General features: G+C 37.7%; 4 protein-coding genes across 4 annotated transcripts; 1 reads left to right on the top strand and 3 right to left on the bottom strand.

Moving 5' to 3' along the window:
• Positions 1-43,463: 43,463 nt before the first annotated feature.
• C1D (C1D nuclear receptor corepressor) lies at positions 43,464-59,146 on the bottom strand. Its single transcript, XM_070956506.1, has 5 exons — positions 58,954-59,146; positions 53,465-53,625; positions 51,251-51,317; positions 50,682-50,737; positions 43,464-43,698 (listed from the first exon to the last, which is right to left on the bottom strand). Exons 1-5 carry the CDS (start codon positions 59,129-59,131, stop codon positions 43,522-43,524), a joined length of 639 nt encoding a protein of 212 aa, XP_070812607.1. The 5' UTR covers positions 59,132-59,146; the 3' UTR covers positions 43,464-43,521.
• A 3,968-nt stretch (positions 59,147-63,114) lies between these two features.
• Positions 63,115-81,970, bottom strand: DNAAF10 (dynein axonemal assembly factor 10). The gene is made up of 8 exons (XM_070933070.1): positions 81,711-81,970; positions 78,352-78,452; positions 76,585-76,715; positions 72,796-72,897; positions 71,923-72,038; positions 71,027-71,161; positions 64,384-64,481; positions 63,115-63,854 (listed from the first exon to the last, which is right to left on the bottom strand). The coding sequence occupies exons 1-8, from the start codon at positions 81,900-81,902 to the stop codon at positions 63,647-63,649; spliced, it is 1,083 nt and encodes a 360-aa protein (XP_070789171.1). The 5' UTR covers positions 81,903-81,970; the 3' UTR covers positions 63,115-63,646.
• Positions 81,971-82,059: 89 nt separating this feature from the next.
• Positions 82,060-90,828, top strand: PNO1 (partner of NOB1 homolog). Its single transcript, XM_070933071.1, has 7 exons — positions 82,060-82,527; positions 84,289-84,438; positions 85,854-85,937; positions 86,686-86,746; positions 87,908-88,025; positions 89,372-89,442; positions 90,114-90,828. Exons 1-7 carry the CDS (start codon positions 82,351-82,353, stop codon positions 90,179-90,181), a joined length of 729 nt encoding a protein of 242 aa, XP_070789172.1. The 5' UTR covers positions 82,060-82,350; the 3' UTR covers positions 90,182-90,828.
• Positions 90,829-99,362: 8,534 nt separating this feature from the next.
• PPP3R1 (protein phosphatase 3 regulatory subunit B, alpha) lies at positions 99,363-135,982 on the bottom strand. Its single transcript, XM_070933072.1, has 6 exons — positions 135,571-135,982; positions 110,279-110,318; positions 106,169-106,345; positions 103,497-103,556; positions 101,838-102,022; positions 99,363-101,420 (listed from the first exon to the last, which is right to left on the bottom strand). The coding sequence occupies exons 1-6, from the start codon at positions 135,571-135,573 to the stop codon at positions 101,373-101,375; spliced, it is 513 nt and encodes a 170-aa protein (XP_070789173.1). The 5' UTR covers positions 135,574-135,982; the 3' UTR covers positions 99,363-101,372.
• Positions 135,983-144,179: the final 8,197 nt, after the last annotated feature.

The raw sequence follows: 144,179 nt of genomic DNA, 5'->3' as shown, positions 1-144,179 counted from the left end.
CAGTGCTCATCTCTGTTTCAAAGCCAAAGAGCCAGAGCTGTCCAAAGACGTCTCCGTGTTCATGTGGGCGGCATGACTAAATGCCAAAGGCGCACGGAATGCTATTACCTTCCCACCAAAGGTGGTCCCTATTTTTCTATTTGCATTTTTATGTGCTTTTGAACTGCTAGGTTGGCAGGAGCTGGGACAAGTAACGGGAGCTCACCCCGATATGCAGCACTAGGGATTCAAACTGCTGAACTGCTGACCTTTCGATTGACAAGCTCAGCATCTTAGCCACTGAGCCACCACGTCCCTCAGGTTGAGAAATACTGATCTATAACATGGCTGTTTGAAGAGAGAGGGAGGGAGGGCTGGGTGGGAAGGAGGGAGATAGACAGAAAGAGAGGGGGGGACATATGGAGACATAGCAGTGATGAATAGTCTGCCTGATTTCAGACAGTTGGATTACTTTGTCAGTCCTGGATTGCTTTTGATAAAGCTTAGTTGTGCATTGTCTGTGGTCCTATCTGAAGCAGAAGTTAAAGCCTCAGTTAGCATCTTTGCTCTGAGCTACTTACTGAAATGTTAGTCTGCCTTGGGAAAAAACTTCAGTGGGTAGGAAATTCAGCCTCCTGGATGTTAATGGGGACCAGTGTCAGAGCCTATTTATTTTTATTTATTTATTTATTTATTTTATTTATATGCCGCCCTTCTCCGGAGACTCAGGGCGGTTTACAATGCGTTAAACAATAGCCTTCATACTTTTTGTATATTTTATACAAAGTCAGCTTATTGCCTCCACAAACCGGGTCCTCACAAACAGGACCTCTCATTTTTCCCACAGCACAGTGTACGCTTGCTACCTCTGCTTGTCTGCTTGCAAGCGATGATCTTCTCTGCTTCTCTCAGGATACTGGTGCGGGCACCATGGATGCATAGCTTGTTGGAGCTGAGCAGGGAAGCCGCTGCTTGAGTGGGGTGAGGGTGGGGGCAAGGAGAACAGCGAGACTCAGGGAGTAGGTCAGATGGATCTGGCTGACTCAGGGCTGCTTAGAAGCTGCCCCCGCCGGTGCCAAAGTTTGTGTGCCTCGGCTTCAGATTGTTCCCTCCCACACACACACACACACACACACACACACACACACACAGAGAGAGAGAGAGAGAGAGAGAGAGAGAGAGAGAGAGAGAGAGAGAGAGAGAGAAACAGAGGTTGGAGAGCTGTCTTACTCGCTCTCTCTCCAAGTGCCCCATGCATGGCCTGTTTGAGGAAAGGGCACAGAATGCTGGGTGCATTTGGCTGCAGAAGGAGGCCCAGGTGGAAGGCGGCTTTTTCAGCAGCATCCCCCTCCCCTCTTTGGATCGCCCTGCAAGGGGGAGGGTCTGCCTTTGCAAAAACGGGGTGGGCGGTTTGTACGGAGAATTGGCGGGGGGGATGTGCGGCCCTCCGGGATGAAGAGCAGAGCAAGAGAAGGCTCCGAGGTTCGCCTGGGCAGTCAAGCCAGAGGGAAACTCAAACCGATGGGGGCTTCATAAAGGCAGAATGTTCTTTTGTGCAGCTCCTGGCTTCTGTAAAAGACAGAATGTGCTTCTGTGTCAGAATGTGGAGCTCCTGGCTCTAACAGTAAGTGACGTGAGTGATGTCAAACTGGCCACCCACCCAGTCACATGATGTCACACCCACCCAGTCACATGACCACCAAGCCACGCCCACCAAGCCACACCCACAGAACCGATAGCAAAAGAATTTAGATTTCACCCCCGCTATGAAGTCATACAGGATAACCAGTATGAAAACAGGTTCTACTCTGTGTGAGCCTACAGTTGTCACACTGAGAACGTTCTTTCAAAGACAACATTCAAACAGACACATGAAAACTGTTTAAAACACACACTGGGTTTTTTTTTTTATTGATGGTGTAATATAAAGCAACTCTTCTCTCATCTTTCTTTTAATCTATCTACCTCATGCTTGAATATGTTAATATCCATTCCTTATTTATTTTATGTCTATTGCTTAGTAAATATTTGATTGCATAAAGCAACTAAGAAGCATTTTAATTAACTAATTAATTAATTTAATTAATTGTAAAAAGTACAAGCAAATACATTCACCCAATTAACATCATGATTATTTTGATGCTCCATTAGTGGGTCTCTCCAGATCATCTTAATGACTTGCCGTAGGAGAACCTGAAGTTGGATCTCTAGAGGGATCAATTCAGCAAGGAAAAAGGATCTGTTCCTTTTCAAGACTGCAAAAAGGAACTTTAAACTTGGACTAACATCATAGTATTTTAATAATAAAAATGAGTTACTTGACCAAGCTTCTTGTGCTGCAGAAAATGTAATGCCAAAACTTCTCACATCTCTATTCTAGATGTCACTTCAAGTACAGCCAGTCTTATTTTCTTTGTGAAAATAATAACTAATAACATGTGATCTTGCCAGCGAACCTCTTGTATCACAGTTCAGATGTCCCTTCTGAAGTGCCGCTTAGCAATCAGACAGAGAAAACATATGCTATTAATTTAGCAATTTTGCAAATTTAGAAATACAAATTATATTGTTTTCAACCCAAATAATGAGCTACCAATTATTCTGCCAAAGAGATTGACTTGCACTTTTTGATAATTTTTCTTCCCATTGGCCATTGTTTTTTTAGTTATTAACAGGGTTACAGTTGGTCTTTCTTGACCAAAGACTTTTTTTGCTAGAGTTGCTGCTTTCAAAAAATCTCTTTAAACTGAATACCTTCTGAAATCCCTTTGAAATTAAATCTTACCCCTCTTATAAGTAGAACATTTTTCTGCAATTATGTGAACGTCACATTTTGCAAACACCAGGAGTTTTTTTTATAAAACACAGCTTGTAGCCAAAAGATTTTCCCTATTTCTAATACACAAGTTTAATAAAAGATCCTTCTGAGTCATTAACCTTTGTAAATGAATTTATGTTGGGGAATATTCTACACAGAATTCAAATGGTAAAGTTCAGCGGTCTTTCTCATGGTACTTCAAAGGAAAAAAAAGTAGATATGAAAATCAAATGAAATGTTTGTCTCAGCTTTTCCCAACTGAATAGAAGGCATGTTCCAATCATAATCAGATAAGAGATGTTGGGGTAGGGATGAGAGGAGAGCTATTTCTTAATTTTTTTATTTATTTTATTTTATTTTTTTATTTTAATTTGATTTATATGCCGCCCTTCTCCGGAGACTCAGGGCAGCTTACAATGTGCTCAGCAATAGCCTTCATCCTTTTGTATATTTATACAAAGTCAGCTTATTGCCCCCACAACTGGGTCTTCAATTTACCTACCTTAGAAAGGATGGAAGGCTGAGTCAACCTTGAGCCTTGGCGAGATTCGAACCTGCAGTAATTGCAGGTAGCTGGTCTTAATAACCAGCTTAATAACAGGGTGCCTTAGACCACTGTACTACCAAGGCTCTTAATCATTTTCAGCTATGCCTCTCCGAATTGGAGTTTTTTTACAACCTTATTCCCAGGGATGAAATCCAGCAAGTTCTGTCAGGTTCTGGAGAACCAGTAGCAGAAATTTTGAGCAGTTTGGAGAACCAGTAGCGGAAATTTTGAGTACATTGGAGAACCGGCAAATACCACCTCTGGCTGGCCCCAGAGTGGGGTGGGAATGGAGATTTTGCAGTATCCTTCCCCTGCCATGCCCACCAAGTCACGCCCACCAAGCCACACCACGGCCACCAAGCCACCCCCACAGAACCGGTAGTAAAAAAATTTGGATTTCACCACTGCTTATATCCCCCTTCCCATCTTCACTTCAGTATGTTTTGCTTTTATGAAATGTTATCATTCAGGTTGTTCTTTTCAGATTTTGGCTTAGAATGTCATCCTTTCTGGGTCTTCCCTCCTTATGAAGTAACAAAATATAAATAGCAAAATATGGCACTCACTCCCAGAATACTGTTCTGATAATCTTCAGATTGCATAAAACCCATGAACTTGTTTCTCCAAACTTGGTCCAGAGATGAATCCTAAGTGAGAAAGGAGAATAGAAAGCTAGCTGTCAGTCACTTGATAGCTATCCAATGGGCTCATCTATATATCTTTCTTGCCCTGGGACTGAGATGGCCTCTTACCATTTGTTGAGAATATATCTTCACAATGAAACTTAGTCTCCTTGCCAGCAAGCCAACATATTCACTTCTTCATCCCTTTGAAAGCTCCCAGCTGCCCATAATTCTATTCAGAAGCAGCCAATAGGAAGAGATTTTTTTCTGATTGAATAACAATATGAGAAACCAGGGAGGCTGCAGATCATTATACTGCTTATTGTACATTTGATGGGTCAAAAACCAAAAATCATGAAAATATTTATCCACATGTATCAGATACTTCATAAAAATGTTACATTTAAAAAAATAAAGACATTTTGGAAGCAAATTATTTTTCATAATAATTATAGTGGGGAAAAGAAGCAGAGAATTCTTAGATAAAGCACTAGACCAGGGGTGTCAAACTCGATTTCATTGAGGGCTGGGTTAGAGTTAAGTCTGACCTCAGAGGGCCAGGGGTGGGTGGCTGGGGGTGAGCATGGTCATAGTGGGTGTGGTGGGATGGTCATGGTCATGGTGGGTGTTTGACCCAAGCTTAAGATGTGCTTTTTCCCTTTTCTTCTTTCTTTCCGCAGTACTCCCCGGCCTCCAGAAGCACACTGCTGGCCAAAAACAGGCAGCGCAGAGGCCCCGGGAGACCCCCTTGCAGTCCATTTTTGGCCTCCCCAGCCTCCAGAAGCACTCTTCCAGCCAAAAATGGGCTATACAGAGGTCCCCCCATGACCCGTGTTTGGTCTCCCCAACCTCCAGCAGCACTATGCCAGCCAAAAACTAGCTGTGGAGAGGCCTGGGAGGACCTTATGGCCCACTTTCAGCTTCCCCAGCACTCTGCTGGCCAAAAACGGGCCCCGCGGAGGCCCCGCAGGCCAGTCCTTTGATATTTCCAGGCTGGCCCCGCAGGCCAGATTTAAGCACCCCAACCTTGAGTTTGACACCCAAGCACTAGACCAAATAAACAGGTCGATTCAGCACCCTGCAAATCTGTAATGTGATTTGTTTGACTTACAATGTTTTGTGAACCCAGCTCTTGTTGTCTCTACAACTTTGAACTCAGCTCTTGTCATCTGTACAACTTTGAGACCCAGAGCAATACTGTCATGGCGCTCCCAAAAGCCTTGGGCATAGCCTTTCTTTTGTCATTTATACACCTAGAATACTGGTGGTGAACCTATGGCACACCCGCCAGAGGTGGCACGCAGAAACGTCTCTATGGCCATGCGAGCCATCTCCCCAGTTTGGCTCTGCCACGCATGCACATCTGCCTCCCACCAGCCAGCTGGTCTTCAGGTCTCTGCAGTGCATGCACAAGGGGAGGGGCACATGCATGGGGTGTACATGCACAGGATGGGGTGCATAAAACCCGGGGACTCACTGCATCTCGCCCCATTTCTGCTCAGGAACTCAAACCATGTGATCCTGCCCACCATCAAACCATCTTTCCAAGCAGTCTCCATGTTTCCAGTGCCTTTTTCCCCACTTGGAGCCAAACCCAGAAGGATATTTCTTCCAACATAGGGAAGAAGTGAGGAAGACTCTCTTATGCATTATCTCTGTCTATATTTTATCATTGAATTCTGAACTTTCACCTACTGGGTAATTATTTTGATCCGTTTGTAGAAAATATCCATAGTACTTACTGGAATAAGCACATTAGAAACTAGAAAGAAGATGAACATGTATCTGGGAAGGCAGCCTACCAATTTTTAAAGGGGAAACAATGTCTTGTCATGAGAAATGAATCAGTAAAGTTCAGAATGGAGAATCTGTGGTCCTCTCTAGAGATCGTTCAGCTGCAGATCATTTTTGTTTGTTTGTTTGTTTGCATGTGTGTGCGTGTGTTTGATTTTAATAGAAATTTTAAAACACAGGTAAAAACTAATAAAGCTAATATAGAGAAAGGAAGAAAAAAGAGCCTTGGTAGTACAGTGGTCTAAGGCACCCTGTTATTAAGCTGGTTATTAAGACCAGCTGCCTGCAATTACTGCAGGTTCGAATCTCGCCAAGGCTCAAGGTTGACTCAGCCTTCCATCCTTTCTAAGGTAGGTAAATTGAAGACCCAGTTGTGGGGGCAATAAGCTGACTTTGTATAAATATACAAAAGAATGAAGACTATTGCTTAGCGCATTGTAAGCCGCCCTGAGTCTCCGGAGAAGGGCGGCATATAAATCAAATTAAAAAAAAAAAAAGAAAGAAAGAAAAAGAAATCAAAGAGAGAGTTAAAAATAAAGGAAAAATAGAAAAGAAAGAAAAAAGATACAAAGAAGAGTCTTCCGATCATCTGCGCAACAGTTTATAAATGCAATGATAAATTTACTTCTCTCTCTAAAAGTAAAAACAAAAAACAAGAAAGTCCAGTTGCCTCCTGAAAAAGCATCTTTGGGACGATCTGGATGACTGAGAATCTCTACAGACTTTCTCTTTAAAGTTACATCATGATTCTCTCCCTTTCTATGATCTGTCCTGTCTAATCATCAAAATCATAAATCATGTTCATTTTTTACCATCTTATAAGATGGTATTAATTGAGATATGTGATTTAAGATTACAAAATAAGTGTTATGGCAAAATAGATTACATAAAATTTTGTTAAAGATGATAAAAAAAAAAGTATAAATTGATGACTGGATCAGGGCTCTGTTCCAAAAAGATGTTATTTGTATGTTGGAAAAAATTAACTTTTTGCAAAAAATAAATAAATAAATCATGTTCATTTTTTTTCCGTTTTATGCAAAAAGTCCGTAAAGGGTTTGCAGTCAGCAATAAATGTAGATATGGTATTTTCTCCAACTAAACAAGTCAATCTGACCACCTCAGCAAGTTCTATCATGTTCATCAACCCTTCCTTCATTGTACAGTGGGTATTGTGAAGTCTTTCCATCTTTGTTCATACAATAATCTCGCTGTGATTATCCTTATGCAGCTATAGAACTCATAATGAGATGTTAAGTCCCAATTGGAAGAGAGCAGATTCCTTCAGAAAAGTTTGTGAGTGTGCTCAGTGCATATCCATTTACTATATGATCATTGGAAATATCTCCTACCTTTCTTATGAAAGATCCCTCCTTACAGCAACAAATCCTGTAAAGCAGATTAGGCTGAGAGAAGGACCTCCAACGAGATACATTACTGCATGGAGCCAGGAATGTGGTATTCCCAGACCAATTCTTGACTGGCTCACTGGTGTGAGTGGAACTCATAAACTTTAGAAAGTTAGCCAAGAGTCTTCCCTGCTTTCCAGATTTGCCCATGTGAGCATGCAAGGCTGTATAATGACATGGTCAGTGGCAAAATTGTTTGGGAAAAGCTTCTGTTTCGTAGACCTCTACAGTGCTGCAAATAGACTGAGGTAGTAGAAAAGCAGACCAAAATACAGAGGCCATTGTATCAAGTTTATAATATAATTTCTGCCCTCAAAATTGATAGTTCTTTTCTATATCTTTAACAAAAATCAGAACAAAGATTTGCCAGAACAGACCTCTTATCACCGAAAGTGGACAGAGATAGAAATCTTTGATTCCTTAAGACCTAAATGTTACAAAGGCTTTGTTTATACAAATAAAAACAGGAATTATTTTTTTTTACCATTACCACTGATGCTTTTTCCACTAATATTTTTTTTTCCTGCTACGGGAACAAAAGCAGCTTGTGGATAAGTATTTCGTCTGCAAATACTTTTGTCTGAGTAAAGAATGTTACATATCCCATTCTGCCATAGAGTGCTTCAATACAAAGTCTTCCAGTCAGTTCCATGAAATAAAGACAAATGAAAATTGTACCGGGAGACAGCCCATCATTTGCTTCCCTTTCCCACATGTCATTCTGCTGCCAAATGATATCCTTGTGTTTGTCACAAGCCACAGCTCTATCTTTCTCTGCTATTAATTTTAATTAATGTTCAAAGTGATCCATTTCTGGGGCAAGCAGACATGCTTCCTTTTAAAACTATCACAGATGGAGTCAAATTTTCTTGAGGTAGTGAGTACATTAGACAGGGAAGAGCATGTAAGACTGATGCAAGAAAACTGGCCTCTACCCAAAATGTACAATTGAATGCTAAGAAAATATTCCTAACATCAAGAGCAGCTGAGCAGTGAAATCTACCAAAATAGGGGGTTCCCTTTTGATAGATGCATTGAAGGGAAGGCTAGAGAGTACTTTATCAGGGATAGTTAAATTTGGATTCCTGGAGGTTGGACTGATTGGTATAGATGGATCCTTACAGCTCTGTGATTCTATGAAAATGACTGAAATGGCGTAGCTTGGTTGTAAACAAAATGGCTGACTTTTTAAATAAAATGGTTCGGAAATAATCCTAGCTCCAAAACAGGTTGATTGTAAGCTCTCCCACAATAGGATTTACTACAAATAAATAAAATATATGTTTCAGATTCTTTTGTTGCTTCAAGTTAATCATTGTATTTTGCATTATACTCAATTATTATAAGAAATACCTGATATGATCAAGCAAGAAATTTTAAAATGTACTATATGTAACAAGAAAGGAATATGTTTTATTTTCTCCATGGCAATAGATGCAAGATTCCTTCCCCCTGCCCCCACAAGAATATTCTAAGCATTCCCTTTCTTTACTGCTAATAAAGATAAAACAACCATAAAAAATAATTACATCTGCGACAAAGTACAATAAAGGCCAGATCCTCAGCTGCCATAAATCAGCATAAAGCCATTAGCTTTAAGGGAATTATGTTGTTGATTTACATCTGATGAGGATCAGATACTACAGCTTTAAGGACTTATCTGCCTAATCATTAAAGACAGCTAGAAAATTATATTTAGCCGCAACCAGCAAGCTCACCTTGTATCATTGGGCTGTATTTGTAAATTTCCTGAACTCATCCATCATTGAGATTTAATTAACTTCCAATCAAAATTATATAACTTGAACTATGGGTGGCATGCTTCTGACATAGACTGAAAGTTCCCCACCTTATTTTAGTGGGCCTGAAAATGTCTACAGGCACATACCTCATGCCTGAGGCTAGTAGCCATTAATTCACCTAGGGAACTCACTGCCTTGAGAAACACCAAGAAAGAGTCCTGTTCAAATAAGTCATAACAAATTCAAGGGGGAAAAAATACTCAGAGATACACTACTGCAAAGCTTTGGTTTGTTGTAATAAGAGTACTGTCATTTTTAATTCATAGTCCATCTTGACTAGAAGGCTGATAAAATTGCTAAAAAATACTTTAGCTAACTCAACAGTAAAAAAAAAAATGCAGTTCTTTCCAGTTGAAGAAAAACCCACCAGTGAATACAAGGCCAAGGACACATCACTGTGAACTTTCAGACACAAACAAGTTGTGCATATAAATGAGAACTCAATGTGAAGATGACTGTGGAGAGTTTAGCGTTTGAAATTTCATTTAATTGAGAGCAATTTCTTCCTATGTTAAATAAATGGCAAATGAGAGATTTACTCTAATTTTAGAGTCTGAGAATGTGAAAAACCTTGCAGAATAAGTCACTAAAAGAAACCTGTTTTCTTTCACTTTCCAGACCTTTCCTAATTTTTCAATAATAAAAACTAGTTTTTATTTAATTGAAGCTGCAATGTTCAGATTTGATATACAATCCTGAAAGGTGCATTAAAATCTTGGGCATGCTCATTGCAATTTATGTGTTCTTTCCCTTGGAATCCCCTAAGGATTCGTAAAATGCTGTTATGGAAGAACCAAAGAATTAACTCCCTTGGTCCTTCAGTTATCTGCTGATGGGCACTATCAGCAAGTAAGATCAGTCCCAGGCCGGATAGAATCTAAAGTTCATTTTCATGCCAATAGATTGCTCTGCACATAAAGTAATAATCAAAGGATCAAGAACATGATTACAATCTCAAAATTATTGCCTTCAGGTGTAGTGACAACCACCATTTTAGTAGCTTTTAAAATAGATCTAGACATCTTTCTGGACAATAAGCTATTATGAGTAGTGTTCTCGTGAGTTGTTCCCTAGCTCCAAATTCAGAAACAGAATGCTTTAGATGTCATCTTCTACAGAACTAATGGAAGAAATCTGTCATCTTCATTTCCTGCTCATGAATTTCCTGGATGAATGCATCTGGCTGGTCTGTAGATGATCCAGATTGTGCATTTGTCTTGATTCAGCAAAATTCTTGATCTGTGTCTGAGCAATTTTGTTCTTCTTTCAGGTGCCACAAAAAGATGCAAGAAAACCCAACCCATGAATCATATCACTAAAGGTTAGGACTTTAATGTTTCCAAGGGTGTGCTTTTGGCTTCAACACAAAGCCCTGGAGACATATTTCCTGTGTTTCTAGTAGTTTGTTCCAGTCATCATAACTTGCAGATAACTTTGCTATGCCTCACTTTGCAAAGTTCATAACAGTCTGAACTGAACCCCACTCTGCTATAACTTTCATTTAACCTATATTCTGATTTTCATGTATTATTTCTCATGATGGGAACAATCTAACAGGCTCTGAAGAGTCAGTAAAAGATTTCTGCTCATTTCAATAGGCTACAAATCTCACCTGGAGCTTTCCTGACACTCCATTAGCAAAACTAAAATCCAGCATAATGTTTCAGGATTGATAAGTGCAACATGAGATTTATATCTCTCATCCATTCATAGACCTACATTCTACTTGGCACCAACTCTCCAGATTTTTCATCAAAATGCTATTTGCTCCGACTCACGTTCCCTTTTATGTGAGGTTCCTCATAGTTCAACACTGTTCCTGTTTCTATTTAACATCTATGAAAGACCAATGGGTGAAGTCACCCAACAGTATGATATGAGATACTATCAGTATATTGATGATACTCAGTTGTACATCTCTGCCCAGGATCAAGCAAGCTAGATTCACAGCTGCTATTCAAGGAGCAGTTAGCAGCCATGACCAGAAGGGCTTTTGCACAGTTTCATGTAATAGGCCAGTTGTGCCCCTTTCTGGACTAGGAGGTACTAAGCATGGTCACTCATGATTTGATCATCTCTCATCTGGACAATATTGCACTCTATATTGCAGTGCCCTTGAAAAACATCTATAGCAACTGATCCAAAAGGAATGGTGAAAGCAATTAGGATATATATCCAGGTATACTTTTGCTTTATGAAGTGCATCCTGGGCAGTGGTTAAATTCAAATTTTTTTACTACTGGTTCTGTGGGCGTGGCTTGGTGGGCACGGCTTGGTGGAGGTGGCAGGGGAAGGATACTGCAAAATCTCCATTCCCACCCCACTCCAGGGGAAGGATACTGCAAAATCTCCATTCCCACCCCACTCTGGGGTTGGCCAGAGGTAGTATTTGCTGGTTCTCCAAACTGCTCAAATTTCCGCTACTGGTCTCCAGAACCTGTCAGAACCTGCTGGATTTCACCCCGATCCTGGGTGAAATTTAAGGTGCTAGTTATCACCAATAAAGCCCCTCATGAGATGGGACCATATTATTTTAGGGACTGCATTTCTCCAATTGTTTCAATTATGTCAGGAGGTTCATGTTGTAGCTCCTGTCTATTAGAAAATGTATCTTGCAGAATCTAGGAAGCATGTGCTTTCTGTTGCATGGAACAACACCATATTGCACAAAATTAGATTAGCCTCAACACATATTGGCTTTTCAGAAAGCAATTAATATCTCACACATGGAGGTTGGGAAGATAGTTGAACCTGGGTAAATTGGTTGCTGGTTTCCTCAGTTGGGATAGTTCCCTATGGTTATTGATTTTATTTTGTTGGTTGTATTGTTTTAAAATTTTGTTAGCTACCCAGAGTTGTATTTACATGACAGGTGGCTATATAAACCAATGAAATAAAAATACCGACAACTGACCTACACATGTTTTTGCATTTTTGTTGATGGTTATAGATAAAGGTTTCTCTTTCTCATTTCTCAAAGTTACATAGCAAGTATCTCTAGTGTAGCTGCAGTGTACATCTGTCAAGAATGAAGCAAAGCTGAATTTAAGAGAGATTTAGACGTAGCATTGCCAAAAGCCTTCTGTGATACATTGGAGTAAAAATGAAATCTGGCATTCAAATCTTTAATGTAAGATTTCCACTTTTTATATATCCTCTAGTCTTCTTTTTATTCAGATTGAAGCATCCAGTGAGGAGGGATATAGCTGGTGATGCTCTGTTTTCAAGACTGTTGATTCACTCTAGCCAACATATATTTTGATAGGGCATGATGTAAATTCCTCATGCAAAACAGAAGCCTACAACCAACAATGTGCTTGCTTTCTAGAAAAAGATATAATGGGATTCAGCATTCTCTATTTTGTGATTCTGCTACTCTTTCCCATTTACAAAGGGAATGCATTCTGTATTATAAAGAGCTTTTAAAAACTATTCTCACGTTGTATGTTCCAGAACTGAGTTCCAACACTGAAATATATCTGAAATTGAACTTAGTGTAGAATACATCACCAATTAAAATGGACATTGCTATTCGACATAAACAGTCCATTGTTTTAACCAATTTTAGTCTCCGGGAATATTTTGGATGGTTTCAGAATTCATTGGCTGGAAGGAACAGCAGGAGCATATATCATAAACTTAATCTTTCTTCATTCGGAAAAAGTGTTGGAGTTCCCAAGTTTAAAACTATGGGAAGATTTACATATCTTCCCATATTCTAATGTATTTGTGTTTCGTATTTTAGACTCATGCTTTAATCCAGTTTTTTCATTGTCTCTAAACTTTAGAAATGTTCCCAGGCTAATCCTGTAGTCAGGGTAGCAGTACATAAAGAATTCCATGGCAGTGCATGGATGGAACCCAATTTTCACAAATATAAAGGAAACACACAACAGGAGACTTATTCTTTTGACATCAGGCATTTCTTCCACATGACTTTGGTAAGAAAAGGGAGCTATAGTCAATAAGTCTTGTTTATTTGTTTGTTTGTTTAAGAAAAATGAAATGGTAATTATTGTGCTATGTTGGTTGAGCTCCATTTCCTTCTTTTTGTTGGTGGGTTAGTTTCTGAATTGGAGTGGGGGTAATTTTTGGCAGGAGTATTATAAGACAATTGACCAACTTTGGAAGCTAAACTTTTGTGTTCTAATTCCGACGTTCACAGCATAAACAGAAAGCATTCTTCTTGGAACAAATCCTTTGTAACCTTATCTGAATGAACTGTGTTGAAATGGAGATCTTAAAAGAGACATAGTCTTCTGATAATCAGCTGAGATAAAGTTCACTGATGTTCAGTGAATTGTTTAGTTTTATTTTTGAACTGTGTCTCTGAAAAACAAAGGGCAGAGCCCTATATGATTTTGTACACAAAACCCTCGTTTGAGCTGCATTAAGAAATCCACAACAACCGTAAAATTCAGCCGAAGACTCTATTCTCCTTATTTATTTCTATTTGTTTCCACCTTTTATAGTGGAGATACTACTGATTTACATCTCTTGGGTGAAAAACACAATAGGAACTTTACTTCTTTTGATTTTTTTTTCAGAAAACCCATGAAACCAATGACTGTCATATTCAGACATTCAGTTTCAAGTAGGGGGTCCCAAAACTCTTCTGTTCATTGACCCTTTCTTGACATTTCAGATTGTTCATCAACCCCAAACATTTATTATATGAAAACAACTTAATAAATATTTAATTAATAGTACTATGGATAATAATAGCAAGAACGCTCCCACGTAACACCTCTCCTGCGCGAGCTGCATTGGCTCCCGGTGGTCTTCCGGGTGCGCTTTAAGGTGTTGGTTCTCATCTTTAAAGCGCTCCATGGCTTAGGGCCAGGGTATTTGCGAGACCGCCTGCTGCTACCGATAACCTCCCACCGGCCAATACGCTCTCACAGAGAGGGCCTCCTCGGGGTGCCGTCAGTCAGGCAATGTCGGCTGGCGGCCCCCAGGGGGCGAGCCTTCTCTGTGGGGGCACCCACCCTGTGGAATGAGCTGCCTCCTGGAATACGATTAATCCCGGACCTCCGGACCTTCCGTAAAGCCCTGAAGACGTTTTTATTTCATCAAGCCGGCCTAGCCTAAATGGTTTTTTAATTGGGATTTTAAATTTTATGGATTTGGGGTTTTAAATTTGGGTAGCCAATGATTTAATTCTTTTAATTATCTTAACTTTTGCATTTGTATGTTTTTTAATTTTGGCTGTTCACCGCCCTGAGTCCCTTCTGGGAGAAGGGCGGTATACAAATTAAATTAATAAATTAATAAATAAACAACAACAGTGGAGCTTGAGGGTCAATATTGACCACTTTGGGGATTCATCGTTTACTGTAAATAATGCCCTTCTACTACTTAGTTCTCTCAGTGATTGATTCAAAAAACATCTCATAACTTGTATTTCAAGCTAAACAATACAAGTAGCCCTCGACTTACAACCACAATACAGCCCAAAATTTCTGTTGCTAAGTGAAACATTTGTTAAGTGAGTTTGCCCCATTTTATGACTTTTCTTGCCACAGTTGCTAAGCGAATCACTGTAATTGTTAAATTAGTCAAACTGAATAGAAAATAGGACAGGATAGGACAGGATAGGACAGGATAGAATAGAATAGAATAGAATAGAATAGAATAGAATAGAATAGAATAGAATAGAATAGAATAGAATAGAATAGAATAGAATAGAATTCTATTCTTAATTCAAATTTAAGGCCCGCGAGTCGGATCTGGCCCACAGGGTGCTTAAATCTGGCCCGTGGAGCTGCCCTGGAAATAACAAAGGACCAGCCTGTGGTGCCTCTGGCAGACAAAATGGTGTGCAGGGGGGGTGCGTGTGGCCCCTCTGCACACCATTTTCGGCCTGGACGGCCTACTCCAGCACTCTGCCAGCACACAGAGAACTACAGTGCTGATCCAGCCCTTGAAGAAATCCAGTTTGACACCCCTGTTCTAGTCCAACCCCCTGTTCCGGCTCCTATACCCCTTTCAGGCAAATGGTTGTCCAATCTCTTCTTTAAAACATCCAGTGTTGGAGCATTTACAACTTCTGGAGGCAAGTTGTTCCACTGGTTAATTGTTCTGTCAGGAAATTTCTCCTTAGTTCTAGGTTGCTTCTCTCCTTGATTAGTTTCCATCCATTTCTTCTTGTCCTGCCCTCAGGTGCTTTGGAGAATAACTTGACTCCCTCTTCTTTGTGGCAGCCCTGAGATATTGGAACACTGCTATCATGTCTCCCCTAGTCCTTCTCTTCATTAAACTAGACATACCCAATTCCAGCAACCGTTCTTCATATGTTTTAGCCTCCAGTCCCCTAATCATCTTTGTTGCTCTTCTCTGCACTCTAACTGTTGTTAAGTGAATCTGGCTTTGATATTTCCTTTGCTTGTCAAAAGGCAATCGTGTGACCTCAGAACACTGCAACCATCATAAATATGAGTTAATTGCTGTGTCTATGTTTTGATCAAATGACCACAGGGATGCTACCTTGGTCATAAGTGTGAAAACTGGTCCTAAGTCACTTTTTTCAGTGCCATTGTAACTTTGAATGGTCACTAAATGAACTGTTGTAAGTTGAGGACTACCTGTACTGAACTTTACTAACACCAGAGCTTATACTGAACAATTAGTTGTTGCACATGAAAATTAAATTGATACTCTGCTCTATTTCACATCCAGAAGCAGTCCAGATGGGCAGTTGAATCTTTCTTCAAAGGTGGAATTGTGTCGTCAACTATGTTCAAAGGGCAGGATGTTACTTGAAGAACCCAGAAAAAGATATACGGTATGGCACATACACGCAGCTGTGGCTATGAACACCTCACTGCTGCTCCTAGCATCTGCCATCTGAATGGATCTACTCATGCTCTTCAGTGGCAGAGATAGTTTATTCTTAATGATAATAAGAACATCCTGGTTGCCGCTGATTTTGAAGAACTCCACGTAAGAGGGGTTTTTTTACTGTTCTAATTTCAGTCTTACAATCACAGAGGTTGCTGAGGAGAGGTCTCATAAAAATTGGGAGAAGAGATTTTATATCTGCAGTTGAGGAGACATCTCATTATTATATTGCAATATACTTCTTAAGCAGAGAGGTTCTTTCTGTACTGCCAAACTATAGTAACTGCCAGGAACGAGGCTACTGTTGCAATAGTAACAAGTAATTTTCAGGAAGCAATATAGTAAACACTTTTTAGGCTATAAACACCATGCAGACAACTCATTTTAGGCTATATTGTAAGATATATTTGATCGTGAGTTTTGCTGCATGTCTAAAATTTGTTTATTTTGTTTGGTGCTGAACAATTAAAATGCTGACTGACTCACAAACTCTCTGGATAGAGATAAGTAAATAAATATACTCACACAAGATGTAACTATACTATGAAGTTTTGTTGCTTTTATAAAACAGTAACAGGCATGGCCTTCCCTAAACAATTCTGAAAATTCTGAAAATGTTAACTTGGAGGTGGAGAGAATGTTGCCAGATTGTAATAAGGCTATATTTTAGTTTCTGAAAACTGTGAAATATTGTCAACTCTTTCTTTTTTACAAAGACAGGATAATATAAGAATAATAATAAAAAACAACAACCAGCCCAGGGCTATGTGTTAACGGTATCAGAAGAAATACGGGCACATAGTATACCTGTGAGTAAATAAGAAAATATACTACCCCACTGGTTGGAAGAGATTACACTCCGAAAGATAGATTTTAAACCAGAGATGTTCCTCCTAGGAATGATTGATAGAAAAATGGAAAAAAGTCTCTATTATATTATATTGCATATTCTAACGGCGGCCAGAATTACTCTAGCGCAAATGTGAAAGTCGACCAATACACCATCGGAAGAAACAATAATAAAGAAAATCTTCAAATGCGCTGAAATGGATAAATTAACAATGGAGATCAAAGAAAGAGAAGACTTGGATTATTATAAAGTGTGGAATAGGTTTTATACATGGTTGGAAAACAGAAATCAAATTAAGAAATAAGAATATAAAGTGAAATTTGATATTAACATACTGGAAATAAATGTAAATAATGATCTGCTAACAAAACAGTTAATTATGAATATTTAAAAATAAAGAGAAGGAGCGGGAGGATAAAAGCTAAGAGTAAAGACAAAAGTCGATGCAGAAAGTTGTAAAATTGTATATATCTGTTGTTAGTATTGTATTTTAATGTCTGATGTGCGTGTGTTTTTGTTTTTTGTTTTTGTCTCTTGACTTCTTTTGCTATTGTGTGTTTGGTTTCAAAATGTAAAATACTCAATAAAAATTATTTTTTTTAAAAAAAAAAGAAAATATACTACCCCACAAGCATTTAAATTTAGCAATCCATTTCCTTCACTAGTCTTCTTTCCAATGGAGATAATGTGTTGAAATATTCTGTAAAAGCTTTTTTTCTTGCCTCTCCTGGATATAATGTCTCTCTCTTCACAATCAAACTTTACCATGTAAATTTCTAGGGGCATCCCTAGGTTGCTGGACTCTAGACCATTTGTAACTAACTAGTTCTTGTTGCTATTGTTGCTCTTATTACAATTACTGTTAGGTTTTTATCCATCTTTTTAATGTATAACTCAAATGCGTGAACATGCCTAATATTCCTGTCTCCTATTTTCCCCACAACAACCCTATGCATGAGTTGGGCTGAGTGAAACTGACTGGCCCACATGTAGAATTGCATGAGGGAAGATTTCTGTAAAAGATGGCATACATTGATGAACAGTTTGATATTTCTGAAAACATACAAATCCATTCATTTTCAAATGACAAACCAGATAATAATACTGCTCAATTTCATTGTAAATCCCTAGAAAGCTTCAGCTAGTGGGCCATTTAGAAATTGTAATCAATGTATTGTTGTTGTTGATGATGATGGTGATGATTGCATAGTCAGCCAGTTGTTTATACTAAATTTGGCATTTTTATTCACCTAAGGACCTGGGATAGATATTGTTGTTTGATAGTGTTTAGAGGTATGGTCGCAGAATGTAAGCTGTTCTGAGTAAAGCTGCCTTTTGCAATTGACTGATGGTGATTTTGTCAATGCCAATGATATTCAAGTGGTGCTCCAGATATTTTGGGATTGCACCCAAGGCGTCTATAACTATTGGTATTACCATTATTATTATTACCATTATTATTTATTTATTTATTATTTATTTATTTATTTATTAATGGAACTTGTATGCCACCCTATCTCCAATGGACTCAGGGCGGCTCACAACAATTAAAACAAAGCAAACAAACCATTAAAAAAAAATCCAGGTTAAAATTAACAGAAATTCAATAAAACTCAGTTAAAATTCTTTTTTAAAACCCCCATCAGTCCAGGGCGGCCAGGTGAAATAGCCACATTGTCAGGCCACGGCGGAAAGAGCAAAGGTCAGGGGCCACCCGGAGCTCCAGAGGGAGTTGATTCCAGAGGGTGGGTGCGCCCACAGAGAAAGCTCTCTCCCTGGGGGTAGACAGCCGACACTGTCTGGCCGACGGCACCCTGAGTAGGCCCTCCCTGGGGGAATGCACAGGGCGATGGGAAGGTGTTGCTGGCTGCAGATGGTCCGCCAAATATCCTGGGCCTAAGCCATGTAGGGCTTTATAGGTAATCACCAACATCTTGAATCTCACCCGGAGGGCAACCAGCAACCAATGCAAGTCACGCAGGAGAGGTGTAACATGGGAGTGTCGAGACACTCCCATCACTACCCGCGCAGCCGCATTCTGCACCAGCTGAAGCCTCCGAGTGGTCTTCAAGGGCAGCCCCATGTAGAGAGCATTGCAGTAGTCAATATTATTACTATTATATTTGAAATCTCAATTCTGATAAAAGTCAGAGTTTAAAAATACCTGTTTAAAAATATTGAATAAAAGAGTTCAGAAACTTTAATTTCAACTATGATCTCATAAAAATATTATGGGGGTAGGGGAGGGGTTGCTGGATTTGAAACTGTAATGACCTCATAGGAATGGAAAATGCCTGCAGGTATCTCACATGTTCTAATTATGTACAAATTTCCTTTTTTAGTAAGTATTCGGTCCCTCTTCTCTTTCCCTGCCTCAATAACATAGGAGAATCTTTCAGCAATTTGTGAAGTTGCAGCCCTGGCCTGAGCATTCAGTGTTCCTTTGCTGCCACTCAGTGGAAAATGGATGTATGAAAAATCCCCAACTAAGTTACAACACATTTTCATAGTTTTTGATCTTCATATTAGAATTTCTCATCTGAAAAGGCATTTTTAAAATGAGTTGCCTGCTTTTTTTAAAACAATCCACCTATGTTTCAAAATAATTTACCATTCCTATCTGAATTATCAACAGTTATGAGAGAAAGCAAAAAATATTGGCTGTAAAAGCTCCAGATTTCTGAAGTGTACACAGAAATAAACACAGGCATAACATTTGCATTTGCTAGAAATGGTGGGCAAGTTTCCAAGCAGAGGGCCTCTTGTGATACCAGATGGAGTTGTTACAACTTTTCCTCCATGGATTCTGCCAAAGCAGGGAAAAATGAAAAAATGAAAGGAAAAGGAAAGAGTGTTAAAAAAGAGAGCTCATGTAAGCCACTGTCCACTCCCCACAACATTTGCAAATGAGGAGTAAAAATTGAAAGTCTTGTTTGGAAGACTTCTCTCTTTAAAAAGGAAAGGACAAAAGTTCTCCATTAGAAACCAAAAATGTGCTTCTTTGGTCCCATTAAAGGGATCACACATGAATTGTACACTAACTCACTAAAGCAAGATTGGGCCAACCAACGTCTTTCAGATAGTTGATTCAGGCACCATTGGCATGGCAAGGAATTGTGAGAGCATTACCAGTGAGGGCTCCATTGAAAGGAATCTCCAAGTGGGATGAATGAAAGTGAACTACCAGTGAAAGTCATGGTGGTCCAGAACATCTCGTTCTAGTTTATATTCCAGAGGGAGAAGAAACTAAGCAGAAAGACATTTGGGAGGTGGTGGTGGAAGGACAAGCCTGAGGGAGTTGTAGCCTAGGAAAACCTCCATCTATTATGGAGACTCATTTAAGAATGTTTAGTATTTAGCGCTAGGGGAGGCAAGCACTGACAAACTATAGATACCCTCTAATATTATCTAAAGATATTGAAAGCCTATTTTAAGTTAGTAAAAGTGAATTTACTTCTTCATTTAAATGTTAACAAAGAGATTGTGCGGTCCTATATCTTTCACATTCTACTTAACCATATCCTTCAAAGACACAGGAAATAGAGGGAATAACGAAAGAATTTCTACGCCAAAAAATGGTTTAGTGGTAGCAGCAAGAAAAATAGATCTCTTTAGTGGGCTTCCTGAGTTAATGGGGTTTTGCTTTCATTTTGAAAAACAAGAAAATAAGAAAAAAAAACTACCCATTAGAGAACCTGTGGTTTTTCTGGAGCTGACAAATCTAGGTTACAAAAATTCAGACACTTCATTCATTCATTCATTCATTCATTCATTCATTCATTCATTTCACTTTTTAATGACTCTTGGTGGTTACACATAGAAAAGAAGAAAATGATGTACAGGAAAAGATAATAGCTGACCAGAAGACCAGATCAACAAACTGTAGAAGCCAAACTTAACTAATGGAAATTCCAAAACTACCCTGCCTGGGAAAACAAGGGTTTGAATTATTTCCTAAATATCATTAGTGGAAGCTGTACAAATCTCTTGTGATATCATTCCAGAAGGCAGGTGCCACAACAAAGGCAGTGCACCTTCTGAGTCATAAAAGATAACACTGTTCCATTGATGGGGCACAGTTCCCACTCTGCTTGACCTCATCAGTTGGACAGAAATATTTGGAAATAAGCAGTTCTTCAGATAGCCAGGCCTTATTCCATGAAGGGCTTTGATTGTACCCAGAAACTGACTGGTAACCAATGTAGCTCATAAAGCAATGGGGTCATATGAGCATAACGTGACATACCCATCACTGCATGTACCACCACATTCTGGATCAGATATAGGCTCTGCATGGTGTTTAAAGACAATCCCATGTAGAGTTCATTACAATAATCCAAGTGTGAACTAACCAGTGACTGGTTAGTCACTGGGAAGGGCCTCCCAGTGCAGGACATGTTGTGGATGGCATACTAACAAAGGTCCTCTTGACCACAACTGCCATCTGCTCTTTGAGCAGGAGCTATGAGTCTAAACACCAGATTGCACACAAATTTCATATAGAGAAGTGGATCCCCATTGAAGGCTAGCAGTAAAATATTCTCAAAGCTGGCAGGCCTGAATAATATAGCTATTAGGTATTGTCAGGCTGGAGCCTGAGTCTCCTCATCCAACCTCCAGATACTAAGCCAGGATTTCAATAGCTTTGTTTAATCAGTCTGGTCTTGATATGTACAATTGGGTATCATCAGCATATTGATGGTACCTGACCCCAAAGTGATGGATAACCTCTAATAGACATTAAAGAGGAAAGGAGAGGACATTCCACAAATGAGGGATTTCATTGCAGGCAAAATCTCTCCCCACCTTCCAACACAACTTGCCACAAGAAAAAGAGGATCTATTATCAAATTGTGGATGAGGACAGACCTATTACACACCAACCTACTTTAACAGCCACAGCCAAGGTCCATCAAGGCTTGAGAGCCAGTTTGGTCTAGAGCAGTGATGGCTAACCTTTTTGCCATCGCGTGCCAGGAGAGGAGGGGCGGGGGAGGGTTGCACGTGCATGTGCCCACGTGCATGCGTGCGCAACCCCCTCCCCTCTCCCCCCCCCCCGCTCCTGGCACATGATGGCCTGGTAGGCCCTTTTTTCTTTCTTACCTGGTTCCAGATCCTCTCTGTGTATCTGGGAAGGGCGAAAACAGCCTTTCCCACTCCCTTGGAGGCCCTACAGAGGCTGAAAGGGCCCATTTTCCAACTCCCGGTGGGACAGGAAGTGACATTTTTTGCTGTCCCCAGCCTCCAGAACCTCTTTAGGAGTCTCTAGGAGCCTCTCTAGGAGTCTCTAGGAGCCTCTCTAGGAGTCTCTAGGAGCCTCTCTAGGAGTCTCTGGAGGCTGGGGACAGGAAAAAAACGTCACTTCCTGTCCCACCGGGAGTCGGGAAATTGGCCCTTTCAGCCTCCGTAGGGCCTCCAAGGGAGTGGGAAAGGCTGTTTTCGCCCTTCCCAGATACACAGAGAGGATCTGGAGCCAGGTAAGAAAGAAAAATGGGCCTTCCCCACCCCGCCCCCAGGCCCTCCAGAGGCAAGAAACAGCCTGTTTCCCTACTTCTGGTGGGCCCAGAAGACCCGAAAATCAGCTGGCTGGCACGCGCATGCGCCCCAGAGCTGAGCTGGTGTGCCCACTAATATGGCTCCGTGTGCCACCTGTGGCACGCGTGCCATAGGTTCGCCATCACAGGTCTAGAGGTTAAGGAACCAAGCTGGAAAACGGAAGTCCATGAATTCTGGTCCTGCCTTAGCCATGAAAGTCAGTTGGATGAGCTAATGTCTCTCAGCCCAACTCACCTCACAGGATTGTTGTGGGGATAATAGGGGAGGAAGGTGTGTTGGATAACTGTGTTGAATTATTTGTAAAAATAATAAAGACCAGATACAAATAAAAAAAATAAACTTGACCTTGAGAGGAGATCCTGAGGATTGGATGTTGAGATCATTTTTAAACAATGAGCCTGACATTCCCTAGAACAGCATCCTTCCTAATCTCCCACTGCCTAGACTTGATGTTCAGCCTGCTTCTAGCCTTCTCCCAGTTCTCTCCTACCCATCATCCCCTACCCCAGCCAAGGCATCCATTCACTACACTCAGTTATCATGCACACTAGGTCACCAAACACACCTCAGTCATGCAATTAAACACACTACAATCACCCCAGACTTTCACAGCAACACTCCAATTAGTTACCAAGCTGCATCTGCCCTTGGACACTTGGCATTTCACAGGTGAGGATTCTTATGGCAGATGGCAGTGCTAGATGGCAGTGAAGCCCTTGAAGAAAGTATATTTTTATTTATAATTTCCATTTCTAAGGCTGATTATTCACCAATGAATTCCAGAGAAGGTGAAAGGAAAATAGTGGGATTCATATGTGTGTGTGTTTTCAGGATCAGCAGCATTAGAGGGTGGGGGGCATTCTTATGAAGTCAGGAAAGGAGAAATGACTTTATTGGAAGAAATAAAACATTCTTTGTGTTCTCAAAACAAAAATAGAGATGAGGCACAGAAACTGCAGTTGGTGAGCTTGAACAAGTATGTTCAATCTGTTTTGGACCGAGTCCATATATTGTCTTGGGATTCCATTTCAAAAAAAAAAAAAGAAAGAGAAAGAATAAGAGGGCCAGGAAGCAGCTTAATTTAATTTAGTTTAACTATAAGAAAATTAAATTAAGTTAATTAAATTCAGTTAATATGATTACTTATGAAGTATTTAAGAACTTTCCCCTTCTGTCACATTAAAATTAGAGTTTAGGAAAATGTTTTGGATGGTCTCTGGAGGTTTGAGCTACACTCAGAAGGCTCTGAGCCTCGAATCAAGAGTCAGGAATAATAGAAAAAGAGAGACAAGACCATAAGACCAGGAACATATGGAAGAGAGGCAAGGAGCTCTCTACTCTTAGGCATAAGCAAGTGAGCGGTCCAGGACACAGCTGATCCTGGATTCTGTTAACTACATCAGAATTTTGATGTCTCCATAAAGACAAAAAGAAAAAGGTCTTCTTGTAATAAGACCAAGTTTTACTCACCAAATGGGAGAAAATCCTAAAATGTTTCCCTTCTTTCTTTCCTCCTTCTCTCCATAAATCTCATGGTACTCCCACTACCAAGTATACAAATGTCTCCCTTAACAATTCCATTTTGGCTCTAACCCCATTGGCACTTGACCAATAGTATTCATCAGTATCCAAATTATTGCCAGAATAAAATATTTTAGACCTTTCAGACTGCAACCTAGGTATATTCATTTGGAAAGAGCAAATTAGATTTATGCTAAGTAAACGTGTGTTCAATTGTATTCTTAACAGTCAACATTAAGTTAGATTGCCATGTGATTTTCTTTTTCATAAAATGTTTGAGAAATCATACAATTGTTCTAGCCATCTATTTTCCCTACTTTTATTCTCCAATAGTGTTAATCATTATTAGATTCACTTGGCTGCATAATGCATATGTAATCTTTCAAATACTGTGAGAAGAAAAAACTGTTCTTTCCCAGATAAGTGACTACCCTTTATTTGATCTGCTATCTTCCACATTAAATTATCAGTTGATTCTTTGGTACTGAGATAGGCACCATACTGATAAATCAAATATGTAGGGCTAGTTGTCACTAGTATATCTATTGTACATTTTGTCTATTTCTATAATGAAGGTTAAGTTATTTATTTGTTTACTAGCTTTATACCTCACCATTCTAGCCATACAAAACTAAAAGCATATTGCAATAATTAAGAATAAAAATAATTAATTGCAAAAATAAAAGAACAATGCAGTTAAAATGAGAGACAAAACTACAATCAATGTCCTTAAAATTCAGTTTAATTAACAACTGAAAGCTTGGTTTTGCCGTTTTCCTGAATTCTGGGGGATAATTGATGAAATGCATCTCTTTCCATGTGCCAGGTAGATAAGCTTCTGGTCCTAGGGAGAATTTCAGAAAGGGCTCTCTTGCTGATCTAGGATATGGAGTAGAATCATAATAGGAATGGCAATCCCTCAGGGAAACCATTTGGGATTTTAAAGACCAAGAACATGTTAAATTCTCCCTAACAAGCAATTGACAGCCACTGAAGTTCTTTCCATTCAGAATTCATAAGATCTCAGTACCTTGTATCACTTAGCAGCCATCTGACTAATAATAGAAAAAGAAAGTGTTGAGAAAAATAGGCAAGAACCCTTATTATGTGAAGATATTCCCCATGCTATTTATTGTCCAAACTGGATATTAAGCACTAACCAGTAGAACTCAGAAACATCAGTACGTTTCTATTCTGTGTCTTCAAAGATCAATTTTTATCTCAAAGTATCACGGTCACAGGGAAAACCACTGCCTGCACAGTTTTGATCTTTATAGATATACCTCCTTGCATCTATATATTTTTTCCAAGGCATTCTAGAACTACTGGCTCCTTTACTGTTGGCAGTTGATCCTAAAAGGCAGAAGCTATCCATCTCTTCAGTGTCTTCAGTGTCAGTTCTAAGGCTGATGAATATACATGTTGTCATTGTTTGATCCTCTTTGTATTTAATTGGAGCCCCATTGTTTCACAGAGTAACTTAATTTTCATTCCAAGAGCTTGCAGATCATTTGTGTTTTCAGCAATCAAAGAAGTTTAGCTATTGCAAGAACAAGTGCAACTTTATTGATTAACCATAAAGCCATATCAAAATACGAAAGATTAAATAAAAACATATACTGTTATAAAATCTATAACAGTATAGCTTTAAACAAAATTTAAGCTCATATATCCTTATTACCTTTACAATTAGCATAATTAGATCTATGGATAGTTCTCAGTCAATGATAGCAATTGGGAATAGGAACTCTGTTGCTAAGCAATATGTGTGACTGCACCAATTTATGATGGCACTTTCATTTCAGTTGTAATTGTTAAACAAATCCTGTGTGGTCGTTAAGTGTGAAGTCACATGATTGCCATATGCAAACACTTGCTAGCTTCCAAATTAACTTTGCTCATCGGAAACCAGCAGTGAAAGTTTGCAAATGTCGATCACATGACTGCAGGATGCTTCAACTATTATAATTGTAAGCCAGTTGCCAAGCACCCAAATTGTGGTCATATGACTATGGGAACACTGCAACGGTCACATCTTCAAGGACCAATTATAAGTCTTCTTGTTCAGAATCATCCTAACTTCAAACAATCACTGAACAAATAATTATTAACTGAGGACTACCTCAGTTAATAATTGTACATATGCAACTCTAGTTACATTGTTTTATTCAAAAAGGTGGCTTGAGATATTTGCGTTCTGGCCATACAAAATGTTATTCTGAGACATGGGTCCCAGAGAGTTGTTCATCTTAAATATGGTTCAAAATAATGATCTCTTTCTGTGATACACAACTGGCACTCAAATAATATATATCCTATATCCACGGTATCTGGTGCACCACAGCTATATGCATGTTCCTGGCAAGGACTTTGATTAAACGTCCCATGTTTTACAGTTATGTCTAACTGCTCAAATCTCACATGGGTAAACACCTTCCAAAGATACTTGAAAATTTTAATAAGTGAATACCTTTCAGTTTAAATATTACATTTATAGTGACTCATTCATTTCAACACACCAGTCTTAATGAAAGTAGCTATATCTTTTTGAGCTCTATGTCAAGGATTCTTTGTGCAATAATTTTCTTAACTTTTTGTCCAGGTACTGCTAAGCAAGAGGCAAGAAGCCCACACTCCTAATGTAATTTGTAAGTCATGCTGTCATTGGTATTGCATGAAGACTGACCTCTTCCAATCTGTAAGCTACTGTGCACGGTTTACCAAAAAGCTATCCTCTGCTTGAGGAAAGTTAGGTTTTGTAAGCATTTTATAGCAGTGGTGAAATCCAAATTTTTTTACCACTGGTTCTGTGGGCATGGCTTGATGGGCATGGTGTGGCTTGATGGGTGTGGCTTGATGGGCGTGGCAGGGGAAGGATACTGCAAAATCTCCATTCCCACTCCACTCTGGAGCCAGCCAGAGGTGGCATTTGCTGGTTCTCTGAACTATTCAAAATTTTTGCTACCTGTTCTCCAGAACCTGTCAGAACGTGCTGGATTTCACCCCTGTTTTATAGGCTCCTGAGTAGCCTTATTTATCCAATTTCTGCCATGTTGGAGCTAACTCTCTGAAACCATTATGTACCTTCCTGGATTCTTTTTCTTTCTTGGCTCTGGCTTAGTTTCCTTCCCTTCTCTTCCCTCTTCTCAGCACTTTCCAGGCAAGTCAGTTCTGACATTTAGTTTGCTTTCTCTTTCTTTCTTCTTTCTTCATTCTTAACAACTTACTTAAGTTGATTTCACAGGTCCCTATCTGCATCTCTGTCAGTAGGGTTCAGAGTGATTCCTGATGTTGAAAGTAGGCATTTACAGATTTATTGGTCAGAGAAATTGGTCAGTTTTGTTCTTTTACTTTAGCTTCACAGACAATTTGTACATGGACTAGTCTCTGTTCTCTATTCTACAGTCAGCCCCTGTTCGCCTCTTTGCAATTATAACTGAGATCTTCTACCTCCTTGTGCCAATCATATTGTCAATTGATTACTGGGTACGCTCTTTGGTGATACACAAGTATGTAAGAATAATTTTCATTACAAACATGTTAGGAATGAAGAAATAATTGTATTGGCAGAAACTGATAAATTATTCTCTCACTTCATTCCAGTTTCCTAGGCCATTCAATCCAGTGATGAAATCCAAAAATTTTTACTACCGGTTCTGTGGGCATGGCTTGGTGGGCATGGTATGGCTTGGTGGGTGTGGCAGGGGAAGGATACTGCAAAATCTCCATTCCCACCCCACTGCAAAGGAAGGATACTGCAAAATCCCCATTCCCTCCCCACTCCTGGGGGAAGGATATTGCAAAATCTCCATTCCCACCCCACTTTGGGGCCAGCTAAAGGTGGTATTTGCCAGTTCTCTGAACTGCTCAAAATGTCTGCTACCGGTTCTCCAGAACCTGTCAGAACCTGCTGGATTTCACCTCTGATTCAATCCATCTACATTTTCCTCCTTACTGTTTTCAATTTTGACATTCCAGCCACAGGCGGCATGTCTTGCTTGCATGTTCTGCTGATTTCAGATTGAACTTGACCATAAAATTCATCAACTTCCTTTTCTTCTGCATCCATATATGAGTTAGGATAACCATCATACTTAAGGGCTGTTCATGAACCGAACTGGTATTATCCAGGGAATATCTTTGCCATATCTTTTTCAACTATGAAAGCAATGCCATTCCTTGTTTTTGGGCCCTGAATAAAAACAATATGACTTTCTGACATAAGTGTCCATTTATACACCATTTCAATTCAATTCAATGCCTAAAATGCCAATGTGTGGTATCCTTCACGGTGTTAAACTTACACATGATCATGCTTCTTACCTTCCGTGTACTAACTGCAATTCTGCTTTTACAGCTTCAGATTTTCTTTGCTGCATGGCCACATCAGCAATTGGATGCCTAGAAGGCTTTAATCAACTGCATCATAAACACCATTAGCACATCAGCTCTTCCTCAGTAGAGGTTTGAGTGGCATCCAACATGAGTCCATCATCTGGCACTAAATCATCTATTTTGTTTATCCATGTGGCTTTCTTAGTAAAACAAGTAAGTGATTTACCATTGCCTTTTCCCACACAGTACAAATTAATGCCTTTACCATTGTCACTGAAGTGATCATTTGCCTCTATCATCTGTCATCCCAGCTGCCCAGCTAAAGGAAGCAGACACCTATATTGGGCAACTAGGATAACCTTTGCACTTTGTACATCCACAGTGTTCTTCATTCATTCTTCCACGAACATCCCTTCCAATTGATAAAGCAGCATTCCTCCTTGGGAAAGAAAAATGAAAAGGAGATAGGGGAAAAAAAAAAATCACGAAATCATTTAAAAGATCAGATTTTCCTGCAACTTCCAAAAGTGTGCTGGAGGACATGAGAAATATTTTCCTGACTTTTCAGAAAAATATAAGCAGGTCTCTTAAGGGGAAGCAAAATAAAGGTGTAACAAAGGTGTAAAATTAGGCTTGGTGACCTTACACACTAAATTTAGTCTACTTTTGTCTGATGCTAATCCTATGATGGTAAAGGAAGGCATCCTAATAAAACGGATTAAAAATAAATCATGCCTTGTGTATAGACGCATAGAAAAACTGCTCAACCCAGGTCATAAATAGGAACTCAGAATGAGGGAGTTCACTGTGAGAGTCGAACAGGCTGGGATGTTAACAGGCTTGATGAAAATGTCTCTCCATGGAAACACCACATGTTCACTCCTTCTTTCGTCCTGAAGGAGATTTCATCAGCCTAAGGCAGCAAATTAAAAAGACTGTTTATGTCCTCCCCGACAAGGTTCACCAGCAAGATGCCTGGATTTTTCATCTTATAAATAAGACAACTATAGGAATTTGAACAGTGACTAATTCTTCCTCACTGGAGATGAAATGTAAGAGAGGATAACAAAAAACATGTATTCAAGGACATCATCACATGTAGGAAAAAAGTAAGGCTAAAATAGTTTCCCCCAAAGTTTTCCTCCTTCTGGTCTATATTTTTCATTCATGAACCAACTTTTATAAACAGCATTACATGGGATGATAGAAGCAGAATTATCAGCATAATCTAAATTCACATTTTTAGACCACATTAATAAAGCAGCAGGGTAGACAGGAGTCAAACAAAAATTATTAGAAAATGTTTCTTTTCTGCTACTCCCAATCATATTGTTGCTGGGTTCATGACTTTTCTTTCTACAGTTACAGCCTTATTTCAAAAGTCATAACTCGTAATTATAAAAACAGGACAGGTATTTACATCCCATAATTAAGCCTAAAAAAATCGATGTGATTGGAATACATGGTGGCTAATCTAGTCTGTTTTTATTGTTTAAAAGAATTTGCTGTGAGTCTGGAAAAAGCCTGATTCAAATCCATGAGATTTATACTCCATAAATATATCTCATAAATTAATGCATCATTTGAGATTTATAGTTTTATTTATATGTTCAAGCCAAAATGAAAGGAGCTTTTCTAAAATGATGAATTATTCTCTATAAACTGACATCAATATTTTCCTTTCATCACTGATCTATCTATCTTAATGGAAAATATGCTTTTGGATTGCTCAAATATACAACTATTCTAAGAAAGAGCTATTGCTCTTCCTGTCATACAGATTAGAAATAGAAACTGAGGAAAGGTGAGATATTATGGCTCTGTGGCCGAGTATTATATACACTTAGCTGTCAAAGATTCCAAGTTGAATCCCAGGTACGGCTGGAAACATTCATCTGTCAGACAACGTTGGGCAAGGTCGACCTTTCATCTGATGTAAGGAGTAAGTTCTCACATGTTAAACTGTCTTCTTTCGATAGTGGTTTGTGACTTTGTCCCAGAACCACAGTTTCTGGGACAAAGCCAAAATCATATACTGTACATAGCATTATGGATTTCACTGCGTGAACCTAAGGCTGAACCTGATTCATGAAACCATGGTTAAAGAAAGTTTATTGTGTTCTTAGACAGGGAGTCATTTGTACAAATGGCATTAAACTTTTTGACTTCTCCCGTGTAATTGTGTTATCATATGGAAGGAAAATAAAACTTCAAGCTATGAAAATAATATGTACCGTACGGTATATGTTTTCAGAGGGAAGAATAATACAAATGTTGTACCCATGTTGGAGAAATTGACCCTTGTGTTTATCTAAAGGTTTATGATTTTCATCTTGTCTTTCATCTTTGGGCAGACTGAATGCCTATGCTTATTCTGATTATGATCCCATTCAGATGTGAACTATTCAAATCAGCTTACATTCTCATTATGCAAAATCAGTTGTGCATCTCCACTACAAATCTATCTATGTGGCTGCTAGGAGTCGAAAATGACTTGATGGCACATAATCAATCAATCAATCTTCAGCTACAAATTCTATCTATATGCAAAATGTTACGTGCAATTATGTTTGAGAAATTTGCCTTTTAAAATATTTTTAATGTAAAAACATTCCATGAATACTGTACAGTTTTTTAATGATTTCCAACATGCAGCTTTTTTAATCAACAGCTGGATATGACCCCTGATTTCCACCAGGACTTGCCATAGTTAAAAGTGACTCGTTTACGATATTCATATGCTATTTGCTCAACTTCAGAATTAGAAGCCAGTCATTCTTCATCCTGAGTGCAACAAATAAAAGACAAATCAAACAAGCCTTGCTTCATTTATTATTAACATTCCACCGCAGAAAACATTCATGGATGGAATCTGGATTCTATGAAAATCTCATTTTAATATTTTAATGGCTGGATTATTACAATCAAACGTATGTTCAGAGAAGCAAAAACTAGAAAATTGAATTCAAGAGGGTAGCAGATCTTTAATTTGTCTAAAGTCCAGAGATAACAGTAAACGAAGCCCTAGCTATCACTCAATATCAGTTTAAGACTATAATATCTATCTATCTATCTACCTTACTCTTTCTTGTCTACTTTCCGTTGTGGGACAGAAAAACAATAACATCCACTACAAATACCACCATAATTTCAGGGACCTTGAATTGTAGTATACTATTATTATGGGACAGCAAATGCCTAGATGAATAGATACATTTTCAATACATGTCTGGATTTATATTAATCTTGTTGTGATCTTTACTTTTAAGAGAAGAATATTAGGAAAAATGGTGGCCATAGCCAAAAAAAGAAAAAGGTCTTCCTGATTTATGCCAGATGAATTGAGATTCAACCAAAAAGGCCTCTAATTCACCATGAGGATCATAAAGATCTCAAATTCCTTGATTCCAAGTGGTTTGGATATTTATAGTTAATTATAAGTGAACACATGGTCCATAGCAAATAAGCAGCCAATCTCCTTTCTTCTGTAGTGATGTTATATGGCAGTGACTGGCAAGAAATCTAAGGAACAATCTTTCTTTTGGTATTTTTTTTCCACCGAAGGCATTTTCCAAGCCCACCCATACATTGTATTAAAACAGTTGGAAACTCTACAGAATTAAAGAAGTGATTACAGTTGTTGCCCAACAATCTAAGACTGCATAACTACTTCTGATGCCAACTGGGTCTTTTTCATTCAGCCCAAAAACTCAACACATGGTCACATTCCAAGAAATTTAAATAATATGGCTGCACATTGCTACTGAGTGCATGGATTTGATTATGTGAATCTCATCTCTCTAATTTAGTTCTCTTTTGATTTTCAAATAAGGCTACTTGAACACCAAGACTTTCTGGAGCAGTGATGGCTACATGCCACAACATTTTGGGTAACACACCAGCATTTACCAACCCTAGACAACAATTATTCTCTCTATTTGTGTTTCAAAAGAAACTGAACACAAATATAAGAAATATACAAACCTGTATCATCCAAATGGCTTCTCAACATCCGTATCAGCAAGTGATCTGTCATCTTCAGAACTGTGTTTGGTAGTGACATGAAAGGGAGAGCAACTTGCAAAATGCAATAGGAGCATGGCAGATGCACAATTAAGTGGACTTCCAACCACCAGAGTGGTTGCTTGTGCAATGAAGTTCATTTTCAAGATGCAAGTGTAGAGGATATCTGTGACCACAGTTTCCAAAATGAACGGACCATCAGGGATGGTGTGAAATCAACTTTTGCATTCGTGTGAACAAGAAATATCTTTATTTATTTATTTATTTATTTATTTATTTATTTATTTATTTTACCAATTTGTATACCGCCCTTCTCCTAGTGGACTCAGGGCGGTGCACAGCCAGAACTAAAACACATACCAATACAAAATTTAAAATTATTAAAAGAATTACATACTTTGGCCCAAATTTAAAACAATTCAAATTAAAACCCATTGACAGATTAAAAGCTAAAAAGCTAAAAAACTAAAAAAAGGGGGGGGTTCACGCCAGCCCTGCTTGATGGAAAAGAAAAGTTTTCAGGGCACGGCGAAAGACCCGGAGTTCCAATATCCTTCTTATCTTCGGGGGCAAATCATTCCAGAGGGCAGGAGCTGCCACAGAGAAGGCCCTCCCCCTGGGGGTCGCCAGCCAACATTGACTGGCTGACGGCACCCTGAGGAGTTCCTCTCTGTGGGAGCGTACTGGTCAGTGGGAGGCTATCGGCGGCAGAAGGCGGTCCCGCAAATTAATTATAAATTAATATGTAAAGAATTGTTTCTCTTTGTTCAGAGCAAGGGGGTGACAAACTTGCAGAATCAATTTAGTCATTTTCCAAACTTTTGACACACCACAAACATAAAATGTTCGCCATCACTGTTCTAGAGAGTCCTGTTGTTAGAAACAAAGAAAGCATATACAAGAAGGGGAAAATAAGGTTGGGGATTTACTTTATCTCATTAACTCTGGATTTTTAAACCTAATTTTTGTCATTCAGTGACAGTAGTCACAAAGCCTTCCAGAAGAACTCCAGTGTTCAAACTAGACTGGATTAAGCTGATTAAAATTTGTTAGCCACTGCTTTTTCTAGGCACTCACTCTTACTCTTTTCTGTCTCAGGAGGTGGCAGTTCCTAGCTGAACATGAGTAGGTACTTCTTGGATTCTTTTGGAAGTTAGGAATGAAGGCTAGAAACAAAAAGCTTGATTCAGTGGTTACAATCCAATAACATGCGCAGCAAAAATGAGAAAGTTTGAGTCTGTTAAACCATAGAAGAGAAGTGATATAAAATTAGAACTTCAAAACTGAAATTAGTGTAGATATTAATAGTATAGATGGATTGTAGCTATTAACTACACGGAGGGGGGGAGAGATAGAGTGAATGAGAGAGATGGCTTGCTTTTTACACTCTGAAGATGTTAGATTTCTTCTCTGATGACTTTTTAGCTCTTGCAATCAGCATTGTTTATCCGACAGTTGTGTCCTCTAATCGTTGCCTGTGAGATTCCTAATTCCTGTAGCAATCAAGGCAGTGGTGAAATCCAAATTTTTTTACTACTGGTTCTGTGGCCGTGGCTTGGTGGGCATGGTGTGGCTTGGTGGGCATGGCAGGGGAAGGATACTGCAAAATCCCCATTCCCTCCCCATTCCTGGGAGAAGAATATTGCAAAATCTCCATTCCCACCCCACTGGGGCCAGCCAGAGGTGGTATTTGCCGGTTCTCCGAATTGCTCAAAATTTCCTCTACCGGTTCTCCAGAACCGGTCAAAACCTGCTGGATTTCACCCCTGAATCAAGGTCATCTACATGCTAGACTGGGAAGTAAAATAATCAGCACCTCAACTTCCCAAAAGAAAGTAAGGGCAAACCAGAGATCTCCTCAGGATCCTACACTTTCCTCAAAATGACAAAAGCTGTCAGCAAAGCTTGGCCGCTTTCATACACACATATAGCAATAGCAATAGCACTCAGACTTATATACTGCTTTACAGTGCTTTACAACCCTCTCTAAGCGGTTTACAGAGTCAGCATATTGCCCCCAACCATTTGGGTCCTCATGTTACCCACCTCGGAAGGATGGAAGGCTGAGTCAACCTTGAGCCTGGTGAGATTTGAACTGCCAAATTGCAGGCTTCCAGCAGGCAGCAAAAGTAGCCTACAGTACTGCACTCTAACCACTGCACCACCATGGCTCTATATACTGTATTATCATGCACTTACAAAAGGGACAGAGCTTGAATTGCATCAGCATGATCTTGTTTACATAATTTGCCTTCCTTGACACCCATACATGGATGCTTCTGCATTTCCATAATACTTGCAAAACATTTGCATGAATGCAGTTACTAGAAATCAAACTTACTTCTGTTTTGGTTTTTCTTCAGTTCAGAGAAACATGCCTGACAGGCGTTTTTAGAAATAATTATTATGGGGGAAAGTTTGAGTAGATTAAAAAGCAAAATGAACAAGGACAATGTCCTAATTTGGTTTCCCCAAACCATGTCTTCTTCAGATATGTTGTACCATAATCCCTAAGCAACTATCTTTATGTAAGTATTATACTTCTTTTATGAGAAGGCACTTCCTTTATGGTTTTTTTAAAGCAAGAACTTACAGTGCCTACAATTCAGTTTTCTGATTGGACTTGGGTAAAACATATCCAGCTGGCTATGAAAGTTCAAAGTTCAGGAAAAGAAATCAGTATGATCATCCTGAAATAAGCAGGATGCCACTTAAGAAACCAGTGTGTGAAAAACAGATCTTTGTAAACAATTTGTCTTTTTAAACGTACTTCCTCAAAAGCACTGCCTTCTTAAAATTATTATTGGGCCCAATCATATTCATTCATTTACCATTTTTAGTTCTACACCCATGGAGCTCATGATTTAGGATCTAGTCTAGCCACTTCTTAAACAAAACTCTGAAGATTGATTGGGAATGATTGCTGATTTCTCAAGAAACAATCCCAATCTTCCTTGTGATTCTCTTCTACCACATGTCCTGAAATCACACTGCTAAGCAAACGATTGTGACATTACATTCAACCCTTCTTTTTCCTTTTGAGCAAAACACCATCCAAGTCCTATTATGCAACTGTGGGGATTAAGAAAGCCAGACAGATGCTCAAAAGCGCATCTGTGTTATTAAGGCCCAGGTATTTGGAAAAAAGTCATTTTTCCTTCCTCGGGGGAAATTCAGAAGACTAGACTTGTCATTCCATATCAACCTTCCTAACCTGGTGCCTTCCAGGTATGCTGGCCTCTAATTGTCATCATCTCCAGCTAGCATGCCTTTGGGAAATGTACTGCACCATACCTGGAAGGCAACGGGCTAAGGAAGGCTGATTTACCTCCCGTCCCTCAGAGTCAAACCAGGACAGTTAAAAATGTAAGAAGAATCACAAAGCCACAACATATTGGATTTAATAAACTTGGGCTTTTCCTTGTTCCAGTTGTTCTCCTTCCTATCTATCAGCCTAGCTATTTCCCAGCCTCTGAGTCCTGCCCAGTTCAAGATTAGATCTCACATTGCAGCTTGAACCATTTAGATTCCTAGAATTTCTGCCTACATCCCTTTCAGCAAGATGGATGCCCTGTCAATAATTCATCATCTTCTGTGTCAAAAGGAAGTGCTATTTCAAATTGCTAATTTTTCTTTAGGAACATACATGCTCCTTCTTAACTTTAGGAACCTGAAAGAAAGAGAAGTGTCTGTAAATTATTATGAGAGGTCATTGGTGCTCTCTGAGCTTGCTTGGTTTCTTGCAGATGTTTCATTACCCAAACTAGGTAACATCATCAGTGCTAGTAAATTATTATACATGGAACATATAAAGGAAGTAACAAAGAAACAGTCCTCTGAGCCTTGAGGGGAGACACTGTACAACGTGGATAAAGTGTAGCACTGATTATGAATGAAAAAATAATGCCACGTGAGTTTTCTTGACATACATACATGTGGCTGGCAGGAACATGTCCACAGGATGATTTATTGTTGCAAATCCACCTATCAGTTACCTGCATCAAGCTTGGCAGTTTGAAGTTAAAAACACTTACATTGCTTCCCGTCCAAACATTTGTTCACTCTGCTCATTGTATCTAACAATGTTTTTGATTACACACCTCTAACTGTCTGCAGAAAATCCAACACAGTGGCAAACTTTATGATGTTATATGTGTCCAGATTGTAGTGAATAGCACTACATCTAGACAGATGGCATTTTGTATCTACAAAGGGAGGATGTGGTATTGGACACAAACACACACGTCATAATCCTGCCTTAATCTCCATGTTACATATTATTTAATTTAATTTAATTTAATTAATTAAATTTATATGCCGCTCTTCTCTGAAGACTCAGGGCGGCTCACAATACATTTTAAAAAATAATTATAAAAAAACATTGAAAAATTTAAAACATTAAAAACTCATTCACGCCATTCATGGCCGGATCTCGCCAGATCGCAAGAGCGAGATCAACGGCCCAGGCCTGCCGGAAAAGCCAGGTCTTCACCGCTTTTTGGAAGGCCAATAGGGTGGGGATGGTCTGGACCTCGGGAGGTAACTGGTTCCAAAGAGCTGGGGCAGCCACAGAGAAGGCCCTCCCCCGTGGGCCCGCCAGCCGGCATTGTTTAGCTGACGAAACCCTGAGGAGACCAACTCTGTGGGATCTTACCGGTCACTGGGAGCTATGCGACAGAAGGCGGTCTCAAACATAACCTGGCCCTGAGCCATGTAGGGCTTTAAAGGTAATAACCAACACCTTGAATTGTGACCGGAGACCAATAGGGAGCCAGTGCAGCTTGCGGAGAATTGGTGTAATGTGGATGTACCTAGGTGCACCCACGACAGCTCGCGTGGCTGCGTTCTGGACAACTGTAGTCTCCGAACATTTTTCAAGGGTAGCCCCATGTAGAGCGCGTTGCAATAATCTAACTGTGAGGTGACAAGGGCATGAGTGACTGTGAGGAGAGCCTCCCGATCCAAGTAGGGTGGCAATTGGTGCACCAGGCGAACCTGTGCAAAGGTCCCCCTAGCCACAGCTGTCAGATGTTGCTCTAATCTTAGCTGTGAGTCTAGGAGGACACCCAAATTGCGAGCCCGTTCTGAGGGGGACAATTTCTCCCCCCCCAGAACCAAGGATGGACAATCAACATAGTCTTTAGGAGGCAATACTCACAGCCACTCAGTCTTGTCTGGGTTAAGTCTGAGCCTGTTGATTCCCATCCAGACCCTCACAGCCTCCAGGCACTGGCACATCACACCCACCGCATCACTGAATTGACGCGGGGTAGAGATATACAGCTGGGTATCATCCGCGTATTGCTGATACCTCACCCCGTGTTGTCGGATGATCTCACCCAGCGGCTTCATGTAGATGTTAAATAGGAGGGGAGAGAGGACCGAGCCCTGAGGCACCCCACAAATGAGGGGCCTAGGGGTTGACCTCTGTCCTCCTACCAACACCAACTGTGACCGACCAGAGAGATAGAAGAACCACCGTAACACGGTGCCTCCCACTCCCAGCTCCCTCAATTGTCCCAGAAGGATACCATGGTCAATGGTATCGAAAGCCGCTGAGAGGTCAAGTAGCACCAAGATGGAGGAATGACCCCCATCTCGGGCTCACCAGAGATCATCCATCAGTGTGACCAAAGCAGTTTCCATGCTGTAGCCAGGCCTGAAGCCAGACTGAAAAGGGTCTAGATAATCCGTTTCCTCCAATGACTACAGGAGCTGAAGTGCTACCACTTTCTCTACAACCTTTCCCACAAAAGGTAGGTTGGAGACTGGACGAAAGTTCTTTAATTCTGCTGGATCCAGGGAAGGCTTCTTAAGGAGGGGCCTTACAACCGCTTCCTTTAATGGTTGCAGGAAGGCCCCTTCCCTCAAGGACACATTAACTAAAGCCTGGAGCCAGCCTCATGTCACCTCCCTGCTGGCCAAAACCAGCCAGGAGGGGCACGGGTCCAACAAACAAGTGGAGGAACTCATCGCTCCTACAGTCTTGTCCACTTCCTCAGGAGTCACAGGCTCAAACTCATCCCACATAATGGGACTAAGACCTGCCCCTGTCATCTCGGTCGGAATTGCCCAATCGGAGTCCAGGTCCATCCAAATCTGAGCGACTTTATCCGACAGAAACTGCACAAACTCCTCAGCTCTACCCTGAAAGGGCTCCTCCACTCCCCCTAAAGGCATTAAGGAGGGAGCAAGTCACCCTAAATAGGGCGGCTGAGCGCGAATCAGCGGATGCAATAAGTGTGGAAAAATGCGAGCATTTTGCCACTCATATCGCCACTAAATAAGTCCTAATAAAGGCTCTTAAGAGTGTTGGGTCAGATTCGGAGTTACTGGTCCTCCAGCGTTGCTCTAGACATCTCTTCTGGTGCTTCATCTCCCGGAGCTCCTCAGTAAACCAGGGAGCTTTCCTGGATCCACCACCATGGAGAAGTCGCAAAGGCACAATCCAGTCCAGTGCCCCAGATGCCACCCTATTCCAGGCAGCCACCAGGGACTCAGCTGGACTGTGGACAAGGGAGTCAGGTATCTCCCCAAGCTCCTTCTGGAACCCTTCAGGGTCCATTAGGCCCAACACTGCAAGCTGTTGTCTACCATCTTTACTTTTCTTTGGAGCCTGGATAGCTCTGCAGACTAAGCACTGTAATTTAACACCAGCTGTCTGCAATTAAAGTAAGTTCGAATCTTGCCAGGCTCAAGGTTGACTCAGCCTTCCATCCTTTCTAAGGTAGGTAAATTGAGGACCCAGTTTGTGGGGGCAATAAACTGACTTTGTATAAAATATACAAAAGTATGAAGGCTATTGCTTAACGCACTGTAAACCGCCCTGAGTCTCCGGAGAAGGGCGGCATATAAATCAAATTAAAAAAAAAAAAAGGCATAAAAACACATGTAAGTCAGAGGTGGGATTCACTTACCTTCCCTACCGGTTTGCAAATGGGAGCGCACGCACCACTTCTGCACATGCGCACAGCCTACTGTGCATGCACAGTAGTCATGCAGTATGACCAGGCGGTTGAGCGGGGCTTCCTGCAGTCACCGCTACCGGTTTGAGTGATCTGGACAGAACTGACTGAATCCCACCACTGGTGTAAGTGCCAACAAGACATGGGAGATTACAGAGCAAATACAATCTTGGTTCTCCAACATGACCAAAAATGTCACTTGGCATTTGGTGACTTGGCAGAGGTGCAGTATTACATTGCACATCACATGCCTATGTTTGATCCGCACAGCATGAACCATCTTTTTTTCCCCATTTCATTGTGCTCTACGTTGGTTTAGAGTTCTCTCTTTTTAAATTCTTTTAAATTACACAGAGCCAGTTTAATGTGGTGGTTTAAGGTATCAGATTAGAAACTGGAAAAACCCTTTTCCCCAACCAGATGAGATTAAATAATTTCTAACTATTTTTTTTAAAAAAATCCAGTTTTGCACAATAAATTAATCCTGATTCATGTTTATTAAAAAGAATATTTTTAAAAACAAATCTTTTAAAAACACTTATTATGCTACACCCCTGAAAAGCACTAGCCTCTTTGTCCACTCACGGAAGGACAGGATATTACAAGACATTAAAATAATGCAGAGAACCATCACTACATTACCTTAATGCAGTCATGGAGTTCTCTTAATGTTCTGTATTAGCCCAGATTTAAAGTTACCTGCGTTCTGTGCTAAACTGACATCCTATATTTTAGTTGTGAGTTGATCTCCTATTTATTCAACAGTGGATTTTGAGTTGCTTGAATTAATGTTTTGCAAATGTGTTTGGGAGGGGATACGTTATACATTTGGCTAGCTAATTAAAGTTTATTCAACAGTGTTGGATACAGTTGGCTGGGGAAAAACGTGTTACTAAACACAAAAAAAGTTTAAATAGAAAAAAGTGTAGGAAAGTACTCAGAGACTGAGAGGTAAAGAAAATTAATACCAGGAGACTGAAGTATCATATAAATAAAATAAATGTCCAAATATCTCTGTTGTTGTATTGTTGGTTCTCCCAAAGTAATATTTAAGCTTCTTTCTCTGCCCATTTACTAGTATATATTTGTGTTATTATTTTTGTCTATTTAAACAAAGATTTTAAATATTTTTTTAAAGACTAAATATTAAATACACTCCTGATTTCAACTCCCCCCCCCTTTTTTTTTGCCCTGAAACCATTCTCAATCTGCACATAGCATCTGATTAGGAAATGGCTTTTACAAAAGAGGAACCAGGATATGACTATTTAATTACAAGCATACACTAGTGACCAAGTCTCCTCCTTATCAAATAGTTCAAAGAGAATGTAGCAACTTTATGGAGTAAATTTGCAGAAGAGCCACAAGATCAATTCCTCTCAATGAACTGGAAAGAGGAAAACTAACATGCCCTGATTTTAAATCAACATTCAACAAGAATCATGCTTATGGAAATAGCGTTACAATAAAACTACGGTGTGACTATCAAGAGGGCCTGAATTTACTCTTATCAATACCCCTTCGATGGCCTCATTTATATTGGAAAAGATATGTCTGTAAAAGTAAACTGGACTTTGTTGTTATTGATCTCACAGATCTCTCTGACATTACACTGCAAAACCAGACACACTGTTGTATTTTTTTTAGTGTTATTAGTGTTTTAAGATAGTAGGAGTGCTGGTGACACAGTATGCAGTATTGCAGGCAAACTCTGCTCACAGACTGGAGTTCAATCCTGATGGGCTCAAGGTTTACTCAGCCTTCCATCCATCCAAGGTCAATAAAATGAGGACCCAGATTGTTGGGGGCAATATGCTGACTCTCTAAACTGTTTAGAGTGCTGTTAAGCATATGAAGTGATATGGAAGTTTGAGGGCTATTGCTATTTCTAGTTTAAATATTGGCTATTCATTTAAACTAGAGAGAGGTTATTATATTGTACTCCTATATCTGCATTGGAAAAGTTGGAGATCACTTTTGTTTTATATTTTTGGTGTATTTTTTTTGGTCACTTTTTATCTGTTCTATTATTCCTTTTCTCTGTTTTCCCCTTTATATTAGTTTATATTTTAATGCTTATTAAATATAATGAAGATATTTGTTTTTAAAAGCAACTTATTAAACTGATTTCTAGCCTCAAACAAAAGATGTGGCTTTCCTCCAAGGTTTTAAGTATCCCAAGATCTTTTATTATTTTAAGTTTCTAGTCCTGATGTTGCACATAATCTTAAAAATACTTAGATCATGAAAAACTCAGGAGGCAAGACAAGTTTCAGTGTTCCTGCTAGCCATTCCCCCAGTCAATCTATATATATAAAAGCGAAAACCACTCACACATTAATCACGAAATCTCCAGAACCATAAAGCCTACAAACTTAAAATTTGCCACGTATGTTCCTCTTGGCTTCTAGGTGCTCACTAAGAAAGGGTTTTTTGAAATGACCATCAGAGCATTAGTATTTCCTATATTATTATAACACGCTTTGATGCTAATTAGTTAGATGTTCTACTCCCTCTCCCAACTTGAAAATAACTCTGGAGAGAATGGGATAGCATAGGACAGGCCTCTGTGGGGCAAGCCTCATGGAGAGATGGGGCTAGAAAGCCTGAAGGAGAGAAGGGGATAAGATAGGGGAGGATTCAAGCTGTAAGTGTTAATTTATCAAGCCCAATCACATAGTTTCGTAGCGAAGCACGGGGATCCAGCTAATTGTAAATCCTTATGAGTCTATTTACTTTATATGATTAGATTGCTGGCAATTGTGGCATCCAGTGTAATTGTGCTTAGCATAAAGTGTGCATGGCTAGCTTTCCACAGTAGGACACTGGAACAGGGCATTAATAATGGTACTCTTTTCCAAAGAAAATACTCTCCTGGATAACAGACTTCCATTTTCATACAGAATAGGATAACCTACTGGTAACCTAATCTGCCCTTTGAGAAGTTCCCTATTTTTTAATTTTAAAATAAGTCCAGTATATGTATTCCATATAATGTATGCATTTACCTTACAGATGAACATTGACAATATTTTTTTCTTAAAATAAATTATCGCATCCTGCTACGCAGCACTATATTGTAAAGCGCTAGCACTGACCACTGTTGTATAATCCTTTGTGATGGCCTACATATCCTCCATGTTTGGAGTCTTATGAGTCAAACGTCCATGCTGGAGTCTTATGAGAGGTTGTATGTTGGAAGTGATTAGAGTATTGTGTGAGTAGTTTGGCAAATTCTCTGGTATTCATATGTATTAAGAATTCCTGCATTAAAACTATTCATCCATGTTAATAGAGATAATAAGTAGCAGGCAGTGTTTATATTTTTTTAATCAGGGAGGGAGGGAGGGAGGAAGGCTTGACAATTAGCTTTATTTGGAGAGAGGGGTATGATTTAATTGACATTTAAGTGAATGGGCAAAATCCAGTAACAGTAACAGCCATCCAATGCATCTAGAACAGCAGGGAAACTAAATGGCTAAAACCTTTCTCCCATTAGACTATTTGAATGAACTTGATAAATACAGCTGTTTACACATTGAAATAAGTTAGTTTCTCCTCCAGAACACCCTTCCAACACCTCCTGCCAAGTAAGTGATGTGTTTAAACACCGACAAGCAGCCTGCATGCACTGATGAATTTTCTCTTAACATAAACCTCCTTAATTCATCAGATTTATATCTTGACCTTCCTTCAAGCAAGACAGCATACATATCACTCCCTCATCTAATTTTCCTCCACCACCACCCTATGAATTAGAGTTGCTCTGGAGTCAGGCAGCCTTAAATCTAATAAATGAATGAATGAATGGGTTGACATCATGATCAACTCAAAGCCGCTCGGTGGGTTCCATGACTGAAGATGGATTTTTGAGTCTTCTCCGTGCTAATCTAATGCCTAAAGAACTACACGGCACTATGTACATGCCCTTTTAAGATCCAAGATGGAAAAAGATAGCCATGCGAAATATTTCTTAAAATGCCCAGAACACAAATATGGAGATTCTCAGTCATCCAGGTCATGCTTGTCCCAAAGGTGCTTTTTCAAGAGGCAACTGGACTTTCTGGTTTTTCTTTGAAGACGTTTCGCTTCTAATCCAAGGAGCTGAAGAAGAAGAACTGAAGAAGCTTCTTGGATGAGAAGCGAAACATTTTCAACGAAAAACCAGAAAGTTCAGTTGCCTCTTGGAAAAAAGCACCTTTGGTACAAATATGGGTAGATTGGAACACGGAACTTAGTGACATTATCTGTCTGTGAACTAACGAAGATTTTAAATTAAAAAATGTTATTTCACGAGTCATTATGTGAATAACCTTTTCTGGATATTCATTTCTATTGGAAATAAAGATCAGATTGAAAAAAACAAAGTTATAGGAGGAAAAAATAAAAATTTCAAAGCCATTTTATTACATATAAAACTTTATTAAAATAATTCTAATTGATATCAAACAGGGAGATTCTAATGTGTTTTTTTCTTTTTGGCTGGAATGAGACTTTTCTTTGCAGATTTGCTTTGAGTTTTTGGTTCGTAGAGTGCATTTCGTAAAAATCTCGCTGCCGCGCCTTTATCCAGCTTGGCAGCTTTTTTCCTTTCTTCAATCTCTTTTACTTTGTTCATGTATGTCCTTATTCTCTCCTGAAATACATGAAAATATTAAAAAGCACATTTCCTATCATAGCAAAAAGAGAAAAGCAGAAATATTTTCAAACTCAAGTCAGCTGGAAAAAAAAGGCCAATAGTGAAGTTATTGAGACGTTCGAGCAGTATTTCAAAATAAGAGTGGAGGCTTTCAAATGTTGAGCAAGTATTATCAGGAATACATTAAAAAATTAAAGTGAAATGCCCTTTCCTGGAGTTGTATGAGGAGGTTTCATTGGTTGCATGAGTGAACAATTCTCTGGCTGAACCCATATCCACAGCAATCTCCTAGTGCCTAGGCCAGTGATGCCCAAACCAGAAGTCCAGCTGGCCGGTGAGCATGCGTGTGCCAGAAACCAGAAGAGCAACAGAGGGGGCTGTGTGCCACTTCTGGCATGCATGCCACAGGTTTGTCATCACGGGCCTAGGCCAAGGGTATCAAACTCGTGTCGCCACGGCAGCATCACGTGACATATCGGGACTTTTCCTCCCTTCACTAAACCAGGAGTGGGCGTGGCCAGCGTGTGACACATCCAGTCCGCGAGTTTGACAGCCCTGTCCTAGGCAGTGCAACCTGTGAAGTGTCCATGTTATTGAGCTACTCTCTCTTTCTTTCAGATAACCCAAATCTCAAACGTAATATCTAATATAGCAGATAGGAAGGTCATTTGACTCTGCTTAGGTGTTTCTTTCAATTGAAGTTCACCAAAATAATCAAAAGGCAGGTTTTAAAACTACCAACGAAATCAACCTAAGCAAATATGACAAGTATCAGTTGTTCTCAATTCCAAAGAAGAGGTTTAATTTTAATCCTAATTAAGTGTAATTTGTGTAAAAAATTTTCATACACTCCATTACAGCACAGAGTCTGTGTTTTATATCTTAAGTTCTTCTGCAAGATTACAAGAGAATGCTGATCCCAATTCACTTAGGTTCTTTAAAAGAAGGTGAAACAGTGTATAACACCAATATGTTATCTCCAAACTGGAGGAAATACACACACATACACAAATTAAAACCTAAATCAGTTCACTTTACAAGATAAAGTAATATACATTGGGTTGAATGTACCAGTATGTATATAAGTATACTATCTATCTATCTATCTATCTATCTATCTATCTATCTATCTATCTATCTATCTATCCACACACATACAACACACACAAGAATGAATTAAGGAAAAAATAGATTTTTTCTTGCTCCAAATCTATTATGTAGTTATATTTAGCATCTGTATACTGAAAAAGGATATTGTATTGCTAGAAAAGACATGCATAATCTCTATGATCAAGGAATTGGAGCAACTGTCCTAAAATAAAAGATTAAAGTAGGGCTTCCTATTTTAGAAGAAAAGTAAAATAGAGGGTAAAAATTATATATGGGTGAATCATTAAGGTAGTTTTTCTCCCCCTTCCTTTTCTTAATACTACAAAACAACATTGTTTAATAAATAATGGGAAATTCAGGTTGGATAAAAACAGTACTACACACAATACTTTCTTGACATATAAAATTTGCAAAAGGTGTAGTGACGATAATACCAACATTAAAAAGAAAAGAGAAGAGGAAACAACAGCAAGGTGGATAGGCTCAGTAACAATGGATATACCACAAGGAACCTTGAAGGGCCAAGTTGGGGACAGATCAGTGGTGGGTTGCCTCGGTTCGCACCGGTTCTATAGAACCGGTAGTAAAACTGGCGGGAGGCTCCGCCCACACACCAACATCATCAAAACGCTTCTGAGCATGCACAGAAGCTTCTGCGCATGTGCACGGCCCCGCTGCAAAACAGTAGTAAAGGTAAGTAGAACCCATCCCTGGGACAGATCATTTTGGAGCATGTCTATCAACATGATTGCTAAGAATGACATTGAAATAATCAGTCAATCAGTTTAACTAATCAATGGCTCCGTGTCACAGTAATAACTATGTATGTAATGCTCCACTATGTCTATTGCAGGATAGCATGAGTAGGAATCTTTAGCATCTGAATGGCCACTCCAGAATCAGAATATGCCTTTGGTGACCCACCATGGTTCTTCTTATGATATGCTAGCATGGGTGAAGTGTTGCTAAAGATCTTACGATGGAGGTAACAGAAGAAGCAACCACTTAGGTAAACTGCTGTGTGCAATATGAAGCATTGGGGCCCAGACAAAGCCTTAGTAAATCCAAGAGAACTCCGCTTCTTTTGACAACTGTATGTCTAGACTAAGCAGTCATGTACAAAATAGGAAAACAGCTTTGACCTCCATTTTGGTCTCAGTTAATTTCCCCATGCTATCAGCCATCACTTTTGCCCCAAGGCCAGAGTTCTGAGGTAGCCCTCAGCATCTCTGAAAAGGATTGTTTTTGGAACTGGGAAAGAAATGGGAGATTTTTCTTCCACTAGAACAGTAGGGCTAACATTTTATTTGATTCATACTGCATGCTTCTACTCTACTTTATCTCAATCATTCTGACAGGATATAAGAAAGAGTATGATAGGAAGTAGAACTGCATCACTAGCTCAACTAAAAAAAAAATTAGATCTTTTGGCTCCTTTTCTTCCTTTCCGGATAGTTGTGAAAAGATGACTAAGAACCTCCAGCTGTATACCTGATTATTACAAAATGGATATAAAATTAAGAACTGTTTCCTGAATGATCTTGCTTCCCTTTCAATTCTTCCTTTTATTTCATCTCTTTTTAGATTTAGGGGAGGGACTCCTGAATTATTAGTAACCTAGTTTGGGAGCCATTCTAGCAAAGGAACGATTTAACCCTTTGATCCAAGTCACCAGCATCTCCTTAACAGAGGAATTCCGTATTTCTGTAAATCCTTTTAAATATTTTAATAGCAATTAAAACCATCATCTACTTCTCCTTCCCCAAAATGCACACACACACGCACACACACACAAAATAAATGTAAATTGATGAATTATGGTTTCCTTTTAAGGGAATTTAGAGATTGCTAAATGCAATCACCCAATTGTTGCAACTCTCTCTGGAAAATTAAGTGATTTCTGTTCATTCAATTAAGGCAATTGCTTTATTTTAAATTTGTCTGCTACCAAATCTTAGTACTACTGCCTTTTGTACAAAATGTGCAAATTAATTTTGAAAAAATTACTTGTAAAAAGCACATTCTTTTAATATAGCCTTTTATGTTAAAATTACCTAAATAAAGATTTCAAAACTCAACCAAATCTGTCTGAATTCCATTTCATTTGTTATTCTAACGACACGTTAATCAAATAACAGAATAAGGCAGGAATGTTCATCAGTCATTCTGTATCCTTCAACATCACTGCAAAGGTTGTTTATTATTATTATTATTAATTCAATTTGTATGCCGCCCCCCTCCGAGGACTCAGGGTGGCTCACAATGCATTAAAATCATTATAAAAAACATTTAAAAATTAAAAACATTAAAAACATTGAAACTCATTCACACCATTCATGGCCGGATCTCACCAGATCGCAAGAGCGAGATCAACGGCCCCAGGCCTGCTGGAAAAGCCAGGTTTTCACCACTTTTCGGAAGGCCAATAGGGTGGGGATGGTCCGGACCTCAGGAGGTAACTGGTTCCAGAGAGCGGGGGCAGCCACAAAGAAGGCCCTCCCCTGCGGGCCCGCCAGCCGGCATTGTTTAGCTGACGGGACCCAGAGAAGACCAACTCTGTGAGATCTTATCGGTCGTTGCGATTTATGTGGTAGAAGGCCGTCTCGAAGATACCCTGGCCCTGAGCCATATAGGGCTTTAAAGGTAAGAACCAACACCTTGAATTGTGACCGGAGACCAATAGAGAGCCAGTATAGCTCGCAGAGAATTGGTGTAATGTGGATGTACCTAGGTGCACCCATGACAGCTCACGCGGGTGCGTTCTGGACCAACTGTAGTCTCCAAATACTTTTCAAGGGTAGCCCCCTATAGAGCGCGTTGCAATAATCTAACCATGAGGTGACAAGGGCATGAGTGACCGTGAGGAGAGCCTCCCGATCCAAGTAGGGTCGCAATTGGTGCACCAGGCGTACCTGTGCAAAGGTCCCCCTAGCCACAGCTGTCAGATGTTGCTCTAATCTTAGCTGTGAGTCTAGGAGGACACCCAAATTGCGAACCCGTTCTGAGGGGGACAATATTGCGTTTGATGTTTATGATGTTTAATTATATTATTACTACAAAAGTCCTCATTTAGCAACTGCGTTGTTTAGTGGTCATTCACAATAAAGATGGTGGTTAAAGTGCCATTTTACTTAGCAACCACTTCATTTAACAACCAACTTCATTGTCCCAATTGTAAGTCACTAGGTGAAAAATATCTGGGGCACTTTTAAAGAATGGATTCTGGTTCGGAAGGGAACAGTAAGAAAAGCAATTCACACTCTATTCTGGGTACCAAAAGAACACAGATTTTTCAAATAAGTTGCCTCAAATTAGGAATATACATAGGCACTAGATTTCGTTAATGATCTGATCTATCAGAATTCAGGAAAGAGGTTGGAAATCTACACCGTGCAATGCCTTCCAAGTTTATGGAAGCCACTGATCAGAAGAGAACGCAAGTCTAAGGCTGGTTTCATTCTTCATACTAAGGCATGATTTATTTTAGATTAGGTTGTGTGGATCCGGTCCTTGTATCTTATTCAACAAACTGTGGTCTAGTACAACCTGCAAACCTAACCAATATGTTAGTGACTACATTCACACTAAATCCTAAATCACAATTTATTATTATGTGGATAAGCCTCTATAAGCCAGGCCAGATAGCCGGGCCTTGAATTTCTGTATTGTCATTATAACCCCAACTCAGTCACTAAATATATCACAAAATATTTGGCTTAACTCATAGACTGTTTAACTGAACAAATCAGTCTGATTTATAGCATGGTTCTTGGTTCATATATAAATAACAAACCAAGATAAGTCTTCTTTCTTGTTGCAAGGGGGAGTACAAATCAAGGCTTCCACAGACTTGTACACATGGTCGTAAATCATGTCTTAGCATTATGTAGCAACCAGGTCAATACTCCACCACCACCCCCATCAAAAAAAAAAAAAAAAAAAAAAAAAGCCAGTGCTATGCAAAATGAATTCTCAGGCAACATGAAATAACTACAGTATTTCACTGAAAAGATAACTTTTCTCTCCAGGCAGATGAGAAGTCAGGTCTCGGTATCAAGTTAACAGCAAAATAAAAAAAGAGCAGCTGATTGGTCTTTTAGATACATGACGTGACATAGACATCAAATTAAGCTTTAGAAGGAAATAACACCCATTTCACACTGCATATGTTTATCAAACCTGCAAGAAATTAGAGAAGCTGAAGAATAACTGCTTTCCTCTTGAGAAGTTCAAGATAAAAGCAAATATAACATTGATTGAGCTTTTTGACATTTGGCATATTTATTGTACTTGATATTTACTAGCATGACATACTTTTCATAGCGATGTGATCTAGGAAGGAGTTAAAAAAAGTAAGTGGCAATTTGGTCAATCTTGAGCAAAAGCAGTTTTGCTTAAAAAAAAAAAAGGCAACATACTGCCACTAGCCAATATGTATATATATGTATATACCTACATTTCCCTATGAATTTTATTTCGTAATTGGTTTTATTTATTACTTGTATTTGTAGTTACCCTTTTATTGTATTAACAATGCTGCATATCTGGATAGGTGTAATATATAGAATGTAACAATTCTGGTAGCCAACTGTAGATTTGATCTGTAGTTTTTCTATCTGCCAAGCTAAATCATTTGATCTGTTTCTTCAAGTCAGCAGAATTTCTAAGATATCCAGCCTTATACACTCTGCTCATGCTTCTAAATGGATTATAAGACAAACCTCAAAGATTTATTGTAGGCAGTAAATATGTCACTAATGCAGAATTACTGGACAGAACACACATAACTGGTGCCAAAAAAGCTTTTAGCTTTGTTGCTGAACTGGATTCTTTACTGCTGAGAAAATGAATTAATGGAGGGATTGGAGTAGGGGAGGGGGAATCTTTCCCGTCTTTGCTAGTAAATCAAACACATGATACTTTTAAAGGCAGGCAGGAGTAAGAAAAGGTAGCCTTAGAGATTAACACGAGTCCAAGTATTTATAGGAAAACATACTGTACTGGAAGTTATAAATAATTATTAGACACGTAACATTTTTTCCACTCCGCAAGGAAAGAGTCGGTTGGTACAAAATTCAAACTATTAAAAAAAATGAAAAAGAAGGAAAGGATCATCTTATTTGAGAATTGAACTGAGATCAAAACATCTACTTTGAAAACGACAATATCATTTTGAGTAAAAACTATGCTTTAGTATTATTCCTCAAGGTTTTTCAAGGTAAGCAAATGAGATGAAGAACAGATTAACTCCAATGGCAGCTTTGCCTCAGGGCTACCATATCTGGTCTGCAAAACTGTGGATAACTGGCTAAAGGGCAACAAAGAAATATTGAACGTCCTGTTTTGCTGCCATCTAGAGGTCATCAAGATTTTTACAACCCAGATATACAGTAGTAGTCCAGCTTTTTGCTACAGGAACATTTGCAACGAAGTGATCCCTCAAACAAACAGCAAAATGTGTGATTCCCCACTTGTAGTAGAAGTGAAGCAATACATAGTACCATCTCTGGTCTCCACCATGTATATGGAAGGATTACACTAAGTGGGACACAGGTTTGTTGTTCTCTAATGCTGCTCTGTTACCTTCACAGTTTTTCCTGTCAAAATACTGACTGGCACTTAAACCAAACAGACTGTTTACAATAATCACCCCCTTTAGGGGGTGATTAACAATATGAGAGAACTGTATTGCAGTGTTTTCTTACACTGACAATTACATACTTCATGGAAAAAGACTGAAAACTGCATTTGTAATGTGCAATAATCAATATTTAACTCAATTATACTTTGTTTGGAATTCACAAAATTTCTGCACACCATTTTCTCAACATGAGAAGAATTTTGCATGGTAGTGAACATAAGAAACTTACCAATTCCTGTTTGACTGGATGTTCCTTTGGATTTATTCCTTGTGTAGCAAGGTACACTGCAAAGTGAATTTATTTATATCAGAATTAATTAGAAATATGTAGCAGTATATTCTTCACTATGTATTTAAAATATAGGAATGCATGACTGGAAAAGTCCTTTGTTAAATCCTTAACAATCAAAATGTAAAATGTTTTAAGACTTGGGAAAAGAGTGTATTTTGGTATTACAAAATTAAGTACAGGTGTAAGTGAAAGGAACTACACAAGAAAGAGTTTGCTTGTTTGTTTATTTCTTTATTTACTTATTTGCTAACCTCTCACGCAAGTAGCCACACAACATAGCTTAATATTTATTTAATTGCTAAGACATCACTCAGTTCCAGAGATTCAGGCAGCTGACATTCCAACAAAATTCATAATGTAAATATCACAATAGCAATATAAATATAATGAAAAGGGGGAATTATTTAAAACTCATATGAGTATTAAAGATCATTAATGTTTAAATATGCCATTAGATGCAGATTCATCCTTTATGTCATTATACATTTCTTACTCTGCATACTTACCCCAAAACATTGAATTCAATGTATAAGCAGAGACCAAATCTATTTTGGCTTGTTCAAGAGGATCTAGCTGAAATGAGAAAGATAAAATTATCTTCGTAACATTTTAATGTACACTATATCATCAGATTAAATGACAGCCTTGATGAAAATCACAGTGAATGCCATTCCTTCCACAACCTAAAGCTAGATGCACAATAGCCCTTTGTGGCGGAAATCAAACTTAACACTTTTAATTTAACAGAATAAAGGAGTTGGAAAGGACCTTGAAGGTCTTCTAGTGCAACCCCCTGCTCAAACAGGAAACCCTATAGCATTGCAGACAAATCGTTGTCCAGTCCCTTCTTAAAAACCTCGAGTGATGGAGCACCCACAACTTCTGGAGGCAAATCGTTCCACTGATTACCAGTAATCAGTACTGCAGCTACTTCAACTGACTGCTAGTTCAGCAGATCAGCGGATCAAATCTCACCAGGCTCAAGATTGACTCAGCCTTCCATCCTTCCGAGGTGGGTAAAATGAGGACTCAGATTGTTAGGGGGCAATATGCTATTTAGTATACTGTCTTTGGTGTAAGCCGCCCAGAGTCCTCGGAGAGTGGCGGCATAGAAATATGACAAATAAATAAATAAATAAATAAATAAATAAATAAATAAATAAATAAATAAATAAATAAATAAATAAATAAAATAATTGTTCTTACAGTCAGGAAATGTCTCGTTTTCTAGGCAAATCGTTTCACTGATTACCAATAATTGTTCTCACAATCAGGAAATGTCTCCTTTTCTAGGTTGAAAATTTCACCTTCTTGTTTCTGACATCATACTTTCAAATAGTTTAAGAAAATTGGGTATGAACAGAATTTAATGTCTAGATAGGTGACCAAGTTTTGACTTTGAGATGCCTATTAAAATATTCTGTATCTTGTATCCTATATAAACATAAACATAGCTATTCAAAAAACCCTCAGTATATGAATAAGCTTAAGAAATACCAGTTTTAAAATTAAACGAAAATAAGTTTGGTCACTAGAGGCCACTTGGACTCCACACAGTAGTTCTGAAAGCATGCAATGTGACAAACATTTTGCATGCCTTGTAATGTTTATAATACATGGCTAAGGTAGGCCTCTATAATGCAGAACAAGACACTCTTTCATCTAGGCTGAACAAATGAGTTTACAAGTCTTTGAAAAAGATTCAGACAGGGATTCCCTATCTATAGTTTAGACTTTTATTCATTATGCTCTTGTTCTCACCTAAAACAGAGTATGTGTTTTTTCTTGAAAAATGAGAGAACCGTTGTCTGTTTGAGTTGTTTCTCTCAACTCAATGCCTTCTAGTTGTGCTGAACATGAACTCCCATCAGCCAGCTAAGCCCATCAGCCAGCTAAGGAATTATGGGAATAAAGTCAAGAACCTCTGGTGGACACCTGCCACGTCATTTTTTTGCACAATTCATGACTCTAAAATATCATGACAGCACATTAAAAGGCAAAAACAGTTTTGGCTGCCGATGCCAATCTATCATTTTGCTCCTCTAGGACTTCTAAAAACACAACCCACAAGTTTGAACAGGAAACCTGTCAAAGGGCTATATTGTAAAGCTGTTGTGCTCATAGTTTATTTTTGACTGAAAGGCTGAAGACTTCAGGGGTGAAATTTCCTGATATATGAGCTCTCATTTTGACCCAAAGAAACGACAAATTGGATGTTCATAGGTATTTGTACAAAGAACTCAGGCAACATCTTGTGCTGTTGCTGCAGGTTAAAAAAGGAAACAAAGGATGCTTTATATATTCCTTTACTTTTTAAAAAAAAACTTTCCCTGATACATAGCACAAATTCATCTAAATTAAACATTTTTGGACTTTCCATACCAGAACTCCCTTCTAGAGACAAGGAAAGCATGAAATATACTTTGCTTTTTAGTCACTATGCATAACCCACTCAAGTGTTAAGAAAGCACCGAGCCCCTGCCATTTTTATTTATTCTAAATCTCTGTAACTGTAATTCTTTAACATCATCCAGATATATTGTGCTATAGCTCCAACCCATCCAACAGCATGGATAAAAAAGAATTATAAGAATCATAATCAACGAAATATGCCTATGTGCAGAAAGTTAAACTAGGTTGTCTCTCAAGTCAAGTTCATCAAGGGAGCAAGCAAAAATTAAACAGCAGCAAACTGTTCCTTGCTCTCATCCTCTTCTTACCTTCTGGAGGAGTTCGCTTCTGGATATGGACATCATTGTCTTCAACACGGCATCTACTGAACCAACAGCTGTTTCAAATGCTAAAAGGTAATCATGAATCTCTGTGGGGTAGTCTTCTTCGGAAGGATCCATTTTCAAGATGACACTCACTACCTCAAAAACTACCAAGAAATAATTAAGAAAACAAAGATTGTTCACAAATGGTGCCAAACCATACTGAATAGGTCACAACTGTCTGGATTCAAACATGCTATAGAAACAATATAAAACACGAGCTATACTATTTGTGAAGTAGCAAAACAGTATGGCATTAAGGTTACCACTGCCCTTAACTTGCAGGATGTAAATCAAAGATACATAAGAGAAATTCTGGGCCCTTCAAAGAAGGGTAGTAGAGGTAAGTCCTCGCCTTACAACAGTTCATTTAATGACCGTTCAGTTACAATGGCACTGAAGAAGGTGATTTATGTGCATTTTTCACACTAGGACCATTGCAGCATTCCCCTGGTTACATGATCAAAATTCGCACACTTGGCAACTGACTCATACTTATGACTGTTGCTGTGTCCCAAGGTCACATGATCACCTTTTGCAACCTTCTGACAAGCAAAATCATTGGGGATGACAGATTCACTTAACTGTGGCAAGATGGGTTGTAAAATGGGCCAAAAATTACTTAACAACTTACTTAACAGAAAATTGGGGCTCAATTGTAGTTGTACGTCGAGGAGTACCTGTAGTATCAACAACTGTCATAACATAAACTTGTTCTATTGCCAGGTTTAAGTGTGATATAGGCAGTGTGACCGTGCCTCTTAAATGCAGGAGGTCTGGTAACATTTGAGATTAACATCAAAATGAAGACTCAGTTACTTGGCCAAACACCATCCTAGGCACAACTGTTTACATAGCAGAACAGCTATTCTGGAATAGGAAGTAATTCTTTTTTTAAAAAAAAAGTTTTTTATTTTATAAACAAACAAACATACAATTCTTAATCAATCATACAATATATCATCTGAGTACATCTTTTGTATCTTGTTGTTATTCCGCCAGTATTTATCATATCTTAATTTTATCATTTCATTTATTGTAACATTCCCCCCAAATTTCTTTCTTTTCTATTAATACATTTATCTATCTTTTTATTTTAGTGAAAAAACTTTTTTTTAACAACAATTTTATCCTCAACCATCCTTCAACCCCCCTCCCCACTCCCCCCCTGACTTCCCAGAGCAAAAACAGGGTATAACATTTAACAAACATAAGCTAAAATAAACTAACTTACTACAAGATTCAAAACTCCCTCACGCTCTTTAACTCCCTTTTTAAAGATTATTCATCAAACTTCCTTTTATAAATTCTCTTATCACATTTCACATTTGTTACTAAGATCCTTTCCATACCTTCTTATCAATAAAACATTCTACAAAATACAAGTTTCAACACTTTTTTTTTTACACACATTTCACAATTGTTGCTAGGATCCTTTCCCTACCTTCTTATGGAAGTACTTCTTTAATTTATAATCTGATAGCACTAATATGTTGCAGAAATAGCAAACACCGAAATTACCATCATAAAAGACAACACTCAGGACCACACAGGTCCATCAAGTTCAAATCCTAATAAAAATATTTTTTTTAAATAAAGGTTATCTACTCTGCATCATCTCCACCTGTTCAACAATAGTCATTCACAATGGTAGCCTGAGTGATCCGTATTCCCACCTTCAATATTCAAAAATGAAGTTTGCTCTGATCGAGAGTTATTTCGTACTTTGAGAATCAAAGTGATATAGCTGGGTTCATAAAACACAGGAAACCAAAACTAAACGTTTCATATTAAAGTTCTGCACAATGTAGGAACTGTGAATGATAAACCATGTTTTGTGACCTAATGTGATGTGACTTAAAGAGTGATGATGAATAATGTGATGTAAACTCTTTACATTGATGGGAGAGGTTGGGATATAACTTCAAAAAAAGTTAAAACAAATCAAGACTTAAGGCAATACATTAATGACTTAAGGCAGTACGAACATGTTGCTGCAGTTATAGAAGAACAATTATATAATTTTTAAAAGAAAACTGAAATGGAGAAACGATTAGTCTGTCAATTAATCATTTAGAGTAGTTTCATGATATCTTCAGATATAGAAAAATATTTCTAGTTAATTAGAAAATCAATATATTTATTAATCATGCTCACAAAAATTGCCAAATGCACAGCTGATTGTTACAATTTACCAGTACCAAAATATTTGTGTTACTCAGCACAATATTTTGCACCAGAGGTGGGTTTCAGCAGGTTCTGATCAGTTCTGGAGAACCGGTAGTTGAAATTTTGAGTAGTTCGGAGAACCGGTAAATACCACCTATGACTGGCCCTGCCCCCATCTATTCTCTGCCTCCCAAGTCCCAGCTGATCGGGAAGAAATGGGGATTTTGCAGTAACCTTCCCCTGGAGTAGGGAAGGAATGGAGATTTTACAGTATCCTTCCTCTGCCACACCCACCAAGCCACACCCACAGAACCGGTAGTAAAAAATTTTGAAACCCACCACTGTTTTGCACATATAATGAAACAAACTGTATCTCACCAAAGTTCATCACAATTTCTCCCAAAATGGCAATCTCTCAACATCACGAGTCCTTATAGACAGTCAGATTTACTTCCACCTATACAAAAAGTCCTTTCTGCCTATACACAGTCATTTGATTTCTTCCTGAACTTTCTCTGACCATTTGGATTCACTGAATCTTAATTTACTTAATGTGGATTCTATGTTATGGTATAAACTGCTTAGCATTATATAATTGAATTGACCTAAAAGCATTGGTAATAAATAAGCAACAAACCACCTAAGAGGCTATTCTACCAAACAAAAACAGTAATTAGAAACTCCAAAAATATTTAGGGGTTTCTAAATTCTCCCAGTCATAAAGTGAAAGACAAACAGATAATTAAGCAGTCACTAGGGAAACAATACCAAATGGAGAAACTAGGCTGAACAAATTATCGTTTGAATCTGATGCTAAAATGACTTTGCTAAAATGAGGAAATACAATTTATAATCTTTGATTAGAGAAAATATAATATCTACATTTATTAGTGACTGGAAGCCTCTTGTGGATTTTTTGTGCAAAAGTGAACTTGTGATTTACAGTTTTGATGATTTAATAGATTATAGAAAAGAGAGTTATGATGTAGCTTAGACAAAGAGGAAAATGTATAAAGTACTTATAACTGATGTAAAAAAAACCAGGAAGCCACTTCTATCTTTATTCTTTCTTTGCTGTTTTTCTTCAACATTTTTCTTTTCTTGTACTTTTGCCATTTTGTTTTTGTTTCTTCCTCACTTTATAGTAGTTTGTGTTAGCTTTTACTTTTTGTTTATATTTTTAAAAATAAAAGTTATATGCAATTTTATATACAACCTATACAATGAGATACAACTAAAGGTGCTAAGCTTCCAAATCCCAATTGGAAGGGAGCAATGGAGGAAGTTTCCCTCTGCTGCTTGCAAAAGAGAAACTGTGAAAAACCAATACCCAACCAAAATGGAGGCTGGATTTAGGAAGGCAATTACTCTATACTGCAGCAGGAGGACACACAATTATACTAATTAGGATACACATGGAGACCAAAGAAATATCTTGGTTTTTAAGAGACATAGCAAACATTTAAAAGTACATGTTTTTGTTTTCTGAGTTCGCTGACTCCTTAAATATTGGTTTTTAGGAATATGAATAATGCCAACATTTAAAAAAGGTTTTCCCTTGCAAATTCCTATTTACCAAACATCAACTCCTAAGAGTTCCTACATGGAATATATACTTCGTAGACTTTATGGTATTGTTTCAAATATTTAATATATAGGCCAGGTTCAAACCTCTGTTAAGCCATGATGTTTAACCACTGCATGAATAGGTCACAAACTGGATGTGCATATACCATAAATCTTGGTTTACAAACTACAAAGGTTAGATTGCATAACTAGACTCATGAAACATTCAGAGCCCAATTATAGAAAAACACAACACTGAAATAAGGGAAAGTCATGTCCTATTAAAACTCTTGAATCATATGAAGCATAAAAACATAAGCATTCAGGAAACTGCCATTTAATCAATAGCTTTAAATGGCAATTGATGGACTCTGTACAATTATGAAGCAGAACAAAAAGTATAAAAAATTGGCTTTTCAAGAAACAAGTCTATAAATGGATTCTGGCATTTGGTAACTTTCACTTGTTGAAATACACACACACAACCCTTTAACAAACTGGGTTCACATATTAAACTAAATGATGATTTAAACTAGAACTACCAGATCTAAGCTGCAAAAATCCAGAAGATCACTAGATAAGAGCAATGAGCTGCAGACAACTCTATCATTTTGTTGCCATTTCATGGCCATCCAGATTTGTGTACCCCAAATGTGGTAGCTTCAATTAAGCATGGCTTATTGAATGAACCCAACTGATTAGCCTCCCACATTCTGCCATGCCAAAACCAGGTAAACAACACTATCGTATGTAATGCCGTATGAACCTAGCCAGAGTTTTATTTTGGAAAATGGTATAAATAAAACTGACCAAATTTCTCCAAGTTGAAAAATACTGAAAAACAGTATTCTGCCTTGGCATCTATTTTCAGTTATACCATACAGGATAAAGCATCATGTTAGAGACTGGATTTGCCCTAGTGGACCAAAGTGCATCAGTTCCACTGATATAAGAAGGGGTGCTTCTATTTTACCCATCAGTCTCTCAGAGAGATGCTACAACATGGCACTTCATAGTGGCATAGCCCAGATTGTTCCAACATCCCTCCAAATCCATAGCAACATTTTTTCAAAATGATACAGGGGATAAGAAAGGAGGCTAGAAAGTGGTTAAAATCAGGCGTCAAGTCGCCTGCCACAACCAGAGCAGCTAAGTAGAACTTCCAGCTAAAGCACAGCCTTAGCAAGCCAAGGTCTTTCTTCAGTCTATTTATTGTCCAGCAAAGGCAGAGATGATGGCACTAACCCCGCAAGGTGCAACTTCTCCCTCAAAAGTCCCAAAGGTGCTTTTTTTTTTTTTTTTCAAAAGGCAACTGGACTTTGTTTTTCCTTGAAGATGTTTTGCTTCTCATCCAAGGAGCTTCTTCAGTTCTGGCTGTCAGAACTCACCCAAGGAGCTTCTCATCCAAGGAACTTCTTCAGTTCTGCCTTGGATGAGAAACGAAACGTCTTCAAGGAAAAACCCAGGAAGTCCAGTTGCCTTTTGAAAAAGCACCTTTGGGACAACCATGACCTGAATGACTGAGAAGCTCCATAGACAGGTCTCTCTCAAAGGCCTGCTCAGCTGGCCCGTCCCTTTGCGCAGCTGGAAAAGGATGTTTCGGCCACGGCTGCTCCCAACCTTCAGGGCCGCGGACCCCGTTTTGACGACAAGATCAACGTGGCCAAAGGAACCACCCACCGCAAGCGCCATCCACCTACCCAGCCTCCTGCAACGCTTCCGCGCGAAAAGAAGGGCGCAACCTCCCCACCGCCGGCCTCGCCTTCCCTTGCCGTGACGGAGGCGAATGCGAAAGACGAGACGTAAGCAGGCGGAGCTACAAGTATTTGCTCCCGACCGGCTAGTCCGGCAATAGTAATGGAAGATTCTTCCCAACATAGAAAGGTGGTCCAATCCGATCCCTTCCCCCCCCCCTCCGCCTTTCACCAGCCGCGATCCAAAGAGTGGGATCAAGTTGCTTTAGTAATGCGGCGCGCCCCTCCGGGTTTGGCGCAGTAAAGGCAGAAGCCTGGCAAGGAAACAGCCGGTCGGCTTGCTTTGAATGGTGATTATTTAGAGCCAGGCACGGGAAGGTGATTCTGTTTCCCGCTGTGGTCCTGTGGAGAAGGCATTTCGGCAGGCGATGCGTTGTCAGCGGAGGAAAAGGAACAAAAAAAGGTCGACGGAGGCATATCAGTACGGTTGCTATTAAAGGAGCTTTCTCGGCTTAGCGCCCGCCCTCCCTAAAAATGGAAAGCCAAGCCTTAGGAAGAGGCCGGAGGTGGGTCGGAAGAGGCTGCAATGCTCCTGATTTATTTAAATCTAAAGATTTAGATTTTTAATATTATTTAAATTTAAATAAATTTAAAGTTTATAAAATAAACTTTATTGTCAAGTTTTCCCCAAGTGTCCTGGTCCATTTCAAGGTTTGTTTGGTCGTGTGAAAGCGTGTGCAATTACATAATTCAATCCTAGCTTATTTCTCAGCCGCTAGTGGCGCTCGGATATTACTTTTAACTCCGAAAACTAATAGTGTGGTTAGTTGTGGCTGGGGGACCACCCAGGACTCTTGGGGGCGCAGACTAGAATAGGAAATTGAAAAACCTCATGGAAGAAGGTAGGGGCACAGTGCTTCCATATTAAATGTCTAGAAAACTGCCTGGGAGTATCCATTTAATGACCACTGCCAATTTTATTATCCACAAATACCAACAGCACTTAGACTTATATACCATTTCACAGGGCTTTACAGCCCTCTCTAAGCGGGTTACAGAGTCAGCATATTGCCCCTAACAATCTGGGTCCTCGTTTTACCGACCTTGGAAGGCTCAGTCAACCTTGATCGGAAGAGATTCGAACTGTCAAACTTCTGGCTGTGGAGACAGAAGTGTGAGAGGGGAAAACGTTTCAGAGAAGGACACCCCACCCCATATAGTCAGTTTTGTCCTGGGAAGACCTAAACCAGTCAAGTGACCCATTAAACATACGTAGCCCACCAACAGAAAGAACTGGAGAAATTGAGCAGCTGAAAAACGCCCTTTACAGGACTAGATGTTGAACTTGAGCACTACAGGACACACTTCTCAAACCTTGATTGGCTACAGTGATCCAGTAATGCCTGGCCAGTGGAGTGGATGGTAGCAATGTCACTAAGCCTTATCAATACTTTCCTGGTATTAAGCTTATGGCATACTTCATACTTGAGAAAATAGATGGGGAGCTCTTAAAATGACTGCAGCTAGAAGCATTAAGAGATTTGATTACATTAATGGCTGAGAGAGTTAAGGTGGTGTAGGAACAGGGCTGATGTGTTCCCCACACTTCCATAATCCTCAATTTGTCTTGCTATCTGGCAAAATCTGATTTAGACTGGATTGTGTTAGATTGCTATGTGGCTTCTTCACTTTGAGCTTTATGTAAACCCTGTCCTTGTGATTTATGACTTACCACTTTCTGTGAACCTTGGCATTATGATTTCTTCATTAAATCAAGACCAAAACCCATGGCATATCCAGCTTTATATCTCCATGCTGGACCATTCTAGTGATGCTATAGAGCAGTGATGGCTAACCTTTTCTGGACTGAGTGGCCAAAGTGCGCGTGCACCCGAAACCCCAAAATGCAATGCGTGCGTGGCCCCCGCACATACACCCCCCCCACACACATGCACACATGGGCCCCCGCATGTGCCCCGCCCCCATGCACGCACACACACACACGCCCCCCACGCATGTGCAGCAGAGACCCGAAGATCTTAAGTTATAAAGGCACTTGAGCCCATAGAAATAGTCTTAATCAAGTAGAAGTGCAGCTACGAAACATCAGCTTTTCTAATCTTTCCCTCAGTAGCTACAATTTGCTGAGACAATAATTTTCATCATGTACAGTATATTACAGAATGGTAGCTATCCATGATCCTGATTGCTGCTCATTTGAATCTTCTGGTTTCCTTTGGATATGTTTAATTCAGCCTGCTTTTCTTTCCCTTTGAGGTAGATGCAAGCCCAGGCTCCCAAAATAATTATTGCTTTGCCAGCCTTCACATGTTAACTAATCTGATGGGGATGCTGCTAACCAATCTTGGGTCTGATTTGTGATCTCTGCATATATAGTTACAGCCACTTCATTAAACTGGATCACAGACTTCTCCCACCACTGGGCCCTTGCCTTTCACTCCAACCTTCCTATGCCTCACTAGCTCAACCTCTTTAATTGAAGTCTACTTGGTTGCATCTGCAGAAGCATTTCTTATCCTTGTTCCTTTACATACAGATGTAAATTTTAGGGTGTTAATTTCTGACTTGTTTACTGTAGTCTGGTCAATAAGTATGAACAAAAGGGACCCAAAAGAAACCATCCTCATATTCTAGAGCCGTGATGGCAAACCTATGGCACGCTTGCCGCAGGTGGCACGCGGAGCCATATCTGTGGGCACGTGAGTGTTGCCCTAGCTCAGCTCCAGCGCGCATGTGCGCATCGGCCAGCTGATTTTTGGGCCTTCCGGGCCCACTGGAAGTCGGGAAATGGGCCATTTCCAGTCTCCAGAGGGCCTCGGGGGGGGAGGTGTTTTCACCCTCCCCAGGCTCCAAGGAAGCCTCTGGAGTCTGGGGAGGGCGAAAAATGGGCCTACCGGGCCCACCATTAAACTTTTTGCTGTCATGTGCCAAAAGCGGGGGTAGCGCAGGGGGGGTTGCGTGCACATGCATGGGGATGCGGGGTGTGGGGGGGCATTAAATTATGGGTGTGGGCACACGCACGCACAACCGCCCTATGCTCCCCATGCTTTTGGCACGCGATGGCAAAAAGGTTAGCCATCACTGTTCTAGAGACTATGGGAGAGCTCATGAATCTCATGAATTCCTGTTGCTATTCAAGGTTAAATAGCTACACAGTCTGGATGTATGAACTGAAAGGAAAATAATTTGTAATTCATTATTTCTGTTAGATTGCCAATAAGGAATCAAACCGCATTGTGATGAATATACATCAGAACATTCTAGATCCCATTTTTCCACCTTTGACTTTCTATCTGATAATACAAGAAATACCAGAGAGGAGGAAGACTACATTGCCATAAAACTTTAGTTAAATTAACTGCAGTTAAGCTTTCATTAACTGAAAAATCTCAGCTTTTTGGTAGCTCTTTGTACTGAAGAGCTACCAAAAGTTGAGATTTTTCATATTCTCATTTTCATATTCATCCCTTCCAGAAATGTGATCAAAGCAACTTGACTTCTAAATTTGTTTAAAATGTGGATTTTGTACTGAAGCAGACAAATGAAATCCTTTTGTACAAGGGGGAACTGCTATTTATTTTCAGAACCCATTATAAATAAGGCTGCATTCAATCAATCTAATGAATCACCATGACTTGGTCAGCACAATAAATTATTTAATAAATTATTGTTGCTGTTGTTGGATTTAAAACTCTCTTTGAATCATAAACTAACCAAACTGTTTGCTAGTACATTAGATTAAAATGTGATTGGCTAATTGTATTCAGTGTCACTATATTCATGTAATGCTTATCCATGATTAATATAATCATAGCTCAATTAACCCAGTTAATTACATTTCACATAAATGTGCTGACCATTTATCTATAGGGGCTATGATTTGTGGTTCAATTTGTCATGCAAACCATTATATCATACAACCATAAAGCCATAATACAAGCCACTATGATAACAGTTTCTTAATAAACCCTTGGGAATCCTTAGAAATCCTATAGGTAGCTTCTCTGACATACTTGTTTCAATGCTTGTCATACAAACCCTGTTTTATCTTGCTTGATTTCTCTGTAATATGCCCAATCTCCCACTAGAGGACAGGGTGACTATATTCTTGGCTGTTTCACATAATCTAAAATCATTATACTTAAATAATCCAAAAAATACAATTTTTATTTGACCCTTATATTTTAACAATTATATAAATATATCAGGTAAATTACATCTATATATTTAAATGACATCAATCTGATTAACATCTATAATATCTCAATCACACATTTTAAGGACATTTATTTTTAAAGGCAGAATATTTACTGATCTGAACACATGTTAATGTTTAAACAGGTAGTCAATAACAAATCTAATCTATTAAAACAGCTGTTCAAATTTTAGTCAGTGTAATCCAAAACATAGGGTATTTAAAGTACTCACGAATTCAAAATAATTAAAATAATTCATTTAAAGAAAATTGATTATACTGCAGTAATTCTACTATAAGCAGCTTGGATTTAAAAGTATCTGTAACAGTGAATAGGTCTTAATATGTTAAACTACAAGTGCATTTTCTAGAAATGTAAAATCCACAGTTGAAGAAAACTTTTTCACATCTTGTGTCTTCTCAATAAATTTCCAAGTTTGTTCAAGGACAGAGATGGAAAGTTTTTTACTATTAGAAATCCTGTCAAATTTTGTTCAATTTTGTGACTATGAGTACTCTCACAGTCTGGTCAAATGAGCTGCAGACACAGAGACCACGTTTGTCAGGACTCCAGTCAAGACTCGAAATTGGCTGAGTTGATAACGTCACATTCTGTAAAAGGCTAACTGAACCAGCTACTCCCATTTCTGTTCCTTCTGAATCCTTCTTAGAGCGTTGTGCAGGATACTCACTAAAATAGGGAAAATAAAATGAGTAAAACCACTTTTGAATACGTACAATGCAAATTGTTTTATTCTATCTTCCTATATTTTCTCCCAAAGCTTCATGATGACTTCCAAGTGACATTGCATTTTAACTTCTGAATAACTTTCTGACCATGTGTTAGATCAAAAGAACGAGATGTGCTCAAAGGAAAGGCCTGGAGCAGATCTTTCAGTGGTAACTTGCATCTCACTAATGTCTGCCTGCTTTTTCTTGTTTTGATTTTTTTAGAGGTGGGGGAGGCACTGGCACCATACTACTTTGTACTATTTTTATTCTCTGGGGAGTTTATATTATTTTAATCAATATTTTGATTTCTAACTTGTTGCTGTTAGAAACAGTACTGACTTTTTTTGTCTTTTAATTACTTAATTGAATACTTCTACGATTTTGTTCTATTTTAAGTCTGTAAATATATAGTACTTCTAATGTAATGTTGTAAGAGGTACATTTGCATCACTCAAAAACATAACTTTGATGGAAAGTAAAATACTTACTATTTCCAGAGATGAAGGTTTCCAGCTCCTCCACTTGTCACAAAGACATCTCTGTTCTGTGGTAAGTGCCGAACTTGCCACACAGTGGACTTATGAGCCTGACAACAAAATTATGTAACAAAATGAGAGAGAAAATAAAGATATTTCTTTTGTAATTTTCTATAACAGACTGAAATCAAGACTCAAGAAAATCAGTAAAGTAAGTGATTTTTGTTGTTGTTGTTGTTAGTTGCGAAGTCATGTCCGACCCATCGCGACCCCATGGACAACGTTCCTCCAGGCCTTCCTGTCTTCTACCATCCTCTGGAGTCCATTTAAGCTCACGCCGATTGCTTCAGTGACTCCATCCAGCCACCTCGTTCTCTGTCGTCCCATTTTTCTTTTGCCCTCAGTCTTTCCCAGCATTAGGCTCTTCTCCAATGAGTCCTTCCTTCTCAGGTAGCCAAACTATTTTGAGTTTCATCTTCAGGATCTGGCCTTCTAAAGAGCAGTCAGGGTTGATCTCCTCTAGGACTGACCGGTTTGATCGCCTTGCAGTCCAAGGGACTTGCAGGAGTCTTCTCAAGCACCATAGTTCAAAGGCCTCAATTCTTTGGCGCTCAGCCTTTCTTATGGTCCAACTTTCACATCCATACATTGCAACTGGGAAAACCATAGCCTTGACTATACGCACTTTTGTTGGCAGGGTGATGTCTCTGCTTTTTAATAAGCTATCTAGATTTGCCATAGCTTTCTTCCCCAGGAGCAAGCGTCTTTTAATTTCTTCGCTACAGTCCCCATCTGCGGTGAAATATCTAAAAAGTTGTGTTCATGCCCCAGATTTAATGTGCAATAAAAAATGAGCACACATTTATCTAATCACTAAGCAGCATGAGCCCTTGAGTTTAGAAGTTGTTCTAATTCTGGCAGTCACATGCCTGTACCTAATTCTGTAAAATGTAAGAGATTTTCCCCTATGTTTTCTGCTTGTTACAGAGAAGATGGAAGTTGAGGGAGTTTCATTTCATGCTTGGTGAAGGACAGAGCTGTGGAGTCGGGAGATAAATGTTCCGACTCCGACTCCGACTCCGACTCCTCAGTTTTTTGTACTTCCGACTCCGACTCCGACTCCGACTCCCCGACTCCGACTCCTCTGTATTAATATGCGAATGTATTTTATACATTCCTTGAAGGAAAGAAAGGCAACATACATGTCATTACCACAGGACTACTGGCTGGGAAGCCAACAGTCTACTGTATTGAACAGTTTAAGCAAAAGACAAACACAATGAAAACAACAAAGTTTTATTAATTTTTTTTTATTAATTTAATTAATCAAGTTGCTGGATAGTAGCAGCAGGCATAAACATCAGGAACAGGAACTTTACCAGTTCAAAAATACAAACCACATTATTTGGTTGTTTTAGAACAAAAACAAAGCTTATCTATATGAACCAAAAACAAAATCTGTAAAACCTAGAAATGGTTTATATTAATCTTGAAATGTAGTTATAGGCTTAGCAAATGCAAATCAATTCAATGTAGAGTTCTAAGGAAGAGAATTGCCTCTGCCAGATCCTCTTTCATAGAGGCTCTTAAGTCAGACTTTATTATTTTTAGGGCTGAAAATAATCTTTCGACACTGACTTGGGTGGGTGGCATTGCAGTAACTATTCTGGCCACATCACTAACGATCTCTGGATAAACAAGGATGGCTTCTTCAACAGTAAGTTTTGATGAGCGATCATACTTTTCAACTTCTTTTAGTGCTTTATAAAACTCCTGTTGGAATTTTTTTATTTGGACATTTACTGGTTCTGTAACGCTTATGCGACGTCGCTTTCCTTTAGCAACTTCCATTTTGTCTAAGAAGGAATCAAAGTCTAATTCTTCGTTTGAAGAAGATGATTCTGAGTTACCACTATTGCTTAAAAGAACTCCATCCTCCTGTGGAGGTATTTCAGGTCGTAATCCCTTCATGCGAACTGCTACATCATAGAGGGCCTTTTTCCCAGTAGCAATCTGTTTACTGTTCAATAAAAGTCGGCTCATTGGGTCGACATAAATAGCCGCTAACAAGATTTCATTTTCCAGCAAAAGACTCTCTCTTTTCATCATTGAAGATGCAATGCCCTCAGCTATTAACCCTCCATTTTTGTTCAGGCGATATAACAGGCTCTTCCATTCCAAGAGGAATTTACCCGGGGTTAGATCATCACATTGCAACCTCTTGGTGACAGTGAAGGGGTGAGAAAGAAGGTTCTCCAGCTCTTTTGTTTGTGTCCACTGGCTTGCAGTTAATGCAAGATTTTCATTGTCCATTTCTTCTATGAAGTCTTTAAGTTCAAGCAAACGCTTCACCATTAAATAAGTGCTTCCCCAGCGAGTTGTTTGATCCAAAATGGCTCCTTTTCCTGCACGTCTTTTCAAAATTGCATCTGTTTTTGGGGCCCTGGCTGCAACAGTTACTTGCCGTAATTTGCCAATTAATGTAGCTGCATGGCGATCTTTTAATCCATCTCTTATGGCAAGTTGCAGTGTATGAACAGCACATCGCATATGATGAATAGTAGCAAGCTTCAATGCTTCTTCAACAAAGTTGTCTAAAAAAATGTCAGCATTCTCTTCAGTTTCTAAACTTTCTCTAATACTTGCAGAGCTGTCTTCCTCTAAGTCTAATATCTGTTTGATACCTTCTTCATCTGCCTTCATCTTCTCAATTGTGCTCAACATGTTAGAAGCGTTATCTGTCACAACACATAAAATCTGTTCCTTTTTAATTTCAAAATCTTCTAGAACACCCTCCACTAACTTCTGAAGGTAATCACTGGTGTGATGTGCCTGAGTGTCCTTTACTCCGAGGGTCCGTGTTATTGTTTTGTTATTTTCATCCACAAATCTAACATTAATAGCGAAATAATTGACTCTGTGACGTGTGCATGCATCCATTTTAAGGAAGACAAAACGTCCTTTCATAACTTTCTGTAGTTCTTCCTTTTTACATTTGGCCTCCTCAATTATAAGTTTCCTTATACTTTCTCTTTCCAGAGAAACACCAAGTTTTTTTGCCATTTCTCCATTTAGGCCTAAAAAGGCTGTCTGTGAAAAGAAGGATAGTGGTACACTATTCTTTACTACCATTTCAATAATGTGGTGTTTGAATTTTTCTGGTGTCATCCTTATGGTAACTTTGTCAGATATAAAGAATTTTCTTATTTGTGATTGTTCTCCAGTAGATTTCTGAACGTTTTTTGTCACAGAAGTAGATGCAATGTTTTCATTGCTATCTTTCTCATTCACGGCTTCTAACACTTTGGGATGAAAACGCTGTAAGTGTCTTTTCAAATTTGATGCTCTTGTAGGTGCATTTTTATCAGGCCCACTGAAACTGCTAATTTTTGCATCACATTGTTTTTCACCATCATCATCTTTTCTAATACATTGGCACACGTAATGTTTTCCATCACTTGATAATGCAAAGTGCTCATAAACAGTAGACTTTGTTGTGTTTGTTGTTAGCAGTCTTTTTGCCATTGTTTAGGATGCCTCTTTCCCTAAAATATAAAATATGTTATACTAACTGGCATATAATTAGATTTTTAATATCAACATACACAGTCTTGTAAGTTGTACGTACATGGCTTTATACAAACAAATAAGCTATATATCCCAGCACTAAACCTAGACATGATTTGTCCTATACAATATAAACACTTACAGTTGAATCCAAGAAGCTGTTCCACCAAGTTCTTCTAAGCCAGTGGTTCTCAACCTTCCTAATGCCGCGACCCTTTAATACAGTTCCTCATGTTGTGGTGACCCCCAACCAGGGGTGGGTTCTAAATTTTTTTACTACCGGTTCTGTGGGCGTGGCTTATTTTGTGGGCATGGCTTGGAGGTTATGTGACTGGGTGGGTGTGGCTAGTTGGTCATGTGACCGGGTGGCCATGGCTATGTGTATAGAGGGCTGAAAAAAGTCATTTCTGACAGGTCCTCGCACTTTTGACTGGTCCTCACACTTATGACCATCCTCACATTTATGCCCGTGCAGCATTTTTAACAACCATGTCACTCATTTCACAACTGCTTCTCTTCACCATGGTGACAAGATAGGGCAAAAACGTAAAATGTGAGGACAGTCGTAAGTTCGAGGACTGGTCAAAAGGGAGAGGACCAGTCAGAAATAACTTTTTCAGCCCTCTGAGTAGTCCATATACATAAAAGGATACAGCAATAGAGAGGGATGAAGGAAGGGAAGGGAAATTAGAGTAGGAGTGAGGGTAAGAGAGGGAGGAAGAGAGGAGGAGAAGGAGAAAGGAAGAGGAAGTAGGGAGGAGAAGAAGAGGGTGAGGAAGAGAAAGTAAGAAGGAAAGAAAAGAGAGAGGTGGTAGGTTTGAGGAGAAAGATTGCTGTACAATAAAAAAGATGAAAGGGAAGAAAGCCAACCCCAAACAAATATAAAGATATTAAGATAAAGAATGAATTGTTAAACTTTAAAGAATAAAAGAGAACAAATATGAATAAATAACAATAATTAGAAACACACATACAAACATACAATGTATTTTCTTTGAACAGAGTATTTGGCCGGTTCATAAATTTAAACAGTGTTTAGTCATTTCAATTAAATTTACAATTTCTATATTTCCTTTTTGCCATATTTATTCCTCATCTATTTTTGTAAAAAACCAATATTACCCTTCATCCTCATCTCTAATCTTAATCAAATTCAATTTTTCCCTTCTATTCTATATTATACCCCTTCCCATTGTCATCTATTTTTATATCCATCCTCACATTGGTTAATTATGTAATATTACAGTTGTTTAATATGAATTCAACATTTTAATATAAATCAATTAGTTATATAACTACCTTTTTTGTATATTAATCAATATGAACATGAATATTCCAATTATTTCCATGCAATCCAATTTCTTACAAATCAATTAATTATATTTACCAATAATAATAAACCAAATAATTTCCCCCATATATTCCTCCAAACCACAACTTAACCATTTCTGCTTTCAACACAATATACAATTAATAGTATCTCAATTATTACAATTCCCTAGTTAAATAGAGCTTTTTTTCTTTTGTGTTTTAAAATCTCCTTTTTTCCCTAAATTTCCCGTTGTTTGCACCTACCTTTTTTGGTGAGGAAAAAGAAAAGAAATCTGCCTGCCTAATTTTCTAACATGCAAAACCAACAGCCTGCTTTACTTTCTCTTTCGTTTTTCAGTATAGCTAGGGGGGGAAAAATCTGCAGTCTTTCCAAGCAAGCAAAAGAGCACTGAGCAAAACAGGTAGTTGGGCAGAAGCTGCTGCCTTCTCCTTTTTGTGTGCTGATCTGCTGCTGAAGATAGGGCAGTGGGAGGATCCAGGAAGGGGCATTTATTATAAAACATGATTTCCCTAGTAGAATCCCATAGTCATGTTTAAAGTTTAAGCTAACAATCAGAGTTTACAAGTTTTTATAGCCTTAGCTGAATGACAGCAGTTTTTCCAATGGTTTACAGCTTCAGTCTTGAACTATTGACCCTCCATTCCCTTCACTTATGCAAGTGTCTCTAGTCCTGCAAAAAACATATTTACTTAATCCCTTATCAGTGAGAGGCTAGGTTACCCATGGGCGCTGCGTTCCCTGTAACAGCAGAACACAACACTATGGAAAGTATAAGTATTGCCACTCCTAATTGTGCGTTGCGTGCCTTATAGTGAAGCACATGAAAAGCATGCTTCTTCACGGTCACTTAACGTGTTCATTTTGCGGTTACGTGAGGCACTGCATGCATTGGTCTTTATTCTTACAGTAGAGAAGTCATTAATTATAACTTTTTGTGAATTGGGACATTTAAACTTGCTTTTTTAAAAATTCCAATCTAAATTTAGTAGGAGTCGGAGTCGGAGTCGGTGCATTGTTTGCCGACTCCGACTCCGACTCCAGGTACCCAAAATTTCCTCCGACTCCGACTCCTCGACTCCGACTCCGACTCCGACTCCACAGCACTGGTGAAGGAGACAGACTTTATACTTCTTAAATTCTTTAATACAAAAAGGAGTGAAACAGTTACGGAGAGGCAGCCAGAGAATGCAAAGAAGAGGCTGATATCTTGTCTGGGCAAGCTGCGAAGAAAATGAAAGCATCAAAAGTCTCTCTTCCAATGCCCAAAGCCCAGGGTGAATAAGAAAACATTTTTCTCTCTACAGTTCTTCCAGCAAAACAAGACAACTCAGGATTCATCACAACCACAATTAATTGCTTAATAGCAGAGTTATCTAGCTCAATATGTAAATGCACATTTGACTCTTCTAGGTGGCTCAGTTGTAGCACTCTGGGAGATATTCATCTTATTCAATGTACATTTTCCACAGAGAAGGCTAGATACAAATACAAACATAATCTCCTTTTTCTGGATTATATGTGCATCTTGAGATAAAGTGTTCTCCACATCTCAAAGGGCTTCTAACCTTATTAGCTAAAAGAATAATATTCCAATCCATTCTGAATTTAGCTTTGCATGAGACAAATATTTCAGGGATTAGTGCATGAGTGCTTTTGAACAACCTCCTCTACCTCCAGCCCTTCCTTCAATGGCATGTGGCAACAGAATACCTCCCACTATAAACTAGCAACCTCTTTTTAAACAAAATAATTTACCTTCTCTGAAACAGAAGCAAAACCTTTAGTTGGATGCTGAGTTCTCATATCAAAAACATGAAATTTTCCTTCAAGTGATGTAGCTACCAATTTGTTCATATTTATATCTTTCCTGTCAAATTCAACACTGCAGACCTAGAAATTTAAAACAAGCAACCAATAAATTACAACTGAATAACACATTACAAGAAAGTACTGTAATGCAGATTATGCACCCGACATTCTATTAAGGATGCACAATCTAGAATAGGGGTGTCACACTCGATTTTATTGAGGACCACATCAGGGTTGTGTTTGACCTTGGAGGGCTGGGGTGGGTGTGGTCAGTGGGTGTGATCATTGTGGGCGTGGCCATGGTGGGCATTTGACACAGGCTCAAGATGCATTTTTTTTTACCTTTGCATTCAAAACAGCTATTCCAAACAAAGGCACAAATATTCTCAACTCCATAATGTAGAGATTAAAGACATGTAGACTCCCCAGCTGCTATGGGGCTTGACTCTTTTGAATAGGAGCATAGCTGAATATGTGCATAATATTGTCAGGCCGTGGGAGCCAAAAATGTGCCGCCCCCCCCCCCCCCTCCGTGGCCCATTTTTGGCTGCCAGACTGCTGTAGGAGGCCGTTGAGGCTAAAAATGTCCCCCCTCAACCCGTTTTCAGCCGCCAGAATGCTGTAGGAGACCAAAAACGGCCCACATGTGCCCCCCCCCCGCCCCGTGGCCCATTTTGGCCAGAAGAGGCACTATGGGTCTGGCATGATGTTCCATTACAGATTGACCACACTCCTAGTCTAATAGTCAGGTAAAACAAACTGATTAACTAACAAACAAAAACTCTAAAATGTTACCCATCCCCAAAGAACTACGAAGATTTGTGAAGAAAAAAAAGTCTAACCCCATTCTTAATGTTGGTCTCCCATCGTAATGTCATATTCCTAAGGTCAAACAACTTGATGTCCCCGTTGTCATAACCAGCACATACAACCCGTTCTTCTTGATTATATGCATTGCCTAATTAAAATAAGATGACAGTATTCAGATAAAGAATCAACAATAACCAAACATTAATCTAACAATCTGTATTTGTACACCAATTTTAAGGAAATATATTTCTAGTAAAAGTTTTGTAATGAGATAGAAAAATCATTTCATTTCAGAAAACAGCATTAAATCAAAAGCAGCAGCAATTGCAGAATTTATATGTTATTTTAAACAAGACATTAATGCACATATTTCTGCCTCTGAATAACAGGATTTGGCGTATTTAAACTGGCTATTTGATTCACTGGCTGTTTGATACTGGAGAGGATTAAAGGTAATAGGTTGATGCCTGATTTCTAGAGGAATAATTTTATGGGCTGCATTTCAAACAAAATTTTCAACTTTCCTTAATAATTTGTATCTGCTTTGTGTCAGAGCATCTGAAAAAAGGAATACTGTGATATACTGTGGATGATTTGAAAATTATTCTGAAGAAATGCTTTGGGCCACGCACAAACACAGAGTTTATTGTTTCAATATAGCACAAATTCTGCATACAAATGTATGCATCTCAACACCGCTCAATAGTGTTCTCAGGTTTTGAAGCCTGAAAACAGACTGTTTTAATGAATATTAGAGAAATATTACATTTGTGTAAGAAAAGACTTTTTTCAATTTTTTTTAAAAAAGTGCAAACAGCCATTCAGAGAACAAAGTAATGGGAAGCAAGATAAATCCCATGATCAATTTCTATATGGCATTAATGGATTAGAAAACTCAGACCTACCAAATGCAACTGTCCAGCAATCTCTTGTACTCTCTCCTTGTGCTGGTTCCATGTTGGCAACTGGAAAATCTTTTTGTCTTGGGTCCCAGACTTTCACTGTCCCTGCAACCATCAAATGAATTTGTATTTATTCTTCTACATCACACTTTCAGCTTGCATTATGCATATACATGCAGTTATCTGTCTGTGTGTAAAAAAGCCTGAGTTTAGTTCGGCACCTCACAAATAAATGCATATAGTTTTCAGTATAAAAGCAGATTGCCATTTTGCTTTCTACAACTTCTACTGTATACCTCTTCATTCTCAAAAAATTATCAATGACTGACAATATTACTAATAAAAGATAACATTTCAGTCAGTCTGATGTGCCAACATTATGTTAGCATGATCATATCCATCCCCAAATGTGTTTCTGACGAGCCGTGTTTCTATAATTTCTTCTGACTGAAGAGAGGTCAGAGGTCCTCTCTTCTTCCTTCAGAGGTTTATGCCACCATGGAAACCAGAGCGTGATCTGATTATCACAAAGAACTAATGCAATGTTCCATCTTCCAATTACTTTTTAGCTGGTTAAAGACACAAATCAGATGTAATGTGAGGCTGCCTACATGAATTGGGCCTATCTTCACCTAGAACAAGTTCATAGTTATCCTGGTGGCCCTGAACCCCATCTTCCCTCCCCAGGAAGGGTAAATTGGTGCCCAAAAGCAAAATCTTTTACCTGGGGAATCATATATGAAATTGAACTGGGCATATCTCTGAGTAAATATTGACCTGCCTCACCCATATGGTTTTGATAATATACAGTATGCCATAACCTTCTTTGGGGATCTTTTTCAGCTCTACAGGCTAATCTATAGCTCTCGTATTTTCCAGAGTTTCCCCATTCAAGGATTAAATAGATCTGAATGTTTCTATTCCCAGACAAAGTCAGCCAAATACTACAGCTTACACATACTTTATAAATCAGTCTTAGACTTTCGTAACTGTCTTATTTTGTGTTCCTCTTTTTTCATTTCATACATCTAGCTATCAGTTTGTTCCAGCTCTCTAATGACTTATGTGAAATTCTGTTCGATGGAGACTCAAAATAGAACATACAGCATATGTAGATCTTATTGCAGAATCTTGTAACCATATCATATGGCAACTGAGGGCTTGAACATGGAAAAAGGCTGGCCTATCATGCTGTTACCAAGTTTATGCAAGTGAAAAATGTCTATGGAATGTCAGGCATAAACTGGAATGACCAGCAAATTTAATCTGTTTAGTTGGAGTTGTAAGATTGTTTTCTTTCAATCCTTCAGAATCTGTTGGATTAAAAATGAATTTGTAGCCTGTTATCATGGATATTCCCAAAAATTATTTGCTTCTTTAATAAATGTGATAATAGTGATTACTCAATTTCACAGGAAAAAAACTTTATAAGGTAAGGTCATACTTTTAAAATTCTCTAAATACAAGTATTCCTTGATTTACAACCATTTGTTTAATGACTGAAGTTACAACAGTAGTGAAAAAAGGTGATTTATGTTCAGTCCTCAAACTTATGACTATTACAATGTTCCCACAGTTCCTTGATCAAAATTTGGGTGCTTGGCAACTGGCATATATTTACAACAATTGCAGGATCCCAGGGTCATGTGATCATCAATTACAACTTTCTCAGGTGCTTCCAGCAAGCAAAGTCAATGAAGGAAGCTGGATTCATTTAACAATTGTATGAGTCACTTAATGACCATAGCAAAAAAAGTCATAAAATTGGGCACAACTCATTTAACAACCACTGCTTCCATTGCTTAGCAGTGGAAGTTCTGTTCCTAATTGTGATCGTACATCAAAGATTACCTATAGATCTAATCAGTTTTTGCCAATCCAATGGCCGGCTAACAAGCAGCATTACCATTCCCAAGAATCCCATTGGCTGTGGCTGGGAATAGTAGGAAATTAGTCCATCATATTTGGAGGTTGCAGAGTTTGAGAAAGCTGACCAAATTAACTTCCTTGCTCTAATGTTTGGATGCAAACCAGATCTATTATGTCATAGTTTCAATAAAGTGTGAACTGTTCAGAAAAATTTGTCTTTTCTTTAAACTATATGCAACTAATTTATTCATTAGCTGACATATGAAAACATGTATTATTATCTTACAGGAGGCATGAACATTGAACCTCAGTGATTTTCTGCTTATAGCAATAGCTACACTGGTTTATTTCAAAGCTGTGTATCATTTTACAAAGCATGACATATACCCACACAGTAGCTTTTTACAAAAGATGAAAAAATAAACTAAGGTTCAAAAGCCTTTTCAAAATAGCATGCAGAATTCTGAATAAGGACTGTTGCTTTTGCCTCCCACCAAGAGAGAGTAATTGCTGCTCTATCTAAGAAAAAAATCTACAGCAGTTATCAAATTAATTTGCTGAAGCTGCTGGCATACAACTAGACAAGTCAGGAACAAAATATCACCTTCTGCCATTTAGGGAAATTGCCAGGGAGATGACGGTCAACATATGAACACAGATTCTCATTCTTCTGTCTTCTTTTTACATGTTCTCTTCTATCCATATTTATTTATTAGATTTATATTTCATCTTTACTCCAAGAACTCAAGATTGTTTGTCTCTCTTCTTTTTATAACTCTGCATCAATCTTGTTCTTCCTCTACTGAGAGGTTGGTCTCCTTCTAACAGCTCTGAAGCTAAACTAAGGAAAAACTAAGACCATACCATTGCTATTGAAGTCAGAATCAACCCATCCACCAATCCCAGGCCAGAGAAGAGCTGGGGGCAGACGTCATACCAAATGAGCCAGGACAATGGCCTACTCCCCAAGGCATGGATAGTTAATATAGTATAAGTGCCTAGGTTATAAACCATGTGTTTTTAACTCTGTTCAACCTTTCTAGGGAGGATTAGGCAGAGTATAGAAGTGAAGGGGTATTTTTTATCTCATGCTGTTTTTTGTAACAATGAAATGCCTCTTAAAATGGGGTTTTTTTTTTTCACTTTTTCATCATCAATATCTGTATATGGAAAACCTTAATTCTGAAACAGATATATAAGTATCTTAGGATTTCTTATATCTTAATACCTATTTTTCTTAAACTGAAAAAGATATGAGGCCTCATGCAAAAAGAACAAACTAAGGCAACTTTTCAGTAAGCAGTTTTTTAAGAATTAAAAGCATTGAATATTTTAAGCATTCAATTATATGCAAGCTATTTCTGAATTCATAAAATGGACTTATATATACTACTTTTGCAAATGAAGTCTTTTAGGGATAGAAATAATTGTGTGGCATCTTATTAGTAGGACCAAATACTTCTATGACATCTAATGGTTCATAGCTTGAGTCACATATAATAATCACCTCTTAAATGGGCGATGAATTCCGTACATGTTATCTTAAAATTATATTATGTTCACAGGGGTTGCTCACTGAAGATTAGAGTGTTCAGCCAATGAACTATCATTTCCATGAGAAATCATAATATTTGATATTGAATGCAAACCAAATATATTACTCATTGAAACTGCCTGTTTATAGCATGTGAATGCAGATTTCCAGAACAATCTGTCAGATTTGACAGTCTGATGGAAAAAAAACCCATAAGGAATTCATCAATATGTATTTTCCATTCAATTTAAAACTAAGACAATCTTAAATTTAAAATCAAAGTTAATTCATAACATTGCAGATTTTTACAGATTTAAATTATCTGTATTCTATTCTAACCTTCTTCCCTTGTTCTCCCCTTTGAGGGCATTGCAAGAGGACGAACTTACCATCACGACTTCCTGTCACAATTTCTGGGGCTCCTTCACCAATTCCCAGACCACCAACTCCATCAATGCTATTTATGATTTCTTTATGCCCCTTCACAGAATATACTGGTATTTCTGGAGCTTCCAAATTCCTAAACAGCAGAAATGGAACTGTTACTTTGTGTTTGTTCATAAACATCTCCTTCATCTAGAGTTCATCTCTTGACAACTACATGGATACCACAGTTTTCTTGATGCCAATATGGAAGGAGTTTGTCATTCTCATCTTTTTGAAAGTTTTACAATTTCTGAATTTGACCTATTGCCCATGACACTTCTGGTAATCCATAAAATCTACTTAATACCCAACACAAGATCAGAAACATGTATTTATATATCTCAGTAAATCTACTTAAGAGATGTAACATTCAATACTCAAAATATAATTAGTATAGCTATGCATTAGAAAATAATTCTGGAGAAATGTTTCTGTCTTCCTGAGGTCACATTACCTCTCTATTATTCATTAAAATAGTCAGGGGGCGGGGGGTTTCAGAATTTTACATAAGCTCAGAGAAATGATACAACTCCTTTAAGGAATCAATTTATTAAGGTTAATATCATTCTTGAAGTAACCACATTTTTAAGAATCGTATAGAAACTTTCAAAAAGACAGATTGCTTTTACTGAGTAGTAGAGAAACATGTCTGCAAAAGATTCAAAGTGCTTCTGAACTATTTTGTGTAAATCTAAAAACTAGGCTCATCTATTTATACATGGCACATCATCAAATTGATACTAGTGCCATTTATAAATTTTCTGATGAGAGAACCAATGGCAAGATAGTATCAGTTGCAGAATACAGTATACTCATTTGTCTTTACTACACAGAAAACTGAATACTAACATGAAGCTTTTTCTTCTTTAAAACATGACAGAAGTCAAAAGAAAATATGCATTATGATGTAAAATGGAAAGATACAAAATTATAATTTAGTTACAATGCAAAGTTTTAAAAAATGTTTTTACAAACATTTATTATACATAGTTCTTCACATATGACCATAATGGAGCCTGGCCATTACAATCACGTTACAACGGTCATAAATCATAAATTGCCCATTATAATCACATGTTCTAACGGTCATAAATCAGTTTGGTCATGTCACCAACCAGCCATGCTATGGAGCACTCAAAGCAGTGGTGGGTTGCTCCCAGTTCAGTCTGGTTCTATAGAACTGGTAGTAAAACTGGTGGGAGGCTCTGCCCACCCACATCATCATGGGTGATCTGCGCATGCGCAGAAGCTTCTGTGCATGCGCAGAAGCGCGCACTCCCGCTGCGAACCAGTAGTAAAGGTAAGTGGAACCCACCCCTGACTCAAACTATGGACATATGATAGGGAGGAGCAAGAGGCAGCTGTCAGAACTTCAGAACCTGGTCATAGCCCCCTTTTGCAGGTAGGTTGCATATTTGAATGATCGCTAAGTGATCAACCATAAATCAGGACTATCTGTACTGCATCACAGATCGGTCTGAAAATTAACCTGGTCTTTAAAATATATTTTATAATTGAGGCTGGAAGATTCAGAAAAAGAAAACCATAAAAGATAATAAATTAATTCAGTCTTCTTCAAAGTAAATGTTTTATTGCTATCTAAAAAGTTTTAACACTTCTAAATTAAGCATATTTAAGACCATGAACAATACTGATTTTACAATGACTTTAAGTTGTCCTATAAAAGATAAGGCCCTATCTTTAAAATATGCAAAAAGAATATTTCTTACCATATATTTAAATTTCCACCAAAATCTCCAGTAGCTAAGTATCTTTGTTGCAAAGAAGCAGCCCCAAAGGTTGCACATTTAATAGGTCGTGATTTTTCAATCTGGAAGTAGAGATAAATGTTTACATTGAATGATTGTTATTTTCAATTTATGTCTTGTTCTACCTGTTAGATCATATTAGAGTCAAACACCGATTAAACACAATTTTTTAAGTTTCATTAGGGTTCAAATGAATGAACAAGTTTGACTTTATTAGATTTTGGAATATAAAGATTGCAATTCTATACATGCTTTTTGGGGAAGAATTCCAAATACGTCAAAGGTGCTTATCATTGCAAAGGCATAAAGACTGCCTCTCCTATACACTTTCTCCTTTATTTTCTCCAATTTATTTTGAATGTATCTACAAATTGTTAGCCTTGTTCTATCTGGATGCATAATCTAAGCGCATAATCTAAATAGACATGAAGTAGAAAAATCAGAAGCTGCCATCCAAGTTCCCATAGTTGAAAAAATAAACAGGATATATTTCAAATTTAATTTCTTGAGAAACAGAGTATACTGCTTGCTTTTACAGATTACTAAATCTCTTAAATTTGTAAAAAAAAAAAGGTGTAAATCACACCTCAATTCGTATCTCAAGTTTCTAAATATAGGTAAGTCTTCAACTTACAACTAATTGTTTAGTGACTTCCAACGACTTTTCATACTTACGACTGTTGCAGCATCCCTATGGTCATGTGATCAAAATTTGGATACTTGGCAACTGGCATTTATTTATAATGGATTGCAATGTATCAGGGTCATGAGATCACATTTTGCAACTTTGACAAAGTCAATGGGGAAGCCAGATTCATTTAACAACCATGTTACTAACTTAACAACTGCAATGGTTCACTTAATAATTGGGGCAAGAAAGGTTGTAAAATGAAGCAAATCTCACTTAACAACTGTCTTGCTTAGCAATGGAAATTTTGGGCTTGTGCTAGTAAATCGAGAACTACCTGTACATCCCTTACAAATCATACATGTGTTTAACAGGACTAATCTATGTGAATTTATACACAGAAAGATACCATTAAATCCTGAATGACCAACATTCAAGTTTGGCAGAGCCATAAAATCCAATTTCTTTACAGAAAATCAAGTTAAGATGCTATGCTTTCCTATAACTTTTGAGACAAGATGAACTGCTTCTGTAAAAACATGCAATTATGTACTCTGTTGCTTGTCTTTACAATTCCACTTCATATGGGCAACTTCATCTATTTCTATTTTCCCCAACCTTACATTTATTATGTTTTTGTAGATTTTTTTTAAAAAAGAGTCCACAAAAATATAGATCCCTGTCCCCACATTTCCTATAAGATATATACTAATATACTGTGCTTTTCCACATACTTTTCTTCACAGCCAGTATATTTTGCACGCACTTCAGTTGCAAACAGAACTTTGCATTAAAATACTAATGTACTTGATTTAGCCCATCCAGCTAGTTTAGGGAAAGGATGTAGATCTTCTAAAGAACACTTCATTTCAAAGTAGAGATACCCCATTTCAACTCTCTGCCAACAATTCATCAATGCCACTCATGCTGATCCATTCATATTTAAAAAAAACTCTTATAGATTAAATATGCTTCTTTTTGGAAAGTAATACTAAAACCTAATTTCATTTTCCCTGAAGTAGCAAAAAATGAAGTGTTGCCCGTGTGAGGATTTAATTATCGTATTTTGTAGTCTACAAAGTCAATCTGTACTATAGAAAAGGGTTTTATTTCTCAAGGCTTTTTAAGACCAATGGGTGGTGCATCGCTTGCACTGCTATGGCTACAGTAATTAACTGCACTGTGTTCAGTAAAGTGTTATGTATACAAGAACAGTTAATGCCTATTTCCATGGTGAGCACTGTGGCATTCTTTATTACTCATTTCTTAACATGTGTGACTCTTGAATATACTGCTTTGCCTAATACTGGGTGCTGACATAGCTAAAAGATACTAATGCCAATACAGATAGTCCTTGTGGACTTATGGCCAAAATTGACCCCAAAACTTATGTTGCTAAGCAAGAGAGTTAAGTGAGTTTTCCTGCATTTTACCATCTTTCCTGCCACAGTTATTAAGTGAATCTGTTGTTCAATCTGCTGTTAAATTAGTTAATATGGTTGTTAAATGAATCTGGATTCCCCTTGAATTTGTCAGGTTGCAAAAGGGGATCACATGACATGACATCACATGCAACTGTCATAACTATGAACCAGTTGCCAAGCATACGAATTTTGAACACATGACCATGGGGATGCTGCAATGGTCATAAATATGGAAAACGGTCACTTTTTCAATGCCATTATAACTTTGAACAGTCACTAAATGAATGCTTTTAAGTTGAGAACTTATCTATATATATTTCTTCACTATTTATTCTAAGGGGCTGTTGTATGTATTCTGTTAATTGGAATTGCGCCTTCCAGTATTAAAAGGTTAATACTGAAATGATCAATAATCTTTAAGCCATTTTCCTATTCTTCCTTGTGCATGCATTTGCATCATGCTTCTGACTCTGTACAAATGCTACATTGCAATTAAATGCTAGTGGAGGCAAACTCCAGGCATCCTACTTGTAAGAAAATGAATGTGGGTGCACCCAACATAGGGCAATCTTTACTCAGTACACAAAGAGTGATAGAAATAAACATATGTAATTCACACAAGACCTCAATCCCAAAATATCTCATTTGGTAAATGGTAAAACCTCATTAAAAAGACTCTGTATCAGTATCAGACACTTACAAAAAAAAAAAATAGACACATTTAGATACTATTTAAGAGACAACAAAAAAGGAAACAAAAAGACCAGAATGCATTCATATGCAGGGACTAACACTTGGCAAATAATAAAAGCAAAAATAAATTCTTATATAGGAACTACCAGAGAAAACCACATCCCACCAACTCTAACAGGGCATGCTATTGTACATAAAGAGGGAGCAAACCCCACACTCACTAGCTCTGATGTTGTTACCTAGTTGGGTAATGAAACACCTGCCTGCAAACAATCAAGCCCAAAGAGCAGAAGAACTTGGTAGTTCAACCCTGAGCTACACATATCTTCTTCTATTGGAACTAATATATCAGCCCTCGATCTTAGCCGGAGAAAAATAAAAAACTAAGGGAATCCACGGTTGAGCTTCCACTTAAGCCCAGGAAAGTATTTCGAGGCCCGGGCAAAGAAGCAAAATTAACACCGTGGTTGGCAAGTATAAGGTGCTGGGAGCGAGGCTGGTATTCATGGGCTTCTTGCTGCTCCTGTGAGAGAACCGGGGCTGCTGCAACCCGGTGCCTTTGTTCTCTTCCTTACTTCGCGGAGAAGGATGAGGCGGCCGCCTTGCAGCTCGTAGAGCTGAATGACGCCGGTGCCGCGCGGGAAATTGCCCAAGCAAAGGAGGCGAGCGCTGCAGGGCACCCATTTGCAATCGAAGACAGTGTAATTCAAGCTGTGTTGTGTATGAGCGATGATCTGCGGCTTCTCCAGCAAGCCTCCCGCCGACATGACGGCAAGAACCCGCCCCTGAGCCCAACGGCACCGGACGGGACCGGAATCCTCGCTACCACCTTCCTTTCCCCCCACCCCCTCCCGTCACCACCACGCTTCAGCGCCTCTGCGCATGCGTAGGCGAGGGAAGGGCCACACATCCGGGATACTAGATCATAGAGATTCCGAGGGTTGCGATCCGTGCTCCTTTTTTTGCGCAGCACCACCACCTTTCCACCTGAAACGGCCCGGCAAGGCCGCGAGAGGACCAAGGTTAGGCCTTCGGTCTTTCTTTCTCTCTCTCTCTCTATAGTATAGGGACGGGGAAATAGAGCGCGACCTCCAACCATAGAGTGCGAACTAGAGGAAGGGGAAGGCTTCTATAGCGGCTGTCTTGCGTGGCCCGAGACGCAGCCCCGCCTCTTCCTGTCGATATCGTGCTAGATAGGTCCGGCGAAACGTGGAGATGGAAAGCGCTGGCGAAGAGCGGCTGCCGACTGAGATGGAAGCGCAAACTCACCAAGAAGGCTTCACGAAGGTCCTCAAGCGGAAGAGGCGCCGGGAGCCCCAGATGGACACGAACGAGAGCCCGGTGCCTCGGAAGCGGCCGGATTTCCCACCTCTTAGCGGAGAAGCCCTCGCCGTAAGTGACTCTCCAGTAGCTCCTGGCGTGGCTGCGCTGGGCTGACCGAAGTAGAAAAGGGTCGCCAGGAATCCCTTCTTAATGCCTGGGAGCAGGTTACGCTTTCCCCTCCCCGTCTCTCGAGGGAAAAGCATTGCGTTTTGCAATGTGAATGGCGAGCATTTACAAATGGTTAAGCTGCGGGGCGTTTCAATACCACGTTAATTCTCCATTCCAGTAGCAACCCGAATGTGGCTTCCTCTGGTTTTAAGCGCAGATTTAATCTTCAATTTGATTTATTATTATTATTATTATTATTATTATTATTATTATTATTATTATTCATTAAATATGAAACTCAGTCAACTGAACATTCAAAAATGCATCATAAATACCACTGACTGGTGTTAATGGTCGATACGGGTTGCTGCCAGCGTCCTAGGTATCAACCAAGTATCTTCTTAAGATGTACGATGTTCCAACTGCACAGTTTTTTGCAGTTCCGCTGGTGTTATTGCAGGAAGCTGCAATTCGTTGATGTATCTTATAAAATCCTTGGACATGGTACCAAGTGCCCCGATGACAATGAGTATAACTGTTACATGTTTCATCCATAGCTGTGTAGTTTCGATGGTCAGGTCGCAATATTTCATGATTTTTTTCAGTTCTTTTTCTTCAACTTTGGCGTCTCCTGGTACCACTATATCAATAAATTGTACGTTTTGGTTTTCGACAACTGTGAAACTCTGGAGTGTTGTGTTCCAAGTTGTTATTATTATTATTATTGTTATTGTTATTACAACAACCTTTATTGTTCCTGCACAACATATGTACAATGAGATTGGTGGAGCTGCCAACACAATACAACTCACAATGAAGACAGAAAATCCCTAACCCAATAATATTATAATTATATTGTGTGTGGGTATGTGTGAATGTAGGCATCCCCATCTTCCCATTCCTCGCTTTGGTGTTCATTCCGAGAGAAAAGCTATTTTGATGGAAATCCAGATCAGATTTCAGGCAAAGATTTAGCACTGAGATAAGTCTTGGTCGCCCTTGTCGATGACCTGTGGCAGAGCCAGGATGGAGGTGGGTAGGTGGGTGGGATGGAGGTTCAGGTGGTCATTCATGTTCTAGGCATCTTATGACTTAGGCACTGCAATGCATTCTACATCTGGCTGCCCTTTGAAAACCTCTTGGAACCTTTCAATGGGTCCAAAATGCAGCAGCACAAGTAGTGATGAGCCTGCCTCAGTGTGCCCAGGTGACACCTCTGCTTTGTGAGTTGAACTGATGGCCAGTTTGTTTCCCGGTGCAAGATAAAATGCTGGTTGTTACCTGCAACGTCCTGTGATTGGAAGCAAAGGATTTTTTAATCATTTTGCACTGATTTAGCGTCTCTTAACAAATTTCTGTTTAATCCTTAGTATACTGTTATAGGGTGACTGAGCTCATCATGCAAATTGTATATAGAAATCGGGGGTTTTATTAGATCTGTATAAGATGGACATCAGTTTTTAATAATAAAAATCAGAAGGAGTCTGACGCAGTCAGAATAATAGAGACTAATACTAGCATAAACTAACACAGCTCTCTAATTTTGAATATGGTAGAACTTTAAACGCAAGAATCTCTGTTATACCTAATATTAGAAAAAAAAACTTATTTACATCTCTTACATTTTCTGTAGTTTATTATATGTAAACTGACATAAACTGAATACATGCAATAATTTTATTTGCTGAACATTTTATATTGTGATGTTACTATGTTTTCTAGTGTGGAAAAGATGAATTGAGAAAAATTCCTGTACCAGCAAACAGATATACTCCTTTAAAAGAGAACTGGATGAAAATTTTTACACCAATTGTAGAACATTTGCAGCTTCAAATTAGATTTAACTTAAAAACAAGGAATGTAGAGATAAAGGTAAATAGTAAGTCTACTATTTCTGAAAAATTAATATTGTCTAATATTTGTGTCTGCTGTTGGGAAAAAAAAATCACTCCTACATTTTTTTTTAGCATTAGAAATATTTTATTAAAACAAGTTATCACCTTAATGTTTTGAAAACCTCATTATTTTGGTCAATAAAAGTTCCAAATAATCCAATGCTACATTATGTTAGAAGGCATTCCAATGAAATAAATAATCCTTCAAATATAAATAGATAAGGCAAATGTAGCAGAGATGTCACCCTGCCAACAAAAGTGCATATAGTCAAGGCTATGGTTTTCCCAGTTGCAATGTATGGTTGTGAAAGTTGGACCATAAGGAAAGCTGAGCGCCAAAGAATTGAGGCCTTTGAACTATGGTGCTGGAGAAGACTCCTGCGAGTCCCTTGGGCTGCAAGGCGATCAAACCGGTCCAGTCCTAGAGGAGATCAACCCTGACTGCTCTTTAGAAGGCCAGATCCTGAAGATGAAACTCAAATACTTTGGCCACTTAATGAGAAGGAAGGACTCACTGGAGAAGAGCCTAATGCTGGGAACGGATTGAGGCCAAAAGAAGAATGGGACGGCAGAGAATGAGGTGGCTGGATGGAGTCACTGAAACAGTAGGCATGAGTTTAAATGGTCTCAGGGGATGGTAGAGGACAGGAAGGCCTGGAGGGAAGTTGTCCATAGGGTCGCGATGGGTCGGATACAACTTTGCAACAAACAACGACAAAGGCAAATGTGTATTGTTTAAATAGGAGCCTATACCTTTCTGCAAATCTTTCACAAAGAGAACATTTTATCTGGTTGCCACCCAGAACATGTTGCAAAATTGATAGTAGCAAATTATATTGCAATTATACTTGGATGCTACTGGCATGGATAAACAAAAATTTCCCCCTTCTGTTTTTATCCTTGATAAATGAGGAAGAGTAGATCAATATGTTGATTCACAACTTCACTAGTTATTTTGGCCCAGTGATACTTGGCAGCTATATTTGAATCTGTAAAGAATACTTTAATAATTAGTTTGTTCCATTAATCTCAGAAAATAGACATGACTTGCTGGTTTGTTAAAATAGCATTTTAGATCTGAGTTGTTAGAAAAGTCAGTTCCAAATGGTTGGAAATTAATGTATCAATTCATTTTAGGCAACCACAAAGTAGAATATATTTATAATAATTCTTCCCATAAAGATTTGGAGATTTTTTAAATTCATTCATTAGCACTGTCAAAATAATCTTATATAGTAGAAGCAGTAGTATATGGTGTTAATAGAAGCTTATAAATTAATATTTAGAAGTGGATTAAATATTTAGGAGAGTTGATTTTGGTGCTTCATGTAATATTTTATGAATCTCCCCAAGGATCACTTCCTAAATTTTAAGACTTATTTTATTTTCTAGACTTGTAAAGAAACAAAAGACATAGGTGCTTTGACAAAAGCAGCTGATTTTGTAAAAGCTTTTATACTAGGATTTCAAGTTGAGGTAAGTTCTCATCTACTGTAGTTCACTTCATTCTATGAATATTGAATGAACGAATATTGATGGTACTTGAAATGAAAAGATCTAAGAAGTGTCTTCATAGGGGTTCGGGGGAAGACTTTTTTTCTTTTTGCATAATTAGCTGAGGGGTTTAATATTTTGTGATCCCAGTTGCTGAATCTGTACAGAAAATGTTTACATTTATTTGTAATTTGTGTTGTTTTTTTCTGGTTTTTATCCTTTCGTACATTACCTAGGTGATATCAGTAGTTATATAAATTATAAATTATCTAAATAAATAAATGTCTCAGTGGATAAGGTTTTATATGCAATATAGATAAAGTGTCAAAACTTGCTTTTATTTTGCCTGGATAAGTGTACCATGAACATATGCAAATAAATTGGGAAACAGTCTGGAAAGTATTTTGAGATGGTAAAACCCATGGGATATTTTGAGATGGTAAAACCCATTGGCAGGTAATTTCTTGCCAATTGATGAATTGCAGAGTGGTATGTAGTGTCGGTAGTATGTAGTGGCATGTATTCATTGAAGTATTTGTATAAGTGTGCATATTAGGGAACTTAGTACTATTGTCCATTATTTCAAATTTCTAGTCTATTTTATTGTGTTTTGGTAATGCAAACCTAGAGAATCCATATGCTATGTGACTTACTAGTGACTGTTTTTGATGCTGTATTTTTAAAAGTCATAGTTATTATTTAAAAAACATTGCTATGTTTTCTCTTTCAGGATGCACTTGCATTAATCAGATTAGATGAGCTTTTTCTAGAATCATTTGAAGTAACAGATGGTAAGTATGAAAATCAGTATATCAAAAGATCAGAACAATAATGGGTATTAGGGAATATGAGATAAGAACTGTTGTTCATTGATAGGAATACATCTGAAATAACCTCTGAAAATAATTTTGAAACATGTATTCACATTGTTTGGTCTGAAATATCATTTCCCAGTGATTAATTTGGTTTAGTTGAACCATTTCTGTTAAAACTGTCAGCCTTCATTTGTAACTGTTAACTTGTCTTGTGGATTTCAAAAGATACATTAAAATTTTAAAAGATGAACAATTGTGTGTTGTCACTATTAGGCCTTCTGGTGAGTTACCATGAGAATCTTTAATATAGATTGAACAGCAAAAGCATTGTTAGAGATATATTGTTATGTTACTAAAATAATGATTTGTGATTACTGTTGTAGTAATTTGATTTATATGCCACCCTTCTCCGAAGACTCAGGGTGGCTTACAATGCGTTAAGCAATAGCCTTCATACTTTTGTATATTTATACAAAGTCAGCTTATTGCCCCCACAATCTGGGTCCTCATTTTACCTACCTTAGAAAGGATGGAAGGCTGAGTCAACCTTGAGCCTGGTGAGATTTGAACTTGCAGTAATTGCAGGCAGCTGATGTTAATAACAGTGCTTTAGTCTGCTGCGCTAACCAGTATACATATATACTTCTAAATGTTGTTAGCAGACTTTTTATATCAGGTGTGTCAAACTCGCATCATCACGGCAGCGTCATGTGACATATCGGGACTTTTTTCCCCTTTGCTAAACTGGGCAGGGGCAGAGCCAGCACGTGACGCATCTGGCCCACAGGCCGCGAGTTTGACACCCATTCTATATCAACAAAGATTTGGGTTTCATTTCTGTGGATTACCTTGTTTCATTATTGTACCTGAGACAAGTGTTGAGAAAATGGTAGAATCCTGTCATCTTAATTCTTATATTATTATTTATCAGCATAGCTCATTAAAATGTGGTGGGAATAAGGGGTAGAACTTTGTGAATCTTTTTGAAATATGTATTTTTTAAAAAATAACTGGCTCTCACTTGACGGTTAAGTGAACTAAGTCACACTCAAATTTAGCAATCACAATTCATTGGATTCCAACATAGACAAATGGCCCAGGGAAATAATAATAATTAAAACAGTGTTTTCTTTTTAGTCAAACCTTTAAAAGGAGATCATCTTTCAAGAGCAATAGGAAGAATTGCTGGAAAAGGCGGAAAAACCAAATTTACTATTGAAAATGTAACAAGGACGCGAATAGTTCTTGCAGATTCGTAAGTGTTATAGAGTTCCCAATTTTTAAAATTTTGAATCTTGGCTAATAAAGTTCCAGGTTTTAGTGTAATAGCCCTCTATATTTGTTAAGCAATTGCACAACCTCATTTATAATTTTGCCATGCATATTATACATGCCGGATATATTAAAACTGAATCTTCCATTTATTGGATCCTTCTGATAAATTCCCAGGAATAAGACGCTACTAAGATGATCTTTTAAATACTGCCTTGAAAACACAAAAACATTTATATTTATATTTCATGTTTTTAAACTATCTCCCTAAGGACTTTACAGCAGGGGTCTCCAACCTTGGCAGCTTTAAGACCTGTGGACTTCAATTCCCAGAATTCCTCAGCTTTGCTGGCTGAGGAATTCTGGGAGTTGAAGTCTACAGGTCTTAAAGTTGCCAAGGTTGGAGACCCTCTGCTTTACAATGTATTTTCTGGCTGAACGTAGTATATATACAAATTGATATGGTTGCGTGCATCACTTGTGGCAGATGAATCCTCTAGACATGCTGCATTGTTATTCATATAATGATAATGCCTGGATTTGATTGGCTGAGATTCCAAAAATATTTGAGCTTTCTAGCCTTCATCAGTCAACATATTACAAAAAAATATGTAGCAATAGAAGAGGTTTATCAGCGTTATTTCAAATTGTTTAATATCACAATCAGGTGTGTGTGTCTTATATGTGAAGCTGTATCTATATACTACTAAAACTCTCCTTTAACTGGATGAAACATAGGGCAATGGTATTTGAGTCAAGGTACCTCAAATTAGCTAACTTTTACAGAATACAGAATACATCCAAAATCCAGATCCATGACTTCCATGGAATTGAAATTTGACAAATTTTATAAAACATGAGATAAAAATAATCATAAAGCATTCTATAATACAAAATGTCATAAAATATTTCCCGTGAGCAACTTCTAATGTTTGACTATGATACACAGTTCAACATGAGCTACTTTCAAGGCAGATATATCTCTAAATATCTCTGAATTTTAAGAACTTTTTAAGTACATTAAAAGTTGTGCCATTGACACAGATCTTAGAAATGACCTAGAGAATCATGGATTGTCTAACTATATTTAAAAGTAGAATGGTAATTGTATTATAATGCAATAAGAGAAGCAAATATTGAAGAATTAATGAGCCTCAATTAAGACATATCCTGTTGCTGAAACTTGTCCTTATGAAAATAAATTTAGCTTGGAGCTGCTTTTATATAAAAATATAAAGTACTATATAAGATTGTGTAGTGAATAGAATAATTCAGAGGTCCGGTATCTTAAACTTTATATGTGAAGAGATCTTTTAATTTTAATTACAGGAAAGTTCATATTTTAGGATCTTTCCAGAACATTAAAATGGCACGGACAGCCATTTGCAATCTCATTCTAGGTAAAACTTGTATTCCTTTTGTTAACATATTTTGAATATGCCAGTTAATGAGCAAAGATTTGCAAGTAGGAAGTGGTTTTGGTTAAAGAAATGTAACTTGACATTTCTATGAGGGGAAGGGATAATATAAAGGACTATAAATAGTGATCAATGAATCAAGAGACATAACTACAGGCTGTTTCCGCATACAACTCAGTTTTCAAGGATGGGTAATCAAACAGAAAAACTGAGATGGCACAACATTGCTGCATTCCAAATATGTCACACTGGAAGGCATTTTTGGAGCAAGAAATTAAAAGTGGTTTTTTTTTTCATATCAAACTGATGGCTCATTAGTGGGCTTCATTGTTACCCTTGTTCTGCATCTGCCATCTAAATTCTAACCTAAATATATAGCATTCGGTATTTAATGTAAACTAGTATATTTTCATTTAGGGGTATTCTAGTTAGAAAAAGGCCTAAGGTGTACCAATTTGTATATTTTAGAACGCCCATTCTCCCTCAGAAGAATGTATGACACAGCAGCCTTATAAGAGCTTGCATTGAGAACTAAAATTCTATTTTTAAATCAATAGTTTAATTATAACTGTAGACCTTTTGCTGTATTTTTAAAAATATATTGTATCATTAACTATAAATCAGTTGTATTAATACACTGTTTTCTTCTACAGGAAGTCCTCCGTCTAAAGTTTATGGCAATATTAGAGCAGTAGCAAGCAGAGCAGCAGAAAGATTTTAAGACCATGGTTTTTGAAGTCACACGCTTCTACACAAGATACTGGAAAACACTTGAAGGAAGCAATGTCAGAATACTGATTACAAGAAAGTGTGCTTTTCTTTAAAACCCAAAACAAACACATTGTGTTTCAGAAGCTCTGCTAAACCATTTCAAGTGGATGGCATTTCAGCCACACCAAAATTTGGAATATTTTGTTTGTCCAGTTTGGGCTGAAACAAAATTCAGGATTTTAAGGGTGACTTGGGCAAGGCTGATATGCCGGGCCTCTCTTTTCCCTCCTGGCTTGTCGCAGGCTACCAATATTTTCCAATGTCTCCTTTGCCCTACTTCCCGCTAGCTACTGCCACATCTTTAGCTTCCAGTGGAAATACCCACCTGAACTACTCATTCCTGATATTTGCACTTTCTTAGTTTTTGGTTGCCACTAATATCCCTGGGTTTTCCACTTTCTCCAATGCCCCAAAACAATTCTTTCTGAATTAATTTATGCCTAGGCCACTCAAAACTAGCAGCTCCATGCATGGAATATTTTTCACATCCCTAGTAAACTGATAGCAATTTTCAGTTCCAACAGCAATGTTCTCAAGCAAGTATCTATTATCAAGTGTTCTAAATGAAGTTATGTCCAATAAAAACTGGTACTTGAATTTCCTTCTATCTAACATGATTAATATGTCAGTTTTTGAATTGAATGGATACAAGGTTAGCCGAATAGAGCAGCTATGGATAGTATGCTGCAAGTCACTATTGGATGCATTGTACTTATCAGAAATTCCCAACTCTTAAAATATTAAGATATGAAATGTAACAGATTTCTGGGGAAGGGGCTATTCTAAAAAAAAAGAATGGGGCTGCTCGTATTTAGCAGACAAATATATTTATAGTTAAGTTTACTAAACTAGCAAACAAGGATCTAACTACATCTATCCAGATGTTAAAATGAGTTGATCAAATGTTTCCAATCACAAATGTTTTCCCCTCTTATTGAGAAACTTTTCAGATGAAGGAGGGAGGAAGCTGCTACAATGTTGGTAACCTCCCTTCCTGGAAGGAGAGAGAAATAAGATTTTTTCCAATATTGTTGGCATTACAGAGGGAGATGTGTAGATCCTAGTTAGTTGCTTTTGCATTAGGGCCACCTGCCTTTACTATTTTTTTAGCATATGGCATGTTAGCCAGGGATCACCGAGGTGGCTGGCTGCCTCTGAAAGGAATTTTTTGGGGCGATATCATCTTTACCCGCAGGACGCCTGAATGCTGGTAGGAAATCGGGAGAGGATTTCTTGTCCCTACGCAGTTTATTTGCTCACAGGAATTGAGCCCCCGACCTCAGCAGTGTGCAGGCCCAGCGTCTTACGTGAGCCACCGCAGCCCCAATCTGCCTTTATAATTCTATAGCATAGACAGAATGCAAACTAGACTTGAGAGGGCAACAAAGAAATCTAAAGCAAAAATGGAGGGGAGGGGAATCTTACACCTTCAAATTAGTCTTGATTCCTGACAATTGCCTGAACGAGTCTTTGCTGTTTTGTTGGCAGACATTTTGGGAAGTAGCTTGACTCTTCTGGAAGAGTTGTGAGGGTGGAATTGACCCAGAGTTACCTACCTGCCTTTCTATCTAAAGCAGGACTCAGAATCCTCTAAATTCCAGGGTGGATAAATTTTTTTTGATTAAAATCATTTTTTTTTATTTAAATCGGATTTTTTTTAAATAAAATGCTTTTTGAGGAAAATATATTACCATCCAAAGGTTATTCCATCATGAAATAAAGATTAGTTTTTTAATTATGTAGAATAAGTATATGTTTAATTTTTTTGGTAAATAAATTCCATTAATCCATTCACAATGTCATGCTCTTCCAGAGGTTTTTGTAAGATTATTGGGCAGTTTCTCTGCCTACAAGATATTATCACAGATGCTTGGTTTACTTTTGCAGTTCTCAAAACTGAATTTGACTCAGCAGAGATCACATGCCTCTTCTTCACAGCAAAAATGTTATAACATGAAGAGTTGAGAAAAAGACCTTAATCCTATTGTTCTACAAACCTATGAATACAGAATCAACCCCTTCAGTGCTAAGTTTCAAGAAGTTCAGTGAATAGTATAGAAACAATATTTTTCTGATTGTTTGGAGTGGAATAGATCTGCACAAGAAGAAAGTGAAACTAAGTGTGAGGAGGAAGGGGCAAGCAGACAAGCAGTACAAAATGAAAGTGAAACTTTCTGAGCACAATACTGCACAGCAACAGACAGACAAGTCTTTGGATCTTTTTGTATGACCTGAGGTTTATCACATTCTTTCCTTGGAGGAAAAAACCTATAATGGCAGCAGGCCATAAAAGAGACCCAGTTTGACAATATTTTAATGAAGTTCCTTTACCTATCGGTAAGGCAGGCATGCGTGCAAACTGCAAACACTGCAACAAAGAAATGGTGGCCTGGTGGCCCGAATGAGGCAACATCATGAGAAGTGCTGTGAAGATGACCAAAGAAACACATTTGAACAGGCAGGATCTTCAGGTTGGTAAACATTTTTATTGAATCATATTTCTAAAGACTGCCTTGAACTGTCATGTTCGAGCAAAATTATATTTTTTATTACTGCATGTTACTGTTATTTGGTACAGTTATGAAGAAAAGCAAATATTCCTTTTGGGGCAGTGCTGGATACAATAAGCAGAAATTGTATAAACAATAAAATAACAGCATTGACTTTTTTGTTTAGGGGAATTCATGGATTCTGGAAACTATCCACCTTCAGGATCACCATCCTCCTGTTCTACAGTTTCAGAGTTATCCATCCAGGATAGTGCTTCATTAGCATCATCATCATCAGACACCCACAGCCACATATCATTATCACCTAAAAGAAAGGAAAAACCCTTCCCTCCTGGAACCATCATAGATAAGTTTGTGATAAAAATTAGCAGATTAGAAAAAGAGTTAATTGATGAAAAAATTGCCCAGTTTGTTTATGCAACGAACTCTTCTTTCCATCTGACTGAGAACCCACATTTCATTAACATGGTTCAGTCACTGAGACCAGGATACAGTCCACCCAGCAGAGCAGATGTTGCAGGGAAACTGCTGGATAAAGTGTATGACAGAGAAATGGAGCAATGTGCAACAGCTCTGGAGGGTAGAATTGTTAACCTAAGTATTGATGGGTGGAGTAACGTCCACAATGATCCTATTGTATGTGCTTGTATAACAACAGAAGAAGGGAAAGTCTTCCTTGCACAAACAATTGATACGTCAGGAAATGCACACACAGCAGAATACTTACAAGAAATGGCAGTAAAAGCTATAATAACATGTGAACAAAAATTCAAATGTCTAGTACGCAGTTTGGTCACAGACAATGCTGCAAATGTATCCAAGATGAGAAGAAATTTAGAAGAGCAGGAAGGGAATACAAACCTAACAACATGGTTGCAGTGCTCATTTGCTGCACCTCTTAGCCAAAGAGTTAAGTGTTCCAGAAATAAAGACTAATGTTGTTGAAATTGCTAAATACTTCTGTAACAATCATTTTGGTGCAGCAGCTCTGAAAAGGATGGGTGGAACCAAGCTAACGCTCCCACAAGATGTTAGATGGAACTCTGTGGTGGACTGTTTTGAGCAGTATATCAAGAACTGGCCTATTCTGATGACCGTTTGTGAAGAAAATCGAGATAAAATAGATGGGAGTGTCACGGCCAAAATCCTCAACATTAGGCTTAAGAGAAATGTTGAACATATGCTGAGCATCCTGAAACCCATCTCTGAAGCTTTAAACAAAGTACAGAAAAATAGCTGTTTTATTGCTGATGCTGTTGAAATTTGGAAGGAACTGAGCGAACACTTAAAAACAGAACTACACATGGACAGAATTAAATTACAAGCATTAAAAAAATGAATGGGACAAGTACTGTCTCCAGCTCATTTTTTGGCAAATATTGTCAATATCCAGTATCAGGGTCAAAACTTAAGTGCTGAGGAAGAGGAGTTAGCTATGACATGGGTATCCAGCAATCATCCATCTGTAATGCCAACTATAATAAACTTCAAAGCTAAGGGGGAACCATTCAAGAAATATATGTTTGCTGAAGATATTTTAAAGAAAGTCACACCAGTGAACTGGTTTAAGTCACTTAAGCGCTTGGATTTAGAGACTGTTCAAGTAATGATTTCACTTTTAACAGCAGTAGCTTCTGCAGGCGTTGAAAGAATATTCTCTTCCTTTGGATTCATTCATTCTAAATTGAGAAATCGTTTGGGACCCGATAAAGCAGGAAAGCTTGTTTTTCTTTTCCAGATTATGAACAAAGAAGAAGATGAAGATGACGAGTGAGCTACAAAAGACAGTATTTAAGTTTTTCATGTGTAGGCTGGGCTGACAGTTTCTTAAAATATATATATTTTGTTTAGCCAAATTAGTTAACAAACATGGATGTTTGTTTAAGCAAATAACATATGCTGTAATGTTATTGTTTCAGTTGAATAAATCTATTTAAATTGTTATTATTAAGGTAATGATTATTTTTCTCCTTCCTAAGTACAACAGAAAAGTTGTCCAAATATGAATGATTAACCTATTAAACGGGATAAAAAAACTAATATGAAAAGTTGTTATTCTAAAAATCTTCATCTACTTGCATATTAAAGTTATACCAGCAAGAATTAGTCTTTATGTAGAAAACTATGATTTAAATCAAGCCTTACTGACTAGTGATTTAAATCGTGATTTAAATTGTGATTTAAATCAGTTTGATTTAAATCAAATCCACCCTGCTAAATTCCCAAACAAAAACCTTTTTAAGGTCTTTCAAAAACTCTGGCTGAAATCCTAACCAACACTTTAAGATTAGGCAACGTTTTGACAAGCTCTCTACCTTGTCATCTTCTGGCCTTTATGATCAGTTTAGAAGCTGTGGGTCATGCTTCATTATACTAGCTGCAGCCTGAATGCATGTTAACGGTCCAGTTTTCTCTGGCTCCCTATTACCAACTGTCAACTGCAAAGAGGAAAGGGTTCTTGTATGCATTACAACACCACTGGTTGCCTGTTGGGATCTCTGCCTATCCTCTGATGTTAAAATTCGAGTTTCACTCAGTGCAGGTTTCCAAATACTTGATAACCTAGAGGTGTCATCTCGTCTATTCATATTGTGCGGCCTCTTTTCAATTTGGATAGCCTCCCTAATTATTCTCTTAAGATGTTCCTCTTTTACCACTGTTCTAGCCTTGTTGAAATCTATATTATGTCCCGTGGCCTTCATGTGTTGTACCAAAGAAGTTTGCTCTTCCTTTTTCACTGCATTTTTATGTTCTAAATGCACTCTTATTTGTCTATTCATCTGTCCAATATAAGATGACTGACAGGCGGTACATGTTATTTCGTATATTCCTTGATTTTTCAGCTCAATTTTATCCTTGGGGTTTCTCAACATCATTGATATTTTTCTATCTGTGCAGAACACTGTTTTTATTTTTTGTTTCTGTAGTATCTTGCTAATTTTATCGGTGGTTCCTTTTATATAGGGCAGGATGGCTTTTCCCATCTTTTGTTCTTCTTCTTGGGTTTCTCTCTGTCCTGATATCCCTTGTCGAATTATACTTTTAATTTTATTTTCGTGGAACCCATTTGCTATTAATATCTCTATGAGAGTCTGAAGCTCTGTTTGTACATGTGCCTCATCTGCTAGACGTTTAGTTCTAGTGATTATAAAGTTTTTGCTACTGAATTTATTTGTGAGGGATGATGGTGAGAGTGTGCGTTTAGGTATCTATTTTTGTGTGTCTTCTTTTGGTAGACACTATGTCCTAGGGTGCCATCAGTTCTCTTATATATTAATACATCTAAGAATGGGAGTTGATTTTCAATCTCCATTTCCATAGTGAATTGTATCTTCGGATGCATGTTATTCAAATGTGCTAGAACAGACGTTGCTTACCTGAACGTCCCTTCCCGACCCGCAGCTGGAGAATCCAAAGCTTCGGGTAATTCAGTAGTTGAGTAGCCTACACTGAGTGTGTTCCTTTAAATTTTTCTCTTCAGACACGCCCACTTGCTCAGCAGAGTCCCAGTTTTGTTCACGAAGTAAGGAGCAGTAGAGCGTAAGGAAAAGATCATCAGCAGCCAAGCAGGGTGGGTTGGATTCTCCAGCTGCGCATCGAAAAGGGACGTTCAGGTAAGCAACGTCCGTTCTCCCAACGCGCAGCTTGGAGAATCCAAAGCTTCGGGATGTACCCAAGCAAGTTCAGACAGGGGGGGAGACTGGCTGCTGCACGTCGTCTGAAGAGTTGCATACAGCTTGGAGCACACGGTGACCAAAAGACGCCTCTGCCGAGGCAAAGGCGTCCACTTTGTAGTGCCGGATAAAGGGATTTAAGGATGACCAGGTAGCCGTCCTGCAGATGTCGGAGACGGATGCATTGGTGGCCCAGGCAGCCGTGGTGGCGGCGCTTCTGGTGGAGTGAGGAAGGATTCTCTGTGGAAGCGGTCTGTTCCGAACTGAATAAGCCCGGGAGATGCAAGACTTGATCCATCTTCCGATTGTTGTAGAAGACATCTTCCGGCCCATGGAGGCGGGCAGAAAGGAAATGAGCGATTCAGATTTTCGGAAATGCTCTGTTCGTTTAATATATCTACGCAGAGCCCGGCGGACATCTAAGAGGTGCCAGTTTGCTTCCCGAGGGTGTCAAGGCTCCGGGCAGAAGTCCGGGAGGATCAATTCCTGGGCCCGATGGAAGGAGGAATTTACTTTAGGTAGAAATGAGGGGTCTAGTCTCAGTACGACACGATTTGTGTGAAAAACGCAGAGGTCGCTTCTCACTGACAAGGCCGCAAGTTCAGATATTCGGCGAGCCGAAGTAACTGTGACCAGGAACGCCACCTTGAGTGTCAGAAACCGGAAGCTGATGGAAGCGAGAGGCTCGAATGGAGGATGCATGAGGGCCTGAAGGACCAAGGTCAGGTCCCAGGACGGGTAGCGATGGATAACTGGTGGGCACAGGTTGGCTGCACCTCGTAGAAAGGCGCGAATCGTAGGGTCCTGCGAGAGAGGAAGATTTGCGGAAGTAGAGAGAACAGTACTTAGTGCTGCAACCTGGCGACGAAGAGTGTTAGGAGCGAGGTGCTTATCGAGGCCCTCCTGGAGGAATCCCAGAGCTTCAGGAACGGAACTCTGACAGTTTCACCACGGAGGCAATGTCATTGATGCCTGATATTGCTAGCAGAAAAGCTCTCGGCTCCCAGCAGCCAATTGCGCACGCACGAAGGCAGTTGCTGGGCAGAAAATGGCAGCCGTTGACTTCCTTGCACCGAGGATGGAAGGAATGGCGCTAGGCGAGGGCTGCAGAAGAACAGTTGATTTGCGTGCCAGTTGTTCCCTTCCTTATCGTCTCCCCTGCAGGTGGAGGCGAACTGTCAGGCTCGGAAGGGGATTTGATTGAGGCTCGTCGGGGGAGCAGGCAATTTGGCGCGAGCTGTTACTAACGGCAGCTCTGAGCGCTGAGGTGGGCGAAAATGGCGCGAAAGTGTCAAAATCTCCAAGCGCTACCGCCCAGAAACGAGAGGTCGATGAGAGGAACCAACGACACTAAGCATACAGCAGAAGCCTCAGAAGTACTTCCAGCGCTGTGTGGAATGATCGGAGCAGGGAAAAACCGCTTGCGCTGTCAAATTGCGGCTAACGATCGAAGGATCGGCAAGGAGAGGTTGCGGTGCTGTCCCTGTGCTCCTCAGGCGCGCGATCACTCAGAAGTGATCCAAACGCCAATGGCCAGTTCAAATTTAATGAGAAAGTGCCGCTGAGAGCAGGGCAACAATCTCAAGCCGCTCAGGTTCAAAAACAAAAGTCCAAAAAGGCGGGGGCAGTATTACCAGCAGGCCGGGAAACCTACCCATACGCCAGCGGCTATTAAGTGGAGCGGGGATTCAGATAATTGGCCAGGCACCCCGTAAGAAAGGAAAACTGTCCCGGACAGCCTGCCTGAGGCAGCAGGCAAACTCACCCCTGGCCAATCAAACGAAGAGGGAAAATTCCACAAAAAAAGCAGAAAAAAACTTAGAAGAATCCAAAGCTTCAGGAATAGTAGTTTAGTAGAGAACCAGAGAAAAATTCAGACAGTGTCACAGGCTCAACTGAGTGAACTAAACTGGGATTCTGCTGAGCAAGTGGGCGTGTCTGAAGAGAAAAATTTAAAGGAACACACTCAGTGTAGGCTACTCAACTACTGAATTACCCGAAGCTTTGGATTCTCCAAGCTGCGCATTGGAGAAAATTGTCTAGCTTGTCTTTTCCATGGGGCCAGATCACAAACGTATCATCTACATATCTGAGCCATAATTTTGATTTATAAGTAGTTTGTTCCAACGCCTTAATTTCTAATCCCTCCATGAACAGATTGGCAATAACTGGGGAGAGCGGTGATCCCATTGGTGCCCCTTGCAGTTCAGTTCACTATGGAAATGGAGATTGAAAATCTTATACTCAAGCTTAATGCCAATTTGCAAATCAGACTGTTGAGTATCTGACTTACATATTGTATGTATGGTGTCAGTTCTTAGTTATAGCCCCTCATGTTTTGTAATAGCTTCAGAAATAGTACAGGGAAAACCCAATTTTCAGATTCAAGGCAACTCTTTTAAATTATACATGAGGCTCTTTCGATCTAAGTTACTGTTTTTAAAAAATATATGATTCTGTGTTGAAGTAGGCATGGACAAGTACATGTATTCAATCCTGAATTCATTATTCCCTGATGTTTATAGTAGATGATCTTTCAGATGGAACTTTCCCTTTTATGTGCAATAAGTCAAGATTGCAAAATTAGAAAAAATGCTATGCTTAAAATAAAATTGGTGTTACCAAGGAACTAAGAATAAAACTGGCCAAATAAAGTTTTCCCCAAAAACTTCCATAAAATTACAGCTTAATGTGTCTTGATCTTACTGTTCCTATTCACTAATACAGGATAGTTAACATGTCTACGAAAGAAAAATTAATTTGGGAAATGGTTATCCCTATAAACGTTGAATCTGATGTTACTTGTTTGTTAAATGAACTGTCACTGAGAAAAATGGGCAAATATTGTTACAGGTATTTAATTATACATAAAAGCATCAAATAATTTTAGTACAATCAGATCTGAAATTCAGATTTTTTTTTCAACGGAAGCTTTAACACCATGCAGTAAAGTTCAAATAGTTTATTTTTATTCATACATTATGAAGGTTCCTATAGTTCCAACAATGTATGTATAGCATGCAGAGGAAAAATCTAAACATTCAACATAACCCTTTTTTTTTTTTTGCACACAACCTAAAAAAGCTCATTCCCCCAGTACGAAAGTAACATTAGCACTATTTTCTATTATGCCAGGAAGGATATGCACAAGCAATTAAGAAATAGAAAGCAATTGCTAAAATATTTGTAACAAATATTTATGTACAAAAAAATCCACAAAAGACTAGTTCCCCCTTGAAGCAGAGCACATGGCAGTTGACAATGGAACAAATACAACCACTGGCTGGGATTATAATCCACATACTGATCCAGAGGAAGAAAGATACATGTAGTGGAGATTTTCTGTTTTAACATTTACCAAAAGTTTGGCAACATCTTTTTTAAATTATGCAAATCATGTAAACAAGAGGAACATTTCAAATCGATCTACATGCAAAACTTCATGTCATGCAAGGACACCAAGCACCTGGATTTCTCTCTCACAGACAGAGCCCATGATGTGCAGCACTCAATCGAAGGAACAGCTATGGCTGGCTGGGAGGCAATTGATTTAAGTTTGAACAACCTGCCTTTCCACTGCGAATTATAAAACATTTCAAATAGAAAAATTGCTAGAGGAAAGGGAGTACTATCCTAAAAATCTAACAATTTTCTTCTAGCCAATAGTACCATTGCAGAAAAAGAATGATATAAAGTTGTATAACATGCCTTGCTACTTTTATATCACACATATAAAGTTACTGTCAATTACAAGTCATGATAAAAACAAATTTAGAAAAAAGAATTCTCCAACTGAAGATCATGAGGTTAAAAAAAAAGATAATGTGAACCTTACCTCTTTCCCTATGGCAGAGGTTAATGTTTCTCCTGTAATAAACCTATATACACATATATAAAATATTACCAGGTTTTATGCAACTTAAATTAGTATATTAAATGCTTTAAAGAAACTATATAGTTGGAAGATATTTTAATGGTATGAGAGTTTTTGTAATCTCACTGCAGAAGGTTTCCTAGGAAATGAATCCTAAATTTTTTGTATTAAGATTAGTACTGAAAAAGTGTGTTTACAACCGCTTTATTTAAATGGAAAGAGCCAATGTTTACTAGGTTTATTTTATGCAATTGTGTTCATTAAGTGAAAAAATGAAATGATCGTAAGCATCTTTTTGCACATACAACCTAGTTCTTGGCAATTAAATTTTTATAACATGCCTCGCTATTTTAATACCCATAAATAGTATGTGTACGTACATATACATGCACATACTATTAAATAGTGTACATATATACACAAACTAATCTACATTCCTGTCATACAAAAATGTAATTAAGATAAATTAACAGGAAATGATGCTATTTCAGCCAGTCGATATATAAACATCTGAAACAGTCACAGGAAAAAATTGATCTAACATCCATTAAAATATTATATTCTTCTAAAGTATATCTGCCTGCATGTGTGTATCTGTGTGACATAAAAGTAAAGATGTATATCTATATGTGTTGTACTATATAATAATCTGCTTGGCACTTTTGTACTCTAGTTTTATGCCTAAATCAAGTATATTAAATTAAAGCTTGCCTAAGTACTAAATAGAAAGCACAACATATATATATCTATATATAAATACACACACACATATATATAGATAGATACTTTCTTGTTATAAAAGTTGAGAAAAATAAATTAAAAAGCCAACCCCCTTCCCTTTCTCCACCACACTGATATGCTCTTTCCATTTTGCTGTCCTTCAGACTTTTAAAGTGCTACACTTGCGTTATTGAGAGAATGAAAGTTCAACAACACTTAGTTGGCTTCATGAGGCTCATGTTGGAAAATGTGGTTTCACAGAGAAAAATACTTCCATTTAAATACACAGAGAGCATTGCTGGACGTCTTGAGCAGATCTTCAGAAATGGAGAAGAAAGCAAAAGTGTTGGGTAGTATAAAGAGTCACACATCTACCACCATCTTTTTGTGAATATCTAGGCCTCCTACAACCTGAAATATTGATAAAAGAATACTGTGAGAATTAAAAAGACATGAAACAATAGGTAGGACAAGATTAATCAGATTTAAAAGATTAATACTAAATTATGAGTAGGATAAGTTAGTTAATACATTAGATAAAATTGATGTAATTGGCCTAGAATCCAATTATATAACAGGGAGAAAGGAACTATAGTTCTGGGTTTCTTTCCAATTCTTCCTAACCAACCAAATTATTTTGAACTGGGGTGGGTGGGTATTTAAAAAAATGTTTTAGAATACTTATACACATGATTGTTATGAAGCACACACCTTATAATGACACATGTAAGTAAAGAGAACTGCCAAATAAAGGTGAAATAGCAGAAATTGAATAAACTTGGATATCTGAAAATACTAACTGCAATGATGGGGGAGAAATACACTTACAGCACAGAACTCTTCAAAGGATATTCTTCCATCACCATCTTTATCTGCATTTATTATGGTTTTGTCTACAATTTGCTGCAACTGGGTATCTTTGAGATTGTTCCCAACCATCATTTTCAAAACCTGGAAAAGCTCTCCATTGGAAATATAACCGTCTTTGTCCATGTCATAGATGCGAAAAGCAACTAGCAAGGGAAAAAAATACAGTTCTGAGTAAGATTTTCTGAGACTGGGAAAGCTGAGGATGAGGCTTTTGAACGTTTATTTTAACAGAAACAATTCAATGCAGCTACCAAGGGAACTTTGAAAAGGTTTTCAAAGAGATTTTGCCTTAGTGAATCAGTATAACTCAGGCTTGGAAATTCTTACAATTTTCAAAATTCCATATTTATCGTAGCATGAAAGAAATCTTATTGAAATCTGGGTCATTTTTACTTTCTTGGTCCTACTAGCTATCTGTGATGAACTTGGGTGGAGAAGGTTTTCTATTTATAACACCTCCTTGTCTAGCCTGTTTTCCCATTCTTTCATACTCAACTCTTCATCCATTCTGACTACTACTTGGGATAGAACTACTGGCTCAACATTGACAGCCTTCCATCCTTCCAAGGTGGGTAAAATGAGGACCCAAACTGTTGGGGTCAATATGCTGACTCTGTAAACCGCTTAGAGAGGGTTATAAAGCACTGTAAAGTGGTGTATATATAAGTCTATTCCTATGTATTTCTTATTTTAGTAATCGAAGTCAGCAAGTGAGGCCATTAACTAAATAATAAGACTGTTTAATCACTTTGTGTGTTCCAAAACCGAAGTATGATTTTGATGTTGTCACAGCAGAGGATGTTTTGAAATTTCAGTCAGAATAACAGTTGGAAGGGACCTTAGACATCTAGTCCAACCCCTGCACAAGCAGGAGACCCTATACTATTCTGGACAAATGGTTATCCAGTCTCTTCTTAAAAACCTCCAGTGATCGAGCACCCCCAACCTCTGGAGGCAACCTGTTCCACTAGTTATTTGTTCTCACTGTCCAGAAATTTCTCCTTAGTTTTAGGTTGCTAAAACTAAATCAGGAATAGTAATCTCATTTAATCTTCTAAGGACTTGTTATAAAAAGTCTGATATCACTATACAAATAACCAATAGCTATTTTATTTTATATAAATCCCTACTTCCATGGGATTTATATAAACTATGATGTAATTTGCACAAAACATACTTTGTATATCTTGTCAAATTCTCATTGTTAAACTCAGCAAGAATAGTTACATCTATGGAACTGAATAATTACCTCCTATATGTTATTGCTAAGGAAGAGTTAAAAACAATTCTATGCACTATTTCTTAGCAAATATCTCACTGTTCAAAGTATCAAAAGGAAAAAAGAGGGACGGAGAAGTACTAGCATAGCTATTTTTATGTAAAACCCGTTTACTTCACCTCAGAAATATTTTATTTATTTATTTATTTATTTATTTATTTATTTATTTATTTATTTTATAAAATATGAAAATCATGTTGATGAATCTTCCAATTGTTATCTTGTCCAAGGTATATTAAAATTTACAATGGCTTATAGATTACGGTAAGTGAGAGAAGAACAGAAAATACAATTTTCTAATAAAGCATAATAGCTTGTAGTTAACAAAATATACTTACACCTCAACTTCTGCTCCTTGTCACCTTTGACACTGAACTGGGAGACTCCTTCTATAAATTCTACAGAATACAGGTATACAGAGAATTTAGAAAATATTCTAAAATATTCTATATTTAGAATATATTTCCCAAACTTTGGAAAATATCCTCAAATTTTTTTCCATAACAATTTTAAAAGCAAAGAAGTTTTATTTATTGTTTTTATGACCCTGAGTTAGGTATTATGTACTTACATTTTCATATTTGACAAGATCTTGTGACTCTCACAAGACACATGAAAATGCAGCTTTTAAAGATAATCATTGACTTACAACCATTCTTTCAGCAACTGTATGAAATTATGATGGTGATGGACCAAGGGACTTATGACCCATGTGCAAAGTTACAATCATTTCAGCACCACAAATTGTTATCATGTGGTAATTCAAATCCTTGGCAGCCCACCTCCACTTACAACCATAGGGAGGCTGTAGCTCTAATCTATCTAAAATGAAACTCCAAAGCATAAAGGAAGACCTAAAATAGACTGAATGATCTGTATCAGAAAAAGCAGCAACAACGCAGCAGAAATGGAAAAGACTGACATGGCTTAGGAATTGTAATTGCTGTAAAATATTATTGGGAAGGCTACAAGGCCTAAATCCTTATTCCTTTTGGCTGCACCAAAACTGAGTGGGGAACTATTTTTTCAGTCTAAATGAAGGTTGGTAGAATTTATGTTTCAATTTCTCCAGTGCCGACAGTGTGATTGATATTTTTGGATTTTCTACTGAAACAGGAAGTTCCACTATGCTGAAGAAATGAAGAGAGAGTTCCCATGCAAGTTGTAGTATGTGAGTTTTGGAAAAAGTTGAAAGAGTTATGAAGATTTGGAATCTGCCATTCTAAAATATTGCCTCCAAAGTGGGTTCTGGCAAATGGGATGAATCATTATGATGAGCTGGTTAAGAGTTCAACAACATCTGAAAAAATTTACTTCTTTACTCCCTCTTTTACCCCTTTGGGTGTCGAGGGGGATACAAAGTTCTGGCTCTTCCTCTTTTGTTGGCCTCAACCATTGTTAATTGTTGTTGTGGTATGTCTTTGATGTTGTCTCTTCATCTTTCTGTGTTCTTTGATCTTCTCCTCTTTTTATATATGCTCAAGATGGCATATATAGCATTTCATCCAATTTTTCCCAACAATACTATGAGGTACATTGGGTTGAATACAGATAATCCTCAATTTACGATAATTGGCATCAGAACTTCCATCAAGTGATAGTTATTAAATGAGTCATGCCCTGTGAGGGTTCTTGGTGTTCCAAAGACTAGACACTTCATACTACAGCAAATGTCATGTTCAGTAAGTGACTCACATGGTTTTAAACAAATCTGGCTTCTGCCATTGACTTTACTAATCAAGTTCCCTGGGAAACTGCAAATAGCTATCACATAACCCCTCCCCCCAGCTGAAAGTGTTGTAAATACATGCTGGCTGCCAAATGCCTGAATTTTCAAGTGATTGCAGGACACAAGGATGGTTGTAAGTCACTTTCTTCGTTGCCATCATAACTGAAATATTGTTAAATGAACAGTCATTGAGAACTATCTATATAACTATCCCAAGTGATACAAGGAACTTCCATAATAGGGATAGAATAAAATTTGTGTCCCTCTAACCCAGTGGTTCTCAACCTTCCTAATGCCGTGACCCTTTAATACAGTTTCTCATGTTGTGGCGACCCTCAACCATAAAATTATTCCTAAGACCATTGAAAATATGTGTGTTCCGATGGTCTTAGGCGACTCCTGTGAAAGGGTCGTTCAACCCCCAAAGGGGTCACGACCCACAGGTTGAGAACCAATGCTCTAACCCAACTACAATATTTTAACTGTCACATCACATTAGGGTTATATGGAGATGCAACTAGCACCAAGCCTGTAATCTCTGGACTGCAAATAAATTCCATTTAAGTACATAAATTATATATTGGAATCATAGATAAAAAGTATTGAATGTGGAGGCTTAAAATCCTGTTTCTTTAGGATGACAGATTAAATTATTTATTTAATTATTAATTATTTAAATATGCTCCTAAACTATTATTTAAAAAAATACAGCCTGGGGACTTTTGTTTATTTTACTTTTTGATACGTTTTAATTTTTCAAATTCTGAAGTATTATCACTATCTCCAAGATAATTTGTTTTCTCACTAATCCAATTAAGCATTAAGACTTTTCATGGCTTTTTTGCAATCTCTGTGCCATTTGAAATGGTATCAGGGATAGATAAGTAGGGTTTTCAGCTGTAGCACAACTGTCCAAAAAACTAACTCCTAGATAGGTTAACTTATGGTGATTAGAACTTTTAAAAACTGAATCAAATGAGGTGCTTCCAATGAGGGAATTGTACCTATGAGTAAGACAAACCGTTTTTCCTTTCCCCAAACAGAGATACAATTACCAAACTGTTAAATGCTTTCCAACATTTCTATTTATTAAGCATTATGAATCCTTCCTAGCTAATAATACAAATCATTTCTCAATTACATTTCTACATTATCACGTAGAACATGAATAACTGAAGCTTATAACTAATTTTGAAAAACTAAAAAAAATCTACATCTTATCACATTAGGTGAAAGTTGACAGTTTGAATATGTGTGTATAGCAAATTAAACTTTTCTTACCTTTGAAGTCTACTTCTCCATTTCCATCAGTATCAAATATATCTATTACTCGTTGTACCAAGGGATTCTGTTGTAACTCAGGCAAAGACATAAATTCTTCCACACTTAAAGAACCAGAGTTATCTAAATCAAGCTTCTTAAATCTCTTCCCCAATCGTTTAATCTCATCTGCATCAACTGGCAAAGGGGGAGGGGGAAGACAGAGAAATATGAAAACCCAAACTGAACATATAATAGTTCTTTCTTGTAATACAATTTCTTGTTCAGATTCAAAAACGACTATTTAGATATCCCCCTTCTCTTATACAGAGTTTTAAATGTAATAAATAAAAATGGATTACCTTTTACAGGACGGGCCATTGCACATTTTACTTTACAGCTCTGTATAACCTAATATACACTGACTCAAGTGTTCAAAGGGCTAACAGTGCTTAGTTAACTTCAGCATTATGTTTACAAGCATCTGTCAGGTACAAATCTCCTTTTAATTATCTAACCACGTCAGTTATCTTTTAAATAGGAGGGAATGAGAGTGAGGTCAGCTGCAATGCATACAAAAATTAGTTTATTTAAATCTTTAGTTTTAACTCCTTATGAACTGAACTGGTGTTGATCAAATATTAAATTTATAACACTATAAGGAAATTATCAAAAAAAGGATTAGATGCCATTCTCTTTAACCGTCTATTAAATATCAAATATTCTTTATTTTTAAAAATAAAATCTTACCAAATTTTGTCTCTTTTGGCTGAAATGTGTATTATCTATAATATTGTAGAATATGAACCTGGATATTTTTCTTTGAGGAAAAATTAACATTAGGATAAAATAGAATGTTGCATCATTTTCTTTGTATCCAACAACAGCCAAAAACGAAAAAAGATAGCCACACGATGTCATTTTACAAGTAGCCGAATAAGCTGAATAAGCAGCTGAAAGTATATGATGTGTGTAGTTCTACATATTCCTTGAGTACATTTGAAACTGACCTGTAAATGCTAAGGAATTTTCCTATAGACTGAAGGAATTATACCTAATTGTATCCACCTGTTTGTAGATGAATATCAGCTAGTGACTGGACACCAATCACTTAATTGATTGCTTCTACATCATACCACATCATCTCAACATTACAAGAAAAAGAAAAAGGTCTATTCCACGATATTAGATGAAGTCCATAGTAATCTAGCTATTAGGTAAACCAACTGAAAATATTTTTTCATTGACTTCAAAAACCACTGCAAATACTACGAAGTACAAAGGGAATTTTAGTCAATTCTTGATGTTTCTTGGAGCACTTTCAGAAGATTGCATGCATGTGTTATAAAGTACAGAGTCTTCAATTTACAACCACAACTGGGACTAAAATTTAGTTGTTAAGCAAAATGGTTGTTAAGTGAGACATTGTGATACTTCACTTAACAACCAGAATCTATTCCCAGTTGCAACTGTTAAGTAATCTCTCAGATCATTAAATAGACAGAGTCCCAGGTGCCTTAAGGGGATAGGAAAGCCCAAGGGACTCCACTTAGGTTGCCGAATTCTTCTCTGCCAAAATCCAAATAGGATTTTCAGATTCTAAATACCATGTAGCACCCTTTCTGAGGCCATCGTTAATTTGAACTGTTAAATAAACAGTCATAAATTGAGGACTACCTATACAGCAAATTGGAGAACAATTCAAAGTAACATTTTTTTCTATGCCACTAGCAATCTTGATCAAAACTTTGTTTTGTATTAAGTATCCATTGGATTATGAACACAAGATACAAATTCATTTTTCAAAACTCGGTTTAGGTATGAGTGTAGTGGTGCTCTGTATTTACATAATACAGTTTTAAGTATATATTAGCATCTTACAACATGAATTTTTTTTCTCCAAAAGGTGGCATAATATAGTAAAACACTTTGTATGAAGTTGACAATATAGAACTCTGAAAAATAAGAGTTCTAATCTAATTGTATAACAGCCTTCTGGAAAGGTGGGGGAAAAGCTGTGTTATGTGTTATTCCAATATGGGAGCAAAAAGAACCAAAACCATACTGTGACTATTAGCATTTGTGCAAAACAATTTTGAAGTCATACTAAAAGTAGTACTTTCAATTTTCAAATATCATGCACCGAGATTCAATCTATCTAATCACATTATTGAAAGATCTAAGCCAATAGATCCAATAACTGTTGTTATCATCCAATAACTGTTGAATATATACTTACCAATCCTGAAAGCATGATCTTCTTCCAGTACGATTTCAGGAACAGCATATACATAACAAAATCTTAATTCTAGTGTACAATTAGAATTAACAATACTACAAAAAAGTCTTCAGAAATTTTTTTGAGTGCAATATTGTAAATGTAATGTTTAGCAAACTGAGAACAAAACCAGAAGACTTAGAACTTGGGGATTCTCTTAATGATAAAATAGGAAGTTCCCAATGCATCTGGTTCATCCTGGGGAGAACAAGACTGGTTGAAATTGTTCCTGCAAGGCCTCTTTTCAGTTATCAATCCCTAACAGTTTTGAGGAGTATTGGGAGATAAAGCAAGTGAAAAATCAGTTTGACCAAGCAACAGTTCAAGAAGGTTTTGGGCTTTCACAGTAGTGATAAATGCAACTACTGGATTTTACTGTATCTGCAGATTCTAATCTAATCTAATCTAAATATAATCTGTAGCATTTTAGGGATGGGATGAGTGGGATCCAGAGTAGCTAGATGTTTTTGCTGATTTCATTGCAGATAAAGTCACATCCATTTGCTCAAATCCAAACATCAATTGGACAGAACCATATGAGATGGCTAAATACATTCATTCATTCATGAAATTTCATTTCATTATGACTTTGGATTCTTTATAAAATGATTCCTTGTACTTGCTATAGAACACAGTATTCCTCATACTTTGCAGCAGGGCTCCTCGGGAGAATGTGGAGGCCTGCAAGGAAGGTCACAAATGGCGATCGCATGACTGTGGTTCGCTGCAATTCATATCTGTGAGCTGGGCATTCTTGTAGAATACATATCTATATTCTATGTGGAGTTATTTTTTAAGACAATCCAGAAGTGTAAATGGGTAGAAAATTTGGTGTCCAGGAAATTATTATGGATTTTGAGGTAGATCTTTTCCATGATGGCCTCCTTCTTATGGAATCTTTTGCCCTGATGTGTCTTTAAATTTCAGCATTTAAGAAGGCAACAAAAACTGTAAGTTTTAAATATGGATTTACTGCCTTGTATTTTTCTTTGGGCATCTTTATAGTGAAGGGAATTGTTTAATGTTATTGTTATTATTTTGTACATACTTCAAGTCTTCTGAAAAGACAGGATTACTATGAAATATGTATATCTTTTGGTTAAAGAAGTTCAAAGGGACTGCGAATAATACAGCAGAACACCATATAGAGATTTTGTATATACAAATTCAGTTTAGCTAAATTTCATATACTACACTGTTATATTAGATTATAATTGAAGGTGAATTACTTCCAAGAATTATAATTGGCCTTCCTCATTTTAAGGCAGGTAATGAGAGACACTTTGGTCTATTGGTTTAGGCACCAGGCTAGAAACCAGGAGACTGAATTCTAGTCCTGCTTAAGGCATGAAACCTGGCTGAATGACTTTGGGTCAGTCACTCTCTCCCAGCCCAACTCACATCACTGGTTTGTTGTTGTAGGGAAACTAGGAGGAAGAAGGACTATTATGTTGAATTATTTATAAAAATAATTAAGATGGGACACCAATAAATAACAAAATTTAAGTTTAAAGATGCAAGTTTTAAAAAATACATTATTTACATGCCCAACAAAAATATGGGGGCATAAAGAACTTCTAAACCACTGATTTTTATCCTTTGAAGGTACAAATCAAATACTACTAATATATTGACCAGTTATCCTAAAAACCAGATACTATTCAATGGCAGCTCATTTTCAATTAGCAGAAGCAATTTACCCGTCCTATAGTGAGAAAAAAAACAGCAAAGAACTATTTTTGCCTTTTTATTATAAACTTGAACTATCTATTTTCTCTTCCATACTTAGAAGAGTATTCTCAGAACAACAGCTGCCCTTTTGTTACAAACAATCTAGGTAAAGTTGAACTTACAGTGTGAACACATTTCCAGTGGGTAGCTTGCTTCATTTCCCTGAAATGAGAAAAAAAAAAAAGTGTTGTTTAAAAAGGCATTTTAGCATAAAGGAGCCAATGGAATACACCAAATATTTTCCTGAAATTATGTTGTTCTATTTTTAAACATTGTTACAATTATCACTAAATTAATACGTACGCATTATTGGAACACTGATTATATTTCCAGTATCAGCAATGAAAATTTGCGATTTATTAAGTTAAATTATACACAACATGGATCAAAATGACACCTTCAATACATACAAAATTCTATATGGATTACTGAACAAAATATATAAATGCTAAATATATTCTGCTCCAATTTATTTCAGCATGTAATGCCTGTTAGCAACAAAATTAAAAAATACTGCATAGGGTTCTTAAATATTGGGAGGTAGTAGACACTATTAACGATAAAATGTAATTGAATCCTGGAAAAAAATAAGATAGAGAAAAGGATTTTTTTACACAACGTATAATTAATCCTTGAAATTCACTACTGTGAGATGTGCAGGCTACAGCTTGTCTGATTCAAAAAAGGATTGAACCAATTCATGGGGGTCATGGGAATCAATGGTTAGCAGCAGCCTTGACAGTGGGACTGCCTCTGAAGGTCATCTGCTTGGAAACCAGTGAGCCTCCTTATGCAAATAGTTGGCTACTGTGAGAAATACTACTGGATTACATGGGCAGAGGTCCAATCCAGCAGTGCAGCATTTATGTTCTTAAGAATGAATAGACAAACCCGCATAGTATGGTAAAATAATTTTTGGAAACATTTAAGTCAACTACTAGATACATTTTGAGCACGCATGTCTTTCCAAAACTAACCATGCTTCTTGAGTGTTAACTCAAGAACTTACAGAAGAGATTTAGCATTAACAGGACTAAACTAACAAGTTACTTTGATTCTTCTTTAGAAATAAAACTATCAACTACAATTCTTACCTTTTGGAAATAGGATCTGCCTTTTTCCAATCATTATAAATATTAATTCAAACCTTTTTTGAATTATGGAGCCATTTAATTCTTCCAGTTTTTTATCTAGTTTTTATCTAAGTTCATGTTACCTCCTTTTCTCCACCCATCTGTATACTGGCTCATGCTCCCTCTTTCTAAACAAAGTAAACCATTAATTGTAGCTTATCTTTACCACAATACACCTCTGTTTCCTTGCATTTATATTTAAATTTTCTTTTTCCAATTCCAAAGAAAGATAGTATTTGCAATACAAGAAAGGCTGTAATACCTGCCTTGATATAAAATAAGAAAGATATCTGTATCTTATTTACTTTCTAGTATATATTATCTCATGGACATCAACTGCAACTTTAAGAGAGTTCTTCTATAGGTAATCCTCGAGGTATGACCACAATTTAGAGAAGGCCCGCAACTTGGGTGTCCTCCTGGATTCACGGCTATCTTTAGAAGATCATTTGACGGCCGTGGCCAGGGGTGCCTTTTATCAGGTTCGCCTGATCCGCCAGTTGCGTCCCTTTCTGAATCGGGATGCCTTGCGCATGGTCACTCATGCCCTAGTTACCTCCCGTATGAACTACTGTAATGCTCTCTACATGGGGCTCCACTTGAAAAGCATCTGGAGGCTCCAACTGGTCCAGAATGTAGCCGCGCGGGTGATTATGGGCGCAGCTCGTTACGCCCATGTAACACCTCTGCTACGCGAGCTGCACTGGCTCCCGGTGGTCTTCCGGGTGCGATTCAAGGTGTTAGTTATCACCTTTAAAGCGCTCCATGGCTTAGGACCTGGGTACCTACAAGACCGTCTTTTGCCACCAATAGCCTCCCACCGACCAGTTCGTTCTCACAGGAAGGGACTACTCAGGGTACCGTCAGTCAAATTATGCCGACTGGCGACTCCCAGGGGGAGGGCCTTCTCTGTGAGGGCTCTAACCCTTTGGAATGAACTGCCCCCTGAGATACGAAATATCCCTGATCTCCGTGCTTTCCGCCGTGCCCTCAAGACCCTGATGTTCCAACAGGCGGGGCTAAACATATGAACATGTGAATGATTTTTTAAAATGTTATCTAATTCTGGGTTTTATTTAATTGACCAAACTAAGTAATAATTTTAATTAGCAATTTTATGATGTTTATCTATATTTTTCTTGACTGTATACCGCCTTGAGTCCTACGGGAGAAAGGCGGTATAGAAATATAATTAATTAATTAATTAATTAATTAATTAATTAATTAATTAATTAATTTAGATTGGTATTTCTCTTGCAAGCCATTGCAGTCGTAAATTGAGTTTGCCTGATTTTTACAATTTTTCCAGAGGCAGTTAGACAAATCACTTTGGTTGTTAAGTGAATCAGATGGTTGTTGAGCAAATCCAATACCCCCAGTGATAATTTTTTGGCAGAAATTGGCAAAAAAAGATCACAAATTGTGATCAATTCAGTGCAAGATGCTGCAACCAATCCTAAATGTGACTTGGTTGCCAAGTGCCCAAATTGCAATGGTGTGATTGTGGGGATGATGCAACAGTTGTAAGTGCAAGTACAGGTCACAGGTTATTTTTCCAAACTTTGAAATGTCATTAAACGAAGTCGTAAGAAAGGATTACCTGTGCTCATTTAGTATAGTACAAAATATATTCTTGAATCTATGCTGAAAAAAAACCCACATCTGTATCAGCAAGTGAGACATAGACATAAATATGACAGTGGATAAATTCTTTGCATACTATATATTACCATATCTGAATAATAATAAAACTGTGTTTTACATTTTTTTCTTTTCTTTCTTGTCACAGTATAGGTATTCCTCAACTTACAACCACAATTGAGCCCAAAATTTATGTTGTTAAGTGAGAAATTTGTTAAGGGAGTTCTGTCCCATTTTACAACTTTCCTTGAAACATTTGTTAAGTGAATCACTGAAATTATTAAATTAATAACATGGCTGTTAAGTAAATCTGGCTTCCCCATTGACTTTGCTTGTCAGAAGGTCGCAAAAGGGGATCACTGGACCCTGGGACACTGCAACAGTCATAAATATGAAGCAGTTATCAAGCATACAAATATAAATCACATGACCATGGGGATCCTGCAATGGTCATAAGTCTGAAAAATGATCATAAGTCATTTTCAGTAATGTTGTAACTTTCAATGGTCACTAAGCAAACTGTTGTAAGCAAAGGACTACCTGTACATTTCAGTTATAAAAAAGGCTTACACCACAAACAGGAGTGATATTCACACTCTTTTCATTTCTTCCTTTTTATTGTTGTAAGCCACCTAAAGTAGCCCCAGAAAGACAGGAGGCAAATAAATGTAATCACCAAACAAATATGTCTGTATCAATGTAAATCAAATCCAGATTAATCTGTGAACAAAATATTATTTTTATGTCAGAAGACCCTAATTATGATTTTTTGAAGAAACATTAACAAGAAAATGTTCTTCTGCAGTGAAATTTTCCCTAATCTGATATTGAAAAGTTATTAAGGTAACTGAAAGCAGATGACAGAAAGAAGGTCTTCAGCTGACAGTTACTTAACCTGTGAAGCAGCTGTCTATGACTCATTAACTATTTATAGTCACATACAGGAATCAACTTAAGTCTTGGCTATAAAGTACAGATCTAACCTAGAAGCAGACTGAAGAAACAGAAAAAAACAGAATTTAAACTACTGATACATTTTAAAGACAAATGTCACAATTAACAGTTTAATGCATTACTTTCACCCCAAATTAAACAATTACTTGCTTCATTTAAGAATTGAGGCCGAAACTTCTCAAATAATGTATGCTAAGAACTACTTCACAAATATGAGCTCAAACAAATGGGTAAACATCTTAACAGTTTGAAAATAATGAAAAGTCCATTGTCTATTGTGAAAAAGAGAAATTAAGGCTAGGTGACAAATTCCATTAAAAAGATCATTTTGCCCAACAAAGTGCAGCCTGAAATAGATGAACAAAGTTAAATTAAATTAAATTACTTTTTACTGATACATAGGTACATAGTTAGAAAGATTTCTAGCTCTATCCAAGCATATTGCAGGGTTGAAAAATATTGCTAAACCAGAATGGAGCACTGTTGTGGAGTGAGGCAGCATTCCTTATGGAGCTGCATCCTTCCAGCTAAAAAAAAGTTTCCTCAGGTAAACCCAATCTCAACACGATGAATGGCTTTAAAAGTGACAAGCAGTGCACTCAGAAGCACACTGGCAACTAATGCAGCTCACAGAGTGTTACATGGATTAACTACCCATGCAGTTTCTCTGTACCAATTAAAGCTTCCAAATGCAGCCCCATATAGAGCGCATTTAGTAGTCAAAAGAGCATGAGTGACAGCAAGCAGGACCTCCCTATCCAGGAAAGAGCACAACTGGCACACAACTCAAAGATTTCCAATGTCAAAAGCAACAGCAAAGTTAACAGCCTCAAGGAAACAGTAACTTAAATATATAAAAAAAACATGCTTTGAGGAAGCATGGAAATAATTATTTAATCTAAAACTGTGTGAAGTATACATGATTTTAATTTGTTGTGGGGAAATTAGGAAGATGTGTTAGATATGTTCACTGCCTTATTTGTAAAAGTAATCAAGTCGGGATATAAATAGATAAATAAAAATTTAATAATAAAAAATTTGAAACTTTTCTCAGAAATGTGGAACCATTAACTTGCAGTGAGAAAATGAAGAGATAAAAGTACCTAAAAGGTAATAACAAAAAGATGCTAGACATAAGTTTGTAAATATTCTTATAATATCAAGTATAATTGAAATTAATTTTCTTTTTTTCATACTGGATATGTTTCATGTTGACTATCAAAAGTACAGTAAGGCCTCAATTAAAATACAGAAAATAAATCTGTGGAAACTACAAATTCCTTTGCTACTTATACCATGTTTCCCCGAAAATAAGACCCTGTCTTATATTTTTTTGAACCCTGAAATAAGTACTTGGCCTTATTTTTGGGGAGCTCTTATTATTTTGGGGCGTGTGGAGCAAGATGGGGCTCCTCTTGCTGTCTTACCTGATTTCCAGCTCTGCATTTAAATATTTTCGGGAAGGGCTTATTTTCAGGGAAACAGGGTAGTAAATTCTGCTTATTAATTATGATTAGCAGCTACTGGAACAAACAGTATAAAAGACATTGTAGCTACCATTGGTCATAATTTTAGAATCATTTCTCAAATAAATGGATTATTTGTCCTCAAATAACAAAACAATAATGTCCTGATTAAAATTGAATTGATTTAAATCCCTCCAAAGGGAGATGGGGGGTGTTCCTTGGAACCCTGACAGAGATTGAGGCTTAATGATTTCAGAAACCATCAGAAAGATTCTATCGAATCAACCTTTTTAACTGAAAGATACATTTTTGTTGTTTAATAAGCAAGTATTTTTCTTGATGTTTTTCAGATTAATTTTCATTTGAAAATTGGATGTTTTTGTAATTTTATTTAATATCAAAACATGTAATGTGAAATCATCGGGATCAAAACCAATTCCAGTTTATGGAATTGGTCCAATCTTAACCATGGGATGTTTGGAAAACATTTTCCTCCTTAGAGAACCCAGCACCATTACTAAGTTTTTATACTACCATCAAAAACAGATGCATTTCTTAACTTTTAAACATAAAAGCAACTTCTTCAAAGCTTTTCCATCCTTCCCCACTTTTTAACCTTTTGTTCAATGAAAAATTTAAAAACTTGCATATTCTTTTTCCAATTTTCTTGTCCTAATAAAGGTATTACCCAACTTCAAATTTCAAATTTTAAAACTTGTGCTGCTGGTAGACTTATTATAACCTTTCTTCGTTTTTGTCATACAGTATAGCATTTTGAAAAAATACTAGTGTCCTATTATTGGATAAAAAATATTTTTCAGTTTATAATCAATTAAGTCTAAGTTAAAAAAACATCTGGATATTCAGAAAAGCCTACTACTGTTAGAATCCAGCATAACACTTCAGAGTTCTCTAAAATCAAGTGATTGGACCTCCACACAAAGAATACTTCTTTACTGAAGCTCCTTTTATAATCCCCTGCCATGAGAAATAGAATGAATAAAATAAATGAAAGGCATAATACTGCTTTAATACTGGATGTTCTGTTTATTTTTGTTTCAGTTTCTATTCCTCATCTCTATCCTATAAATATGAATTTCTATGTAAGATGTATTCAATGCCTTCTTTCCCCTTTACAGTTTCATAGAGGGTAAGGGTTGACTAATTGACTATGTATATATGCAATACATTCAGAATATGGCCATCACAATAAAAGTTCTCCCCATACACTTTACAGCAGTGGTCCCCAACCTTTTTATCGCCGCGGACCAATCAGCCTTTGATAATTTTACCGTGGCCCGCTGAGCGCGCGCAGGGGTGGGGGCTTTGGGCCACACGTGCGTACCTGCGCGGGGCTCTCTTCCCTGGAGCCTTTGCGCACGGCCCAGGAGCTTTTGCGCACGGCCCAGGAGCTTTTGCGCACGGCCCAGGAGCCTTTGCGCTGCAGCGTTCATGTCCCCCGGCCGCTGCGCGGCCCGGTGCCAGGTACTCCACGGCCCGGCACCGGTCCGCGGACCGGGGGTTGGGGACCACTGCTTTACAGTATTGGTGTTGATTAGCATAGGAAAAGAGCTATAGGAATGCCTTTAAACTATACAGTAATCTCATTCAGTAGCCAGAACAAACTTCTGAAATCAAAGCAATCAATTATTAACGTTATGAATGGGATAGCAAATGTGGAATAGTTATGGGAGCAAGATTATCCTAACTGGCAGGGTACTACTTTCCCTATTCTGAAAAACACCAATCTACAAATGTGCAAGGCTCCAGCATGTTAAAGCCAGGTACATTAGATGCATACTATAATCACCATTCATAAATGCTCTTCTGCAGAGATCTACTCACTCAAGTCAAAAATCTTGACTTCCATTTTTTAGGTTATTTAAACTTTATGAAGATGATATATCTCCCACTATTTCCCTTATTACACAGGAATTATCATTTTTTTTATCATTTCCTTGATATCCTTGGCAATTATTATTCAATTACATTAATGCAAAACCTTAGAAATCTCTATTTTCATGCAAAAGAAGATTATTGATACAAGTGGACACTGCTATATTCTAATAAAATGTTTGCCCTTCAATAACTCATTATTATTTCCATCAATATAGTCTAATAAGTGATATTCAATATAAGAAATTTAAATGAAGATTAATACCTCTTGGATGGCATGTTTATAAAAGTGTACATCAGAGATGTACAGAGAGCCCTGGTGGCGCAGCAGACTAAAGCACTGTTATTAACGTCAGCTGCCTGCAATTACTGCAAGTTCAAATCTCACCAGGCTCAAGGTTGACTCAGCCTTCCGTCCTTTCTAATGTAGGTAAAATGAGGACCCGGATTGTGGGGCCAATAAGCTGACTTTGTATAAATATACAAAAGTATGAAGGCTATTGCTTAACGCATTGTAAGCCGCCCTGAGTATCCGGAGAAGGGCGGCATATAAATCAAATAAAAATAAATAAAATAAATAAATTAAAGAGATAATAAATCAAGGCAAAGGAGATTTCAAGATTTAGGATTACAGACTCATCAGGTCAATTTACAGCTATTAACAATATTTAAGCACTGCTGCACTGCAGTTATAATAAAACATACTATATTTCAGAAAAGACATACTATATATAGATTACATATTTATAAATATAATGTAACTGGCATTGTCAAGTATAACAGAATTTGAATTTTTTTTTTAATGTTTCCTACTGACATTCATAGTAAGCATTTTGTAATGACTTGGGAATTTGCTCTTTACTGGCAGTTATGTTTCAAAAGTCCCTTATTCTTATTCTACACGATGCATATAAATTATTTGTAAATATCAAATAAATCATAGGTATATCTGTATCATACATATTCAATACTTTGGACCATTTTGTACTAACTTTACTACAATCAGTAAGTTTGCAAACATTGTCCAAACAGTCATTACTACAAGGAGGTTTGGCAGGCAGTTAGGAAGAAAAAAGAAATCACTTGAATATATTTTCTCATGTTATCTCGCTGTTCAAAAGGAGGCACTGTGAAATATTCAGAACAGGGACCTCCTTTTTATTTTTGTTATTCTGTAAACCATCACATAAATGGATTAATTCTGCCCTATGTCCAGGTCTTTATTCAATATAAATTGAATAAATCTCCATATAAATTCTAACCAGAACATTTCTACCATATTAGAGATAGAGGTGGGGGGAGAGGAGAGGAGGAGGATATGATCCCCCCTTCAGCAATTTCCCTACTTCTACAATCCTCAGAATCAACTTTCCTACTGTCTCCTAAATATCCAGAATAGATGTTCAGGAGTTTAAAAGGCATATTCTGCCAAGGGAGAATGGAAATGGCTACAATCACCACTTTCATTCACCTAGTTAAGCATTTCTAATAGATACAAAGCTTCCCAATAACAGAAAGGTGTTATGGAGACTATCACTTGATTCCAATCTACTATAAAGGCAACTCAAATTTATCAAATGATAGTCTTATATTCTGCTTGGTTTGACCAATATGAAATTATATACCGCTGAATATTTACATAAAGTAATTTTATTGGGAAGTGTTCTTCCCAAATAATAAGCTTCAAACACTCCAATTGGGTAACTTTTACATTAATCCAAGTGATTAATCACATCCATACACTCAGGTGGCAAAAGATAGAGGAAGTCCTCACTTAGCATCCACTCATACAGTAACCAAAGCTATGATGGTGCTGAATAAGGGATACTTATACGTTCCTCTACTTGCAGCCATTGCAGCATCTTCATTGTCACATGATCATGATTTCAGTGCCTGGCTTGCAATTATGTCACAGCATGCTACGGTCATATGATCACCATTTCAAACCTTCACTACAGGCTTTTGACAAGCAAGTCAATGAGGAAGCAAATGATCATGTGGGAGATTCTGGTTGAACAGGATTTGCTTAACAATGGCAACTGAGTCTGACAATGGCCATTGTAAGACAGCACGGTTACATGATGTCATGCTTTACAACCATGTTGCTTAATGAAGGAATTCCTAGTCCCAATTACCATTGGTAATTGAGAAGTACCTGTAATGGCAAATTTCAAATATCAACTTTTTAATTTATTTCATGCTATTTCTGGCAAGACAGCTGCTCTAATAATTGATTAGGTTAGCTATGCTTCTTCTAAAAAAGTCGATCAATGCATGCTATGATTAGCAAAAATGAACAATTACTGATTGATGAATGGAGGGTAGAGGGAGCCAATATATTTGCATCTGTGTTATAGGTAAAATATTTAATTGAATATGAATAATAGAATTGGAAGAGACATTGGAGATCTTCTAGCCCAACCCCCTGCTCAAGCAGGAGACCCTATACCATTTCAGACAAATGGCTGTCCAGTCTCTCCCCCCCAACTTCTGAACGCAAGCCATTCCATTGGTTGTTCTCACTGTTAGGAATTTTCTCCTTAATTCTAGGTTGCTTCTCTCCTTGATTAGTTTCCATCCAATGTTTCTTGGCTTATCTTCTGGTACTTTGGAAAATAGGTTGACCCCCTCTTCTTTGTGACAGCCCTTCAAATATTGGACCACTGCTATCATGTTGCCCCTAGTTCTTCTTTTCACTAGACTAGACATACCCAATTACTGCAACCATTCTTCATGTTTTAGTCTCCAGGCCCCTAATCTTCTTTGTTGTTTCTCTCTGTACGTCTTTCAAAGTCTCAACATATTTTTTATATTGTGGTGACCAAAACTGGATGCAGTGTTCCAAGTGTGGTCTTACTAAGGCTTTATACAGCTGTACTAATGCTGCATGTGATCTTGATTCTATCATTGTTAATGCAGTCTAGGATTGCATTGATTTTTTTTGGCTGCTGCCACACACTGTTGGCTCATATTTAAGTGATTGTCCACTAGAATTCCAAGATACATCTCAATTACTGCTATTGAGCCAGGGTTCTCTTAATCTGTACCTGTACATTTGTTTTTTCTTGCCTAAGAGTAGAACCTTACTTTTCTCTCCATTGAGTTTCAGTTTGTTAGATAGGGCCCAATATTCGCTTTTGTGGAGATCCATCTTGATTTTAAGCCTATCTTGTAGGATATTGGCTATTCTTGCCAGCTTAATATCATCTGCAGATTTGCTAAGTTCTCCTTCTAGTTCCTCATTTAGATCATTCATGAAGATATTGAATAGTGTGCCTAAAATGGAACCTTAGGGTAACCCACTATTTATTTCCCTCCATGTAGATGTAGTTTCATTAAGGACTACACGTTGAATGTTGTTTGTCGGCCAGTTACAAATCCATCAGGTGGTGGTGCTGTCTATCCCACATTTTTCTAGTTAACTAAGAAAGTGGTTGTGGTTTACTTTGTAAAAATGTCTTTTTGAAGTCCAAGTACAAGTATGTCCACAGCATTTTGCTGGCCCATTAGTTTAGTCACTTTGTCAAAGAATGAAATAAGAGTTGTTCAGCATGATCTGCTTTTGACAAACCAATGTTGGCTTCTGGTTATAGCTTTGCTTGTTTTTAGGTGTTCTCAGATCTGTGCTTATCTTTTCCAGGATCTTGCCAGGTATTAAAATCAGGTTAATTGGTTTGTAGTTTCCTGGTTCTGTTGTTGTTTTCCTTTTTTGAAGATGGGAACCACATCAATTTTTTTCCAGTCCACTGCCAGTTCCCCAGTTCCTCCAGGATCTTTGAAATATATGGCTTAATAGTTCCAAGACCACGTCCGCCAGCTCCTTCAGAACTGTGGGATGTAACCTGTCAGGTCCTGGCAATTTGAACTAGTCTAGAGGGGACAGGTGTTCTCTTACCATTTTCTTGCTTATTTTAATTTATATTCCTAGCTTTTCCTTTACAGTTTTGTTTTTGGTAGGTTAGGCTATATTTTCTTTTTGCATGAGCAAATATGTTTTTTTAAAAAATGATGAAAACATTATGAAACTCTCTTGATACTTAGCATAGGGTAAGTGCTTGCTTATAACTATTAGTTCATTTGTATACACATCTAATTTCATATGAGAAATAGTAATATTATTTTAATAATATTTATTGTTATTCATTTGTTCTATACACCTAAAATGTTGTGCTAATATTCTAATGAAGTATTCTGGAATTTGGGACATCTAGTCTGAAATCCCAATGCTGAAACAACTTACTATGGAAGATCTTATTAGCTTTAGTTATTCATTTTTAAAATACAAATAATAGTCCTCTTCATAAAGCATATGAGAGGATAAATGCAATAGATTATGTAATAAGAGGAATAAACTACTTCTGATTTTATTTAACTCACTGAAGAATGTTGCGGCTGCTTGCTGCTGCTGGACCTGCCTGGTACTGGTGTTGGACCTGCCTGGCGTTGCTGCTGCAGATGTAATAAAGATGTTACACTTTTTTCCTCTTTATAAAATATGTTATATGTTCATATAGTAATTTATATGAATTGTGCTATCTAATAATTTATTGTGGCATGAGCTTTCTTAAGTATTACTTCATCAGAGTGTCTACTGCCATTTAAATTTATGAGATCATGCAAGTCAAATATTTCATAATTTTCCAGAGCTTTAAAAATGACCTTTTACAGTAAAAACACTTATAATGGAAATAGCCATATCTGGCTTGCCCATATTATTTTGAAATAATTATACTTCAGCTGTTCACACAAGAAATGGAAGGGCTTAATTTAATTGAAGTCAAAGCCTCCAATCCTAAACTTATAGTTAGAGGCAAAGCTGCATAATAAATTGAATTTTGAAAAAAGTACGATTTGCTGTGAACTAAGTATCGAGTTTTAATTATATTACAATGGTAGCAAAAATGAAGGGAACATTTATCACATTTATCATGGTAAACTAGATTCATGTCATGATGAGAGAAACCTATTCCTATAATTTATTACAATGCTCTCTCTGTGGGGTGATTTCTACAGAAGATCTAGAAATATATATATTTCTTCTGTCAACCTAGCAGTTCAAAAGCACATAAAAAATGCAAGTAGAAAAATAGGGACCACCTTTGGTGGGAAGGTACCAGCGTTCCGTGCGCCTTTGGCGTTTAGTCATGCCAGCCACATGACCACGCAGACGTCTTAGGACAGCGCTGGCTCTTCGGCGTTGAAATGGAGATGAGCACCACCCCTGGAGTCGGGAATGACTAGCACACATGTGCGAGGGGAACATATATTATATAGTCACCCATCCAATGAGTCTAACAGTAAGGATAAACTTCTCACCTTTTTTTTTTTTTTTTTTTGCACAATCCGTATCTGGTTGTCATTTTGAAGATAGTTACTTTCATTCACCAAAATCGGGGGGGGGGGGGGGGGGGGACAAACAAGATGTTCTTGCCTTAAATCAGCTGCCTTAAAAATCACTGTTGTTTTGGTGTCTCTCTCTCAATACAGCTGCTCTCAGATAATAACAACAACCTTCACCCCCACTCCTCTTTGTTCCTCCTTCCAAATATCTTCTGTAAAGTGAATTTTCAATAAAAAAAAAAAAAAACATGTCCCCTGAAGACAGAATTACTCATTCTTTAAAAGGCAAATACATTGTATAAAAAATTCCTAAGACAGTTGGGTGGCAATAGTCAGGTATCATTCAGGACTGTGATACTGTTTTATATTCAGCATTCTGTATTTGCATCAATCTGATAAGGCTGCTTGCAAGGAACCATCCATTGTCTTGAAACCCCTTAAGTGTTGCACATAATCCTCACTTTGAAAAACAAAATGTTGCCTAAACCAATTCCTCAGAATTTTCCAGTGTTATTGGATCAACAACTTGTAATGAGGACATGAGGACATTTACATTTTTCACATTCCACACATGAAAACAAAAAGGTCCTCCTCAGGAATATACACTAGTTACAACCTATAAATAATTGTTACTACGTATTTCTCTTTCCACAAGAAGTGGGGAACTGATTAAGAACTTTAGATCCTTGCTTCTTGTTAGTATCTCTGCTTTACCTAAGTATATTTCTACTCATTTAATCACTTTTCTATATTAAAGATTAATTCGGGTAAACCAGCCTGAAATGTCTGCATTTGCACTTGAGTGTAAAGAACAGTAGTATATAATTATTCTTAAACTGGATTTCCCATCTAAGTATCAGATTTCTCTTCTGAGACTTATTTTAGCACTACATACTGTTTCAGAAAAAAAAATCCAGATATTCTTATTGTTCCTCACTCAGTTCCTTCCTTACCCAGTTAGCTTTACTTAACAAAAAGAATTAACCTGTTACAATGCTTATCCATGGACAATTTCAAATTAACTTTAAGTGATTCAGTGACATAAAATCTATAATTAACATAGAAATCCTAAAGTCATTCCATAAAATCCACAGAGCTAAGATTCACATTAAAACCAAATTAAAGTTACTTAAAAAGCAATTCAAGCTCTTGTAATTTAAATTCCACTTCCCTCCATACAACAACCAAGCAATCTCCCATATATCTAGCTCCACCACTAGGTAGGAATGAAGTCTCTTCAGAAGAAATCCAAGGTAAGATTTATTAAAGAAAGTAGGATCCCGTACCAAAGAATTTTACCCACTATAGCCATTCAAGGACAAATCTTATTTTTATATATACATATACATAAACACACACACACACAGTGTGTGTGTGTGTGTGTGTGTGTGTGTGTGTGTGTGTGTATACATACTAATATTGTCCAGACTTTCTTATAATTTGTTTTCCTTTCCACAATTCTTAATGGACTACTTGAAGCTAGTAGGCTTACCTCCATCCTTTGCCTTTAAAATAATCCAGTTCACTATCATAATGTAAAACAAACTCTTACCTGTTACCCCAATAAAATAAAACAGTCTTAACTACTCTGCTAAAGCTTAGTAAAGTGGGGGTAATCTGGGCCTGTGGGGAGAGGCTAATCTACAAGGACAGGGGGACCACCAAGATCTCCTTCTGGATTTCTTCCTCATATGCTTCCCAGGTAGGAAATATCCCTCCATCTAAACACACAGAACAGGCATTCGGATCAAAGCAAGCAGTCTTTAAAATAGCATTCTAAGTCTTTAAGATAGAGATAATCCAGAGTTTTATAAATCAAAATTATTATTTTGAATTGTACACAGAAAACTCCTGGAAGTCAGTGCACAGTTTATAGAACCAATGCCACATGGTTGAATTGGCTCTTATTTGTCAACCAGCAAACCACCACAATCTCCATCCTATTTTTATGGAGCCTTGAAAGACAGTCTCAAATAAAATACATTGCAGTAATCAGTTTTCAAACTGATGATAGCATACATTAATGACACAAGATAATTCTATCCAAAAAAGGGATGGCAAGTAGTTTACCAACCAAGGCCAGTGACCAAGCAGTAACTATAAGTTCATGAGGGTCCCCAAGTCACATACCTGCTCTTTGGGCGGGGGGAGGGGGTGTAATCTGTTTTGAGTTAATGAAGGAGCAGACTTTGTGCCACTTGGTCCCTGAAAGAATAGTATTTTCATTTTGCATAGGATTCAATTTACTTGAGGATTTTTAGCAATCTCTAACTTGGCCCAAGGTAAAGATATATAATTTAGTATCATCCTCACAATAATATACTAAATTGATGGAGAACCTCTCCCAATAGTTTCATATACCTGTAGATATTTAAAACCATGATAGAAGCAAGCCCCAAGGCTACTTACTCAAAATTCAGGAAAAACCAGACCCGTTGTAAAATAGTACCACTTATCTACCACCATTGCATGGAGTTTAGGATACAATGGTCAATGACACAGAATATCATACTGTTTCTTTCCCTCCACATATTGACAAAGAACCTAGACCTCTCAACTGAATCTGCCTTCACAGATTCCAATCATAAGAGAACATGAGCAATTTTATCAGTGAAATGTTTATCACAGTAGCCTATAAAATCATTCTTGCCAACAAGAAGCAAGCCACTTTAAACCGTTCCACCAGGTGACATATGGTTATTATAGCATTAATGACATTAAGAGCATAGAAATATTGGTAATTTACTAGACTTACCATTACGGTACACTGAAGAGCCAGCTGAGACTGGTAAACAGATTGGTAAGCAATTCTACCCAAGGATTCTTGTATTGCTGAATTCCATAGTTTAATGAGATATGGCGAAGAACTGCATACCAGATTATTGGAAAAATCTTCAAATATCATTTGAAATGAGTTATATCCATAAAAAATATATAGTAACTCCCCATCTTGAGATCACAGGTGCTGATGAGCTACTTATTACCCAGGTAATGATCTAACCACGATATAGGATCAATCATAGTAACTTCCACTTTCAGATCATAACCCAACTGCTCAAATTAAATACCAGAATGGATTTGGCCTTTTATTTTCTAAGAAAACCCCATGACTGGTATGAAAGGCATAAATTTCTTTCACAGATTTCTTCCAAAGACACGGAGACCAAAGTCCTCCTGTATCAAATGCTAGGAAGAATTCAACACCAGTCCTACTGAGTGACTGAGGAAAGCACTATGCTGGGCAGCACACCTACAGAATAACTAACTGTTTCTACAGCTCAGAGGCAATCGTACCCAATTATCCAAATTAAAGGCCCCTAGTCACTATTAATCTCTTACGGAATCATTACAGTCACAAACATCTTCAGGAGTTGCAACTGAAGTATCCAAACCTTGGAGTACAAATATCAGACAGCGTATCAAGATACAATTGATACGCTTACCCATAGCAAGATACAATTAAGGAAGAAAAAATTATACAAACCTCAGTAAAGACTTCAATGAAGTGTTAGAATGTGAGGATTAAGGGTAAAGTACAAAAAGGTTCTTCCAGCTCTCATTTATTCACTACATTAAGATAGTTTATTTCAACATTTTGATTTTTTCCCCAGGCTTGTTTCAGCCAGGGTTAAGCTACCATTAAAGTAATGGTAAAGTAATGGAATAACTTCTTTCTTATTCTAACTACTTATATCTAGCATTCCATCCAGTAGTTTCCCAACATCCCCACAATCTTTCAACAGAGCAACTTTGCTGCCTTGTCCTACCCCATGTTTCAGTAATGCATGCCAAGTCCATTTTCTCACTGTTAATAAGGTCATGGATGAGAATGTTTTTATTACATAAAGACTGCTACCCCACAACAGTAACCTGAGACCAAGGCACCTAGGAATCCAGCCTCCCAAACCCAAGGTACACATATTCAGGCTGAACCTGCCAACCCAATTAACCCTATCATATCTTCCTCTCTCCATCAATGTACCTTCATGGTCTCCTAGCAGGAACTTTAGAGACCCCAACTATGTTTCCCCTTGTCATTTAAACCACAAGTGACTATTACTCCAAGCCAGTTATCTTTTTATCCTAATTTTCCCTATCTTCAGCCTCTGATCTCCAACTTTTTATCACTATCAAACCCACCCCACATGGAAAAAAAATCCTATATCTTAGACCTCTGATTTCCCTAAACTGTCAATACCAAAATATCCACAAAATGCAACCAATGATAAGCTATATTCCCCATACTCCCACTTCATAAACAGATTGCTTCTCTCCCCCAATCACTAGCTGGAACTGCAAACTCAGTAATATTTACCAAGTTTAGGTACAGTGTGCAGCCAAGGAACCATATTCTAAAACCAAAACATAGGAGAGCTATCATAAGCCCCCACTCTCTCAAGTGTCTCTTTGATGGAAAGGATGATGCCATCACTTTGAACTGTATCTTTTCTTGAAGAAGCCTTCTCTCAATCCAGCTATTATTAGACAATTTTCACCCAGACTCCAAGATTTTTCCCCTTGGGATAATATTGGAACATCAGCTACAGAAAGTCTTAGATGAATCTCACAGTTGCTCCAATGTAGGGTTCCATAGGATACAATTCTCTCCCCATGTTATTTAGTTTTTAGGTAAAAGTGCTGGGGAATGTAAAAGTAAATTATACTTTTATTTCATCACATATCACAAATACATTTTATCAAAATAAAAACATATCAAATCAATCTTTATTGTGATTAGAGGGCAGCATAAAGGAGTGATGAATAACATTAAGTAGATTATATATAATAGGGGAGTATAAATGTATTATATACAATAAAATATCTAAAAATATAAAGCATATTGATATAAAAAGTAAATATAGAAATCTAAAAGAAATTATCTGAAAAGTAAAAAACGTGCATGTGTGTGCACTCAGACCCATACAGAGAGGTATAGGAGATTGTGTATATAAAATGTGAGAGTGTATATCTATAACTAATATGGCAATCTGTACGCTGAGTCTAATTTATAGTGCTGGATCAAATTCTAACTGCTGTTGCACAGAATCTAGCAATGTGATATGCTGTGTCAGGGTTAACATTTGAAAATAATAAAGAAGGGCAAAATTGTTCCATTTACCCTGAATATGTATGTAGTAATGCTGGAATGAAGTCAATACAAATGTCTCTATAGTCGGAGCACTGGAGAGGCACATGTTCCATTTGTTCTATATGTTTAAAGTCACAAGTATATTGCCGTACTGGACAAAGTACATAATCTTCCTGTAATTATTCTGAAGAATGGCTGAGAAGAAATGTGCCACAGTGAAGCCATTCTGTGCATAGGAATTTCCCATCTTAAATATGCTCAATACCCAATGTACTGGCAAAAAAGATTGGGGCCTAGGCTAAGTCAGTTTGATGTTCTACATCTATCACATACTGTTTGATAAAGCATTTTGCTCATCATAACCTTTAAAAAGAAGACTGAGATTTTAGTTGCCACTGCCTGTTTCCATATACAATGGTAGTCATCAGTCAGTTAGTTGGGCAATAACAAAGAGAAAGAAAATACTATAATGTGTGCCTATAATTAAGCATGGCTCCACTTCGACAAAGGCTGTCTTCTGTTGCTAGCTGGCACTAGAGGGACGAAGAGACTTTGAGAGCTGCCCTTAGAAATTTGGCTAGAAGAAAAGTCTAGTGATGCAATGTTGGACAAGGGGGCCCACTGGCATCAGAAAAGCTGTACTAATGGGCTGGTTTGAATACAGGTAGTCCTCAACATACAACTACAATTGAGCCCAAAATTTCTATTGCAGTTGTTAAGTGAATTTTGCCCAATTTTACGATCTTTCTTGCCATAATTGTTAAGTGAATCTGGCTTCACCATTGACTTTGCTTGATAAAAGGTGATCACATGATCCTGGGACAATGCAACCATCATAAATATGAATCAATTGGCAAGCATCTGAATTTTGACCACATGATCATGGGGATGCTGCAAGCATGAATGGTCATAAGCTACTTTCTAAGTGCAGCTGTAACTTTGAATAGTCACTAAATAAAGTGTTGTAAGTCAAGGACTACCAGTAATTTGAGAGACAGGTATATAATGACTACCTCTTCTTAAATACTTTTTATTTAAGAATAGCAAATGAAGTCAATGCTTTTCAGCAATATGGTATTCATAGAGTTTTCTATTGCTTGCAGAATGAAAAACTATCTTTAAGTCTTGAAATAGGAAACCAGCTTAATCTATGCCCCAGGAATGTTCCTTGGGTCTTTTGGCAAAAGCTATTACTTTGGTTTTCTGATAACTGCCTTCCAGCTGATCTTGTTTGCAATAATGTTCTTGAGTCCTCAATTCTTAAGACCAATAGGTGTTCTTGAAAGTATACTGCTCAAAAAAATAAAGGGAACACAAGCAGAAGACATCCGAGATCTGAATGAATGAAATAGCCTTATTAAATACTTTGTTCTTTACATACAGTAGTTTATACACTGGTCAAACAACTAAAGGGAACACAAAACTACTGTATGTAACGAACAAAGTATTTAATAAGGCTATTTCATTCATTCAGATCTCGGATGTCTTCTGCTTGTGTTCCCTTTATTTTTTTATGGGATACTAGTGGAGCCTTACAGTAACCTAACTGCAAGTGAAAGGATATAGTTCAAGTTCTTTTAAGATTGATTGTGCAGGCCTCTAGATAGGTATGTAACACAGCTTTAGGACTAGAACTAGGAATTACAAGGATAGAAGCCAGGATTTGCATCATTATTTTTAATTACTGCCTAAACTTCTCTTTAACCCAACTGGGCTGACATCCCTCTTTAACAGAAGTAACTTTCGGTCTACCTAGAAGATACCCATCAAAGAAAAACTGGCAGCCTATGGCTTCTCTAGTGAGGCAATACAAAGATTATGATATGACCAAAAAAAAGCTTACTGTATTTATTTAATATATTTACTGTATTTAAGCTCCATGTAGAGTACATGGTAGTACTCCAAATTGTAGGTGACTCAGGTATGGTGACTATGAAAGGGAACACTAGTCCAGAAATGTGTGTAATAGGCACACACCTCACAGTTGTGCAAAAGTCCTCATGATTATATTGAGTCACAAGTCCAGATAATTCTCCATATTACACATCAGTTCTGTCTGGTGATAATTACCACAACTACTACCAACTATGCTAAGTCTCCAAGAACCTCTGAACCAAATACCACTCCATCTTATCAAGGTTCAGTTTTAGCCTGTTGATCCTCATCTAGGCCTCAACACCCTCCAGGCACCATAAAAAGGCAGTTGTGGCATGGCTCAACTCACCACAAGCAGAGATGTAAAACTATCATCAGCATACTGATGATGTCTTACCCATGCTGATAGGCGATCTTAACTTCATGTAGAAGTTAAACAGAAGCAGAGAAAGCACTGACATCTGCAGAACCCCGTGTAACAGAAGCCAAGGGTCCAACCTCTCACTGCCAATTAGCATCGACTGAATATGGCTTCAGGCGAAGGAAGAGAACCAGGACAACTCCCAGCCTCTTGAGTCATTCTAGAAGGATACCATGGTTTATGGTATTAAAAGCTGTTGAGAGATCAAGTAGAGCAGGGACAGGTGCACCAACCCATCCTGCTCCCTCCAAAGATTACCGAAAAACACAACCAATACTATTTCTTTCACATATCCAGGCCTGAATCCTAATGGAAAAGGGTGCAAATAATCTGTTTCCTGCAGAATCCTCTGGGGCTACAGCATGATCACTTTCTCAATAACTCTTTCTCTATATATAGATAACATCCTTGCATTCGTACAGAAAAGAGAAGATGTTAGAACATAGAAAAGGTGCTTTGAAATATTATATTTTATATAATATTTTATAATACTGATGGTAGTTGAGCCTAAAAAGCAGTGAATTCCAGCTTTTATATACCATTTCCCCAAAAATAAGACATCCCCCGATAATAAGCCCAATTGGGCTTTTGAGCGCATGTGCTAAAACAAGCCTACCACGCACCCCAAAATAAGACCACTTCCCTGAAAATAAGGCCAAGTACTTATTTCGGGGTTCAAAAAAATATAAGATAGGGTCTTATTTTCGGGAAAATATGGTAGTATATACATTTTTATATAATATAATATTATATAATATTATATATATATATATAATATAAATATAAAATATGCCATGATTGGTAAGAGAATCCATTTTCCCCAATTGGTGTTTTTACCAGAAAACAGAAATGCCAGAAACTGGCAAAAAAAAGTTGCAAATTGCAGTCATGTGACAGCAGGATGCTGCTAATGGCCATAAAGGTGAGCCAGTTGCCAAATGCCCAAAATGTAATCACAGGACCACAGGGAGAGTTGTGGCTGTTATAACTCCAAAAACAGATCATAAGTAGTTCTGAGGCGGTCTGTTACAACTTTGAATGATTGTTAAGTGACAAGACACAAGACATCCTCGTAGCAGCTAGACAAAAGTCAAGGATTAGCTATGCAATTCTATATATAAATAATATTCTCTACTAATAAAATCAAAGATTATGTAATTTAGATTACAGTTTTTAATGAACTACAAATATTGTTAATACTTTTACTGCATATCACTCACTACTCCTGGCAGAAAACTCCTACAGAAATACACAAATAATTCCTTATTCCATTATACACACAATATGAAATCACAGCTGCCAGTTAGCCGTTGGCCTTCATTCACACCAAGTTCTTCCCAAGAATCTAGGATGTTGTAATGTATTGGCAGATCATATGTGCAGATCCAAATAGTGTGGCCTTTTGTGATTGACAGATGGAAACTTTGGTCAATGCCCAGATTTTTAAGTGTCATCTAAGACTTTCTGGTATGGCACCTAGTGTGCCAATAACCACTTGGAGTGGCCAGTTTATGCCATGATTTTTTAACTTAAATTTTCAGATCTTGATATTTTGTGATCTTCTCGTTATTATTCCATTATTATATTAAACATATTTTAATGAAGTTAAGGTAATTTTATAAAATCAACACTTGTAACAGAATGAATTTTCAAAACTTTTCTACAGAATCAGCCAAACTGTTAAGAGTTGGCCCAATTCCTTTTAATTGCTATGTACAGGAAAAAAGGGAAGAATAGTAGAATCTCCAATAAATGTTTGCACATTTTAAAATATAACTGAATGTATTTCCTTGCTGTTGAAGGGCATAGCATCTTAAATATTTTAAGTACAGATTTTCTAAACTAGAAAACAAGGGCAATGGAGAATGAAGATTCAGTTTCTTACTATTAGTTACATCAGAGAAAGTTTCTATAATGCAAAGTTCTATCCACGCTACATACAAGGTAATCTTAATATTTATGTGTGTTTTCCATGAGAAGAATATCTGGATACATACAAAATATCGTAGTCTGAGTGATAGGAACATATGATGTCCTGGCAAGAGAAATAAACTTTGAAAAATCAAATTGTGCAGCTAATGAACATATTCTCTTCACACACACACACTCACACACACACACACACACTTTTAAAAAAGATTGCTAGAAAGTCACAAACCATGCAACTATAAAACATCCACATCCCTAAAATAGAGAAAAATACAATTTGATCTTTTTGTAATCACTGAAGTAACTTATACTGGGCCAAAGTCATAAATCCATATGTTGTTTTAACCATTTAGTCCTGTCTGGCTTTTGGCAACTTTATAGGCAAGTGCCTTGCTATCCTGTCAAGCATAGCTTCTTTCAATTGTTGTTCAACTTTGTTTCAGATTTGATGTTATCAAGCCAACATGTTCTTTCTTGCCCCTTCTTCTTGTTCCACTAACCATTCCTAGCATCATTTTCTTCTCCGATGAATTGGTATGCATGGCATGGCCAAAGTAAATCAAACGTAGTCTTATGATTTTAGCTTCTAGTGATGTGTCTGGTTTTATATGATTTAACACCTCTGTTAATTACTCTGGTTGACCATGGTATATGCATAAATCCATATAGAACTCATCTTTTAGTTCTACTCCAGGCCTCCATTCAATGATGGGTACTGAAAAAAGGTATATATTACCAAATACCTAGCACTTTTAAGTTCTAAATAACAGCAGTGATCATCACTTTCTATAACATAGCAAATGGCTTTAGGAGCCTATTGAAACAAATCATCTTTCTGTAAAATACATATACTACCTGGATGTGCTTATTCCCCTAAAGAGCCTAATAAACACAAATATAAGTTAACTTACTTCTAAATTTGGTAGAAAAACTCATGGCAAAAAAATCTCTCCTCTTGGTTCTTAATTCTTATGTAGACTAACATCAAGGTTGACTCAGCCTTCCATCCTTTCTAAGGTAGGTAAATTGAGGACCCAGTTTGTGGGGGCAATAAGCTGACTTTGTATAAAATATACAAAAGTATGAAGGCTATTGCTTAACGCACTGTAAGCCGCCCTGAGTCTCCAGAGAAGGGCGGCATATAAATCAAATTAAAAAAAAAACATTGTCACAATAAAATCAAAGCAACTGGAATTCCACTGCATGTAGGATAAATCTTAGGATTCAGGTATTTTTCAATAAAGAGCTTTTTCAAGAGACATTTATAGACAAATATATCTAAAATGACATACTTTTGATTTTACTTGAACATTAAATGTATCAACCATTTACCATAGCCCAGTTAAAGGCCTGCAAGCTTTCTTTTTTACTTTGCCTACTCTCTCTAACATATATTTCTAATGTACAAGAAACCCATCTACCACTGCAACCTTTATTTTTATTATTATTCCTCAAAATGTTGGTTTATAAATGGAATCTCCCCATTTTAAGAAAGCAGAAAAAAGATTTGGGAATCTTTTTAGAAGATAATACATGAAGCAGCTAGGATACAATAAGAAATGTCATACTTCATACAATACATAAACAAAGCTAATGTAAGTGTTTTTGAAAAGAGGAACTGATTCTTGGTAATACATCAAACAGGAAATACCCCTAGTGTTAAATTAAATTCTGCATGAACAGTATCAATCTATACATTTATAGCAGCAAGCAGTACAATTTAATTGCCATGACTTTCAGCTAAATTATTCTATTCTACTTTATTATTTTTATCCACTATATTATAATCAAACTCAGTTGTTCCAAATTTTGCATTTCAGATTTAACATAATCCAAGTCAATACACAGAATGCTATCTAGTATGTTTTCCACAGCAGTTTCTGTTTAATGCTGCATTCAAACTTGAATAATAAGTTTGAAGATTGAACTACAACGAAGACATATTTAGGACTGAAAAACTGATTAGTTGTGGAAATTATACTATAAAGATAACTGCGTCTGAAAATCTATTCCCTCTAGAGGAATATAAATTTTAAGTACGATTAGGGTGACTTGATTGCTGGTATCCTGAGAAAGTAAAATAAAACAAATGAAAAAACAAGCATACTAGTGAGAGATAATACAAGAAATTTGGACACATTGAGAACAGGAGAGAGGGAGGGAGGGAGGGAGAGAGAAAGAGACATTCCAGGACAATTATTACTATAAGATCGATCAGATACAATAGCAAAACAGCATATACTGCGTGGAAGTTCAGGCATAATAAGCCACTTGATATAACTCTATAATACAGGGATACCTAGAATGGATATAAACAGTTAAAATATCTATTGAACAAGATGTTATATATGCACACATATCTGATTCTATTTAACACTGGATTTACTTTGAAAAATATTATCTAGACCAACATCTATAATTACCAGAGCCCCCTCCCCCAATTTTGTGTATACATATATACACACACATGTAGAGATGTGCATGATATATATACAAAAATGGTGTAACTATATTCAGTATGGCTCATTGCACACACAAATGTGCCTAGGCTGCAGTTTCTATCTCTCTTATCTGATGAAGTAGACATTAGTCCATCTCAAGAAGAAAGCTTATGCCATAATAAATACAAAACCTTATAATGTGGATTTTTGAAGGTTCCTTTTTGATACCATAAATCGCCCCTCTTGAATAAGTTATTAAACACCCTTCTTACTACAGTTAAGGTAATTAAAAAGGCACTCCCCTAAAAAATGTCCCTTCCTCTCTATTCAAAAGTAGTTGTATGGATTAAATGCAGCCAACAATTCTTAGCATGCATCCATGAGAGAAGTTTAACCACAGAGGTAACAAGGCTGTTAAGAGGCACACAGAATTGGGTAACACTGAATAAGAAATAACTCATGGGGAAGTAGAAGAAAAGAGTTCTTAGTAGGTAGCAGGAGTACAAAGTAGGGGAAAAAAATTTACAGGAGGGTGCAGTAGGAAGCAACGTGAGTGCGCAAGAGAAGCTGCGTGGGATGAAGCGAATTCGCAGGATTTTTTTTCCCCTACAGAGATGAGGAGGAGTTCAGAATAGAAAGAAGTGTGCTTTCAGGAATGCAGGTGGGAAAAGCGGACATTTCACGGGCGAAAAAGGAGCATTAAGTATATTTGCTTGGCTGGGGTGGGGCACTGCAGGGAAGAGGTCACCAATGGGTGAAGGGAACTACCGGAAAGGCGGGGGAAGCCTCAGTTGAGGAGAGAAAATGCATGCGGTCCCGGGGGAGGGAGAGAGGGGGGGTTGCTGCTGCGGGGAAAGGACGATCGGATCGCCTCCGGAGGGAGCGGGGACCATGTGAAAAGGACGTCATTACCGCCGATGGGGAACTATGGGAAAGGGGGGCTGCTAGGCCGGGGAGAGGAGGAGGAGGAGGAAAAAGAAGAAGAGAGGAAACCCCTAACGCAGAGGGTCTTGGCGCTCTGCGAAGGCCTGACGCGAAAGGAGGAGGAGGAGGAGGAGGAGAGCAGCGCCTGCCGTTTCCGCAGGCGGAAAAGACGAGGCGGGGGGAGGACCTCCCTTTTCTTTTAATAAAAGAGAAACCCGCCTTCGCCCTCATCCCTTTTAACTGCCCTCGGATATTCGGCCAAGGCCCGCGGGAGATGGACGCGGAGAGAGCCGGCGGCCCCTTACCATGGTGGCGGGAGGGTGTTGAGGGCTTGCCCGCAGCTAAATCCACAGCCGAGTGCCAAGCCGCCTCTTCGTCGTCGTCGTCGTCTTCTCTCGCTGCTGCTGCTGCTGCTGCTGCTGCTGCCACCGCAGCGCACGACTGCTTCCTTCCTCGCTTGCCTCGCTCTCTTTCCTTCCTGCCTGCCTTGCCTGCCTCCCCTCGCGCCTCTACCTCGCGCTCGGCTGTTATTTGGTGCAAGGCCGGAGCTGCTCGTGGCGGTTCCCGACGGTTTTAACTGCTGCAGTGGCTCGCGCTGACCCGCAACCTGGAGAAGGGGGAGGGGGGGAAAGGGGAGGGGGGAGAAAAAGAGAAGGAGGCGGAGACGAGACGAAGGAGCGAAGACGTGAACGAGCAAGCAACAACAAAGGGGAGGTGCTTCCCAACATCCGGGCAACTCCTCCCCCTCCCTTTCCTCTAAGCAAAGGGACCACATTTACATACGCCGAAGGGCCGAAAGGGAACGTGCGTGTGATGTCACACGGGCGAGAAGAAGACTGAGGGAAGGAAGGCGCGCGGGGGTGGGGGGAGGGAGGAGCTGGGTAGATAAGTGCAGAAAATGGAAGCGGTGGTGCAGGCGAAGTCGGCGTCAGTTAGACTGCCTGGGAGGAAGCCCATACTAGATGGAGAAATACTTCTTTCGGCTGTGGCCCATTTCTGAAGCAACACAAAATATTAGGAGACGAAAGGAGGCTGTGGCTTCTCAATTGACGGGAGGGGAGGGGAGGGTGAGGTGTCTGCTGCCGCAGTACGTAATAACAGGCACTTTAACCGACTTCGTCCTTCTCTTAAATCCTGACTCCTGCATCTAGGGGCACACTTCGGGGGATGCTAGTATAACTATCTTTTCTCTCCATTTTAGTACCATAAAATATACTTGGAGAACAAGATGATTTTCCGGAAAATCTTTAGTGGCCTGAGGGAAAAAAAACCTGCACGGAAACTAAAACGTTATTGCAGTGGCAGCTAGAACATTTAAGTTGAGGATGATACTGGTCTTTGGATGGTCTCCATTCTACGAAGTATTTCTTTTACTTATTTCTTTAGAGGTCAGCCAATTAAATTGATGTCTATTTCTGCCCAGCTTGTAAAATGTGACTGGATTGACTAACATAAGAGTTAAAAAAAAAAAAACCAGCAAAATAAAAGAGCCACAGAAAACCCAATATAATATGGTGCAAGCTAAGGCAAAAAAACAACAACACACCAATATATTTGAATCCTAAACCATTTAATGGATGTCCCAAAACTTCGGGTTTTTTTGAAGATGTTTCGCTTCAAAGCGAAATGTCTTCAAAGAAAAAAAACAGTCCAGTTGCCTCTTGAAAAAGTGCCTTTGGGACAACCATGGCCTGGACTGAGAATCTCCATAGACACTTAATGGATGAGCTGATCCAACATCTTAATCTGATGCTTGGAGGGAACATCCACATTTTAAAAGTCTCACGGAAGGCTTCCAAGCTTATGCTGTTCCAAAGGGCAGGAACAGAGATAGAGAAGGCACTGTTTGGCTCGATTAGATGGTATTGATTCATGGAAAGGGCCTGAAGTGTGCCCACTCTTTCAGATGTCATGGGATGGACAGATAAATTGGAGTTTGGAGTCTTACAAATAACCCAGCAGTGCTCCTTAAAGGACTTTATTGGTGGCAAACAGCACCTTGAATTGCAGCTAGAAACCAGGAGAGCTTGCAAAGTTGTTAAATAGCTGTATTGTGATATGCCTATAACTAGCCATGCTACTTTCTGAACCAATTGAAGCTTTCAGATGGTCTGTAAAAGTAGCCTCATGTTGAGCACATTATAGCACTTAAAATTGCTTGAAGGTTTCTGCCTATCTTACTAGATCTGGCAGGGTGGGCATGCTCTGATTCCTGTCAGTGAAGCAGTGTTGTCTAGTGAGGCCTTGGAAGCATGCCTTTTCTGTTACGGCACCTACCTTGTGTAACAGCTTCCCATCAAATATTTGGATGGTTGTGACCTTGGCCTTCAGGAAAGTGGTAAAAACTTGACTTTTCCCTCGGGCATAGGGCCAGGATGTTCATAGAATTATAAGGGTGGGTATTAAAATGGTGCAGGTCATTCAACATGAACAAATGTACATTGATGCACATTGGTGCCAAAAGTCCTCGATAATAAGATCGGAGTTAGGAGTGATTGCTGAGGAAAGATTTTCGGATATCTGTAACAGTAAACGGTTCAATGAAAGTGTTCCTGCAGTGTGCATCCACTGGGGGGGGGGGGGCGCGGGGGGGCCAACATGTGAGGGACAATAAAAATGATACCGAAAATAGAGATATCACAACCATAATATCCTTGTATAAATCAAATATGCAGTTCTGGTCACTGCACCTCAAAAAGAAATAATGGAGCTAAAGAAGGTTCAGGAGAGGGCAGTTAACATTATCAAGTGGCTGGAGCAACTTCCAAAGGAAACATTGCAACATTTGGAGATTTTTAATGTAGAAAGGAGGTAAATGAGAGGCAGCATTATTGAGATGTACAAAATTATTTATTGTATGTATAAAATGGACAAGGAAAAACTATTTTCCCTTCCCAAAATACTAGAACCAGAGATCAGCCAATTAAATTAAATCTTGGAAGTATTAGGACAGAAAAAAGAAAAGTCTTTTACACAATGTCACTAGTACAGGGGTTCCCAACCTTTTTGCATTGTCTCTGCTTCTATTGATCTTAACAATTTATTGTTTTCTTTGAAAGCATTCCTTGCAATAGTTGTTTTTCTTTATGCACATTAAATATATATCATAAATTTTCTCATTCTTATTTTTGGAGCAATAATTCTCTTGTCTACAGTTTGCTCATTCACAGCTTCTTCCAACCAGTTTCAGCTATACCAAGAGTTCCCACAAGTAGCAATCCTTTTCAACATTAACAGAATAACAGAGTTGGAAGTCTGGAGTCTTGAAGTCTTGGAGGTCTTCTGGTCGGACCCCCCGCTCAAGCAGGAAACCCTATAACTTTTCAGACAAATTGTTGTCCAATCTCTTCTTAAAATCACCAGTGCTGGAGAACCACAACTTCTGGAGGTAACTTCATTTATAAATACAGGTTGTTCATAAATATAGAACTTATTAGTTGGAGTATTTTTGGCAAATCCAGCAAAATCCATTTCATCCTAAGCATGCTCAAACTATTCTGTGCAAGCTAGGATTTCCAAACTATAGATTACCTTGCAAGACATACAATGAATACCTTTCTTTTATAGAAATAAACTTTACTGTGAGAGCTGAATATACTAGACCTATATATCATTGTTGTATGTTGTTGTATATAGATTTTTAGCTTCTTGCCCTTTACAATGCCCCTCTTTGGAGTTGGCTGTCACTTGCTGCCTTTGCAATACATTAATCATTTTTATGAATTAATGGTTCGGGACCCTATCTAAATAAACTGATTTTCTCCTTTGAATATCAAAAAGCTGTAAACTCCTTTTTACCGCAAAGCATGTGAATACTTGAGTCCTTGTAAATTCCTTTTCAAAATATCTCCTTTTTAAAACCAAGGTACACAGGCAATATAATTCTTTGTTGCTATTATACAGGCTCATATTTATTTTAGTAAAGGTTACTGTTTCTTTTAAATGTTTTGAGAAAACGTCGTGTTACTATACTACCTACTTCTCAAAAGTCTAGTCAGCACTTTTCCAAATTCAAGGGAAGAGAAGCATTTAATAAAACAAAAGGAATACCATCCCATATTAAAATGTTTCAGACATATGTTTTTTTTTAATTGTTGCCTGAAGCGGAGAGTAATTAAAAGATACTATGAATTCAAGAAACTAATACTTTATTTTTTGACTTCTACCTTGGAAAATGTATCTGTGTATATAAATTTGCCAATATATGCCACTGTCTTCCATCAAAAACAATGATAAACTATATTCCAATAACACTTGTTTATTATTTATTTATTAAATCATTTGCTGCGTTATTATATAGGTCATAGTCCTCATATGTACATTTTAAGACCTCATATGAAGTATGTCTCCTATGCAAAAGTTCCACCACATTTCTTAAGATCTCTTTTTCAGTCCCCTAGCTGAGTTCCTCAAGCATTACTAAGACTAGGGGCCAGGCTGCCAAACGTTCCAATTAGTTATGCTGACAACTTCACTAAGGCATATCCTGGCCTCAGTTGGGTTGCTGCCACTAATACCATCTGACAATTTTAGATCTACATGATGAGAAAGCATTTCAAGCTAATTACATTCATATGGCCTTTCGCTTATGTATCAAATATCAAGGACTAGATAAGGCTAAGACAACCATTAAACAGGGGAACTAGGACACAGCATTACAGAATGACTGAGTTGAATCTGTACTATGTATTGACGCTTACAGATTTCCAAAGATTTATCCTGGCGGTTCTTTGGTATTCATTCATCCATCGTAACTATTGATGGGCATCTCCCCAAACCAATTTAATGTTCTACCATAAACTTTTTTTTTTTTTTTTTTTTTTTTTTTTTAGAAGAGAGGCATTGTAAAATTGCAATATCCTCAAGATTCTGTCCGTGTGACTCAGGTGAGACTGAATCAAGTGAATGTATTCTACTCTACTCTCTGTCAATTTTACTCTGATTCCTATCTTAGGTTAATTCAGTCTTTTTTAAAAAAATCTTGTACATTTAGAGAAATTTTTACATTCAGTTCCTTTTACCTGACAGGGTTGCAAAAGTCATATTTTAATTGTTAACGTTTTGTTTGATAGTAAGGAATTGTCATACAACTGTGATTCCATAGCACTATTCTATAAAGTATCTATTGTGAAAGTTGAAATATTTTAATTTGTTTTATTATATTGCTATTACTGTATAGTAACATTTAATTTTAATAACTAGGTTTTAACTCTGTTTCATAACATTTTATTTTATTTGATCTGAGCCTGTTGAATGGGAAATAAAGTAAAATACATACTAAAAGCTAAGTTGAATGTACCTGTTCTTTCAGGACTAGAAAATAAAGCATAAATCTGATATGTGTATGATTGCTGTTAGTATTATTTTAAATAAATTCAAATAAAATATTTCTATATAATGAAGGGATGATGTTGGGAAGCAACCAGTATGGCAAGGAGGGGAGATCAAGTGTTAAGTTAGCCTGTAGTGCTGTGCAACCACAAAAGGTCTAGGATCACCACCACCCTCCAAATTCCCAGGAGCTTTATCTAATTGTTCCTAAGGGTAGGTTGTCAGATTGGGGATTCCTCTTTATAGGCAAAATTTAATAAAATAGTTAGCTGAAACTCTGCATGTATGAGTCTTGTTCACACCTGACAGATATATAGATTAGAGCACAAATCACATAAAATATAAACTATTTGAAAATTGCTACTCAATGAGAGTAATGGCCACACCTAGATGGCCATGGTCCATGGTTGATCTCTAAAACTAAGTAGGGCTGAGCATGGTTGACACTTGGGTGGAAATCAACAGGAAATACCAATGCTGTAAGCTGTTTTAGAAAATTGAAAAACAGGTTTCTTTTTTTCATATGATTGAGAAAAAAAAATCAAGGATGTGCTCATGAAATCCCCAGGATCTGACTGACTCAAAGGAGCCTACCGTTATTATATCCAACAGTTGTAATCTCAAAAAGTGAGAGCAGTTGGCCAACCTTTTCTTACCATAAATAGAATCAGGCCTGATTAATATTGGATGGGAAACCACACAGAATTTCTTCGATAGAAGGTAATCCTAGTTCTGAGAACAGGGAAGACATGCATAAACTATAGTATTAAGACAGGCGGTGGTTCAGAAAACATTAGTCTTAAGAAAAGAAAAAGAGGGGGAAACTTAAAAGAAGCCTGCTTTTGTTTTGTTTTTTGTAAGATGTTGAGAAAACTCTTGACAGGACTTCAACGTTCTGTTATTGTACCCTACAAAAATAAACAATATTCCTGAACCTTCTGATGCTCATGTTTCCTGATGTTGCCTACCTCAGATGACTGATAATTGCAGAGCTGTAGACAAGATTGGGAAGTAAAATATTTGTTAACTAAGGAAGTTAATTTAATACTGTTGCAAGAAAATTGTATGAATATGTCCATACAGATATGCTGTATCATGTATAGAGTTGATATATAGGAGAGATCTACTTTGAATTGTCAGTGGGAGAAGGCACTTCATATACTTCTGAGGAATTACGGTACCCAACAATACAGTTTTGAACTACAGCTCAACAATTCTGAGTGCTACTGTGACATTCCCTAGCCTGTCGTGCTCCAAAAAGAGTTGGTTGAATGCAAGTGTCTAAGTGACAAATGATGGAGGTTGAATGAGGGAAATAAAGAATTGCGAGCCTCTTTGTTAAGAGACTGGCAATTCAGAGTTTAATTTTAAATAACTGACATGAAAGCTCTTGGAATTAGCTTATTCCTAAATTATTTTTGTTATTCAATTCTCTCTTCCCCCACCACTACTCTCTCCCCACTCCAGTTTTATATCATCAAAAGATGAAATACATACAGTATATGTAAGTTCTATAGCTAGCTCAGAAAAAAATAAGAGAGTAAAAGCTTTGTTTAAAGAATCAGACAAAGAATTTTAGCACCATTTTGGGAAATGTAAAAAAGATTTTATTTTCAAGCTTAAGTAACAATAATATATTTAACATGAGTGATAATGTGGAATTTATATTTCAGGATTTTATAGTGTATTTAGTAACATTGGGAGCAAGATTGCATGTACCAATGTAATGAGACAAGAAATATTAAACATTTTCATACCTACTTTTTCAGTAACCTAAAATAGTTTATCTCTAGAAAATTTGCAAGTTTAACACAGGTAATTCCAAATCAGACTTTTAGGTAAACTGTGTCAACTCCAATACAGTGGCTTTCAGTAAAATTTTGCTTACATAGTCAACTGCAAGTTAAGACAAACAGCTTTCAGCATGATTGCTGTTAAATCAATCAACTAGTTAGTCTTGTTTTAGCATGTGCAGAACAGCCTTTGGAATTTACTGTACATTTTATTCTTCAAGTTTTTAAATTTTAAGTTATTTAATGGAAGATCTGTGTGCATATAAAAGTATTGCTGTGAAAAAGAGTAAACTAAATCAAAATAAAAATAACAGTAAAATCCTAGTTTGATTGTTTTTCTGAATTTTAAAAGAATCAAAATTCTTTGACAATTAGAGATGTGTAATATATTTCTTTTTTCCTATTAAATAGAAATGTAGGGATTAGAGTAGCTTTCAGGAAGTCATCAATGCAAGTTTTAAACTAAAACAAAAAATAATTGATTATGCGTGAAAACAAAATCATAACACCAGAAGTCGTAATAGCTTCTCTAAACCAACTAAAGTTTTACTATAAGTAGAACTGCAAGCTTTCAGCTTTTACAGAACATTTCCTCAGATTGTATTTTCATGAATCTTATATCAGGTTTCACTCTTAGTTATATTGAGGCAGAGGAAATATTCAGGTATGCAAATTATCCAAATTTCATAAGCTGCTAGAAGTAAAACTAAACAGGCTGTAAATCCTGTAGATCCAACAGCTTTAATCCAGTGTATATTTCCTATACTAGTAGGAAAAAGAAAAATCTCCTTTTGACATACGATATAATTGTCCAGTGATGGAAGGGCAGCCAGTATCAAATAGCAGAATTTGCATAAAGATAATACAGATGTTAATTTTAAATCTATTAACATTTTGAAATATGGGATAAAGCTATAAACTCCAGTAAACTGCATTGGCATCAATACATCAGGCTAGAAACAGGAAGTCCCACCTTAGGCACAAAACCAGGTGAAGACTCCACATTTCCTTGGAAAATTGTTTCCATTGTTGAATTACTTTTATTGTTAGGAAATTTATATTTAATTAGAGTTTCTTGAATCCATTACTCGGGGTATTGCACTCTGGAATTAAAAAGAATATTTCTTCTGTATAATGGCTTTTCAGATATTCTTAGAATGCTATTAAATCTCTTCTCAAGGCTAAACAAATCCAACTTTTTTAATGTCTCTCCATAGGACTTTCTTTTTAGTCCTGTAATTAAGCTGAACTTTCTCTGTATTCTTCTTAAAATGTGATGCCTAGAACTTATACAATGTTTGATATGGGATAAAATCAAGTGGAATAATTCTGGGATTTGCATTCGCCTTTTTTGACATTGTATCATATCAATTCATCATACTGTTAATACTGTTAATTCATTTTCATTTTGCAATCTACTTTTATAAATACAGTTACAGATTCAGGGATTTACAGTCCTATGTCTGTGCATTTTGTTAAGTGAATATTCTGGACTTCATTCTGTTACCTTCAGATATTTGTTCCACCAATTCCATTGGTTGAATGTTATTTCTTTTTTCAAGGTTATTAGCTGTCCATCCCAATTTTGAATCATCTGCAAGTGCTATAAGCATATAACCTTATCTATTTATGTACATTTTCTTATTTCAATAGCATATACTTGGTACTTGGAAAAACTGTTATTTTATCTCAAGAGGAAGGTAAAGCTCAGTGTTTACTTTGTTAATTTGAATGAACAGTGCAATTAAATGGTGATATTATTTCTTTAAAAAATGAAAGTTCTGGTTTTA

The sequence above is a fragment of the Pituophis catenifer genome, unplaced genomic scaffold (assembly GCF_029215685.1).
Source record: "Pituophis catenifer annectens isolate HBS135680 unplaced genomic scaffold, rPitCat1.0.hap2 SCAF_1, whole genome shotgun sequence".
In the NCBI taxonomy this organism is placed as follows: domain Eukaryota; kingdom Metazoa; phylum Chordata; class Lepidosauria; order Squamata; family Colubridae; genus Pituophis; species Pituophis catenifer.
The sequence above is the reverse complement of the archived record's forward strand: the minus strand, read 5'-3'. Positions and strand labels throughout refer to the sequence as shown.

Excerpts from the sequence above, each read along its gene's own strand:
- PPP3R1 (XM_070933072.1), bottom strand. Across the intron at positions 106,346-110,278 it reads ACTGGAAATGTGTTCACACT|TTGATGCAGATGAGATTAAA; the intron begins GTAAGTTCAACT and ends CCCCTTTGCCAG. Across the intron at positions 101,421-101,837 it reads CCTTTGAAGAGTTCTGTGCT|GTTGTAGGAGGCCTAGATAT; the intron begins GTAAGTGTATTT and ends TCAATATTTCAG.
- PNO1 (XM_070933071.1), top strand. The coding sequence starts at position 82,351 with ATGGAAAGCGCTGGCGAAGAGCGGCTGCCGACTGAGATGGAAGCGCAA. Across the intron at positions 86,747-87,907 it reads ATCATTTGAAGTAACAGATG|TCAAACCTTTAAAAGGAGAT; the intron begins GTAAGTATGAAA and ends TTTTCTTTTTAG. Across the intron at positions 88,026-89,371 it reads CGAATAGTTCTTGCAGATTC|GAAAGTTCATATTTTAGGAT; the intron begins GTAAGTGTTATA and ends TTTTAATTACAG.
- C1D (XM_070956506.1), bottom strand. The coding sequence starts at position 59,131 with ATGTTGGGAAGAATCTTCCATTACTATTGCCGGACTAGCCGGTCGGGA. Across the intron at positions 51,318-53,464 it reads GAAGCGAACTCCTCCAGAAG|CTAGATCCTCTTGAACAAGC; the intron begins GTAAGAAGAGGA and ends TTCTCATTTCAG. Across the intron at positions 43,699-50,681 it reads ATCCAGTCAAACAGGAATTG|GAGAGAATAAGGACATACAT; the intron begins GTAAGTTTCTTA and ends CATGTATTTCAG.
- DNAAF10 (XM_070933070.1), bottom strand. The coding sequence starts at position 81,902 with ATGTCGGCGGGAGGCTTGCTGGAGAAGCCGCAGATCATCGCTCATACA. Across the intron at positions 76,716-78,351 it reads GGTGGAAATTTAAATATATG|GAATTTGGAAGCTCCAGAAA; the intron begins GTAAGAAATATT and ends TCTGCTGTTTAG. Across the intron at positions 72,898-76,584 it reads TGTGACAGGAAGTCGTGATG|GGACAGTGAAAGTCTGGGAC; the intron begins GTAAGTTCGTCC and ends TGATGGTTGCAG.